This window comes from Oryctolagus cuniculus, chromosome 10, assembly GCF_051225735.1.
Source record: "Oryctolagus cuniculus isolate XC-2025 breed Fujian yellow rabbit chromosome 10, ASM5122573v1, whole genome shotgun sequence".
Lineage (NCBI taxonomy): Eukaryota > Metazoa > Chordata > Mammalia > Lagomorpha > Leporidae > Oryctolagus > Oryctolagus cuniculus.
In genome coordinates, this window is record NC_142876.1 from 14,919,150 (window position 1) to 15,063,328 (window position 144,179).

Here is a 144,179-nt window from a genome sequence, read left to right on the forward strand (position 1 = left end):
TGATGTTCGAAGATGCAATAGCCAGGCGGACAGGAAGGTTAAGAAATGTGCAGATAGCAAAATACATCACTGATATAAGAGGACCTAAGCCAGTGCCAGAAACCACCTACTTCTAGTTTTTATTTTTATTGTTGCTACTTTAGATATAATAAATAATAAGTTGATATTGTTTTAGCCTTGTTAGGCAACTTGGGTCTCCTGTCATTTGTAGTCAAAAGCATTCCTAAATAACACAGACTTTGTGAAGAACCTGTGACATAATGTCTGTCTAGTACATCACAGATTGTCATTCAGATAGTAATTGCTCCATAGTATTAGCTAGTATAACAGAGTGGCTGTAGGTGGCCAGGTTTGGGAGTTGCCTTCCTGCCTAGATTAGAGCAATTTCTCAAGTTCACAAGTCAGAGAGGGGCTGGCACTGTGATATAGCGAGTAAAGCCACTGCCTGTGACCCCAGCATCCTTTAATTGTGCCTGTTCATATCCCACCTGCTCCACTGCCAATCCAACTCCCTGCTAATGACCTGAGAAAAGTGTTTGTGTCCCTGCTACCCACATGGGAGACACAGATGAAACTCCTGACTCCTGGCTTGATCCAGGCCCAACTCCTTGCCATTGTGGCCATCTAGAGTGAACCAGCACATCGAAGATTTCTTTTTATCTGTGTCTTCCTCTCATTCTGTAACTCTTTCAAATAAGTAAATTAAAAATCTTAAAAAATAAAAAAACACAAAAACTGTAGATGGAGCAGGTGCTGTGGCACAGTGGGTTAAAGCCCCGGCTCGCCAGTTCAAGTCCCAGCTGCTCCTCTTCTGATCCAGCTCTCTGCTATGGCTTGGGAAAGCAGTGGAAGATGGTCCAAGTTCTTGGATCCCCTGCATCCACGTGGGAGACCTGGAAGAAGCTCCTGACTTCCAATCAATTCACCTCTGGCCGTTGTGGTAATTTGGGGAGTGAAACAGCAGGTGGGAAACCTTTTTCTCTCTGTAACTCTTTCAAATAAAAAGAAATCATTTAAAAAACTATAGCTAGAGAAAGAAGCAAAGGACAACATATAAAAAAGCAGCAAACTGAGAAGTACAAATCATGAAATCATAGGAGAGAGGGGAAAGAATTGATAACATGTATTAGGGCTTTGAGGAAAGGGTGGAGATAAGTGAAAGGAAGGAAAGAAAGGAAAAGGCACTGAAATCACAGGGGTTGCAAGCAGAGATAGACATTGCACACCTTCCTGAGGGCTGCCTGGGGCAGAGTTGGCGTTACAGGTGATGTAGAGAGGAATGGAAGGAGACAGAAATGTGGAGAAGACTCTGGACCCACACTGAATTAACTATTAAGAAGGGAACTAATAAAACGTGTTGTTACAGAAGAGGAAGAACTCCAAGAGGGGAGATCTATTAGGAGACCCAGCTATAGGAGAAAGAACACAGCCACTACAAACTGTTCGTGACCACTGAAAGATAAATAGGATTAAGTTCTCTTAAACAACCTGAAATATTACATACCACAGCTTTAGAAAAGATCACATCTTTGGAAGCTCCTCTTCTATGAAAATGTGCATGATATACTCATAAGAGGAGAAAGGAAACATATATTATGATCTCTTCTAAATGAGTAAAATATGTACAGAAATATTTTAAAGTATAAACCGTGTTTATTGCTGGGTCGTAACTTTACATATATTTGTCATTTTTCCCTTTTTACTACAGAGATTTCTCATGGGTTTTCTAAAAGAGATGCATTACTTTTTTTAGATTTATTTATTTGACAGGTAGAGTTATAGACAGTGAGAGAGAGAGAGAGAGAGAGAGAGAGAGAGAGAGAGAGGTCTCCCTTCCATTGGTTCACTCCCCAAATGGCCGCCACAGCCGGCGCTGCACCAATCCGAAGCTAGGAGCCAGGTGCTTCTCCTGGTCTCTCATGCCAGTGGAGGGACCCAAGCACTTGGGTCATCCTCCACTGTCTTCCCGGGCCACAGCAGAGAGCTGGACTGGAAGAGGAGCAACCAGGACAGACCCTGGCGCCCCAACAGGGAATAGAACCTGGAGTGCCGGTGCTGCAGGTGGAGGATTAGCCTAGTGAACTGAGGCGCTGGCCCTGAGATGCATTACTTTTAAGGTAAGAAATACACCATCAAAGTATCTGTTTTGAGATGTTTTTTCCTCTCCCCTCTAGGGCTACAAAGAATCATGTATAAAGGAGAAATAATGTCAAAAGAAGAAAAGCAACTTCATGCATAAAGTTATAAAATTCTGATTGGGAGACTTGAATACACTGTGCTTTTCTCTTAAACATCTGTACAGTGGTTACTAAATAGTCTGTTTGGTTAACTACTCCATGTTAGATAGTAACAAATATAACTTACTCAACCATGACATTCATTTCCAAAGGCTAGGGTAAGTTCTTGGCTCATATTAAGTGTTCACTGTTTACTATATAAATTTTATGTTCAGCATGTTGCAATGCATTAGTATTCTTTCCTCTACTTTGAGTGAGCATCCACTGGCAGTTCTATAATTACTTATGGTTTGCTGATAGATGAGGAATATATGAATCAGGAAAATATATCTGGGGCCAGCGCTGTGGTGTAGTGGGTAAAGCCACCTCCTGCAGTGCCAGCATCCCTTATGGGCTCCAGTTCGAGTCCTGGCTGCTCCACTTCTGATCCAGCTCTCTGCTGTGGCCTAGGAAAACAATGGAAGATGGCCCAAGTCCTTGGGCCCCTGTAACCCACATGGCAGACCCGGAAGAAGCTCCTGGCTCCTGGCTTTGGATCGGCACAGCTCCAGCCACTTCAGCCAACTGAGGAGTGAACCAGAGAATGGAAATCCTTTCTCTCTCTCTCTCTCTCTCTCTCTCTCTCTGCCTCTCCTTCTCTCTCTGTGTAACTCTTTCAAGTAAAATAAAATAAATCTTTATATATATATATATATATGTATATATGATTTCTACATTGGTAATACCATTCAAATTATCCAAAACATGATACAATTGTAGGTCTAAAAGGAAGTTCTGTTTTTACATAAAATAATCTCATTCTATTAATGACTTTCTATTCATATATTGACACATCATTCATTTATGGCAAAGACAATATTAATTATCCTTCTTGTTTTGATAATATGGCTTATTTTGGAAATGTAAGTAGCTGTTACTGTGGGCAGGTAAAGCTGGAGGTAGTCATTTCTGTAGAGTGAATTTGGAACATATAGGCTAAAACGTCCTACGATGCATTCTTCTTGAGATAACTATCAGAGCATAAACATATCCTTTTATTTTAAGTGACAAAACAGCAAATCTAAAACTCTGGGAGAAATATTACATGTGCTTGAATTTCTGAAGAAAGTTTTTGATGAGGAAGGTTGGTCAGGGAAGGAGTTTCAGGGTATATGTGAAGAGAATAAGCAAAAGAATGACAGGGCTTTGAATGAAGGTAGGTCTAGACCACAGAGCAGGAAGGTCCCCAAATGCAAGACAACAGAAACCTCATCTATTTTAAGGTATAGCCCTAGGCCAGCCATAAGTGTGAGAAAGTCTGCACAAGAAACAAGTTATGTTTGGGTGTGTAACGCCTCTGGTTGAGTATTTATCAGGTTACCAAGTGATAATCCCAACACAGATGCCACAGTGGCAGGCAATTAGAACAAAGATCCAGTATTCTGTGATTCAGCTCTTTGAGAAAGCAAATAATGTTCCTAAGACTTGTCATGCCAGAAGCATGCAAAGAGAGATTGAGTTTTAGGAGCAGTCTCAGGATGCATTGTGAGTCATGAATTTACTCATCACATGTACCAGGTGAAATTCTATGCTTACAGTGATAGGTTTCTGTAGAGTGTCTAGTGATATAATATCGGATTCATTTAACCTCACCCAACTCTCAGTAATCCTTGCAGATTATTTATGGATAAGTGAATTATCCATGCTACTTAGCAAGTCTTAATTTAGTCTCACTCTCACCTAATGTGTCCTTAGTACCTCTTGGCCAATGTCGGATACCTAGGAAAAGTAGCATATTCAAATGTTAACTTACATAAAACACACTCACAAGATAAACACAAAAGCAAATAATCATAAAATATATTCAAAATCCAGATGTCAATTACTTTTGCTTTATCCTCATGAATTTGTCTGTCTTTTTTTCTTTAAGGATAAATAAAAGACCAGAGATCAATCAGCAGTTGCTACTAACAGATTTATTTGGTCCTCTATAAAATGACAGGAAAAATACCATGATTTCTAGGAAGGAAATGACAAGAGGAAGTATATGAATTAGGAAATAGTCACATATTTCATCTCAGAATTGTACCAGTGAATTTATATTGCTATCCATTCATGATACCCTTATTTAGAATCATATAGAAATGAAGAGGAGGGGGAAGAAATGATTGCTCAGTTCTTCCTGTGTTAATTAGTCATAAAATACTGAGTACATTGACAGGAAGATGAGAATGTAAATAGATGTAGGTGATAGGTGATGGAGACTAAAAGAGGACAAGAAAAACTCCTGCAGCTCTTGACCACTGACCTGGCTGCCAACTCCACCTCTTAGTGGACATCTCCAGTTTCTTGTCCCATGGCCACTTCAGTCTTGACTTTCCAAAGCTGATCACATCATATTTCCATCAGTTTCCCAGACCTATTCCTCTTCATCTCCTTCCTATCTACTAGTCTTAGACAAGATAAAATATGATAAAATCAAAGCTATTTCCTTGACTCTTTTTAACTCCACTTTCACATAGACATTTAACAAGTCATGCAAATTTTAGTTTCAGGGTATTTTGACTCAATATGCTCCTCTTTTTTTTTTTATCTAAAATCAATGTTCTGATTCTTATCTTCATAATTGCTATTGCTTTTACCTCTACTACTGTATCTAGAAAATTTTGTCAAAGTTCTTCTTTTGGCTATAGTTTCATCTGTAAAGTCCTTGAGAAAAGAAGCTCTGTATTTCATTTAACACACATAACAATAGGATGCCTACTTAATTTTTTAAACTAAACTTAAAACAAATTTTTGTATCCTAATTTTCATACTCCCTAGCACTACTAATTTAGCCTCAAAGTATGGCCTTTCTCCTTTTCCACTTATGAGGAGAGAAAACTATCTTCTGGGACATAGAGCAGTGAGGAGAGACCCTAGAAATTGGATATGAGGCAAAGCTTTAGATCCTGAGTCTAGCAGCTCAGAGAACATTAGGAACAGGTGTCATAGTGAGACTGCATTGCCAAAGGAACAGAAGCCATGATCTTGGCTGGCTTCAATAGGCACAGATAACATCAGGTCAGCCACAGAGGAAGCATCTCTAACTGAGGGTTTGGATGAGTGGCTCCCAGGAGCCAGGACCTCCGAGAGTTTTAAGCAGTGAGAAAATATCAAGTAGTAAGGGAAAAGGCAAAGAAAAGCTGGTAAGAGTTAGAGAGGAGCATCACATGGGAGAAAGCTTAATCCATTTGGCTTAATTTTCTAATTGTGTATGGAGCACTTAGCTACAGACTGAAGTAAATAAAGCTTTCAACGGAAAAAACGAATCAAGGTGCTGCTAAACACCATGCTCCAGGTAATAGGTTACATAAGATGTGCAAGAATATTGGGCCTCAGAGACAGAGTTTAAATTATTTATGCATTTGGCATTAAAGTGACTAGGCTAATGAGATATATAGTGATCAGGACATCTCAGATCTCCATCAAGGCAGAACCTGTGGTGGCTCATTTTTTCTTCCTGACATTTAGTTATACATACTTACTCTATTCTTTTGAATCTATTACTTATCTGGGTCAAAAGAATGAATATTCCCAAAGCATACTGTTTCTCAGTGATTTTTGTTCCGATATCCCTTCTAGTATTATTTCAGTCCGATTTCTTGGTGATTTCAGTATTTGCGTTTATATGCTTGCTTTCCTAGTTTAAAAGTACTGCTCATACTTTCAAGGCACACACAAGGCATGGCATTGAGCATAACAATTTTACTTTTCTTTAGTCATTTCTTAGTGTTCCACAGCTCTTTGGCTTGTCCATTACAGCAAGCTCCACATTGTGTTAGCTTCATGCTTTATCTATCAACATTAAGAAATCTAAATAAGTGCAGATAGAAGGAATAAAATGACACCATATACTAAAGATAAGGTGAGGACTTCCCCAGGACTCAAGTATGCCTATCTTTGTGACCACCTCTTAAAGTTAAAAATGCTTAAGCGTTCTCACTCTACAGCAAGTTCGTATTTGCCTAGATCTGAGTACATAAAGCCTATTTCACAACCTTTTTGGGGGCATTTTAGCATCAGTAAAGAACCTTTGGTCATCAAATTTTTTAAATCAAGAGTCATGACCCCTTAGCCTGCATCTGTGACTCATACTGAAATTACATTGTATGATTTTCTAATATGGCACAATAATCTTAAAGTATGATCCTCTTCATTTCATATCAATGTGGAAATATAAGCATGTGTTCTACATTTCCAAAATTATGGATACAATCGTTTAAAATATAATAATGTTTATAAATTCTAAAAGCTTTGTATAAAATTATGACATAGGACAAATTTGAAAAGTCATACACTACAAATTTAAGACTAAAACAGGTGCTGTGGCATAGTGGGTAAAGCCGCAGCCTGCAGTGCCAGCATTCCATATGGGCACCAGTTCGACTCCTGGCTGCTATACTTCCAACCTGGCTCTCTGCTGTGGCCTGGGAAAGCAGTGAAAGATGGCCCCTGCGCCTGCATGGGAGACCAGAAGAAGTTCCTGGCTCCTCGCTTCTGATTGGGCAGCTCTGGCCATTGTGGCCATCTGGGGGTTGAACCAGCAGATAGAAGATATTTCTCTCTCTCTCTCTCTCTCTCTCTCTCCATCTCTCCCTCTCTCTCCCTTTCTCTCTCTGTAAGTCTGCCTTTCACATAAATAAGTACATCTTTTTAAAAAATTGCTAAAACATTGTTCTTATAAAAGAAATAATATAGATGAGGTTTTGGGCAGAATGTCTAATCATAATAAGCATGTACCCTTGCTATTATTACAAAAATACCACTGGACATTGTGTCTACTTGAGTGCCACAGTGAAAGCTGGTAATAGGTGTGCTATCAACTTCCTTGGTTTCCTTTCCTTCCACTGTAATGGCCCCACACAATTTATGAAACACTTTCAACAGTTCCAATAAGATTAATGATTATTTTGCAGCTGAGAAAATAGATATATACTCAAGAAATGTGCCCCATTGGTAGTGAACTAAGGTTGTTTCAGGCTACTTTCCAAGCTCTTTCAGTGGAAAGTTTGTGATTCTGCTTCTGCAATTGCTTCTGTAGCTGTTAGGACCTCAATAGAAGCAATGAGACTATTGACTGCCCCAGAACCCAGCAATGCAATTATCAAATGATTAGTCTGTGATAAAAGTGCTATTTTGGATCTTCACCTGAAAAAGTGGCCTGCAACATCCCAACCCCGCTATGGCTGGAATTTGCTCTACATTGGGAGTTGCCAGAAGCAGGAGTAACCCTTTGATAAAACTGCTGAATTGTCTTAAGGGCAATCCTTCGATTGGCAGCTTAATAAGTCATATGCAGGGAAGGAAGGTCAGAGTGAGAGTAAATTTGGAAGCGGGTAAGAGCAGCGGTCAATTATTTTTGGGTGAGAGAGTGGTGCTTGGTAGTTTATAGGTAGCATAGCAGCTTTCCTTTTAACTGAGTTCAGACAAAATTCAGAAATGACCTTATTTTGTCTCACATTTCTCCAGAGTGTTTTTGTCTGAGGTTGTTACCCCATGACATGGAGAGAGAATTTTCCATCTGCTTGTTCACTCCCCAAATGGCCACAGCAGCTGGGGCTGGGCTAAGCCAAAGCCAGGAGTCAGCAGCTTCATGCAGATCTCCCACATAGGTGTAGGAACACTTGGACCATCTTCCACTGTTTTCCCAGGCACGTTAGCAGGGAGCTGTATTGGAAGTGGAGCAGCCAGAATTTGAACCAGCTCCAGTATGCAATACTGGCACTGCAGGTGGTGGCTTAACCCATTGCACCACAATGCCAGCCTCCCAAGCAGTGTCTTAATGGCTTTGCCAAACACATACTCCTGGTTATTGTTTATTAAATTTCCATAGTTTTATACATACTTACCACCAACCCAATCATAAAGCCTCTCCCAGTAGGATAAATCTTACTGTAAATCCATTGAAACACTTGAGAAATTGAAACCAATTTCATTTTCTTAAAATAATCATATTTAGAATTCCTGGTCTGCTCCAGACTACATAACTTACTTTCTATACTCCTAAGAATCTGACCTCTTGTGATGGTTCTTGGTTTTCTTCTCTCCAGAAAAGCTCCCTGCAGCACCTGCCTTTTCTGTGGGGTAGGGCCAGAACGTAGACTACGGCCCATGGATGGGGAACAGAGAGCCCAACTACTTCAATAATCTACCAGTCTTGCTGTTTTTGGCTTGTTATCAATCCCCCCCACTCTTGTGGAACTTGGTGCTATTTATTTATCTTTTAAAGATACTCAATGGTTAAGTTAAATTAATCTTCATCTTCCTCCACAGCCCACCTTCTGGACTTCAGCTTTCTTGATTCTGCTAAGTTCTTTATCACACACAGTAACCTAAATACTTTGCAGCATCCAAAAATACAGTGTTGTTGCCTACTCTTTGATTCCCTTTGTCTTCTAGGTTAATGTTATAAAACAACAGTACAATGATAAGAAAACTTTGCTATCTTCTTGTATGTTTTTAGGAGGGACACAAGGCTAAATGAGTGTGTTTAATCAGCAAACTTTAATCAGACTTTCCCAAAATTCTACACAGCAGCCACCACCCACTCAAGATAATGATATCCCTGTTAGTTGAATGACCACACTGTGACTCATGGCAGTAATTTTCGACATTGTGGAAGAGACATTTTTGTACTGTTGGGGGCTTTACAATGACCAGCGTATTTTTTATGAGAGGCTGACGCATATCTGAAGCAAGTGATTTATCTTTGTCTTTTCAAAATGTTTCTCAAGCTTAAATTATAGGGTCACCTCTAAACCTTGCAGGATGTTACATTTTGTTCTTTTTTAAGCACACACCCAAACCAATCCTCCATGTCTGACTCCGTAGTCTCCCCTCCTCCACCCATACGATATTAACTCCAGGTGAGCGGGTGGAGACTGCAGAGTCATGGAATCTGATATCTGCAGACCTGGAATTAGCCCACTGGACAGGGAAGCGGGCAATACCCTGCTTTCAACCATGACTGTGTCTTCTGTCTCCTGGTTTCATCTGCTAGGCCAAGGAGTCTGCAAACTGAGACTGTTCAAAGTCCACCATGTTGCACCTCTGATAAAATGCGTATTCTTCCAATTCAGTGCAGGATCTCAGCACATCATTTTTTCTAACACATTGTGGGTGAGCCTATTAGAATTTAAGAGGCATACAAATCTCTGGGAGGGCCTCTTAACACAGACTTCGAATAACTACGTCTGTGGTAAGGGCTGAGGTCCTGCGTTTCTCACAAGCTTCAGGTTGCTGAATCACCGTGCCACCAATGCTGCTGGTTTGAGGACCACACTTTGAGAAGCAAGGCTGTGAGCACTCTAATGTCATTTTTATCTTGCATACAATCTCTCCCAATGGTAGGATGGAATGGCCAATGCTAGTGCTTTGTTCACAAGTCCATCTTCCAGTTTCTGTAGAATTTGGTGCTAATGGCTTGCACATGCAACATTCAGAAAACTTCCATTGGGTGCTAGAGCCATGTTTTCAGTAATGAGATCCAGAGGTACCTGGGAGTATTATACCCATCCCCAGCCCCCCATAAGTCCTTAGCAAATGGATGACTGATTTGAGAATGCAAAAACTCAACTCCTGTTCTGAAGTGGTGCAAACTCTGAGGTGTGTTAGCCCCTGAGCCATTCCTACAGATTGGCACCCTAGTCTGCAATTTCACCTGAAACCATACCCTTGCTTGGCTGCTTCTTCCCCTTCTTGCTTCCCTCACTGCACTCTTCTTCTCTCATGCCCTTATTGGATTTTCCTAGGAGCATTTGCTTAATAAATTATGTGAATCCTATGTTTATGATCTGCTTTTGAGAAAATTCAACCTAAAGCAAGTGGCCTCTTCCAAAGTGGTTTTTAGATCCTAAAGAAATCTGAGGGATAACAACAGGAAAACTGCACAGTAAGAGACTTTATGCCACTGTTTCCCAGCACGCATCATGGTGCCTGGCACACAGCAAGTGCTTTATCAGGTTGGATGACTGAATTCAATTTGCAAATAGCATTGATGTAAAGCATTTCATGGTTTCCTAATCACAGGGCCTCATTGTAATCGACCCTGAGCCCTCCACATGCCTGAATACTAGCCTGGCCAGGGCAGCCCATTTGCTCCTCCATCTGTCTGATATTTTGGGCTCTCTAGTTGATATAGAATGTTCAGCAACAATGTCCCCAGGCCCCACTTCCTGAACCATAATATCCGTGATGAAGGCACTGGATTGTGGCACCCCAGTCCTTCCCATGGCCCATCCTCCACCCGTGCTCTGAGAAAGAACAGCAGAGCCTTCTAGCCATTGCCACACTGACACAGAGCTGCTGACCCTGCATCCTCCCTAACATCGTATCTTTCTAACCATGAGGAAAGACAGGAAGACCACTCCACACGCAAACCTCATTTCCTGCCTATTTGTCACGACGGCACGTCCCACAGCTGCCAAGCCATGTGTGGCAACCCAGCCATACACATTCTTGCATCATTTTTGGAAGTCAAGCCCAGAAGATACACATCTGAGGTGCAGCGTCTTCCTTCTGGGAACAATGAGTTTACATGAAGCATTCGGAAGCAAAGATTCACAAAATCATATTTTTCATGGTTTCCTTCAAAGTGTTGCAGAGCATAGCAGTAAATGGAGGAGAAACTGAATGTGTATCATGGTCCATATGGACACAATATAAAATATAAGAATTCTGGAGAAGGCAATGGCAAAGATGTTTGCTTATGATTTTTTCCTACACACTTGAGTGGCAAACGAGTCTCTCCAGTTTGTTTTCCTCTACTCTCTGTATCAGATGATTCTTCTCTTATTTTATTGTTGACTTTTAACATTTTGACAAATTTTAATTCTTTTCTAATTATTGCTTACTGCTTTTTAAAATTTTTTTATTAATATAAAGAGAACAGATTTCATGTATTTCAAATATATAATTTTAAGAACATAAGGACACTTTCCTCCCTCCCTTCTCCTTCTTTCCTATCTTTTTTTCTCTTAATATTTTCAATAACATAGTTTCTGTAATCATACGCTTATCCTCATTACTGTTAATCTAAAAATGTTCTTAAAATGAGTTTCAAAACATAGTAATGAAAAAAATATAAAAATTTTCTAAAGTTTATGGAAAATGGAATTTAAAAATAAAGCAAAATAGGCTATAAAATATTGTTAGTGTATATATGAAAACTACACCTTTCTTTGCCTCAAATATGATTAAGAATTTCATGTACAGGGAAAAAATGTATCTTGAAACAATGAGGTGATCAGATCTGGTTATGGTCCCTTAAGTAATAAAAACTTGAATGAACCTGGACCCTCTATTTCTTGTTTTTAAGATTTTATTTTATTTATTTGAAAGGCAAAGAGAGAGAGAGAGAGAGAGAGGCAGAATCTTCCACCCACTGATTAACTCCCCAAACAACTGCAACAGCCAGGGCAGGGGCAGGCCTAAGCCAGGAGCCTGGAACTCTGTTTCAGTCTCCCACATGGGTGGTAGAGCCCCAAGTATTGGGTCACCTTCTGCTGCCCTCCCAGAGACATCAGCCAGGGAGCTGGTTGGAAGTGGAGCAGCCAGGACCAAACTGGTGGTTTGATATAGAATGCTGGCATGGCAGGCAGCCAATTAATCCACCATGCTACAATGCGGGCCCCTCTCCGTTTCTTATTTTTGCTTTATTGACATTTGTAGCTATGTCATGATCTTGTGAATATGCATGAAAAGTGTTGATTTTTCCACAGTAAATGGATTAACGTGAATTTGGAAACCTTGGTGATTTTACACATTTTCCCTTTTCTGAAACCTAATGTTAACTTGTTCTTTCCTTTTCTAGATATTTCTGCCTCTGAGTTTTTCTCTGAGACGTATTCCTCAAGATTCCACCCACGTCTCCATGTTTTCATCAGCAGAAACCTGGAGCTGACAGTGTATTATGGATGACCCAGCAAGGCAGAGCTAATAAAAAAATAAATCGAATACTCAGTTCCATCTCTTGAAAGAAAATTAAAGGTTTTCTTTCTTTTTTAAGATTTATTTATTTATTGAGCCGGCGCTGTGGCTCAATAGGCTAATCCTCCGCCTTGCAGAGCCGGCACACAGGGTTCTAGTCCTGGTCAGGGCGCTGGATTCTGTCCCAGTTGCCCCTCTTCCAGGCCAGCTCTCTGCTATGGCCCGGGAAGGCAGTGGAGGATGGCCCAAGTGCTTGGGCCCTGCACCCGCATGGGAGACCAGGAGAAGCACCTGGCTCCTGGCTTCAGATCAGCGCGATGCACTGGCCGCGGCGGCCACAAAAGTCAGGGCTGAACCAGATGGAAACCAGGAGTCAAGAGCTTCATCTGGGTATTCCACATGGGTGCTGAGGCTAAGAACTTAGGGCATCTTTCCCAGATTTTCCAGGCACATTAGCAGGGAGCTGGATCAGAAGTGGAGCAGCCAGGTCTTGAACCAGCATCCATAGGTGATGGCTTTACCAGCTAGGCCAGAGCACTGGCCCTGAAAATTAAAGGTTTTCATTTGGGAACCCACAATGCCACCTTGTAAATCTTTACAACTCTTCCAATCCTCTCAAAGTCTTCCTGGATCCAAGATCCTTGTCTCCTCCTCTGGCCTTTGTTCTCAGCTTTCAACCTTTGCTCTGCGCTCTCAAACTCCCTCTCAGATATCCAAGTTGTAGTTTCTCTCTGTTACGTGCATTGTACTGTTTATTCTGCCTGGAAGTTAATCCAAGAAGCAAGAAATCTCATATGCAATGGAAGCCAAGGGAACACAGGCAGGCAGGCTGGGGAGATTGTAAGCACTCTCATTACTTATTCACTTCAATTAATGTAGGTTAAAAATCATTAACAACTTTTAATTCCCTTTAAAATGAAGATTTACATTATATATTAATTTATGTTACCATCCTTTTTGTATGTGCTATACTTTTTTAAAAAAAAAATTTTATTTAATAAATATAAATTTCAGCCAGCGCCACAGCTCACTAGGCTAATCCTCCACCTGCGGCGCCGGCACTCAGGGTTCTAGTCCCAGTTGGGGCACCGGATTCTGTCCTGGTTGATCCTCTTCCAGTCCAGCTTTCTGCTGTGGCCTGGGAAGGCAGTGGAGGATGGCCCAGGTCCTTGGGCCCTGCACCTGCATGGGAGACCAGGAGGAAGCACCTGGCTCCTGGCTTCAGATCCGCACAGTGCGCCGGCCACAACACGCTCGCCTTAGCGGCCACTTTGGGGGTGAACCAACGGAAAAAGGAAGACCTTTCTCTCTGTCTCTCTCTCTCTCTCACTGTCTAACTCTGCCTGCCAAAAATAAATAAATAAATAAATAAATTTCAAAAGTACAACTTTTGGATTATAGCGGTTTTTCCCCCCATAACCACCTGCAAACCATCCCATCTCCTACTCCCTCTCCCATCCCATTCTTCATTAAGATTCATTTTTAATTATCTTTGTATACAGAAGATCAACTTAGTATATACTAAATAAAGATTTCAACATTTTGCACCCATGCAGACACACAAAGTATAAAGTACCGTTTGAATACTGGTTTTACTGTTAATTCGCATGGTTCAGCATATTAAGGACAGAGATCCTACATGGGGAGTAAGTGCACAGTGACTCCCGTTGTTGATTTAACAATTGACACTCTTATTTATGACGTCAGTAATCACCCGAGGCTCTTGTCATGAACTACCAATGCTATGCAAGACTCTTGAGTTCGTGAACTCTGACAAGGCCATAACCAAAGTGGAAGTTCTCTCTTCCCTTCAGAGAAAGGTACTTCCTTCTTTGATGGCCCATTCTTTCCGCTGGGATCTCACTCACAGAGATCTTCCATTTGCCACCACAAAATACCTTAGGATGAGTAGTTCATACTTAATATGACTGATTTAATTCTGTAATTAATACACAGTTATTCTTAAGTGTTGAAATTTAACTGAAATGTGATCCCTGTTAAACATAAGAGTAGGAATAAGAGAGGGAAGAGATATATAATTTGGGACATGCTCAAGCTGACTTGCCCCAAATGGTAGAGTTAGAAACATACCAGGGGACTCCAATTTAATCCCATCAAGGTGGCATGTACCAATGCCATCTCACTAGTCCAAGTGATCAATTTCAGTTCGCAATTGATCATAATGAAAGGACTAAGAGTCAAAGGGAGCACATAAACAAGTCTAGTACCTGCTAACACTAACCGATAGAATAAATAAAGGGGAGAGTGATCCAACATGGGAAGTGAGATACTCAGCAGACTCATAGAATGGCAGATGCCCTAAATAGCACTCTGGCCTCAGAATCAGCCCTAAAGGCATTCAGATCTGGCTGAAAAGCCCATGAGAGTATTTCAGGCATGGAAAGCCAAGACACTCTGGCAAAAGATCTCTGTGAGTGAGATCTCAGTGGAAAGAACAGGTCTTCAAAGAAGGAGGTACCTTTCTCTGAAGGGAGGAGAGAACCTCCACTTTGACTATGACCTTGTCTAAACAAGATAAGAGTCGGAGAACTCAAGGGGCTTCCATAGCCTTGGAAACTCATGACTGGAGCATAGGGAGATTACTGATGCCATAGACAGGAGTGTCAATTGGTAAAGTCAACAACAGGAGTCACTGTGCACTTACTCCTCATGTAGGATCTCTGTCCTTAATGTGCTGTGCATTGAGATTTAATGCTATAACGAGTACTCAAATAATATATTTCACTTTGTGTTTCTATGGGGGTGCAAACCGTTGAAATCTTTACTTAATGCATACTAAACTGATCCTCTGTAAAAAAAAAAAAAAAAAGAAAAAAGAAAAAAAAAAAAGAAAAGAAAAGAAAAGAAACTATCAACTCCCAACTTGACTCTCACTGGGATTAAACATGACAATAGGTCTGATCTGATTTCATCATCATTAAAAAAAAGCATCTATTATTTTTCACTTTATGTTTCTGTGTGGGAGCAAACTGTTGAAATCCTTACTTAATGTATACTAAGCTGATCTTCTGTATATTAAGATAATCGAAAATGAATCTTGATGTGAATGGAAGGGGAGAGGGAGTGGGAAAGGGGAGGGTTGTGGGTGGGAGGGACGGTATGGGGGGGAAGCCATAGTAATCCATTATTCGTACTTTGGAAACGTATATTCATTAAATAAAAGTTAAAAAAAAAAATACCTTAGGATGAGTAGTTCATAAAGGAAAAAGCTTTATTTGGGGTCACCGTCCTGAAGACCAGAAACGAATCCACAACTTCCTGGCTTGTGCTGAGGGCATCATATTACGACATATTGTAGTGGAGAAGGAGAAAGAAGAGAAGAACACGTGTGTGAGTGAGGAAACATGAAAAAGCCAAGGAACCCAAATTTCCTTTATCGCAAGCTGCTCTGCTGGAACTACGTTCATCTCTCCTGAGAGTAGAGCCCCCATGACCCAGTGGCCTCTTAAAGGTTCCACAACCTCTCTGTGACGGTGGGGACCAGGCCTCCAACATAAACCATGTAGACCATAGCAGCGACTGTCATAAAACCCATCCATGAGCAAGCAGCTTTGGAAAGCAGTTGCCTCTTGTTCTTCCCTACCCCATCCACTTACTTTCTACTTGTTTCAACATCTTTATATCTTCCTGACTTCCAGTAGAGTGACAACAAATGAAAAGTTATGGGAAGTTAGGCTTTAGATAAACGTGAAGAAAAATTTTCTAACATTAGAATGTTCCACCTGGTCAAATCCATTTACTGAACATACTTAGGTGCCTTCAAAAAATGATAATCTACCTGATTTGACCCTGTTCTTCTCTTCCGAACTGGCTTACTGTACCTGATTAGTGCGATCTCTTAGGGAAATTCACACACACACACACACACACACACACGCTCAGAAATAGTCTGGAGTTAGACATGCTAAAATGTTAGCAATGAGTTGTCTAAACATTGTAAAACTATGATTAATTTTTTATTTTCTTCTTTATAGAGTTCTGAAATTTCCAAATTTTGTACAAAAACATCTATCATTTTTATAATCACAATGAGGAAAATATTACTTAACACAAGTGTATCATAACTGCCAGTACTTGCCCTCTTGTATCATTCACAATCAATATGTTGTATCCTTTTTCCTAATTCTCTCCTATCCTTGGAGTCATAGCTCAGTCCTGTTCCCCTGAGTCTATGACTTGGTCTCTTATTAACACTTTGCTGGTACTGATTCTGGTTTCTCTCCAATGGTTACAATGGTCCTTAACAGTTTATACATGATGAGTGCAGACATCACATTATCCTGGAAAGAAAGCTTCAGACATGGACTCTGCCTGTGAATACCTTCAGCAGGATTCCTCTGCTACATTAAACTAGATGATGTGTAAAATCCCACCATGCAGTGTGGCCACAGTCTACCTTTCTCCACTAATCCATCTGTGCATCTATGTGTGACTCTCCAGGGTACTGTATTGCATTCTGGTAGAGCGATGCCCTAAACCCACAGATTAAGGCCATGCCTCTGTAAAAGGAGAAGCAATCTCAAATGACATGCTTGTCATTGGGAGGAGAAAGAGGTACTGGAGCAAGAAACATAGCTCAGAGGTAGTCTACGGATAAGCAGGAAAGAGAACTTTATTGGTCTCTAGGCCTAGAATTAAAATTGTATAAATGCTTGGGCTTTTCATTTATTTGTTTGTTTTTAAGGTTTTATTTATTTATTCATTTAAGGGGTAGAGTTAGAGACAGAGAGAGGTAGAGACAGAGAGAAAGGTCTTCCATCTACTGGTTCACTCCCCAAATGGCTGCAACAGCCAGAGCTGGGTCTATCCAAGGCCAGGAGCCAGGAGCTTCTTCTGGGTTTTCCACATGGGTGCAGGGATCCAAGCAGTTGGACCATCTTCTGCTGCTTTCCCAGGCCGTAGCAGAGAGCTGGATCTGAGAGGAGCAGCAGGGACTGTTGGGACTGGGACTGTGCCCACTATGCCACAGTGCTGGCCCAATACTTGATTTTTAATCATTAGCTGCAGGTATGAAGAGACATTCCCCTTTGTAAAGGAATACCCAAGATCAGAGTGCAATACGCCTTCAAGCCCCAGAGAGCAAGTACGTTTTGTAAAGTATCATCTGGATTCAAATTGCTCTGATTGACTCCACTGCTTTTAGCTCAGTCTTGTTGAACAATTTCTGCTCTGACCTGTTAGGCCTCAAAGTTAAAAAAAGATAAAGCTGGAAAACAAAAATTACCTTCCGTCATCAACCTTGAAAAGCCAAGTTTTGTTCTTATTAAGAAGAGTATTTCTGGAGGCTGGCATTATGGAAGAGTATGTTAAGCTTCTGTCCGCGATTCTGTCCCAGTTGCTCCTCTTCCAGTCCAGCTCTCTGCTGTGGCCCAGGAAGGCAGTGGAGGATAGCCCAAGTACTTGGGCCCTGCACCCGCATGGGAAACCAGGATAAGCACCTGGCTCCTGGCTTTGGATCGGCACAGCGTACAGGCCGTAGTGGCCATTTGGGGAGTGAACTAATGGAAAGAAGACCTTTCTCTCTGTCTCTCCCTCTCTCACTAACTCTGCCTGTCAAAAAAAAAAAAAAAAAAAAAAAAAAAAAAAAAAAAAAAAAGCTACCATCTGCAATGCCAGCCACCAATATAGATTCTGGTTCAAGTTCTAGCTGTTCCATTTCTGATCCAGCTCTTTGTTAATGCATTAGGAAAGCAACAGAAGATGGTCCAAATATTTGGGTCCCTGCACCCACCTGGGATACCTGGATATAGTTCCCTGCTCATGGCTTTGGCCTGGCCCAGTCCCTGACATTGCTGTCATTTGAGGAGTGAATCAGCAGCTGGAACACTGATCTCTTTCTCTCTCTTTCTCTCTCTCTCTCCTTCTCTCTCTCTCTCTCTCTCTCTCTCTCTCTTTCCTCCATCCCTCTGTTAACTCTGGCTTTCAAATAAATAAATAAATAAACAAACCTTAAAGAAAGTATTTCTCCTGTGACGTAGCAGATAAAGCCTCCACCTGCTGTGCCAGCGTCCCACATGGGCACTGGTTCAAGACCCTTCTGCTCCATTTCTGATCTAGCTCTCAGCTATGGCCTGGGAAATCAGTAGAAGATGGCCCTAGTGCTTGGGCCCTGCACCCACATGGGAGACCCAGCAGAAGCTCCTGGCTCCTGGCTTTGGATAGGTGTAGCACCAGCAAATGGAATACCTCTCTCTCTCTCTGTTTCTCTCTCTCTCACTGTCTGTCTCTCTCTCTCTCTTTCTGCCTCTTCCTCTCTCTGTGTAACTCTGACTTTCAAATAAATAAATAAATCTTTAAAAAAGAGTATTTCTGAACCAGATTCTCACTGGATTTTCTTATCAGTTTAGCCTTGTTTGAAATCTTAAGGTATTCTGTTACTTTCTATGTTAATACTTATTATAATAAAAATGTTAGACTTAGTGGTGATTTTGTTTTATTTCCCTCGTTGGATGGGAAACTATGTGACAATCGAGACTAGGTTTACTGCCTCTTTGATTTCCTGAGGACTCTCATTATTCTCAGCTGCTATCATAAAATAATAATCCTGCACACCTGGATGAAGTGAGCGTTCCCAACTTCAGCTCTGTTGACATTTGGGGCTGCATAATTCTCGGTTGGAATAAAGGCTGTCCTTGCCATTGTGGCATGTTTTGTAGCATCTCTCACTTTCAATCACTAGATGGCAGTATGAGGCTCACCCACCCAATCCGGCACCCACCACATATACCTCGATGTTGACCATCAAAAAAAAAAAAAAACAAACAAACAAAAAAAACCCCTCCAGATATGGCTTCATGTGACCTGGGGAATATAATCACTCCTGGTTGAGAGACCTGATAAAGAATATCACAGCATTTAAAATGTTTTCACATAAAAGATGATTATTGAAAGTTGAAAGAAAGGAGTGACAAAGTCTGACTTAAATTTAGCTAAATCATGTAATTTTCAAATATTCATTTTAATAAATTAAAAAGATATCAAATAAATGGAAGAAAAGTAACCAGTATTTATATGGTATACCCACAAAGTATTAGGTACTCATCTTATTATGACTTGTGTAGTGATCCACAAAATGTAATGAAATAAGGTAATACCAGAATGCAGAGGTCTTGCTCTTGATATTGTCCACTGGAGACTCACAATTACTTTAATGGTAAAGGATTAGCATAATAGTTAGACTTATGGGCTACAGAGGTAGATGGAGAGTCCCAAGCCTGGTGCCACCACTTTATAACTGTGGGATTTAGGTCAAGTTACATGAATTCTCTGAGCATCAGTTTTCTCATTCATGAATATGGGTTTAATCACGGTGTTTGCCTCAAAGGATTTTGTGAGCATTAAATAAAATAATGCATAGAAAGTGCTTAGAACATTTCCAGACCCTAGTACTGTCAACCTAGAAAGCAAAGTGAGGCATTCAAATATGAAAATAGATTATTGGAGCCATCCAGGAATACATATTCTGGTTGCCCAGAATAGTTCTCCTAAAAGATGTATGTGCAGTTTAACATAGAAACCAAAGAAAGGAAGGGAAATAGGATAAGCAGAAGGAGTTACCACAAATGGCTTATTACAATTGCATTGGTTGACAAGAATAACACAAGATGTTGATTGCCTATTCATGGAATAAATACCAGGATAAATAGCAATAAGTGGAGACATTCACTTTTCTTGAGTTATTTACTGCCCACTTTGCATCAGCAACTTAGCTAAAATAGCCAATTAGGAATGTATGTGACTGCTCTTACCTAGTTTGGCTCTTGATGGGATCCATGCAACTCCTGTCCTCTAGAGGTCAGCCTTGTCCAGAAAATAATGCATTAAACTGGTAAATACACTAGCTCATCTTCACCATGGAAATCAGCCTTACAATATATTGGAGAATGTGTGTGTGTGTGTGTGTGTGTGTGTGTGAGAGAGAGAGAGAGAGAGAGAGAGAGAGGGAGGGAGGGAGAGATTTACATCAAAAACTGGTGTGGTTTAATATGGCAGACACTCACACCTACACTCAAAAAATTTTCCCTAGAGTGAAATGGTGACAATAAACATTTGATGGAGGGGAGAGCCTATTCAAGAAGTTTGAGGGGATCTAAAATTAGCAGATCCTAGTTCTATGGAGTTAATAAGTCACAGGCACTTTGGGAAAAAATGGGCGTCGCTAGTTACATAGGTCAGAAGTGAACTGCCAGACGTGAATGCTGGAACAATTGAGTAAAGGCCACTCACTCCCTGAGGGTCTATGTTGTGCCTAGGAGATTACAAGGTGCTTTATATACAGCCTCATATTAATCCTCTTAACGACTCTCTGTGGCTAACACCAGAATTAGTATTTTGAGTGGGGAGGAAGCAGGGATCCAGTGAGGCAAAGTATTCGTTTTCCCATGGCACTGGAGACTGGCTTTGAGACCAGATCTTGTTGCCACCAAAAACTTAATGTTATCACTGTGCTGCAATATACTATATTTTAATGTCATCATGACTTCTCAGGCCTTAACCCCAAGCATTAATATAAGCAATTTTCAGCCATGGCTGAAGTTCTTGACAGAGGCTTTTTTTTTATAGGCAGAGTTAGAGAGAGAGAGAGAGAGAGAGAGAGAGAGAGAGAGAGAAAGGTCTTCCTTCCATTGGTTCACCCCCCAAATGGCTGCTATGGCGGCGCGCTATGCTGATCCAAAGCCAAGAGCCAGGTGCTTCCTCCTGGTCTCCCATGCAGGTGCAGGGCCCAAGCACTTGGGCCATCCTCCACTGCCTTCCCGGGCCACAGCAGAGAGCTGGCCTGGAAGAGGAGCAACCAGGACAGAATCCAGCGCCCCAATTGGGACTAGAACCCGGAGTGCCGGCGCCGCAGGCAGAGGATTAGCCCAGTGAGCCACGGCACTGGCCTTGACAGGGGCTTTTAAAAGTTAATCATATCACACTGTAGGTCAGTCACTGGCTATGTTTTAATAACGTAGTTGAAGACATGAAGGACATGTTGCTTGAATTTTTATATGAAAAGAATATAGAAAGAAAAGTTTGGATAATACATTCAGGGTACACCAAATCAAAAGTGGGGCAATACATGTTAGGATGCGAATCTGGTAGCCCACGCTAGAAAGAGACTATCCAGGGTTCTCATTCATACTATTTGGGGAAGCAAGGGAGAGGGGAAGTCAAAGAAAACTTACCTATGGTTTTTGTTTTCAGAGATTAAAACACATGAGGTGTGTGATGGAATTTGGAACCAGTTGAAACCCTGTGTCACGCAGACAGAGCTAAAGGGCCTGCTTATCAAGAGCTTCACCCCCTGGGGCCAGTGCTGTGGCGCAGCGGGTTAATGCCCTGGCCTGAAGCACTGGCATCCCATATGGGTGCCAGTTCTAGTCCCGGCTGCTCCTCTTCCGATCCAGCTTTCTGATATAGCCTGGGAAAGCAGTGGAAGATAACCCAAGTCCTTGGGCCCCTGCACCCCTGTGGGAGACCCGGAAGAAGCTCCTGGCTCCTGGTTTCAGATCAGCACAGCTCCAGCCGTTACAGCCAGTTGGGGAGTGAACCATCAGATGAAAGACCTCTTTCTCTCTCTCTGCCTCTCTCTCTGTGTAACTCTGACTTTCAAATAAATAAATAAATCTTAAAAAAAAGCTTCACCCCAGCATGGAGCACAATGGATATGGAAATCTGCAAGGGCCACACAAATGTAAAAATGACCTGCATGTACCACATAGCTTAGAATCACAATGCTGAGGAAATCTGCTTATAATATCTTATTCTTCTCAAACCATTCTATAAACAGTATTTTCTACTCAAGAGGAGCCCCAGCCTGGATCAAACAAACCTCCAAAGTCCTGATTTCTATGCTAAAATACTGGTGATCTCTTTGTTTCTTTTTATAAAATTCCACAACTGGGTAGTACTTCCACTCCTTCCTCTCCAAGGCAAAGATGGTATCACCTCAAAATTTGGGAACAAAGGACAAAAATGTAATTCCAAAGACTCTGGTTGCCCTAAAACTGGCCTGAAACATGGTTTGGAGGACAGCCCTGATATCCCAAAGCACCTAGGAAATGACCACATAATCAGGTAGCATTCAGCTTGAGGAATTCAGGTGTCAGTGACCAGTCAATTAAATCTGTAACCATTGGTCACAGCTGTAACTCATTGTATGCTTCCATTAAGACTTAATAGATTCATTTTATTATATTGTTACTCAGAGCTGATATTATTCTGGTCTGCAAAGTGTAGCAGACCAGTAGCAAAAACCTTGCAGTTTTTACATACCAATAAATTACTGACACACCAATTCTCCAAATACCACCTGTCCCTGCCCTTGTCCTTCCTGCAGGACTTCCTGGTCACTCTCTGATCCAGTAACTACTGGGTGTCATATCAGAGGCCTCTGGGATGAGATTCTGATGCAAAGTTACAGCGAGGGTCATTTTGATGGGTTGATACCCATTGGCAAAAGTAATTAAAGAATTGACTTGTGTAACACCAGTTTCCCTTTTCTTGCTCGATTCAGTCACTTAGTGTAAATTATGTAAAGATACCATAACTTTGTCTACTAATTCAAAATCAAAATCAAGTGTGGCAAGGCACTAAAAATCTAAAATAGCTGTTCTAATCATTTTTTCCTGCCACCGTATACAGGATAGTGTGTGTTTTCAACACATGCTGAGGGACTGTGGCACAGATTAGACAGGCTGAGTGTTATGCCAACTACAACTTGGTAGTTCTTGGTCTGCTGAGCTCTTTTTCCTTACACAGATGGAGGCCACCCATGTGGCAGTATCCCATGGTTGAGCAGTGCTAACCTGGGGAATTATGTTCATATTAATTCCCTGTCTATTTCCTCTGAAGTCCTTCTACCATATAGACTACAAAGCAGTTTATAATTCAATTACCTCCTCATTTTACTGGAATAGACAATACATAATACACCATATTGTGTGATGCTCCTGGCTCGTGGCTTCAGCCTGGCTCAGCCTTGGCTAATGCAGTTGTATGGAGAATAAACCAGACCATGGAAGACCTGTCTCTGTCTTTCCATCTCACAGCCTCCACACCTTCTCAGAGGCAATCTCGAACCTCCCCTGTACACTCACATTACTGGGCCTTTGTTCTGGGTGTTTCCTTGGCCCTTGGCCCTGGACAGCCTTTCTCACCTGCCACTGCCTGTGCCAGCGCAACTTCTCCTTCAAAGGTCAGCTCAGTCCCAGTGCTTCCATGACAGGTACCCTGATTTCCACATGTGGCCATCACCCCTCCACTTCCCAAACTGAGATCCAATCTCTCTTTCACTCACATGTCAATTATTTGACTTTTATTGTATAGCAAATTACAACGCCTATCTTGCCAAATAAACCATGACTCCTCAGAAATGGGAAATCTCTACTTATTTCAACCTCCTCCTTGTATCTCACTCAGTGCTTTTCACAGAGCTATTTCTTAGTAAACGGTTCTTGATCCAAAGCTAACCTTTTACAACCTCCTGGTATTGCTCACATATGTTACTAGGAGAGATCACCACTCCTCTTTACCTCCTCTGGTTCAGGTTGGTGGTTTGCTTCTTTCTGCTCAGTGACGTCAATCAGTTCTGAAGGTAAGAAAAGAGGCGACTTTGTGATTTCCTCCTGGATTTGCCCTTTACAGCATGATACACTTATATTTCTTATAGTTTATTTTCTATCCAGAATATCAAAACAGTTATAACAAGATATAATAAAAATGTATGCATTATATAAGCTGAAAAAACAAAAAGGAGATTTTTATGAATGCACTTTGAAGGGTAACCACACTGATATTCACTGGGAAAGATAATTGTTGAAAAATCGTATTTGTGGTGCAGCAAAAACAAAACACACCAGCTGTGCCTGGCTCACTTGTCCATTTTAGTGATGAAATATACTTTCAGGCTATATTCATAATCCATAATTGTCATAATTGTTCTCATTTCAATATGTTGTAACTGACAACAGCATAGCAAGTGATCAGACTATAGGAAAAAGTTGTATAATCCTGGACAACTTGGAAAAAAGATCAATAAATCAATCAAACTGAAAAATTCTAGTAGGAGAAGTGGATGTGTGTATTTCAGCAGTCTTTGTAACAGCGTTACTTGACTGAGTGTTCAGGTAGAACATCGGTGCATATTAAAGCATTTAGGAGAAAATATTCTGGTACACGTGAGTTTAATTTAAATTGTGCAGGAGAAAGATGATAGTTACATTGATAATGATGACCATTATGAAGATATATAGATGATGGTGATGATGACGATGAAGATAGATAGTAGATGTAACAAAATGCTAACATGGCGAATCTGGATGAAGTATATGCAGATGTCTACAGTATATGTCTTTCAACTATTCTGCAATTTTGATACCTCACAAAATACAGAAGGAATTTTTGCACCAATGATAATATTTTTAAAAATGAAGACAATTTTCACCTTTAAAGAACTTTATGTATAGTGCATTTGTGAAACAGAGGACAGTGCCCTGCTCCCCATTCTGCCAAAGATAAATAGCCTTATGTTTTAAAACATTAAGTGAGGTTTTCAAACTCATGACCTTTAAGTAAGTTTCAAACGCTCCGTCTGTGACACAGCCTTCCCGGTCATATGCACTGTGGTTATAGTTTCGATAGGGACACTCTGCAGGGACTTAAACAAAGGGAGGAGACACAAGTCCCCAACAAGCACAGAAGGGACCCTGCCACAACTGGCTGCTCACTCAGATGTATGTTCAACTCAAGTTGGAATTGACAGGGCAGGGGGAGGGACTTACAAACAGATTAATGCTATCAGTTGCTTGCTATGCATGGCACATGCACACAGGGAAAGTGGTCTTATGGTAATACTCATGCCAAGGCAGAGGCCTGACGTTCACCCAAATTAGGATCCTGTTTCTTTCTTTCTTTCTTTTTTTTTAAAAAAATTTACTTATTTGTTTGAAAGGCAGAGTTACAGAGAGGCAGAGGCAGAGGACAGAGAAATTTTCCACCTGCTGGTTCACTCCCCAGATGGAAGCGCCAATCTGAAGCCAGGATCCAGGAGTTTCTTCCGGATTCCCAAATGGGTGCAGGAGCCCAAGGACTTGGGCCATCTTCCACTGCTTTCCCAGGCCTTTGCAGAGAGCTGGATTGGAAGTGGAGCAACTGGGACTCTAACCTGCTCCCATATGGGATGCCAGCACTGCAGGAGGCGGCTCTACCCGCTATGCCCCAGTGCAAGCCCCAGGATCCTGTTTCTAAACTCATGTATTTTCGTTGCAGACCCCTCTAGGAGGAGTCACTTTGAGAAGATTCCTAATCTGGTTTCTCCCCTAGATTGTAAAACCTTTGCTTCATATTTTTCAGCTCTGCACAGGCAATAGTTGGGCCTGTTTTGTTGTCACTTTGTAGCCAGGACCGTGCCTGTGACTGGCACCACACAAGCATTAAGTATCTGTTGACAGAACGATGGTTGAGGTTGGCCACCCTGCACCTGAGTATCCACAGAGGAGAAGGCACTGTGTTTGGGATCCAAGGTGACCCCAGGTATGGAATCATTGCAGTTGTGGAAGCCACATACCAGCATTTACACCCTAGAAAGCAAGTGAAACTGCTGAAATCATGGGACACACTCCACAAGACGAATAAGAAACTTCCTATGATTTTATTCTGGGTTCAAATCTGCACAACCCTGCCGTCACCCCAGGAAGTCAGTGCACTCTGATTAGTGTCTGTTAACTGTTTTTCATACAGGCTTTTGCAGAAGCCATGACAGCAAAGTAGATCAATGTTTGGGGCAGAAACTCATTGTCTTTAAAACATTATGAGAGGCTGGCGCCGCGGCTCAATAAGCTAATCCTCCGCCTGCGGCGCCAGCACCCCAGGTTCTAGTCCCGGTCGGGGCGCCAGATTCTGTCCCGGTTGCCCCTCTTCCAGGACAGCTCTCTGCTGTGGCCCGGGAGTGCAGTGGAGGATGGCCCAAGTGCTTGGGCCCTGCACCCGCATGGGAGACCAGGAGAAGCAACTGGCTCCTGGCTTCGGATCGGTGTGGTGCGCCGGCCGCAGTGGCCATTGGGGGGGGGGGGGGAGGGTGGACCAACGGTAAAGGAAGACCTTTGTCTCTGTCTCTCTCTCTCACTGTCCACTCTGCCTGTCAAAAAAAAAAAAAAAACATTATCAGAAAATAAGCCAGTTAGCAACATATGCTAGATTCATGAGGAGAATTCTATCAATGTTTAGCTTCTTTACTTAGAAGAACATTTTGAAAGTATATATTTTTGGGCCTGGCATTGTGGTACAGGGGGTCAAGCTGCCTCCTGCAACAATGGCATCCTTTATGTGGAGTGCCAGTCCCAATCCCAACTACTCCACTTCTTGTTTTTCTTTTCTTTTTTTTTGGGGGGGGTGGGGGGGGCAATGGATTTTTTTCATTTTTAAAAATTTTATTTATTTTACACAGGTTTTGTATATTTCATATATACAGATTTAGGAACTTAGTGGGATTCCTCCCACCATGCTCCCTCTCCCCTATACTCCAACTCTTCCTTAATTTTTACCATGATCGATTTTCAGTATACTTAATGATCATGTAGTTAACCGTACTCTAAGTAAAGGAGTTCAACAATAGCATGAAGAGAAAGAAAACAAAACAAAAAAACACTGCTCCTAAATGGCAGAGACAAGGGCTATAAACAATCATCTATTCTCAAAAAAGTCTGTTTCACTCTAAATACTGGAAACTACTCCACTTCTTACCCAGCTCCCAGCTGAGGTACCTGGGAAGCAGTGAAAGATGACTCAAGTCCTTGGGCTCCTGCCACTCATTTGAGAGACCTGGATGGGGTCCCAGGCTCCTGGCTTTGTCCTGGCCCAGCCAGGGCCATGAGGCCATTTGAATAGAGACACAAGATGGAAGACATCTCTCTCTCTCTCTCTCTCTCTCCCTCCCTACCCTCCCCCATCTCTGTCACTTTCCTTGAAAGAAAGAAAAAAAATAAAGAAGAAAAAGCAAGGAGAATGGTAAGAAAAAAGGAAGGAAGGAAGGATGGAAGGAAGGAAGGAAGGAAGGAAGGAAGGAAGGAAGGAAAAGGAAAATATCAATTTTGGTAAATAAATGAGCAAGCGGTAAAGAACTGCTAAAAGAAGAACTTGTGGCAACTAACTGTATTTAATTTCACTATTCTTTAGTGATGGGCATGAAAGAGATTTGTAGATAAAATATACATATATTCATAGACAAATTTTTGAGATTGCATGGTGAATTAAATATAGACAGTAGTAAACAAAGATTACCATAATGTTCAAGTGCACTGACACCTGGATGGGCATGGGAACCACAAACATAAATGTATATGTATGAGTATGTCAGGGTATCTGATCCTGGGATCCACTGACAATTTCAAGAGGCCCGGGAAATCGTGTGAAAGGTTGTGTGTGAACGTGCAAGGGTGTCTTTTTTTATGGGGAAATATAAATAACTTCCGTGAGACTCTCAAAGGATTCATGACTCTAAAAAGTCTCCTAGAATGAAGAGAGAGATTGCACTAATGCCTGCTACACTTATGTGAAGAGTGTGTGTGTGTGTGTGTGCACGCGCCAGTTCAAGCACTTTGCTTTATGAATGTATAAACGCAGTATTTATTTAATGGAGACTCTTGGAGCAAAACATATTACTGTTCATGACAACTATACCATTATGTCTTTTTGCTAATCCTAAAATAGTAAGATTTTAAGATATTCTGTATTTGTCCTCCAGTCCATAATCCTTCACTGGAGATGTTCTGATGACGGGGTAACTTTGAAGGATCCTCAAAAAGATCATCCAAGTCCATTTTGGGGGCCCATGATTTCTACCTGGTCATCCTGTGAGTCTAAGAACATAAAAACAAAGCAAGCAAAACTTGCATCATTTCTGTATCTGGCATTTTTAATAGAACTGCTATGATAAACAGGAGAGTGAGTTAATAGCAGTAAGTTTTCTATTATTATTTTAAGAGCTAGTGGGCATCTTGATGCCTACCCTCTAATTGTGTTAAACTTTTTTACTTATTTGAGTGAGAGAGAGAGGGGGAGGGAAGGAGAAAGAAAGAGAGCTAAGTAGTAGTTCCACTCAATTTGCTAACTTTGTAAAATATATGCAATACTAATACAATGCATATAATATATACATTAAATAGTAATTTGTGTAACATATTACTACAATGTCAAAATATCAGATTACATAGATTATTATTTGCAAATTCTACTAGAGTCTGTTTATGGAAAGAACTATATAAAAATAAACCACTTGTAAACTGAGAGTCATCTCGGAAATCTGTATGCTAAAGGAAATATTAATTTCAATATCTTTCACAATCTTTCCTCACTTTATTAACTAATGCTTTATTATCTCATTATGAGCAGTTATAACATAAAGAATAGAACATCATAACCTAAATAAAGATCTCCAGTCAATTTGAAAATCAAACTTATATGCTTGGATTATGCCTTTAAAATGATGAAATATCAGTAGTCCAAACTAAACTAACAATGTGGTCAGTATACACTGTATATGTGTATTAAAGTATCACACCATTATCACACATGAGTGCAATTGTTATGTGTTAACAAATTTATTTGAAAGTTTAAAGAGATGAAAATGCTTACTAACCTATTTGATCATTCCAGTTTATGTACATGTATCAAATTATCACACTGTACCTCATAAATATATAAAATTTAAATAATAATAAATTATGATTAAAATAATTAAGTCAATGGTTTTGAGAAAGACTGCAACCATCATGAAGGTGACAGGTCACCACAGGAGGCACATTCAGCTCCTCAGAAGAGTTGTTAATTCAAGGCATTTACCTCATTTCACATTTTTAGCTTATTTCCTTTGTGTTTCTTCTTAGATTAAAAGTCTTATCCAATTTTAGAAGTAATAATGACATCTGACCTAAAAAACCATGACCCAGATGAAATTGTTAATAAAGATTGGAAGTAAGTAAATACCACTCCTCTTATTTTAGTGATTTCACTATTATTGTTGCTTACTAAATACTACTGCTTCCAAATGTAATAATGGTTATTGTTTATGCTAAAATCACCACCAGTGTGGTGGTAGAGAGTGGGGCATGGTTCGTTATGGTGCTGTAGAACAGCAACAGCAGTAGGGAGATTTTTTTTCTTTTAGAAAACTCTATCTCAATAGGGAAAAAGTGAGAGTGTACAAGTTGCAGTCTATATCTTTTATGCTTCTGTTTTAGGAACAAGCCTAAATAGAAAACTTCCTTTTAGACAACAATTATTATTTGTGTCTAAGGCTTTTACACTCCATGTAGAAATGTAGGCTTTTCTATTCTGAACTTCTAATTATTCCCATAAAATTAACTACAAGGGTTTGCTCCCATATTTTGACAGTCTAGAGGTAGCACAAGGTGGAGCATGTTTTAAGAGTTCAATTTAATGATTTATTCACTATTTTGACATATTTTCAGCCCTCATTCATTTTCTGAATTTTAAATGTCAGATCAAAGAGATTAACATCAACACATTTAATCTCAAAGTTTATCTTTAATCTTATGCCAAAGTTTGCTTAAAACAGACATTCAAGGATTCAGTGAGATCTGCTGGAAGTGTTGCACCCAGAACAGCCCTCAGGCAGCCTCTCCACATTCCACCCCAGAATGTGAGCTGTGTGTGCAGGAGCTGGCACTGCCTTGTGCAACGAAGTCTCCTTGTTGCTGTGGCCGAGACTGAGAATCTTTGAGTAGCATCATGGTCCTGATGGATTCTCAAACAACAGGTTGGGGATGACTTTCTAACATCAATAGTCTCATCTTCTCTTCAATAGATTCAAGTATAGCCACAATGAAGAAAATGAGTAAGCTACATACAAGGTGAGGCATGTAAAGATGTAAACACTGAAGAACAATAGCGAAATGTTATCACGTGCAAATTAAAGAATGTCTTTGAATCAAAGGCATGAGACAGAGGCACCATACAGTTGTGCAGCCCTGTGATTTTTGTCTGTGTATATTCCACACACATTGCAGGTTCTTTTAAAATAGGTTTTCTTTATTTCAAGTAAAGGCATTTTTCCATATGCAATATCCACTAGAAGTTGCTGTAAAGTTTTAAAAGTATTTATTTTTAAAATTCATTGTTAGTAGGGATAATTCTAAATTATATTTAACTTTCTGAATCCTCTTAATTACCTTTTAATGGTTGGCTTTGCCATTTACACATGAGTTCATTCTCCTCCACCATACCCCTCCCTTGGAGGGATCTGTTTTTCTGTTTCACTTTTCCTGGTCCTCAAATAGGCATGTGGAATTCATAACACCATATTTATAATTTCAGTCTTTGGGTGTTAAGAAGTTTAGTGTATCCATGGGTAGTGGTTAGTTTATATGACTTCTAGTGTATCCTGCATGCAATACTGTTATCTGTTTTCAAAACATAGAAACTGCAATTTAATTTTAATTGCAGTGCATTTTCTTCTATCCAATGAATCTTACGCTATTTAAAACAATATATATCAATAAAAGATGTACAACTACTTACACATTTATCAATGACTTTATGATTAAAGTTAAGCTCTAATATTTTACAGGGGAAATAAAATTCCCTTATGCTTAGCATCATTGAGTTCTTTTTCTATAATGGAAGTACTGACATCCTAGTAGGTCCTGAGCAATCGCCCTTTCCCCAAAGAAGAAGCTGAAAGAAGCATAGTGGAGACAATGGAAATGGAAGAGTGAGAGAGGCAGGAGACTGGTGTGAGATGAAAACAATGGCAATGTTCTTGGTACTAAGGGATGGAGTGATGTGTTGTTTGGAAGGAGAAAGTAGGGGACATTGGGGAAGAAATTATGAATATAAAGACCAATTTACAATCCCTAAACTGTCCAAACAACACTGAAGTGTAGGTCCAGGGATAAAATCAACAGAGAAAATACAGTGATGGAAGAAGCAGCCTCATCGATTAGCTTGTGACAAAAACCAATAGATTTCAGAAATATGAAAACCAGTGGATTCATTCAGGGACACATACAAGCACCTAGGGAATTCATCTGCAAAAAAAATCTAAAATTATTTCAGTATCTTTTCATCAGTAATATTTATTTTTTATGTGACTAGAACTGAAGGCACCACGTAAAAAGCCATGGCTAATTAGGCTTCATGATTCTACTTGTTGGGAAGAGCAAGGGCTGGCACCCCAGGACCACAAAGACAACTTTCCCTTCAGCAGAGACGGCTGCCACACCCGCCAGAAACATGTCCTTGGCACTGCAAGCCTGGAGGAGGGGTACATTATTATTATCTTTTGCCAGGTGTGGCATTTTCAGTATCATTCAGTTCTTGGGAATCTGCTTATTCTCTTTTCTTTGTTCTGTTTATGTTAAAGAGAGAATGACTTAGTACCCAGCCTCTGTGTGCCCCTTTTGAATGAATTAGACACAGGATTTTATTGTTATGGGAAGAGTTTCTGTAATTATGAGTCCCAATTCCTCCAATAACATTTTTATGTTTCTTTTATTTTTTTTTCCTTTAGAGATGACCACAGGCAAGAGTGTAAAATTTTTAAAAGAAGAAATAAATCTCTCAGCATTAAAATGCAGATTAAAAAATTAAAATATTTCAACATATTTCATCATTGCATGCTTTACTCTTGCTCCCTCCCTCTGCCCCATCTTTTTTTTTAACTTCCTTGGGTCAGCTAGCATTAATTGTCTTCTTGTACTTCTGTGGCTGCTTCTGGAAGGACTTAATCTGGAAATGGTGTCTACTTAGATAGTAGAAAGTATTTACACAAAACACCAGAAGTATTTCTCCCACCACCCTTTGTTCTGTTTCAACACCTACTACAGGGTCCTGGCTCTGGGTCTGTGACTAGGCTAGGGTTAGACTGTGGCTAAGGACTAAGGTCTTACATCAAAATTTGCAGGTTTGAAAATCTACCACTTTCCATCTCTGTGTTAAATTACTAAACCTAAGCCTCAGTTTCCCACCCTTATAATGGAAAAAAACAATGAAGGCTCTTGATGTTTGGCTGAGAATTTTATGTATAAACAAAATGGGTGAGATTTTGCTGCAAACTAAAAGATTCTGTTTTATTAACTATTTCCTGTAGCACACATCTGGCTTCTGTCAGTGTATTTACCTCTTTAAGTATCTATCCATGGATCCTGCCAAGAGATACATTCCATTTTCCATACACTGTGATTCCCAATGGGACTGACCCTTGATAGCACTTGCAAATCAGAATAATACATTATATAATAGTGTATTACACTATTATATATATATATATATACTGTAATTTCACTATTTTTCTTTTAGCCTCAAAATTTGACACCACTATTCTTTGCAAAAATATTACTACATACTTCCAGATGTGACTAATATGTTTGGCTAGGGGCTTATTTTTCCTCTTAAAGCCATTCATTTTATTTTATATGAAAATTTTTTATTCAGAAATAGAAATTCTATTTCACAGTTGACTAAAACAAACATTCAGTTTACTACAATTTCAAGTTCCTGTGGTAGGGTTGTGGGGCTGGCAGAACTCGTGTTGACTTGCTGCCTTCCTTAAGTGGCTGCTCACAACCACAGAGGGCTTAGGAACTCCAGGCCTTTTCAGAGGAGATAGCCCATGTGAGAGGGCAGTCCCAGGAGGAAGGACATTTTTCATTTCTGTCTTCCTTCCTACATTCATCAAGCTCTTCCTTGCTCTGGACACTGACTGGAGCAATGAGGCTAGAGGACAGTTCAGAATCCTCGCATTTCTGCTTCTGCTGGTATCTGTCACTGAATTAGCACCAGGTGGAATTAGGTGGTAGGAGTCCAGTCCCTGCAGAATTGTGTTCTCAATTCCCTTCCCTGTGTTGGGCCAGTCTGAAGAACCACAGTGGAGTTTCCAGCCTCTTGGGGTTAGTGCTGAGATTATGATGACAGAAGAGCCTGGGGAACAAATTTTAAGGAATGCTCCGCAGATAAAAGTCAGTACTTGCAGGACCCTGAGACCCTGGCAGTGAGCTTCCGTTTAACAATGAACCACCTTTTTGTGCAATTTGAGGAAGCACTTGTGCTCAGGGTCATACAAATACAGAGCTGGCTCCTTAAATTTGGCATCCGTGGGAGCCTTGTTGGCCTCCCCCTAACCCTGGCCTCGCTTGGGACCCTAGTCTGGGTTTTGGATACACCAGACAGAGAGCATATTTTTGGTGACTGTGTTGTCATCTTGTATATACTATAAGTACTTTAAGGGGCTTCTTCAAAGACATTTGAATTAAGAGTGATTCTCACCTCTGCTGTTATACAGAGCACCTCGGTTAAGGAGAGCAATAAGCTTCAGGAAAATGCTCCTGCCTGTTCTAAAAAGGGCACGAGGTTCTTTATGATAAGTTTCCTAAAAGAGCACTTGAAAAGGAAAACTTGTGGTAGCTGGGTTTGGATAAGAATATTAATAGGAAAGTTGTAATCCTTTCTTCTGAAAGATTTGATTTATGTGATGTCTTGCCAATACCCATAGGCCCGGCAGCCAGCAATTTTCCCAGCCTAGAGATGTGGTTCTGATAAAGTAGCCTGAAGAATTCCTACACAGAAAAGAGTCACCTAAGTACTTTGGCTGGCTGGCTGACCTATCATAAAGAACAGAAACGTCACCATTTGCGTGACAGCCTCCCACACTCTTCACACTGCACAAAAGTAAAATCCTGTGAGAGTCCAGTGTGTCTCTGTTCCCAGTGCCATCTGACTTGAATTTTTATAACTGGAGAACAGGAAAGAGAAAAAAGTGGGGGGGGGGGTGAAGCTCAAGTCACAAGAAGATAAAAATAACTATGGAGATGAAGATATTTCTTTTTTTTTAATTATTTTAGAGAGTTAGAGAGAGAGAGAGAGAGAGATTTTCCATCCATTGTTTATTCCCCCTGATGGCCACAATGTCCAGTGCTTGGCCAGGCTGAAGCCAGGAGTCTCATCCAGGTCTCCCTTGTGTGTGCAGGAATCCAAGCACCTGGTCCATCTTCTGATGTTGTTCCCAGGCCATTAGCAGCAAGTTGAATTGGAAGTAGAGCAGCAAGGACACGAATCAGTGCTCATAAGGGATGCTGGTGTTTCAGGCAGCAGCTTTACCTGCTGTGCCACTATACTGGCCCCTGGGACCTATTGTAAGACTTTGTGACACACTGACCCCTTCCTTAGATTTTTCTACCACTCATCTCTTTGGGAAGATTGTGCCCTGGTAATTCACATGATCACCCAGCAACCAAAAACCACCCTCTGGGATACACCAGGTAGTTCTGATCACATGTATAGAACCCAAGGGACGTATTTGCTCTGATGATGGGATAATCCATTGAAATGGTCAATCATACATCTTGATAACAGAGAGCTTGTATACAAATTCAGTTCTATTATGAACTTTGTCTTTCACTATATTTCTAGTGAGTTATTTGATTTCTCTGACCCAGTATTCATAAACTAGAGATAATAACAGATTTTTAAACAATGAATATAGAAAGTTCTCCTTCTAAGAAATAGAAGGATCACAGATTTGAAAAGGAAACTATCAGTCCATAAATTCATTCTACGAAATGAGAAAACCTGAAGTAAGCTTAGCATGATTAAGAGTGGCTTGACTTGGCAAATTCATGCAGCTAGAAAACATCAAATGTTTCAGAAGCTGTTTTGAGCCTGAGAAAGTTCCCACCAATTGCTGCTAGATCACGATTACGTGAAGAGCCCTTCTCTGGATGAGATGGGGCCTTGAAACATGAGATGGACTTACGAGCTGGACCAACAAACCAACATTGTAAGGAACATTTGTATTTAGTTGTTTTAAATAGTGCTGTTGTCTGAATGTTGGAATCTTCTCAAAATTTATCAAGTCTAACAACCATCACAATAGTGCTAAGAGGCGGGGCCAATGGGGTGATTAGATCATGTGGGCTCCACCCTCCTGAATGGGGTTTGTGGCCACATAATAAGTTATCAGAGGCCGGTGCTCAATAGGCTAATCCTCCGCCTTGCAGCGCCGGCACACAGGGTTCTAGTCCCGGTTGGGGCACTGGATTCTGTCCCGGTTGCCCCTCTTCCAGGCCAGCTCTCTGCTGTGGCCAGGGAGTGCAGTGGAAGATGGCCCAAGTCCTTGGGCCCTGCACCCGCATGGGAGACCAGGAGAAGCACCTGGCTCCTGCCATCGGATCAGCGCGATGCGCCGGCCACAGCGCGCTGGCCGTGGCGGCCATTGGAGGGTGAACCAATGGCAGAAGGAAGACCTTTCTCTCTGTCTCTCTCACTGTCCACTCTGCCTGTCAAAAATAAAATAAATAAATAAATAAATAAATAAGTTATCACAGCTGTCTTGCCTCTTCCACCCTTTCTACCACTGAGGGTAAAGCAAGAGGGAACCACGTGAGGAGCAATCTCTCACTAGACACTGAATCTAGTGGGACCTTAATTTTGAACTTCAAGGCTTCATAACTATAAGAAACAAATTCATATTATTTATGAATTACCCAGTCTATGACATTTTGTTATAGCAACTTGGAGGCACAAGGACATAGCTATTTCCTTACAGCTCTCACTTTTACTCTCTCTGATGTGTACCTAAACCCCAGTGGAGTGGAGTGTCACCTCGGCTGCCCAGAGAGTCCTATCAGCAGGAAGAGTGGTCATGTGTGTGACTCCACGGCTACCATCAGAATGCTCGCTCCTTTCTTCCATCCACTGAGTGTTACACTAATTTTGATGGCATAATAGATGGGAATGGTAATCAAAAATATCAATTAATCCCCCAAAATATGCAACTGCATACCAGTAAAAGTTATTCCCATAAAGGTCCTTCAGAGATATAATAGTTACTTCAGGTGTTGCATAGTTGTATTTGAATTATTTTGATGAGGGAATTTTCTACATATTTCAAATCATGCCCTATCTTCTCATTTATATCATGTTAATAGATTCTATAGCATTTGTTGAAAATCAAACATCTGCCAAAAACAGACCTAAGCACCCCAGTGCTGTATCATTGGCTACCCCCTATGTAAATCATTCTTAACCAAGTGTAAGTTTTTTTTGTAAATTTACTTATAACTTGTTTGGAATATTCATACAGGTGAATCACTTCTATTCTGAATTTAAACCCTGGCATTTAAAATTAGCTCGTCAACTTATACAAGTATCTGTATAAACAACTTTCTATCCAATAAATAAGCAACATTGAGGCATATTAAGCTTATTCGTATTCTATTATTTCTTCCTTTCATTGCTTTCTTGGTTTGGAAAATTAAAGGTTTTGGTCTCATAATTGGTCAGAGTAGAACAAACACATGTACCAGTATATTGTATTTATTCTGATAAATAGGAAAAAACTTGTAAACTACATAGCAAATGATATAATATATTGTAAATAATAGCTTCCAACAGTTGAAAGGTTTTTAATGTCTGAAAAACTATGTACACATTAAATCTTTTCAAGAAAAATCACAAAATATGTCAACTTAAAATTATCTTGCTTGGTTCCCAATTCCAACTCCATATTTTTTAACATCTAGAGTATACACTGATTTAACATCAAATGTTTTAAAGTAAACTATCATGTCTTCTTGGGCCAACCAGGAAAACTTACCCTTCATCCTTATTTCCAGGAAACAGATGATCTTACTCCCCAGATCCTTTACAATGAAACTGTATATCTGTGATAACTGCAAAAACCCAAGAAGATTCCTAGGGCTGCTGCTACATTCTCATTACCAATGGAACCCTCTCTATAATTCCCAGGTGGGCCATGGGGGAGAATAGTAGAGATGAGTGTGCATAGAAAGACAATGAAATCAGAAATGGGTGAGGCTAAGAGCAGGGATCAAGACAATCAACCAGGTGTCCAAGAGGAGTCAAGTCCCAATATCATCTGCTGGCCACTGTCAGGAAAAAATCAACTCAAGAGCAACACCACATGCTTCCAACTAAATCTATTCACTTGTGATGTTTCTTTGCTGTGGCAGGGACTACAAATAGAAACTAACAGGATTTTCAAGGGCAAGAGACTTTGCCACTAAACAAGATGATGTCATCTTTCCTGATGACAAATAGGAATGGGTGATCAGCTCTGAACACTGTAGATTCAGGGAGTTGCTTTTCTACAATGTTGTTTCCTGTGGCCGCTGTTGCCTCGGTTCCCTCCTCAGAAACCTCTATGAATGATTTGTGCATCAGTTTCGATATGTAGAGGCGACCTCCCGAGGCGATGCCAGAGAGATCAGCTCTTGATTCATCAAAGATATCACTCAGCCCCAGGGCTCGCAGGTGTTCTTTGATTTCATAATTCTTCTCTATCTTGAACCGAGGAAGAAACACCTCAACATACTGAGATTTCATTCTTCTTGGACTGGTCCAGTCCATTAGATTCCGAAAGGTCAGTTTGTTTTCAACCTGCAGAAATAATTTAAAAGTAATTGAACTTGTATGATTAGGAACCAGATGAAACAAAATCTGTAAGGATATGTGGTTTTCTAAAACTACCCTTCCTGGAATTTTTTGCTTATGTTTGAGAATGGGTCCTGGGGGAGTCTGGAAAGGGAAAATGATTTAAATTAATAGGTTCTAACACATCCATGTTTGTTTTGTTCTGCTGTGACAAAGCATAACTTGCTTGCACTTCAGGGCATTTTTGCTCTCTGCCCACATGTGAACAGACATAGCCACCATTGAGCAACGGGAAATGAAGGAATACAGGAATCAGAAATCATTGTAGAGAATAAAGAGCTCTGTTGTAAAATAAATCAATGTTTTCTGATGATCCTCTCATGAAAAACATAAAAATCCTGCATGGATTGCAGGAGTAAATTAATGGAGTCCTAGGAGATCCTAGTGTTGGGAGCGCAGAGCACCAACCTCAAAAACGTGGGTGATCAGTATCTCCTAGCAAAGCCACCTACGCTGTCTGGGAAACTTGGATCTGAACTGGCTTTTTTATGCCATGGAGGAGACTACTGAAGCTCTAAAGGATGTAGGGAGATCCACTTAGGCTACGTAACAAGCCACCCTAGTTACATAGTTAGGAACCTGAATCTCTCTAACATCTTACCAACCCCAAACCATTCACAAATCGAATTCACCAACTCCTGAATACCGATAATTGATCATAGATTCTCCCAGATTTAGAATGATAAGATTTTCTTGAAGACTGCTTAGAAATATTATATATGGGCATTTTTCTCAAATTCAGGTTCACTGGAACTCTAATAAAGCTTTTCATAAACTTTACTTGTATTTGTATCAAGGATCTAAATCTGTATAACCAAATTTACCCTAATTTCAATTTTCTGCATGAAATTTTTCCAGTTATAAATATATTACAATGTTTTATTCTGAGTTTTAATTATTTTTCCCCATTTAGCCCACTGAAGAACTAAGTTCATAATAAGTATCTGGCTTTGCAGAATTAGATAAGTATTTAAGCTTATATAGTATGCAGGCTTATATCATTATGATTCACATATTGTTAGGTAAATCTATTATAGAAAAGAAAATTCAGACAAAAAGTACAAAAAAATATACCTTTTGAGCTATGTACTGTTTGTTTTATCTGGCTTACTTTTCCTATTAACACAGATTATTTTAGATTAAAATAATTGATATTCCTAATCAAATTGTTATGGAGAGTCTCTAATTATTTATTTAATGAGTATCAATATTTAATAATGTGACTTTAGATTTAACAGCGCCAACTCTGTGACATTTCTCTTGCTTCTCATGTCAAAAAAGATCTTTAAAATGAAAATCATTTTGAGCCTAAATAAGTAAGCTTGATCTTTAGCAAAAAAACAAACAAACCGTATTTCTAAAGCTTGAATGTTTTTAAGCCATAGGAAAGACAAGTAAAATTAATGTCTCTGGATGGTAAGAGCATCAGTTTCTTTATATTCTTTCCACTTTCTAATTATATAATAATAAATATGTATTATTTTATAAACCAAAACTTAACAAATATTTAAAACTGTAATTGTAGCTTTTCAATGTGGCTGACATACACACACACACACACACACACACAAATACATTTTCGTATATAGGTGTCTATCAAACAAACTAACTAAATTCCTGGAGCCTCCTTTCCTTATCTAATATGGTTGCTGTTGATCAAATCAGTGAAATGAAGAGTACATGGGCTAGCATGTAGCAGGGGTCAATAGACAGTGTCTGCATTTCTTGTTATTGGAAGAACAGAGAAAAGTAGATAATATCTATGCCTCTGGATTACAGATAACAGACTTAAAGAGTCAAGTTCAGGAGGAGAAGAGAAAGAAGACCAGGATTTGAGAAGTGTGAAGGCATCTTTCTGGCATGGCCCCTTGCACTGTGCTGCTCTGTTCCTCCCCTTATCTTAGACACAGGGAAGACCCTCACTATTGCTTCATGCTGGAGACAAAGCAGCACAGAATGGAACCACACATTTTCATTCTCAAGAGCTCAGGACTCCATGTCATACCTGCCATAAGATTCTTAGTCTATTACGAGTTCAATAACACCTAAAAGACCATTTTCAAGGCCAAGCACAAAGATCTCAACTCTTGCCTTCTGAACCCAACAGCTGAGATTTGAGAGGATTCAACTTTACAGCTACTCAATTAAAATTATGCAAAACAGAACTAAGTCAATCTATGATGGTGTCTGGTACATAGTCGATATCCCTTAAATATCTATCAAATAAATAAATAGATAAGATTCTAATATCCCAACAACTTGAAATAATAGTCAGTAGATGAAAACACAATCAACATTATCCCAAAAGTATTTTTATTCCCCAATAGTGAAAGTGACAATGATAACCTACTTGTGACAGGTCAATCTCAGGCAGCAAAATGTACATGCTTATGCCACCATGGTATCTGAGCTCAAGAACTTGCATGGCTGGGTACTGAATGGCAGACAAATTGAACCTCCGTTCTTGATGCATCATGGCCACTGATTTCCCAGAACACTGAAATTTAAACCACAAAATATTATTTATAATCCCAGCTCATTTAGCTTATTGTCCATGGACTTATAAGGTCATCATACTTGGTCAGTAAGATTTTGCACATTTGATCCTATGCATCCCTTTAGTTGTTGCACTGGGGGTACATCTTAGTGGTAAAATCATAGACCTTGCATTTTGTTGAATGAGTATAAAATTTCCTAACTGTGACTTTGGTAAGTGAGTTCACCTTTCTGTGCCTCCACATTCTCAACAATATAGTGGGAATGACAATAGTACTTGCTGCCCAGAATTACTGTAAGGATTACATACATTTTCTCTCTAGCACTTGGAACATTGTCTTATACTTGATGCTTAATGGAAAATTTTTATATAATAAATAATTGACAATTATCAAACCATTAAACTGAAAAATGAATCTATAGTTTTTTTTTGACAGGCAGAGTGGACAGTGAGAGAGAAAGAGAAAAAGGTTTTCCTTTTCCGTTGGTTCACCCTCCAATGGCCGCTGCGGCCAGCGCACTGCGGCCGGCGCACCGCACTGATCCAAAGCCAGGAGCCAGGAGCTTCTCCTGGTCTCCCATGCAGGTGCAGGGCCCAAGGACTTGGGCCATCCTCCACTGCACTCCCGGGCCAGAGCAGAGAGCTGGACAGGAAAAGTAGCAATTGGGACAGAATCCGGCACCCCAACCAGGACTAGAACCCGGGGTGCTGGCGCCACAGGTGGAGGATTAGCCTATTGAGCGGTGGTGCTGGCCGAATCTATAGATTTTTATCTCTTAGAAATAAAATGCAGACTAGTAAATAAGAAATATTGGGGCCGGCGCCGCGGCTCACTAGGCTAATCCTCCGCCTTGCGGCACCGGCACACCGGGTTCTAGTCCCGGTCGGGGCGCCGGATTCTGTCCCGGTTGCCCCTCTTCCAGGCCAGCTCTCTGCTGTGGCCAGGGAGTGCAGTGGAGGATGGCCCAAGTGCTTGGGCCCTGCACCCCATGGGAGATCAGGATAAGTACCTGCTCCTGCCTTCGGATCAGCGCGGTGTGCCGGCCGCAGCGCGCTGGCCGCAGCGGCCATTGGAGGGTGAACCAATGGCAAAGGAAGACCTTTCTCTCTGTCTCTCTCTCTCACTGTCCACTCTGCCTGTCAAAAAATAAATAAAAAATAAAAAAAAGAAATATTGGAAATTAATAAAAATATGTTTTGTAAAGGTCAGTAATGTTTCAGATAAAAACAGATTTAAATGAATAAAGAGATATAACTAATATTTGGAAATGTATAACATTACCAAATATAGATTTATTTTCTTGTGAAAGGAAAACATATCCTGGCTCTGACTGGCAAGAATCATTGATGGCAAATGATTCCAACTGTAGATTCTATAATTAAAATCACAAAATATTAAAGGTATGTTTTGTCATATTTTCTTTTTATGGTCTGAAACTTTAATACTTCTTTACATTTTAAAGATTTTTTAATAAACACCAATTTTTGGGACTTTTTTTGGTTGTGTTTCATAGGTTACTAGCAGGAAAATTAAAAGTTTGCTTTACAAAGCAACTGAAAATATAGTAATGGTAATGCTGAAGAATAAATGAGGAAAAAAAAAGATAAAACCAGCCTATGTAAATTCCAAAATTACTTGCAAGGCATACTCATTTTTAATTTTTATTTAATGAATACATTTTTCATAGATATAACTTTAAGAATATAGTGGTTCTTTCCCCCATACCCCCCCCCCCCCCCGTCCCACACAAGGAATACTCTTAAGAAAAACTTCCCAAATTAAACGGGAGATTTGCATACCTTGGGAGATCTGAAGCGGCAGTTTAATGTCTCACTCTTGGTGAAGGCAGACTTCCACTTGCCTTTGAAGTATACAGCATTCACCAGCACCATGACAGCAGATGAGCTTATGCTACCATCAGAAAACACTTTCTTAATTTTGCCTTTAGGAAAATAAAGTGGTAAAAATGATAACTTTTAAAGCAAAAATTTTAAAATATTTTTCAGACCATTCATGAATCACTTTTCTTATGCAATACCTATAACAGTAATTAAGATATTAGTAACAACTTATGAGTAATTAATGTGTCCAGCATTTCCTAAACCCTTTAGAGGTAATATTTTGTTTAATTCTCACAAAATTCAAACAAGGTAGGCTCTATTATTGCTTCTGTTTCCTGTTGAAGAAGCTGAGGCACAGAGGAAGTGAATAACACATACAACATCACACAACAAAGCAGTGGTAATCAGGAAGACCATCCCCAGAGCCACTACTCATAGGCACCAAATTTTTTTTTTTTTCTAATTGATTAGTCCATTGTGAATCATTGCAACACCACAAGTATAATTCACCTGTACTCAGTTGAAAGAACCAATTCCCTCCTTAATTAAGAAAATTTTTGCCAGATGCCATGTGTGTCAAATTAAAATTAAAGACAAAGCTCATGCCATTATTGGGCTCACAATCTAGCACAAAGAAGTCAACAATCACCAGATTGGATGTAACACAAATAGCACACCATGGAGGTGTGATGAGTGTGTTGTGGGAGCAAGACTAAGGGCACTGGACTCTTTCTGGGGCTATTTGCTATTGGTTAAGTCGAGGAGAGTTGAGTGGTAGGGAAATTTCCAACAAGCAAGAATTAGTTATTCAAAGACACAAAAATCTGGAAGACCAAAGTGCATTTTGGGAAACCCAAACTTATCCCTGTGTTTTAGGGATGATAAGGCAGGAGTTATATAATGAAGAGCCTTGAATATCTGGTAAGGATTTTGGATTATTCTAACAGTAGAATTGGTTCGTGATTCATTAAAAGACAAGAATGGCATGGTCACTAGCCTTTCAATGGGATGGCTCTAGTAGAGGAGAGGAGTCGTAACACCTGGTTGGGGTTGTTCACAATATTGGCAACAGTTCCAAATGCTTTCTCAAATAAGTATTGAGAACATACACTTTCATAAATTTCATAAAAGAATAGTTAGGGCTGGCACTGTGGCATTGTGGGTAAAACCGCTGTCCGCAGTGCCAGCATCCCATGTGGGCGCTGGTTTGAGTCCCAGCTGCTCCACTTCTGATCCAGCTCTCTGCTATGGCCTGGGAAAGCAGTGGAAGATGGCTCAAGTCCTTGGGCCCCTGTACCCACGTGGGAGATCCAGAAGAAGCTCCTGGCTCCTGCCTTCAGATCAGCACAGCTCCGACAGTAGTGGCTATCTGGGGAGTGAACTAGTAGATGGAAGACACCTTTCTCTCTCTCTCTCTCTCTCTCTCTCTCTCTCTCTCTCCCCTTCTCTCTCGCTCTCTGCCTCTGCCTCTCTGTAACTCTGCCTCTTTCAAACAAAATAAATAAATCTTTTTTTTAAATGTGAATAATTACACATGCATTCACATGAGTAAGGAAAGAAGATAAATAAAGGATCCAAATACCTAAAAGTGTTAGTAATCTGATATCTGTAAATGCTAAATAGAATCTCACTCAGTTATTAGTAAAGTAACAATTAGGTTCTCTTGATTTGTGAGTTCTGTATTTGAAACACATGGTGGCTACAGATCAGAGTAACCCATTGCTGGTATAACAATGAATTAATGAACAAAATGAAATTTGAAATAATGTATTTTTATTCCCAGGACTAATTGTATGCCTTTAAAGGTTTGCACAGGAGAGTGCAAGTAACAATGTCTCACATTTCTGGAACAGAGCGAGACCAGAAAATGCATGCACAACATTCAGATTAAAAATTGAGGCCAATAATCCTCCACCTTGCGGCGCTGGCACACCGGGTTCTAGTCCTGGTCGGGGCGCCGGATTCTGTCCAGGTTGCCCCTCTTCCAGGCCAGCTCTCTGCTGTGGCCAGGGAGTGCAGTGGAGGATGGCCCAAGTCCTTGGGCCCTGCACCCGCATGGGAGACCAGGAGAAGCACCTGGCTCCTGCCATCGGATCAGTACGGTGTGCTGGCTGCAGCGCCCTGGCCGCGGCGGCCATTGGAGGGTGAACCAATGGCAAAAAGAAGACCTTTCTCTCTGTCTCTCTCTCTCTCACTGTCTACTCTGCCTGTCAAAAAATAAAAATTAAAAAAAAAATGAGGCCAAATGTTCAGTAAGCAAATAATTGTCTTTGTAATCAGCTAATAAACAAAAGCAGAGATGAATAGATTTTCTGATTTGTTTTATACCAAACCAAAATATTGGTGGGATTCAGTTTTTAGTTTTGAGAGACTTATCAACTAGGATTTGCACTTTTTGGAAGATACTAATTTGGTCACATATATTATTTTGATAAACATCAAGAATTTTAAAAGGAAAGATAAGCTGTATACATCCTTTAGAAAAAGCAATGACATGAAAACATGTCTGGCAGGAGAATATTATAACTTAGTAAGGATCAACCCAAGAAGGATCAATAAGATATTAAAATCTGCACAGCAGTATAAATATGAATTTATCATTAGAATGAAATATTATGTTGTGGTTGTTAAAAATAATGTTATATAAACCAAGCTTAGTTTTGTTCATTAAGAAGGGTGAGAGATTGAAGTTAATTCAGTAAATTACCCCAGCATTCTATTAATTTATGAAATGATCCTGTTTGTCTTATAGAGTTATTACTCAATAAAAGGAGATCATGTAAAAGGTAAAATCTTTTTAAAGTATAAAACATTCAAATTTTTAAGATTACTCAAAATCACATTGCAGACAAATACTAAAGTAATTTTTAACATAGCAATCATTATTTTGAATTATATGTACAAAAGACATCCAGTATTGAAATTCTCAGCATTCACTCATAACTTACAAATGTCACAGAAAAATATTGTACTTACCATGTGTCTCATTTTCAATCCATTTATTAATTTTATATCTAGTATCCTCTACATCATTTGTAAAGTCAACTCTTTCCACTTTGGCATTGTACAGTTTTTCAGCACACTCGATGTAATTCTATAAATAAGAACACAATTCTTGTATTTATAGATCATCATTGATTAGTCAGCTACAGCCTTGGCTTTATCATTGCTAACTGGTCTCACTTTCTGTGCCATCCTCTTCCTGCCGGAAACCCTTCAGGTTACTCACTGCACTTCAGCCAAAGCCCGAGCCCAGAGCACCTAGCTTAGGAGACAGTGCTGTTCCACAACTGACACCTCATTTCAAGCCGCTTCCTCCTTCATACTCTCTCTCTTTCACACCCAGTTCCTTACAGCTCCCCGAAAAGTTCCATGTATCTTTTCTCCCTTGAAGCCTTTGAACACTATTTCTGCCTGGATCTGCCACATTTCTCATGGTTGTCTCTTACTCATTTTCAGGTTCTAAGCACTGATCTCTCCTTGATAGATGTCTTCCTTACATTTCTCCTATGTCATCTAACAGTCCCTTTACCTTCACTTTTCTTTATAGCTGTTATTTTAACACATCTTACTTATGAGCCCTCCATACAACAGTAAATTCTGGGAAGTCAAGTCCACTTAGGCATACTTAGTGCTTTATTCCTAGCACTTAAAACATTAGGTTGTACATATTAGATTCTCAAGAAATATTTTTAATTAAAATTATCTAATTTATTAATATAACAGTAGTACAACAAAAGCATATATGCATGTTTTGGAAGAAATATTTCATAGTTGAGAAATAAAAGATTCATTACAAATCATGTATTGTCAGAGATCATCAATAAATTTTATAAGATTTTCCACTATGATAGTGAGGACTGGCGAGGCATCTGCTATCTATCTGCAGGAAAACACCCACAGAACATTCATAAACTCATTCTGGTAGGTGTGAGGTGATATCTCATTGTAGCTTTTAATTTTCATTTCCCTGATGATTAGTAATGTTGAGGATACTTCCATATATCTGGTAATTTGTATGTCTTCTTTTCAGAAATGTCTCTTCAGATCTTTTGCCCATTTTTGACTTTTTTTTCTGGCCATTGAGTTTTTTTTAAGCTCCTTATACATTTTGAATGTTAAGCCCTTATCAGAAATGTGATTGGCAAATATTTTCTTCCATTCCATAGATTGTCTCTTCTTTCTGTTAATTACTCTCTTTGTCATGCAAAAGCATTTACTTATATGTAATCCCATTTATCTATTTTTATTTTTGTTATGTGTGATTTTAGGGTCATATCCAAGGAATCATGGTCTGGTTCAATGTATTTGAGTTTTTCCAACATGTTTTCTTCAACTAGTTTTATCTCAGGTATGAGGCTTAATTGATTCTTTGTTACCTCGGATGAGAAAGGAGTCTAATTTCATTGTTCTGTATTTGCCTATCTAATTCTCCTCATTCCATTTATTGAATATGCTGTCATTTCCACATTGTATGCTCTTTGAAATGTCAAAAATAAACTGCTTGGGACTCATGTTCTCGCGTAGTGGGTTAAGCCACCACCTGTGACACTGGCAATCTATTTGAGCACCAGTTCAAATCCTACATGCTCCACTTCCAATCCCACTCCCTGCTAATGCATATGGGAAATCAGTGCAAAATGGCCTGAGTGCATCCAGATGGAGTTCCAAGATCCTGGGTTCAGCCTGACCCATTCCTAACCATTGTGGCCATCTAGGGAGTGAACCAGGTGATGCAAGACCTCTCTCTCTCTCTCTCTCTCTCTCTCTGTCTCTCTCTCCCCCTCTGTAACCCTGCCTTTTAAATAAACAAAAAAATTTTTGAATATCAATTGTAAATGCATGAATTTATTTCTGAACTCTTTATGTGATGCTGTTTGTATTACTATAACTTTGTACGCTATTGTAAGGTCAATGTGATGTACTTTTGACTCGAGGATATTTTGGCTCTTTGTTGTCTATATGGCTTCATCTGAATTTTATGATTATTTTTTCTATTTCTGTGAAAAATGACATTGTGATTTTAATTGGGATTGTATTGAATCTGTAGATCAGTTTGTATAGTATAGACATTTTAACAGTACTAATTTCTAATATACAAACACAGGTTATCTCTTCATTTATTTGTATATACTTTCAATTTCCTTCATGGATGTTTTACAATTTTCAGTATACAAATCTTTAACCTCCTTAGTTAAGTTTATCCCTAAAAATTTTTTTGGTACCTATCGTAATTGTGAATGTTTTCTTGATTTTTTTCAAATAGTTCATTTTGAGTATATAGAATTGATAGTGACTTTTTGTAAGTTAATTTTTTGTCTTTCAACTTTAATTTGTTTATTAATTCTAACAGTTTTTTGATAGACAACTGAAGATTTTCTATTTGTAAGAGCATGTTATCTACACACAGGGACAACTTAATTTCTTCCTTTCCAAGTTAAATCCTTTTATTTCTCTTATAAATTTCTTCATCTAAACTTTCCAGTGATACTATATTTAGTACAAGAGATGAAGGTAGGCATCCTTGTCCTATTCTTGATTTTTGAGGTAAAGCTTTCAACTTTCAATGTTGAGGATGTCATTAGTTGTATGCTTGTTATATATAATTGTTACTGTGTTGAAGTACATTCCTTCTATATGCAGTTTGTTGAGAACATCTTGTCAAATTTTGTTGGATGAATTTTCTGCATATTTTAAGGTGATAATAGGATTTTTGGCCCTCACTCTGTTAATAGATGACAATTATTGATTTGCATATATTGAATCTTCTTTGCATCCCTGGAATAAATACCACTTTGTCATGATGGACGCGATTTTAATGCACTGCTGAATTCAGTTTTATAGTATTTTTTCAAAGAGAATAGGTTTCATGCATTTCATATATACAGTTTTAAGAATGATACTTTTCACCCTTTCTTTCTCTGTCCCTCACTCCCACCCTCTGTGGGGAGCAACTCGGACTAGACTAAGTTACTGGAATTAAGACTTATTCTATGCATCTGCTCTCCCACAATATGGCGCTGGGAGAGGAGTAAACAACTTCTACACAGCTGCCTCGAGTTCGACCAATAACCTGCAGGAGCTGATCCTGCTCCTGATTGGAGGAGAGCAGCGTACTCGGCGTGTGGGTAGCAGAGTTGGGATTGGTGGAAGAGAACTATAAAGGAGGAGAGAGACAACATGCACCAGGAACATCTAAGAGGAACATCCGGATAACATCTGAGCAGCCCCCGAGAGAGCCAGCCAGTTGTGTGCCGCTCCCCCGTGGAAGTGGGGAAAGTGGCAGGGGGAGCCGCCCTTCCACAGAGGTGGAAGGATCGGCAGCCAACCTGGGAAGGACCAGCAGCAAACCCGGGAAGGGCCGAGCAGACAAAAGAACAGCGCAGGGTCCTGTGTCGTTCCTCCACGAAGAGGGGGAGCAACATAATGGTGCCATGACTCGAATATGAAGCTTAGGAGGGATAATGGTGCTGTGACTCGGATAGGAAACCTAGGCGGGAAGAAGCGGGAAAATACCGGAGAGAGAGATTAGAAAGAGCCTAGGGAAAACCCAGACAGAAAAAGTGCCAGAAGAAGTTAGGATTGAAAGCAAAAGTGAAAGCTGGAAGAAACATAGACTTGGATATGGACTATGGCGGGGAAGTTAGGAGAAATCTATGGTTGAAAGCGAAAGTGAAAGCTAGAAGAAACTTAGACTCGGATACGGACTGTGGGGAGAAGCCAGGAGAAATGAGAGGGGAATATTGTTGGAAGAAAAGTTAAGAAACATACCGGGTAGAGAAAAATATGTTAGGGAAAGTGAAGCCGCCGGGGCAGGCCAAAGCGGAGACGTAAGCTAGGTTGGGATTCGTCAAGTCAGCCCGGGGAGCAAAAGGCGAAAAACTAAAACCAGAAGCGGAGACGTAAGCTAGGTTGGAATCCGTCAGATTAGCCCGGGGAGCAAAAGACAGGAAGCCAAGCCGAAAGGCGGAGACATAAGCTAGGTTGGATTTCATCAGGTTAGCCCAGGGAACTTAGACTGAAAACCGAGAAGCGGAAACGTGAGCTAGGCCCTGATTCGCGGAAGCCGCCGCGTGCAGAGAAAGCACGCGGGGCACAAGCAGAGAGAGCGCACAGGGCACGAGTAGATAGGAAGTGCAGGGCTGGCGCGGAGGCCGTGGTGCGGGCGCAAAGGGCGCTGAGACCGCGGAGCGCGCGCGAAGCCGGGAAGCCGCGCAGATAAGAGAAGCAAGGGCTGAAGCCGCGCAGAACTGGGAAGCCGCCACGGGGCGGGCGCCGGGAAGCCACAGGGATAAGAGAAACAGAAGTATAGAAGTAAAATGAGAGAAATAGGAATGCTGGCAGATAGAAGTAAAATAGGAGAGATAGGAATACCCGGAGATAGAGAAATAGAGAAAAATAAGGCCTCCCCACAACACGGCAATGAGAGAGCTTGGATTCGGTCTGCCTGATTAGTAAGGCGATGAGCACCTGTGGGCGGCTAGCAGCTTATCCGCTGCAGGTCACCGAAGACAGGCATGTTATCAACACCAATAAATCTCCCCACAACCCTCCATCATCTTTCTTATGTTTCCTTTAATTTTTGACAAACCTTTACCTAGCCAGAAAAAAAGACTAAAATAAATAAAATAAGAAATGACAAAGGAGACACTACAACTGATACAGAAATAAAAAGGATTATAAGGGACTAATATGGACAATTGCTCACCAACAAATTGAATAACCTAAAAGAAATGAATAAATTCCTTGGCACATACAACCTACCAAGGTTGAATGATGAAGAACTTAATAATCTGAACAAATAATGAGAAAGAAGACTGAATTGGAAATAAAAAGACCCCATCAAAGAAAAGCTTGATGTTTCTACTAATTAACTCTGTCAAAAATTTAATGAATAACAAATACAATCCTTAGCAAACTTTTCCAAAAAGTGGTAGATGAGGCATTCCAAACCCATTTTATGAAGATGGCATTATCATGATACCGATGTCTCTCAAGGACAGTAAATGAAAAGAAAATCACAGGTCAATAGCCCTATTGAATACAGATGAAGAAATTCTCAGCAAATGTGGTACACACACACACACACACACACACACTTCGGGTTTAGTTTATTCTTCATATTCCTTCAAATGTAACATCAGGATTTTATTTGAGAGCTTTCTTCTTTTTTATTTAAGCAGCAGAGAAATAGAGAGAGGGAACTAAATCTCATCCATGGATTCACTTCCCAATTGCATTCTGTGGACAAGACTGGGCCAGACTGCAGCCAGGAGCGGGGAGCTCAACCCAGTCCCCCGACATGAGTGTCAGGAACCCAACTACTCGAACCTTCACCATTCCTTCCTAGACTCTACACTGGCAGGAAGCTGGAATTGAGAGCTGGAACCAGGATTTGTATGTAGGCACTCTCATGTGGGATGCAGGTTGCTGCTTCTTTTTATTTTTAAATTCTTGTATAATTTATTTTCCTTAAGTAACAATTTGCTACAATCACAAAATTTTTAAAAAAATTAGCACAATATTCAAAAAGGCAGAATTATCTAGGACAATCAAAATCATGGTGTTCTTGGAATAAATTAACATCAAACTGCATGTATATTCTGGTAGGTCTTCTCCTTTGAAGTGAAAGGGAGACATTTGTAACCAAGGGCAAATGCATAATTTTGTTTTTCCATATAGACTCTCTTTTTTTAAACATTTATTTAATGAATATAAATTTCCAAAGTACAGAATATTGATTACAATGGCATCCCCCCCATAATGTCCCTCCAACCCGCAACCCTCCCCTTATCCACTCCATCTCCCCTTCCATTCATATCAAGACTCATTTTCAATTCTCTTTATATACAGAAGATCAGTTTAGCATACATTAAGTAAAGATTTCAACAGTTTGCTCCCACACAGAAACATAAAGTGAAAAATACTGTTTGAGTACTAGTTATAGCATTAAATCTCAATGTACAGCACACTAAGGACAAAGATCCTACATGAGGAGTAAGTGCACAGTGACTCCTGTTGTTGACTTAACAAATTGACACTCTTGTTTATGGCATCAGTAATTAACCTAGGCTCTTGTCATGAGCTGCCAAGGCTATGGAAGCCCCCTGAGTTCACTGACTTTGATCATTTTTAGACAAGGCCATGGTCAAAATGGAAGTTCTCTCCTCCCTTCAGAGAAAGGTACCTCCTTCTTTGATGACCCATTCTTTCCACTGGGATCTCACTCACAGAGATCTTTCATTTAGGTTTTTATTTTCCCCCCGAGTGTCTTGGCTTTCCATGCCTGAAATACTCTCATGGGCATTTCAGCCAGATCCTCAAGACTTAAGGGCTGATTCTGAGGCCGGAGTGCTGTTAGGACATTTGCCATTCTATGGGTCTGCTGTGTATCTCACATCCCATGTTGGACCATTCTCTCCCTTTTTTATTCTATCAGCTAGTATTTGCAGACACTATTCTTGTTTATGTGATCCCTTTGGTTCTTAGTCCTATCATTACGATCAGTTGTGAACAGAAATTGATCACTGGGACTAGTGAGATGGCATTGGTACATGCCACCTCGATGGGATTGAATTCGAATCCCCTGGTATGTTTCTAACTCTACTGTTTGAGGTAAGTCAGCTTGAGCATGTCCTGAATTGCACATCTCTTCCCTCTCTTATTCCCACTCTTATATTTAACAGCGATCACTTTTCAGTTAAGTATCAGCACTTAAGAAGAACTGTGTATTGATTACAGTATTCAACCAAAAGTATCAAGTAGAACAAACAAAAAAATACTAAGAGGGATAACATATTAATCTGCTCATCAACAGTCAGGTTGAAGGCTGATCAAGTCACCATTTCTCATTTCACTTTAACAGGTATCCTTTTTGGTGCTCAGTTAGTTGTCACCTATCAAGGAGAACAAGTGGTATTTGTCCCTTTGGGATTGGCTTATTACACTCAGCATAATGTTTTCCAAATTCCTAACAGGGATCACTTTTCAGTTAAAATTTAAACACCTAAGAATAATTGTGTGTTAATTTACAGAGTTCAACAAATGGTACTAGAACAAAAAAAAATACTAACATGGATAAAGTATTACATTGTACATCAACCGTCAGGACAAAAGCTGATCAAGTCACTGTTTCTCACAGTGTCCATTTCACTTCAACAAGTTTCCCCTTTGGTGCGCAGTTAGTTGTCGCCAATCAGGGAGAACATATGATATTTGTCCCTTTGGGACTGGCTTAATTCACTCAGCATGATGTTTTCCAAATTCCTCCATCTTGTTGCAAATGACTGGGTTTTGTTGTTTTTGACTGCTGTATAGTATTCTATAGAGTACATGTCCCATAATTTCTTTATCCAGTCTACTGTTGATGGGCATTTGGGTTGGTTCCAGGTCTTACCTATTGTGAATTGAGCTGCAATAAACATTAATGTGCAGACTGCTTTTTTGTTTGCCAATTTAATTTCCTTTGGGTAAATTCCAAGGAGTGGGATGGCTGGGTTGAATGGTAGGGTTATCTTCAGATTTCTGAGGAATCTCCAGACTGACTTCCATAGTGGCTTAACCAGTTTGCATTCCCACCAACAGTGGGTTAGTGTCCCTTTTTCCCCACATCCTCTCCAGCATCTATTGTTGGTAGATTTCTGAATGTGAGCCATTCTAACTGGGGTGAGGCAGAACCTCATTGTGGTTTTGATTTGCATTTCCCTGATTGCTAGTGATCTTGAACATTTTTTCATGTGTCTCTTGGCCATTTGGATTTCCTCTTTTGAAAAATGTCTATTGAGATCCTTGGCCCATCTCTTAAGTGGGTTGTTTGGTTTGATCTTGTGGAGTTTCTTGATTTCTTTGTAGATTCTGGTTATCAACCCTTTATCAGTTGCATAGTTTGCAAATATATTTTCCCATTCTGTTGGTTGTCTCTTCAATTTCCTGACTGTTTCTTTTGCAGTACAGAAACTTCTCAATTTGATGCAATCCCAATAGTTGATTTTGGCTTTGACTGCCTGTGCTTCTGGGGTGTTACCAAGAAGTCATTGCCGGTACCTATATCTTGCAGGGTTTTTCCAATGCTCTCTAATAATTTGATGGTGTCAGGTCGTAGATTTAAGTCTTTCATCCATGTTGAGTGGATTTTTGTGTAAGGTGTAAGGTAGGGGTCTTGCTTCATGATTCTGCACATGGAAATCCAATTTTCCCAGCACCATTTATTGAATAGACTGCCCTTACTCCAGGGATTGGTTTTGGATCCTTGATCAAATATGAGTTGGCTGTAGATGTTTGGATTGATTTCTGGTGTTTCAATTCTGTTCCATTGGTCTATCCATCTGTTTCTGTACCAGTACCATGCTGTTTTCATTACAACTGCCTTGTAGTATGTCCTGAAATCTGGTATCAGGATGCCTCCAGCTTTGTTTTTGTTGTACAAGATTGCTTTAGCTATTAGAGGTCTCCTGTGTCTCCATATAAATTTCAGCATCATTTTTTCTAGATCTGAGAAGAAGGTCTTCGGTATCTTGATTGGTATTGCATTGAATCCATAAATTGCTTTTGGGGGAATGGACATTTTGATGATATTGATTCCTCCAATCAATGAGCATGGAAGATTTTTCCATTTTTTGGTATCCTCTTCTATTTCTTTCTTTAAGCTTTTGTAATTTTCATCATAGAGATCTTGAATGTCCTTGGTTAAGTTTATTCCAAGGTATTTGATTGTTTTTGTAGCTATTGTGAATGGGATTGATCTTAGAAGTTCTTCCTCAGCCATGGCATTGTTTGTGTATACAAAGGCTGTTGATTTTTGTGCATTGATTTTATACCCTGCTACTTTGCCAAACTCTTCTATGAGTTCCAATAGTGTCTTAGTAGAGTTCTTTGGGTCCCCTAAATAAAGAATCATATCATCTGCAAAGAGGGATAGTTTGAGTTCTTCCTTCCCAATTTGTATCCCTTTAATTTCTTTTTCCTGCCTAATAGCTCTGGCTAGAACTTCCAGAACTATATTGAATAGCAGTGGTGAGAGTGGGCATCCCTGTCTGGTACCAGATCTCAGTGGAAATGCTTCCAACTTTTCCCCATTCAATAGGATGTTGACTGTGGGTTTTTCATAGATTGCTTTGATTCCATTGAGGAATGTTCCTTCCAAACCCAGTTTGCTTAGAGTTTTCATCATGAACGGGTGTTGTATTTTATCAAATGCTTTCTTGGCATCTATTGAGATAATCATATGGTTTTTCTTCTGCAGTCTGTTAATGTGGTGTATCACATGGATTGTTTTGCGCACATTAAACCATCCCTGCATACCAGGGATAAATCCCACTTGGTCTGGGTGGATGATCTTTCTGATGTGTTGTTGCATTCTATTGGCGAGAATTTTATTGAGGATTTTTGCATCTATGTTCATCAGGGATATTGGTCTGTAATTCTCCTTCAGTGCGGCATCTTTTTCCGGCTTAGGAATTAAGGTGATGCTGGCTTTATAGAATGAATTTGGGAGGATTCCCTCTTCTTCGATTGTTCTGAATAGTTTGAGAAGAATTGGAGTTAATTCTTCTTTAAATGTCTGGTAGAATTGAGCAGTGAATCCATCTGGTCCTGGGCTTTTCTTTGTTGGGAGGGCCTTTATTACTGTTTCAATTTCTGTCTCAGTTATGGGTCTGTTTAGGTTTTCTATGTCTTCCTGGTTCAATTTAGGTAGGTTGCATGTGTCCAGGAATCTATCCATTTCTGATAGATTTCCCTGTTTGCTGGCATACAAGTCCTTGTAGTAATTTCTGATGATTCTTTTTATTTCTGTGGTGTCTGTTGTTACGTTTCCTTTTTCATCTCTGATTTTATTGATTTGGGTCTTTTCTCTTCTTTTTTTTAGTTAGTTGGGCCAATGGGGTGTCAATTTTGTTTATTTTTTCAAAAAACCAGCTCCTCGTTTGGCTGATTTTTTGTAATGTTTTTTTGGATTCAATCCTGTTGATTTCTTCTCTGATTTTAATTATTCCTCTTCTGCTACTAGATTTGGGTCTGGTTTGCTGCAGTTTTTCTAGATCCTTGAGATGCGTTGAAAGCTCATCTATTTGGTGCCTTTCCAACTTCTTGATGTAGGCACCTATTGATATAAACTTTCCTCTTAACACTGCTTTTGCAGCGTCTCATAAGTTTTGGTATGTTGTGCTGTTATCCTCATTTACTTCCAGAAAATTTTTGATTTCTCGTTTAATTTCTTCTATTACCCATTGTTCATTCAGGAGCATGTTGTTCAATCTCCATGTGTTTGCGTATGCTCTAGGGATTCCTGAGTTGCTAATTTCCAACTTCATTCCTTTCTGGTCTGAGAAGCTGCATGGTATGATTCTAATTCTTTTGAATTTGCTGAGACTTGCTTTATGGCCTAGTATGTGGTCAATCCTAGAGAAGGTTCCATGTACTGCTGAGAAGAATGTAAAATCTTTATCTGTAGGGTTGAAAGTTCTGTATATATCTGTTAGATCCATTTGTGCTGTAGTGTCATTTAAATCTACTGTCTCCTTGTTGATCTTCTGTCCTGTTGATCTGTCTATTTCTGAGAGTGGAGTATTGAAGTCCCCCAGTACTATTGTATTGGGGTCTAAGTCTCCCTTTAAGTCCCTTAACAAATCTTTTAGATAAACCGGTGCCCTGTAGTTAGGTGCATATACATTGATAATTGTTATATCTTCTTGTTGTATTGATCCCTTAATCATTATATAGTGTCCCTCTTTGTCTCTCTTAACAGTTTTTGTGGTAAAGTTTATGTTGGCCAATATTAAGATGGCTACGCCTGCTCTTTTTTCATTTCTGTTGGCATGGTATATCTTTTTCCAGCCTTTCACTTTCAGTCTGTATGCATCTTTGTTGGAAAGATGTGTTTCTTGTAAGCAGCAAATAGATGGGTTTTGTTCCTTAACCCAATCAGCCAATCGGTGTCTTTTAACTGGACAGTTCAGGCCATTAACGTTCAATGTGACTAATGATAAGTGGTAACTTTGCCCTGCCATTTGCCAAAGATAAGTTCTAATATATGCTTTGAATTCCCTGTGATCTTTTGCTGTGAGGTTTCCTTCCTTTACCTTCTTTCATATTGATGACCGTGTTTCTGTGTTTCAGTGTGTAACACATCTTTAAGCATCTTTTGCAGGGCTGGATGAGTGGCGACAAATTCTTTCAATTTCTGTTTGCTATGAAAAGTCTTTATTTCACCTTCATTCACAAATGATAGCTTTGCAGGATATAATATTCTGGGCTGGCAGTTTTTCTCTCTTAGTACCTGGGCTATATCTCACCATTCCCTCCTAGCTTGTAGGGTTTCTGATGAGAAGTCAGCTGTGAGTCTGATTGGAGATCCTCTGAGAGTAATCTGACATTTCTCTCTTGCACATTTTAGGATCTTTTCTTTATGTTTCACCGTGGAGAGTTTAATTACAACGTGTCGTGGTGAGGATCTCTTTTGGTCGTGTTTATTAGGGGTTCTATGAGCTTCCTGTACTAGGATTTCTCTGTCCTTCTCCAAACCTGGGAAATTTTCTGCTAATATCTCACTAAAAAGGCCTTCTAATCCTTTCTCCCTCTCCATGCCTTCAGGAACTCCTAGAACCCGAATGTTGGTTTTTTTAATAGTATCCTGCAGATTCCTGACAATATGTTTTAGATTTCTAATTTCCTCTTCTTTTCTTTGGTCTGACTGTATCCTTTCCTGTTCTCTGTCTTCTAAGTCCGATATTCTCTCTTCTGCTTCACCCATTCTGTTCGTAAGGCTCTCTATTGTGTTTTTCATTTGATCTATTGAATTCTTCCCTTCATTATGATTTCTCGTCACTATCACAGTTTCCTGTTGTACTAGTTGTTTTGTTTCATTTTGATTCCTCCTTAATATTTTATTTTCACGAGAGAGATGTTCTATCTTGTCCATTAAGGATTTCTGTAGTTCAAGAATTTTTTTTTGAGAACTTCTTAATGTTCTTACCAATTTTTTGAGATCTGCTTCTTGCATTTCTTCTAACTCATCATCTTCATAATCTTGAATTGGGGTGTCTTTTTCATTTGGGGGCATCATGGTGACTTCCTTGTTTTTGTTGTCTCGTTTTTTGCGTTTGTTATTTGGCATATTGGAGATATTTTGTTTCTTCACTGTCGTGCTTTTTCTTGTTATACTATGACTCTAGATTAAGTGGACTGTCTGTTTTTGATGGAGCCTTAGAGGCTTGAGATGGGTGTGGCCTGAGAGCTCTGTTTGCTGTGCCAAAGGTGACACTCCCAGGTTAGGCGTGGTAGATTTCTCTCTCTCTCTCTTTCTTTCTTTTTTTGATTCAAAAGGGAAGTAATTCCACACAGCTGAATGAAGTTGGAGGTAGTTAGCAGGCAAATGATATACCCACAGGAGCCAGAGATCGGAAGCTCTTTCCCAAGGACCACACAGGGAATCTGTTCTGCCCTCAGGGTGGGCTCAGATTCTCCTTCAGTCTCCCACTGGGTTGCCAAAGTTACGGAATTGTAGCGTCTCTGGAGAGTACTCACGTGAATTCTGTGAGTTCTCTCCCCCACCGTCTCTTTTTTCAAAGTCTCAGTTCAGTAGCACCACAAATTTACTAGGTCCTAATCTCCTGTTAATTCGCCTCGCCCAGAGTCAGGTTTTTCTGCTAGGCTCAGGGCCGGTGCAGACCTGAGGTCGCTCTGCTTATGACGTATGTCCAAGATGGCGCCTGCTCTTTGTCTTGCTCGCCCTTGAGAGGTGAGCGGAGAGAGAGAAACCCGTGTCCGTACCAGTCACCTTTTTTTTCTCTCTCTCTCTCTCTTCCAATTAGCCTGGTGAACTTTTCCCCCCCGGGGGTCGTTCCCTCTAGTCTCCTCTTTCTGCTTGCCTGCCGGTGTCTCGGGCTATTGAGGTTCGGCTCACCTCGCGTTCCAGTGCTGGTGTGTTGAGTCTGCCGCTGGTGTCCCGAACTGTGGGCTCCCACGCTCTCCACACAGGTCCACTGTGAATCACGCATTCCGGAAGAGTTTCTTCTGCTGTTTCCTCCCCTACTCTTCTTTGAATCTGCAGTATCTCCACTTTTATTAAACTGTCCCTCCCAGGACTATCAGTGTGCTCCCTTCCTATTCCACCATCTTGCCTCCTCTCTTATTTCTTATTTTATTTATTTGAAAGGAAAAAAGAGCAAAACAGATCTCCCAACTGCTCATTCACTCCTCAAATGCCTGCAACAGCCATGGCTGGGCAAGACTAAAGCCAGGAGCCTGGAACTCAATCTAGGTCAGCCGTGTGGGTAGCAGGGACCCAGGTACTTGAGTAATCCTAGACTCTCTTTTAATTCATAAACTCAATGTTAATTTGAATCATGTTAACCAGTGTCTTCTTTTTCTCACGAAGGTAGGAATTTCTGTAAACTGGTTTTGCTGCATTCATAAGTTTGCATGTGTCATGTTTCCATTTTCATTTTCCTCCAGTGCTTGTTTAATTTCCCTTTTAATTTCTTCACTGACCCAATTTTTGTTTAGGGAGAAAATGTTTTTTCTGTGATACTTGCAACTTTTCTGTGAGTTTGAAAATATAAGGAAGATCTAATAGGTCTTTGTCACTGATGGACTGTGAAGGTTAGGAAAAAGGGAAGTCAAAGATACCTGATGAGACATTCACTGAAAGACAATAAAGATCGGGAAGATCCGGGGTACAGGTAAATGTGTTGAGGAATCTGCAGATCCCACATGAGCACTTTCACTAGGCAGGTATAAAGTTGAGGCGAGAGCTAAGTGATAAGGTATGACTGATCACACACCTTTAGAGAGCTGCACAGATACGAAGGACACTGCCACAGGACTGTAAACTGTCTCAGTAGATAAATTCTTTCTGAGTAAGGAGGTAAATTGAAAATGGAAGATGGCTGAGTCAAAATCCTAAAGAACCACCAAATTTTAAGGATGCTTGGAGGGATAAAGAAAGCCAAGGACTCGTGATATGAGCCAGCCAGAGGAGAAGGTAGAAAAACTAGAGAAACACCATAGAAATTGCAAGGGGACAAAATTCTGAGCAGCATCAACCTGTATTGACCACTTGGTGTTGGGAACCACTGAGGGTGTAACTGGGATGGTAGGCCATGATCTTGCAGTAGTAATGATACACTTTCAACCTTTCAACAAGTATCATCTAATGGACCAAGAACAATCCCTGAGGAAAGGCATGGCATTGATCTAGATTTAGAGCCTGGCTGGAGGAAGAAGTATGCTGGTTAAGAGAGTGGTTAAGGAATGAATCCATTGGTAGTTTGGAGCGATGATGACTATGTTGAAAGAAAGTAAAGCAGTCAAGAAATTCAATAACTTTATACTTGAATAACTAAAAATTGAATAACTCCATTGAAGAACAGGTAGAATGTGAGTGAAAGAATAAGAAGTGTGGACCATTGTGGCCACAAAATGGGAAACCGGGTTTGTGTATTTCAAAAAAAGTTAAATGCATTGGATGTTGATGAGATTCAAGACATGGTCTGGGTGTCCGTTTCTAAAATGGTAACTAATACCATGTGAAGAAAGGGTCAGGAAATTGTAAGGAGGCAAGTGGGTGGGTCATCCATAGGAACTTTGAAATTACCCAAATAATGGCAGATTTGAGAGAAATACATAATGACACAGGCATAGTTCGCCAAGATTGGAACAGAAGGGATAAACAGGGATAAAGATGTAAGAGATAGTAGTTGAGTCTTCTACAATATCATGCTTCTTATAAAGACAATTTTATGATTATCATCATCATCAATTCTAGCAGACTCATCCATATTTAAATGTGAGTAAAAAAGAGAATTATAAACAAAATGTAAGTATCTTGGAGATTATCTAGCTTTCTGTCAATCTATGATTGAAAGTTTACAACTCATTGCATGTAAAATCAAAAACAGTTTTTAGAGTAACTAACTGTCTTATAATTGAGAGGGAAAATAGCAGTGGCTCTATTTTCCATGTCTTTTATCAGATTTTACCCTCACTATGCTTCTGGCTGCATTGGTTTTTACACATTCTGAGTGCCGGAGGTTGGGGGAAATAAAATAGAACTCTGCAATATCTAGAAGCACGACAGACAGATCAAACTTCTAGTTGAAAAGAGTTTGCAATACCTAAGGAGCACAACAGGATGCATGGGAGTAGGGAAACAAAATATGAGGCTGAACACCCAGGATGGTCTTTGTAAAACCTATGCAGGATTCTCTTGGGAAGACTGAAAAATGAAAAATGGCTTCATGCTTCATAATTGACAGGCTACCAAAGTATTTGGGAGTGGTGCTGGAAGGTGCAAAGAATTTGAGTGGGTGACATACAGAGGGAACCCTAATGGTTGGGTGGAAGACAGACAGAAGGCAAAATTGCAAGTGGTGATTAGCTTGAGATGTCATTGAGGTGGAGTTTTATATCTATTTTGGGAGTGAACAATTTAGGGGGAAAAACATGCCCAGAGAACCATGTGTTCATTTAATAGTACCAACCAGGTGAGCAGCCTCTGGTACCCATAGTAACAAAGCCCCCAAAACACAGACTACATATAGTGGCATGGAGACTGTATTCTAAGCCTCCTGGTTCTTGGGGTAGGCAGGGTGCTGTGATGAGTGCATTGTCAACACAAACACCACACAGAAGGATGAGAAATTAGGTTGATGACCTCAAGCAAATCCATTTGCCACCTCTTTGTTAGGTCTGAACTTCTCATCTTTAAAAGACAAGTATGTGACTACTAGAGAGATGAAAAGTATAGCAGAGAAAAAAAAAGACTAAGAGGAAGAACTCACATTAGGAGTACCAAGCTGTCAGTAGACCTGGAATTTGGGAAATCCAGATGGACATTTTCCTCTGCTACGATTGAGTCCTACAAATGGGCTGATTCACTAACCATTACAGCTCCTACATTACATTATATTACATGTGGGCAAGTTCTCTTCTGTTTTGAAACTCATCAGTCTCGTGACTGAATATGTGAGTTAAACAGAGGGAAAATTAAATTTGAAAATGGTGATAATTTTTTGAAGACACCTGGGAACATAATTAACAGCCAAAAAAATAAAAGATCAACTGAAGCAGTTTTACTTACCTTATGAATGTCAAACACCTTTTCTGCAAAAAGACCGTTGACAATGCTGAGTTCATAATCCTTGTGAGATGCATTTATATTAGCAAGGGCCCTTTTCAATTGAGATTGTAGTCCTGGCTGTAATTTTAAAATATGTAAAAGATTATTCTTTAACTGCAAAGATATGGACAATCTCATTTACACTTAAAGTAAATCATGCATATTATATTACAAAAGAATTAAAAAATAATGATGCTATAAAAGCAGCAAAAATGCCACATACAATGTCTATCTTTCCTACAATATCTTACCTTTCCTACAATGTCTTACCTTTACTTTGATCAAATTAAATAATTTACTCAAGTAACCAATCTTTGAATAAAATTGTTAACTGGATAATGAATCTGCCTAATATTTATATCAAATTATTATGTTTTACCAATGTAGTTGACTGTGAATATCAAAGGGGGAAAGGGAAATGTTTAGTTCTATGCTATCTTGCCAAAAATCCATGAAATATGCAAATAAACTATTAGCAAATTATTAGTTAACAAGCAAATTAACAAAAATGTTATTTGAAATATCCACAATCTGGAAATCTAAGTGAAATTTGTTCTTTTAACTTAAAAGGCTAGAGAACAGATTTAAATATATTCATGAGAGTAAGTTTTCTCAATTTCAGCTCTTTTTCTTAAAAGAAAACCATGTTGTCTTTACCTGACTATTTGAAGAGTTTCTGTGTCTTGAGACAGTGTTGAAATAAAGCATCTGCAAACAGGATGCAAGCAGAGGTTATCAGAATCAAAGGTTTTATGGGAAACAGCAGGAGATTTTAACAATAAAAATGTTTCTTTCCCAATACGTGAATGTAACTGTTACTCCCAGCTCACTAATACCCTAAAGCTAATACTCTCCATGACTCCAGGTGCACATTAAGAGGCTCAAAAGGAGAGAAATTGCTTTAATATTTATCCTATTTCCTCTTTCCCATGCCTGTTTTCTTTTAGGTTCACCATGATTTTGGAATAGGTATTATTTTACTAAATAGTATAGTAACATTATTTCCACTAAAACATGCTTGTATGGTGGTCCGTCCACACACAGACATTAATATTGCATTGTATATCCCTCCCAGCTTAACTGAATGAAAATCTTATGTAAGAATGATGCAGTTTCCAGTATTGTCAATGAAATGTAATCATGGTGCTCACTCACACAACAAAACTCAGAATACTTGTAGACTGTCTTGTGCCTTTTTAAAAATGATGTGGCAGCTATAATTTTACAACTGGACCAATGCAGATGAGACCATCAACTCATGTGTTCATTTAACATTAATTTAAGTTTTACTTACCAGGTTTAGCCTTTTCATTTTTTTCATTATGGAATCACAAAACCCATCAGCATTTCCTACAAATTACTACCCATGAATTTCTTAAAATTTTTATATAGAATGGCATTAAGTTTTAATTAAATAAGTACAGAAATGCTATATCGTCACCATTTGAATACTTAGTCTTTCTCCTCCCGTGCCCATCCCATATTTTATAGGGGTCTCAAGATGTAGAGTTCCTCCTTTCAAGTTATCAATAACATGAAATTCAAAATTATTTAATATATGCCTTATTTTACCCAATATATTTCTTTGAGCACAGAAATTCAGGTTTTTGCTAGCATTTCTGTCTGACTTTTGATCTATACACACTGACTCACTTAAATGATGCACTAAACAAATTTAATTCGGGTAATCATTTGTATTTATTGAATTTTTAAAACTATATTTTGTGTATCAAAGCATACATGTAAGAAAAATCCTTTTAAATGAGGAGAGGATTTTTTCATGGTGATAGCTATAAAATATCTCCGCCCAAAGCTAATTGTTTTAAATGAATCCCACTGTCACTGCTGTCACCTCCTCACCAATACTTGCTGTCCAAGTAGTTGTGGAATCTTAACTTGATGTCACACTTCAGTGGCTTCTGGCAAAAAGAGATTTCAGACGCTAGGTCCTTCTGTTCTCCTGTCTCAATCATATCTACTCAGTGTTTCTTAAAAGTTAGTGTGCACCTGAAGGCTTATTAAGCCCCATACTGCTGGGCAGCACACCCATGTTTGAGAGGGAGTATTTCTGTTGTGGGGCCCTAACACTCACATTTCTAACAAGTTCTTCAAATGATGTTGATGTTACTGGTCTGTTAAACACTCTCTGAGAACCACTGCACTAAGGAAAATAATAAAGGCTGTGGTTCTGGGAGAACTCCCGGAGTATCAAGCTCATAAGCAAATACAACCAGCTGCATGCTATCTTCACATCTGCACATCAAGATGTGAGAAGTGACATCTGTGCCTTCCTGCTTCCTGGCATTGACAGAGACCATTGCTGTGAGAACAATTTCCCCCCACAGTTTACTGTAAAAGCCAAGGCTGACCTTATCAATCTGAGCTGCACAGTCACCTCTGGCACCCAAACGGACCAGGGCCAGGGCAGTGAAGAGGCTCAAAGAGGAAAAGAACACATTTCCATTGCCGTGATTGTTATCCATCTCTCTGAAGAGATTGAAGCAAAATTCTGCATTTGCTGCAGCAAGGGAGGCCATGGCGAAACAGAGTGCAGCCTAGGGAACAACGAGAAAATTAAATTAGCTCTGAGTACATTTCCTGGGAATGTGGTGGTTTTTATTTCCATTTTTTTCTTTCAATTTAAAGTTTCAAAGCTTCAGGCTTTTTCAACCTTGGGTGTAATCATTGAGTAACATAACAGAAAGGAAAATGTTTCCTTGACCCAGCCTCCTTGTCATACTCTGAAACTATCTCCTCTGGAAAAAGAAATGACTCTAATACTCTTATTTTTCTCACACTGATATCTCTTAGTGCAACATTTCTACCAATGCTCTCCTATTCATATCCATGACATAGCCCTGATTCATCTTGATGTGGCCTTTCTATATTCAAAGGCCTTTTAACAAAAAACATCTTGTATTTATTTGTGTATTTTACTTGAAACACAGAAGACAGGAGAGACAGACAGAGCTTCCACCCATTGGTCACTCCCCAAATGTCTTCAAGAGCTGAACCCAGGAACTAGAAACTCAACCTAGGTCTCCCACACTGGTACCAGGGACCAAAATACTGGAGCTATCACCGCCCCCTCCCAGGGTGCACTTAATCTGGAAGCTGGGACCTAACCCAGGTGCTCTGATGTAGGACGCAGGTGTCCCAAACAGCCCCTTAACCACTACGCCAACCATCTGCCCCTAAATGGCCTTTAAACTGCACACATAAATAGTCATAGGGATTACTAGTTCTCAGATCATCCCATATTTCTACACTGAAATAGAGTGAAAAATCCTGCTTAAAGTAAATATTACAATATTAGACAGACTTTTCTTTCTTTTCTTTTTTCGAGAACAAAGCTAGATTTATTGATCCCACTACAAGGAATCAAGAAAGCAGGTCAAGTAGGCACTGACTATGGTTCCCTGGACAGTTTTTTCAAGGCATTATATAGCCTAAACCATCTGATATTCAATAAGATGGTAAAATTTGGAGGTTTAATACCATCATGGCTAATTACTATTACGGCTGCTATATACATTCTTACAGTGATCATACAACCAATTTATTTGAGGACCAATCTTGATTTCAAATATCATACATCTTTGTACCTATAAGCATGTTTATTTTGTTGATAGTCTTCTAATTTTAACAGAAATTGTGATTATCATAATAGTAATTAGCATAAACATGCACACAACTTTCCCCAACACAGAGTTTTAGTCTGTGCTAGAGAAACTCAGTACAGTGAAGAATTTAGAATAAAGGATTAAAATGAGATTGCCTTTGAATTCTTGGCAGTGTTATTCCTGAAATTTAGAAGGCTACCACCACTAAGGAATTATTCAGGGACCTGCTCTTGTATTTCTTTGCAGAATTCCTCCACAGTTCAAACTGATCTTTATACCATAGTTAGGGCTGCCTCAGATTAAAAAATGAAACTCTAGGGCTGGTGCTATGGCATAGGGGGTAAAGCTACCACTGGCAGTGCTGGCATCCCATTTGGGTGCCAATTTGAGTCCCGGCTGCTCCACTTCCAATTCAGCTCTCCGCTATGGCCTGGGAAAGTATTCCTCGGGCTGCACCCACATGGGAGACGCAAAAGAAGCTCCTGACCCCTGGCCTCAGATCCGTGCAGCTCTGACCATTGTAGCCATCTGGGGAGTGAATCAGCAGATGGAAGACCTCTTCTCTCTCTCTCTCTCTGCCTCTCTGTAACTTTGCCTTTCAAATAAATAAATAAATCTTAAAATAAATGAAATTTCATGCATTGTCCAATTTTAAAGTTGCCATTGGGTTGACTTTGTTTACATCATAAATAAATACCTTTTAAAATTACAAATGAGATTGAAGTGAATTTTTTCCTTTTTATATTTTATCAAATGAAAGTTTTTGTTGAAAACAATGCGTGAAACCAAAATTCTTGTATAATGCCTGATCCGAAGTACACATTCAGTGGATTGAAGCTGCTGCATGTAGTATCTATAAAATGCTAATAACCTGTTCTGTCATAAAAGTCAACAAATTGGACATTTCCAGAAAGAGTGTTTTTGAGAAACTCAACACCCTACACTCCGAAATTCGAAGTCTGAGAATGTCATTGAGCCAGGAGACCATAACCAATGCTGTTGTTCAGCTATTTATAATTCGTTACGTCCCCTATTTCTCAGTTACAACCCAGGAACAGAGTAAGAAAGTTGCTCACAATCAACAAGTCTTTTACTCCAAGAAAGAATATCTATGTGCTTTTAAATTAAGTTTATTTCCTATCATATCCGCATATCCAAGGTCAAGAGTGGCAGTTGGTGGGAGCTACAGGAGAGACCTGACTGATTGGGGGTACACAGGCTGGAGGTGATAGGCTCCAGGCAGCTTAGTGGGTGACATTGGCAGAGTCTAAGGTGTCCCCCAACTTTTCAGAGACCTAAATCATATTTTAGACCTAAAAATAACTTTTTGATGAAATATAGAAAAAATAAGATGAAAATTAACTAGTGTACAATTCAATATATGGAGATGAAACATGAATTGGTTTTACAGAAAAGCATGAGCCAAGACATTCCTAGACAATTATGAATTCTTAGGCGGTAGCTTTTATAATATGGGTAGCACTAAATAGTATATGCTTAAACACTCTTCTACGGACATGTGCGTGCATGTTGGAAATAAATTCCAAGAGATATGTTCCACTTCACATACTTGCTTTTATTATTTTTCTCTATGAATGTTCACTGTGGGTTCCAGAAATGAAAGCAAGACTTTTTATCCTTCTCATCAAATATAAACTCTAAATCTCACTGGAAAATAGATAACTATATGAATTGCTCTACATTCCAATACTCACCTGGTAACAGCTGAATAAAAATTATCATGGTACCAAAACAGTGATTTTCTTTTTTCCTATAATTACTTTCATAGCAACTAAGAAATGAGCAAATACAACACCAAAACAAATCAAATGTAAGCATGCCAACCAATACCAAATGACTTGAATCCTGGTTAATTAACTAAAAACAACAAAAAAGGAAAGCAAATTACATTAAATTTGCAGAAGATGTCAGTGTGACACTACATTATATGCACCTGTTCAGAGATGGAAATAAAGAAATTACAGAACAACTGGCCTTAGAGAATAATTTTTCATTTTACCATAAATGTGATATATTTTATGCTTCTTGCATAAATATTTTATCTTAATATAGAAGTAAGTAATTAATTTATGATTTTCAAGTTAACACAAATTAGAAAATATTCATAAAGTTTTTAAAAACCCACACTTCAGACTTTAGAATTTAAAATCCATGGCATCATGAAGTCTGATTTTTTTGGTAGTTTATTTAAATCTGAGAATGCTTTTGTCCATTTGTTCCTGTCACCAATATAGTATTTGTGTCAAAATAACAACAGAGAAGAATACATTCCTCACTGAAACATTTTTAAAGTCTACTAAAAAAGTCAAGAAACAAAATTATTAAAATAAGACATAAGAAAAACTAGAGATGAAATGCATTCAATAAAACATAAATTACAATGAAAATATTGCATAAACATAAACTTATTATACCAAAAGAAAATTATGTACCTTACATGCTTAACAAAAACATCATCTTACTTAGGATAATTCTGACAGTACAAGGAAAATGAATCCTAGTTCATGGAACATTTCTGGAAATAAAGCTTTTATATTCGCTGACTTAAAATACACATGGAGGAAAGTGAGTAACTAATTATCGAACATGCTTAGTTTTTATTCCTATCATTAAATCATATGCAATGCTCTAAAGATAGTTACTGCTCTATAGAAATATTTTCAAATCTTTCCATTTCTTTTAAAAACATATTTTCAAAAGTTTATAAATCGCTAATCTGATGAGTACCTTGCTGTGTAATTTAAAAAGAGTTCAATTCTAATTTCAAAGATTAGTATACTCCAACCTTACTGCCTTATATAACAATATTGGCAATACAGAATTTAGATTTGTAAATAATTCCTCATTTATAGGCTCAAAGATGGAATCCAAAGTTCCGACTGGGGGCTGCTGCCCTGCACCGTGGTATGTGCCATTCCCCCACTGTTCCTCTTAGCTTTAGTCGCAGGCAAGCCAAAAGGGAGAGAAGCACACTACGAGAGAGTAATTCCATTAATGTTTGAGGAGTTTAATATCTCAGATACAGAGAAGCAGCCAAGATTCGTTTGTTTCTCTCTTCCTCTTTCCCTCTCCTGTTCGCTCTCGCTCTCTTTGCTTTCTCTCTCTCTCAGTGTCTTGCCAGACTTTAAGTTGTGGGCTTTAGAAATATTTACCTTCCTGTCTTCATAGAGGGAGTTAGCAGCTGGTTGGGTGAGTCTGAAAGAGTTCCCTGCATTACTCTGAAATATAAAGCCTCTGACTCAGACACTCCCTACGTCCCTTTGTGATGACCATGATAGTTTTAAATAATGTCATTAAAGTGAAATTATGTTCAGCCCCTTTATAGTGAAATTAAAAGATATTTTGGAGTATTAGCTATGGCTCCAATTCAAGGTATTCAAAATAGATATTACAAATGAGTCAAACTCTGGCATAACTTTTTTGTATTTCCTATCATATGGTATTTTTGTATGGTTTATGTAGAGAGTCCTACAACGTGGCACTACTGGCACTTTTTATGTGTGGAAATTCAGCCACTAATTTTGGTTATTGTTTCTTCAATCCTTCTCCCTCTGATATTGATATATTAAGAGAAATGGGACAGAACTCCACCTTCAAGAATTTGTACCCTAGTGCCCATAAATACAGCCATCATAGAGAAGCAGAAACGTAGTGCTGAAGTGTGAAGAAAACAAGACACACAAAAGAGCCAGCATGGTGCTGGGGCTAAGATCCGGGGAGCCACTGCATTTAGGGAGCCAGGTGATCCTTTTAGGAACCACAGCGTTCTGCCTGACTTGATCTCTTCACTTCACACATCATTCCTACAAATGCTTGTCCACTCTGCCCTCCATTCAACTGTATCATTTAGTGTGGAAACTCAGTATCTTAATCATTTGAAGGTCTCTAAGATGAATATTCTATCAGAGGGGTAGCTGAACATGGTGATCTATCTCCTTCAGAAGAGGAATATATTAATTATGGAAAGATGAAAACTCCATTTTAATGCACTTTAACACCAAAAATATTATGCTGTGAAATGTGTATCATAACACAATATTTAGCTCAACTGTGAGTACAATTCTTACTTGTAATTACTTAACTATTGAGCTAATAGGACCATATGATATATCTCTCTGGATGTGGGATAGGGAGCAGAGTTTTCAAGAGGCACATCAATCTTCCATGAAAGGCAGTCTATAGATAATCTCTAAAAGAAAAAGGCAAAACAGCAAAATGAGCATATTATTTAGGCACTGGGGAAGGGACAACTAGAGGCATTAGAAGCAGGTGAGAGTTGCCATTCCTGTTACAGGGGAAGCAGAGAAGAGGCAAGGGAGTGGGGGGATGGGAGCTGTAAGCAGTGAGCTGTTTTACACAGGCTTTGCGGTCTCATGGGGATTCCTTACTACTGAGATCATATACTAGCTGGAAATAAAGTAAAGGACAAATTACTGATCTGGGGACAAATCCAAGCTCAGCAACTCTACTAGCAACACTACTACCTTCAGCAGGTACCTTGATTTCTCTGTGCCCCCATGTTCTTATCCATAAATTTAGAGCTCATATCAATTACAACTTCATTTTATGCGTGAGTATATAATCACCAGCATGGGTTTTGTTAAAGGATAGGCCCTCAACAATTTTAATTCCCCTCTTTTACCTCCGCTCCAACACCTCTTTGCCTTTATTAGGTAGTATATTGTATATTATTACCAAAAAGGTAAGAAACTGTGTCACTTTGACCTTTGATATACAGCTCTTTACTTTCTGAAATATAGGGTCTTTTTGCTACTATCCCCCAGTGTTAAAATTCCATTCTTCTGAGACATATAATGCCACGGTTTCTTTGTGGCAACATTGATCACAGGAGGAGTGGGAAGGGCTTTTGGTAATAATAGGCATTGAGGAGTGAAAGCTCAGAGTCAACAGTTGCAAGAAGGAGTGATGGATTTGAACATGTGGAGGGAATGGCCAGGGTAACCAACTTGCCCGAGTTTTCCTGCAACCTTCAAGGTTTTAGCATCCTGGGAGCCCTCTCAGTACTTGTTACACGCTCCATGGGGTCCATTTCCTTCCTTCAGCTCCAGTTCCCAGAGCTTCCCACAAGAGGTTTGCCTATCTAGTATATTTCAGAACTGTGCTCCATACCAGGACACAGTCACTCAATTCCCATGATCTTAAGGCACACAGAAAGTATTCCTGACCCTAATGTATGCCCTCATCTACTCACTGATGCCTGAAATCACCATGACAGTAGACAGAAGGTTTAGGAACCAAATAAATGAAGCACAAAAAAAGACATATGATATAATTCCCTTATGAAAAACCCAAACCAAGCAAAACTGTGTCTTTAAATATACTTCCTTATGTGGCCTAACCATGTCAAAAGAACGAGTCCTTAGGACCTTTTAGTGGAAGGAGAAGTTTTGTCAGTAAAGAAATGGGAGAGAGATGATTTAGAGGTTCTACAAATATGCTCTCTGTTGAATTATATTCATATGTTGAGAGTGCCTTTGTGTATCCAAGTTATGCTTCATAATTTTAGAAAGTTATTCAAAAATATAAATAAATCAAAAGCCTTAGAGATAGGATCATGCCATGTTATATATGAGAGGTCTTCAAAAAGTTCATGGAAACATGTATTACAAAAAAAGTATGTGTGACTTCCACAGTTTTGCTTCAAAATAAGCCTATATTTTAGATCCATTTTCCCACAAACTTTTTAAAGTGTGCTTATATATAACTGACAAATGACCCACTTTTGAGAACAGAATCAAATGGAGAATGGCTGAGAATCCATGCTAAAGATAAACAATTAGCAATTGGGTAAAGAATAGGATATAAAACAAGACCTGGAAGGCTTGTAACTGTAGCCCATGATGGAGATCAGGGGTCAAACACAGTCTTTCTTCCTGCAGCCTCCAAACTTAAGCAGATATGTTAATGGGGGAACAAGCAGTACCAACCCAAGATAAATCCTCCAAAGAAGTGAGTTGGAAAGATTTCAGGGCTCTATGCATGGCCATTGGCCATCCACATCATTCTTGAAATTCAAAAGTGAATGATCTCTCATAACAGCAGACAGGTGAAGCAGACTTGCATCACACCAGTGTCCTTACACTCAGAGGCAGTGATGCGAAATTTATCTTCCTTCTGTAAGTGAGCAGTGCTCATTCACAAAGAAAGTGTTTCCACATAATTCTGGGCAGTGAAGTCCTAACTGTTCACCCCACACACTTAGGAAGATAACAAAGAAGTGAGGTGGGAACATGGTTTTCCACTATCTGAAGCACCCAAGTAAGCATTTCTAGATAAAATGGTTTTGTTCTAAGATCCTTAGATTTGTATTAAAAGTCTTTGCATGGGTTCAATCTGCTCCCTGACCAATTACCTGATTACTGATGTGTAGACCTAGCTCCTGGGATGATTTCCCTATGACTCAGAGCACAACACTGTCCTGAAAGAAGTTTACAAGCATTGAGCTTTTGCACCAGGTTTCAAAATAGTGTCTGACTAAGGCAGTCGTTATGTGGTTAATTTAGTTTGTATGTGAATCAGATTTAAAGAGGTAATTTTCCCATCTCTGTCTCTATCATGAAAATTTTTTAAATGTATTTTTAAAATTCTGTATTAAATGAAGCTATTTTACTGTAATCATCCAAACAAATTTCAGAATCAAGAGAATTTATCACCTGTCTCAAAATATATCCCTTTATTTACAGAAGGGTTTATCAATAAAATATGTACAATTACTAAATGTTCACCAAAAAATATGTCTGTTATTGTGATTATTTGTGCTTTGTATATATTATGAAATGTTACACTGTAACCCATGAAATATGAAAGTATGTCAATCCAAAATTTTTAAAAAGAAATAATTTTTAAATTTTTGAAATCAAAATACTAACAAACTGATTTTTTCTTTACATATTGCATACATGTATTGAGTGCCCCATAAATAGGTACTCCATACTGTACCCAGTGAATATGTATAATTAAAGTAATAAGTATATAAATAATGGTAGGATAAAATAGTTATTGATAGACCAAAGCAAGACAGCAGTGGTTGTGAGTTTATTATCCAGTTTTATTGCAAAATATCACTGACCTCTCATAACCAAATTTCCTTCTATCCTGTCCTGTGTAAATTTGCTTTTAATAATGACCTAAAAGAGAATTTGCTATAATGTCCGTCATTCTTCAAGCTCAGATATTCCTCTGGATCCTTTACTTTCTTGGATGTCTTCAATGTGTACTGTTTCCCATGCTTCCCTCTTCCCTCTTTTTCCCTGTTTTCTCTGGCTTGGAATTTTCCACGGTTACATCTGTTGCACTAGTTATTTCACCTGACTTCTCAAGATACCTACCTGAACTATGTAGCTTCAGATGGTAGCTGAAACTTGGGGTGTCAGTTCATTCTTGTCATCCTGCCAGCCTCTCCTCCACCCTTGTGATCTGCACCACCCAGATTCTGTCTGCTCTAACACAGGCTCAAGTTCGTTGAGGTGGGTTTGACCTTGAAAAGTGGCCAGATGGAAGGGAGGTAGATTGAGCTCAATTGATTGCTTATACTTTTGTCTTCTCAACACACCACAGAGGGGCAATAAGGTATTTCAGTCTCATCCCTCCTGTCGTGATGTCAAGCTCTGTGTTGCACTCACCTTCACCTTCTGTGGACAGAAACCTGGGTCTTCTAAATTTCCAAAGTTTACCCAAATGACTGGCCTTTTACTGTAAAAATCTATTGCTTTAAGAGGTACCATCATAGAACTGTTTTTTGGCTCAATCGTGTCTAGTTTTCTGTCTCTCCCCAAAAGAAGAGAAAGCTGCTAACTTATCCATTATCAAAAAGAGAAGTTACTGATCACTCCCCTAACAGTTTATGTATAATAATAGGGAAAAATGGAGTTACGGAAATCCCTGAAACTTAATTTGATTTAGCAATTGTAGTTGCAGTAAAGCTTTTAATGGAAAAAAGTCATTGTTAAACTGTTAAATGTTTAAAATCTTTCATGTCCTCTGTATTCTAACTGCAGTGATGAGAGTTAGCTGAAGTATTTCTAACCCCACAGGTTTTCTATTTTTTATCCATTATAAGGATAAAGTACTTTCAAGTGGCAAAGTAGTCAGCAGATTAAAAATTATGGACCCAAGTGACACACAAACTGGATAATCCTCCTGAATTACTGAGAGTCAAACCATAATTAAAGGTCTACTCACCATTGTTTTCTTCTCCACTTAACCTGAGACATGCCTCCCACCTTCTGTGTGCAACAGTTTATTTACAACTAGCCAACCACAGAGTGACATAAATCTACAAAGGAAACTAAGCTATGGAAATTGGCTTGTGGCAATTCTTTTTCCTTGCCATAAATTAGTGACCCAAATTTCCACAGACTTTCCAACTTCATGAGCACAGATGAGGCCTCAAGATTGTAATTATCTAAATTTTATATCTGTTGTCCTCACTTACATACCCAGAGCTGAAGTGTGCTATAAAATATGATGGTTCCCAAGGAAATAAACATGCCCACTGGCTACAGCCAAAATATGGGACATCCATCTTTATTCCTTGCTGGCTCCATATCAATGTTCTTGGTACCCATAAAGCAGGACTGTCATTGCCAAGAATACCAATTCCTGTGCCCTCAAAGATGTCAGCTCATGGAGGATTCGCACCAAAACTTGGTCTCACAAAAAAAAAAAAAAAAGGGAAAAAGGGCATTCCTATACTTGGAGTACTGTGTTGTCAGACACCTAGTGGGGTTGCCTATTGTTCCTGTATCTTTTACAGCTTCTCATCTAAACCATTTCTAAGGCTGATGCTTATTTTGGGCCAAAAGAGTAACAAAGACTTTTCTATGTTTCTTAATCCACTCCCTCCTGTACCCATAGCTAGTCAAGCATAAACATTTATTTTATTGTTTCTTGCCTGAGTTAAAATTAACAATTATACATAGGCACTTTGAGGGACTACCAAATCATTAGGATTACCAAACCATCATATGACTTTCTGTGTGTCTCTATTGTTACCACTGATTTTTTTTTTTTTGACAGGCAGAATGGACAGTAAGAGAGAGAGAGACAGAGAGAAAGGTCTTCCTTTGCCGTTGGTTCACCCTCCAATGGCTGCCGTGGCTGGCGCGCTGTGGCCAGCGCACCGCACTTATCCGAAGGCAGGAGCCAGGTGCTTATCCTGGTCTCCCATGGGGTGCAGAACCCAAGCACTCCACTGCACTCCCTGGCCACAGCAGAGAGCTGGCCTGGAAGAGGGGCAACCAGGACAGAATCCAGCGCCCCGACCGGGACTAGAACCCGGTGTGCCAGCGCCGCAAGGCAGAGGATTAGCCTAGTGAGCCACGGCACCGGCCACCATTGAATTTTATACCTCTAAAATTTTATCTGAAGCATATTCTCCTATAATTATCCCCAAATGAGTCACTAACTATCCATTTTATTTTGTTTTTAAAATTTCCATCTTTTTAAAATTTATTTGAGAATTAGATAAGGACAGACAAAGGGAAACATTCTTTCTGCTTGTTGTTCACTTGCAAAATGCTCACAACATCAGAGCTCACAACATCCAGGCCAAAGCCACATGGATGACAGGGACACAAGTATTGGACCATCACTTGCTATCATCCAGGATGTGCAAATGCAGAAATCTGAAATCAGGAAATAGAGCCAGAACTTGAACCCAGGTATTCCAATATGGGATGTGGGCATCTCAAGTAGCATTTGAACCATTGTGCTAAACACCCATCCCTACCCTATATTTCTTCTTTAAAGATATTACATAGAGTGATTTTTAAATTTTCACACCAAAAAGTCTTGAAAATATTTATAAATAATTAGAGGAATGCATCCTGGGTCTTCCACATGGTTGGCAGGGATTTGAGTATTCAATTATCATTTTCTGCCTCCATGAGTGAGCATTAGCAGGAAGCTGGATCAGAAGTGGAGGATCCAGGATTTAAACTAGACACTCTGATATGGGATACAAGCATCCTAAGTAGCAAATAACCACAGTCCCAAATTCCTACCCCTTACAAAGTTTTTATACCTAAGAGTGCACAAGATATCTAAATATTAAAATAAAAAAACTAAAATTCAATAAACAGGGTGCCCACAGTTGTAAAACTGTATGCTAGACACTGGGAAATATAAACCCCTTCAATCCTAAAATTAATCATATTCTTTTTTTCTTCTCCCATATTTAATAAAAGGATTATTAGATACAGTTGAATTAATGAAATTATCTGGGGTAAAATGGAACAAGTGTTAGGACAGAATGGCAAGCAAATGGAAGCCCTGAGAAGGGAATAATTAGAAGAGGAAATCTTAAATTAGATCTGGCCAAGGGAAAGGAAGACGAGAGGCATTATAGCGAGAAACAGCGGCACAAGTAAAAGTCCACTGGAATTAATTTACATATATTCCAAGAATACTTGGCAAATAACAACCCAATGCTCAGCAGTGGAGGCCCTTCAAGTTCTGTTTTCTAGGTGGATGATGATATCATTAACACAGAGAGAGAATTCAGCAGGAGTATGCATGATGGAGGTAGGAAGAATATCAAGTTGGGCTTTGAACACATTGAATTGGAGATGTTCATAGGACATCCTGTTGGAAAAAGTAGTTGAAAATTCAGGTCTGAATATAAAATCTGGCTAGAGCTTTATGGTTCAGCTGAGGATATAAAGTTCTTGGTGAAAGGATCTAGGAGAAGGGACATGGCAAAGTGTGCTAGATTTGAAGTGGTGCCAAAAAAGGATGACCTGGTCTTCTTAATTATTTCAGATTAAGAGAGATTCTCTACACACCCCAAAATATGTTAGCTTATTCCCCAAAAGCTGAAGTCAGTTGTGTTTTGCTTGCTTGATATTTTTTTTGTTACAAATTCCAGGCATTAGAATGTTTTATACAATCTCTGCTTACCATACCTAATGCTCTTAATCTATTTATTTGAATAAAATCTTGTAGCAGCAAGTTCCATGGCTTAATTGTATGTTTTGTCATGGTTAATTCATTCTAAGTGATTGCATGTTAGTTCTATTTTTATTTCTTAATGTATTATTTGTTGTTTTAATGTGGGAAGGGCACAAAGGAATTCAATTGGTCTACATCTTTTGTTTACATGTAAATATTTATCCTACCTGTTCTTCTTGCTCTACATTTTCGCTCCACTTTCTTCTTCTCTTTCTCTCCTATTTGCAAAGTGAATAACCTTAGCTTTCACTTCATGATAAAGACTATGATAAAGTATTCTCAGATATTGAATGAATGCAATCATTGAGACTTCCTATAACCTCCTCTCATTAGAATTACAAATGCTGGAGGCCTTCTTGATTTCTACTTATCTGTGCTTTGTCATTCTAACATGCTGCTATGGTCATATTCAATAGAATAATGAATGATAAATTCCCAAATAATTAAGCCATCAATGTTGCTTATTAGTGATCTTTTCTATTTGAACATTTTAAGCTATACGATATTTACAAACAGATTGATAAAGAGAATTATCCAATTCTATCCTTGTTTAATTTTATAAAAATATTTTAACTTAGCATATAAAATTATACATATTTCTGGGATTCTATGGGATATTTTGCCACATGTATACATTGTGTAATATCCAATCAAGTCAATATATTTATCTCTTTAAACATTTGATATTTATGGCAAAACATCCAAAATCCTGTCTTCTAGTTCATTTTGTTTTGTTTAGTATTTTATTTTATTAATTAATTTTTTAAGGAATACAAATTTTATATGTACAACTTTAGTAATATAGTTACTCCCACCGTACCCAACCTCACACCCACATTCTCACCTTCTCCTCCTCCCTCTCCCCTTCCCAGTACCATTCTCCATTAAGATTCATTTTCAATTAACTTTGTACACAGAAGACCAACTCTACACCAAGTAAAGATTTCAACAATTTGCACACACATGCACACACACACAAAAACAAGTATCGCAGTTAATTCTCATAACAACTCATTGAAGACAGAGGTCCCGCATGGAGAGTTAGTGCACTGACTCCTATTGTTAATTCAGCAACTAACACTCTTGTGTATGACATCAGTGACCACCTGAAGTTCCTGACATGAGCTGCCTAGGCTGTGGAAGCCTTTTGAATCCACAAACTCTGTCAGTATTTAGAGAATACCATAAACAAAGTGGAAGTTCTCTCCTCACTTTAGAGAAAAGTACATCCTTCTTTGATGGCTACTTCCTTCTGCTGAGATCTCACTCACAGAGATCCTTCATGTAGGATATTTTTGGCCGCAGTGTCGTGGCTTTCCATACCTGAAATGCTCTAGTTTATTTTTAATAGAGAAATACATGATACATTGACATTATCTATAAAACACTACTATGTAATAGAAACCCAGGACTTCCTATTCTTAATTAGCTATAATCTAACACCTGTAATTAGCCTTTGAGGTTTTCTACATACAAGAACATGACATCTTCAGACAGCAACCATTTAGTCTTCCTCTTTTCTTATTTGGCTGCTTTTTTAATGCTTTCTCTTGCCTAATTGCTCTGGCTAGGATTTACAGTAGTGTATTTAATAAAAGTGGTAAAAGTGGGCGTCCTTGTATTGTTATAGTTCTTATAGCATTAAGACTTCAAGTTTTCTACCTTCAATGGGATGTTCACTTTGGTTTGTTATATGTGGCCTCAATATTTAATTTGTTCAAAATTTTTATCATGAAAGGATGTTGAATTTTGTCAATTGATTTTTCTGTATCTATTGAGATGACCACATAATTTTTATCCTTTATCCTGTTGATGTGGGTGGCATGCTTATTGATTTGCATCTGTGAACTATCCTTGCATCCCTGATATGAATCCTACTTGATTATGGCAAATAATCTTTTAAAATCTGTCATTAGATTTGATTTGCTAGTATTTTGTTGAGGATTTTTGAATTCATACTCATCAAAGACATTACCTGTATCTTTCTTTTTTGGCTGAGTCTGGTTTGGGTTTCCAGGTAATGATGGCCTCCTAAAATGAGTTTGGAAGAATTCCTTCCTGCCACCTTCTATTTTTGAAATAATTTAAGGAAAATTTGTATTCATTATTCTTGAAATGTTTGGTATAATTCAGCAGGTAAGTCAGTGGGCCTGAAATTTTCTCTGATGGAGTTTTTATTACTCATTATTGGTCTGTTTATATATTATATTTCTTCATCATTCAGTCTAGGTAAGGTATATGGTGATTTGTCCATTTCTTCTACATTATCAGATCTGTTGCTGCATAATTTTTTGTAGTAACCTCTAACAATCCTTTGCATTTCTGTGATATCGATCACAATGTCTCCATTTTCATCTCTGATTTTAAGTGTTTGAAACTTCTTTTTTTCTTAATCTAGCTAGTTATTTAATTTTCTTTATATTTTCAAAAAGCCAGTTCTTTGATTTATTTTTTGTATTGGATTTTAAGTCTCTATGTCTTTTATTGGTGCTCTGAAAGTTTTGTTTTTTCTTTTGTTCTATTAATTTTGGATCTGATTTGGCTTGTTTTTCTAATTTGTTCAAATGCAGTGATAATTTCAGACATTTAGTTGCGACCTTTGTGCTTTTTTCATGGAGACATTGATTGCTATAAACATCCCTTTTATTACTGCTTTTACTGCATATTATAGATTTAACTATGATGTGTTTCCATTTCTATTAATTTCAAGAAGTCTTAATTTACTCAATTCTTCCTTGATTCACTGCTTTTCACAAGTTGTTTATTTCCATGTATTTGTGTAGTTTCCAAAATTTTTCTCTGTCAATGATTTTTAGTTTTATTATACTCTGGTCATAAATAAATACTCAATGTGATTTCTAACCTTATAAATATGTTGAGACTTACTTTGTGACCTACATTATGATCTACCCTGGAGAATGTTCTATGCATGCATTGTTGAGAAGAGTGTGTATTCTGCAGCTTGAATGGAATATTCTGAAGATGTCTGGTATGCCAAATTGACCTACAGTACAATTTAACTCTGATGTTTCTTTGATGATTTCCTTCCTAGATACATATCCATTTCTGAAAGTGGACTGTTAAGTCTCCTACTATTATTTCATTGGAGTTTATACCTCCTTTAAATATTAATATTTCCTTATATATTTGGGAATTCTGAAATTGGATACATGTATACTTCATTTCATCCTCACTTATAATGTTTCTAGTGTTCACACAAAATATATGAATGGTGTACACAGCATTTTTACAATACTAGAGCATTCTGAGTTTGTATAGTTACTCTAACCAGAGAGTTTTCTGATATTTCTTATTTGTTAGCTTCTCTTTCGGTTTGAATGAGTCCCTTTAGCATTGCTTGTAACATAGGTATGATGGTGATAAATTCATCAGGTTTTGTTTGGGACTGTCTTTTCCTTTCCCTATTATCTGAAGGATAACTTTATTCGGTACAGTACTTGCTAGTACAGTATTCCTGGCTGGTCATTTTCCCCTCAGAACTGTGGGAGACTCATCAGACTCAGCTGGGAAGGTTTGTGCTGAGAAGCAGTTTGCAGTCCAGTGAATTAAGACCCCTTTGTGTTTCAGTTGCTTCCTTTTTGCAGCTTTGAGAATCCTCCTTGTCTTACCTTTAGAGAATTTGATAATGATGTGTCTCGCAACACATTTGATTTAGGGTGAATGTGAGTGTACCTAGACAGTTGTATCTTTCTCTAATTTTGGGAGGTTGACTATCATTATCTCTTTAATAGCTTCTTTACCCCTTTAATATTCCCAAGTCACTCTTAAACCCCAGTATTTGCTATTTTTATGCTGTCCCAACATTTCAGCAATTGTTTTTATTCCTCAATTCTTTTTTCTTTTCCAGTGTGTGTTTTCAAATGCCCTATCTTCCAGCTTACTAATTCTTTCTTCTATTTCATCTGTTCTGTTACCGATGTTTTCTACTACATCATTAATTTTTGTTAGTGTACTCTTCAGATAAAATATTCCTGTTTGATTTTGTTTCATTACTTCCACCTCTCTATCAATTCTCTATGTTAGAATCGTTGCTCCGTGTTCTTCTGAAGTCTATCCAAGCATTTGAAGCTTCTCAATTTCTGGATGACTGGTTTTCTGGCATCTTATTTTCTTCTTTAGATGAAATCATGTTTCTCTCAAAGTTCTTGATGCCTGTTGGTATACAACATCATCCTCACATTGAAGAATTGTATGCATCAAGCTTTATTTGTGGTCATCCCTCCGGAAACTCTAAGCAGTCTGTTTATTTTCTCTGAGTCTATAGATACTTCTGCTATGCCAGCAATAGATAGGACCCTGTGTTTTCAATCCTGTGATACTATGCAAGCTCAATTTTTTTTCTAAATATTAGTTGATGTATTGTACAGAATGAACTAGGAGAGTGCTAAAAATGAGCAATCTGTTCCTACAAATCCCTCTGGGGCCTGCGATAAATTCAAATGTGCCCTGTGTTCACCAATGCCATAATCCTAGCTCACTCCTGAAGTCAACAACCCACTGAGACCAGTACAACCTGGACTCAGGACCAAAGTCTACCCTGCTATGGTCTATTTGCTACTGCAATGAATTCATTGCCTCACATCCCTCCTATAAGCCACTGATACTGTTGGTCAGATATAAGACTGATCAACTGGAGCCAAGGTACTCTGACACTGAAGCAGGTCCAGAGGCTCTATCTGCAGGAACTGGCCTGGGGACAAGGACCAATAAGATCTGTTTAGTATTGTACATTACCAGTCTGGAACTGAATCTCAAAAGTCCTGTGACTCCTTGCTGCAGGTGCAGCCTGGAGGCAGGAGCCGCTTGGCTCAGTCTGACTGAATTTTATTATAGTGCACCTGGCACTGAGAGTCAAGCCCTTCTCCTTCCCCAGGCAGAGGCATCTTCCTCCATGCTGCAATCAGAGCTGGGGAATCAAGACTTACACCACTAACAATAGAAACATTGATATCATGAACGTTACACCATTTCTGTGGTGTTCTTACCCAAAGTACATGACCTCATTCTGATGAAAAGCATCATAGAAGCCCAAATTGAGGAACGTTCAACAAATAACTGGTCAGTAGTTTTCAAAAGTATTAAGGTCATGGCAAAAAAAGAAAAATAATGAAATGTCAGACTGCAAGAGTTTAAAACTATAAACGCAATGTGGGAGCCAGGGTAGGATTCTAGTGAGAAAAACAATGTACTAACTGGTGAAATTTTGCCTTGTGGATTATCGTATCAACTATTTACTATTAATATCAACACTATTTACTCAGTTTTGCTCATTGTACTATGCTTATCTAAGATATCAGCAGAAGAGGATGGTGGTGGGAGATGTAGAGGAGCTTTCTGACCTGATTTTTGCAAATTTTGTGTAATTTTAAAGAAGTCAAAATAAAAAATACTTTAAGAGAAAAGCAAATTATTCTGGTTGTTATATGAAGATTGGATTGGAAAAGACGACAATGGAAACAAGAACCTTGGGCATCTAGCATGTTCAAATAAGAGGAATGATCATGACTTTGAACAGAGTTCTAACAGTGGAGATGAGGAAAAGCAGGTGAATTTACTCAATGTTGAGGAATATTCAGCAGAACTTACTGGAAAATTGGATGTGGAAGGTGAAGGAAAGAGTAGAAGAAAGAAGCACTTCAATCAAGATTCTCTGGTTGAGTAACTAGGTAGATAAATGTCATGCTTTTTATTTAAATAGGAAAAACTGGAGAGAATTAAAAGTTCTGTTTTGATAATGTGATAATTTGAACCATCATCTAGATGGTTATGTCAGTAGATAGTTATTCCCAGTCAGGTTGTATATCAGAACTGGAATTGGGAATGTAGCAATTAGCATACTGATCATTGCAACTCCCTGGCACTGAATGATGTCATGTAGGAACAGACACCAAATTGGAGTAGAGGACCATAGGAGGAGCTTGGAAGTCCTCCAAGTTGAAGGAGGTGAAGAGATGAAGCCAGTAGAAAGTACTAAAAAAGAGTCACCAGGAGAAAAAGGAAGTCATTGGTCCCAGAAAGAAACACGTGGAGAGCGTAGTCATCTGGGTTAAGTGATTCTGGGAAAGCAGTTCTTGTGAGCATAGAGGAGAGATCATGAACTGAGTACTAAATATGTAGCTGTGAGGACCGAAGTCCTGAACAGTGAACCAAGAAGAGAATGGGAGGTGAGGAGACATTATTATGGACACCACTTTCAAGAAGTTTTGATATTAAGGATATTAAAGCAATGTAGGATCAGTATTTTTTAAACTGAAAGATACTGAAAGATCTTGTTTGCTCACAGGAATAATCTAATAGAGGGATAATTAATAGGCTAGAATGGTGATGGAATCAAAAGAAAAATGCTACAATGGACAGGCTATAACATGATTCAGAAGAGCACTAGCAGAAGTGTAGCCTTTAATAGAAAAATCTGCCCAATGAATCATCCCTGGACTGGCATGTTCAGGAAATGCTATACTATAATCGCCCATTATAGTTTTTTATTCAACAATTTATTGAGTGCTTAGTATAGTGTGAGTATGCATTTTTTACAAAATAAAACATAATTCCTTGTTTAACAAATTTAGGATCTAATGCAAAAAATAGGCATTTTAATAAATATAGTCCTGTGGCTCAGAATGTTAATTGCCTACCCAATATTTTTTTATCTCTTTTCCTTCTAAATAAACCAGATTTTTTCTTTTGACAGGCAGAGTGGACAGTGAGAGAGAGAGACAGAGAGAAAGGTCTTCCTTTGCCGTTGGTTCACCCTCCAATGGCTGCCGTGGCTGGCGCGCTGTGGCCAGCGCACTGCGCTGATCCAATGGCAGGAGCCAGGTACTTATCCTGGTCTCCCATGGGGTGCAGGGCCCAAGGACTTGGGCCATCCTCCACTGCACTCCCTGGCCACAGCAGAGAGCTGGCCTGGAAGAGGAGCAACCAGGACAGAATCCGGCGCCCCGACTGGGACTAGAACCCGGTGTGCTGGCGCCGCAAGGTGGAGGATTAGCCTAGTGAGCCGCGGCGCTGGCCCAGATTTTATAGAGGGAAGCCTTTGTGTCCAGTTAAACATTCTTTATTTCCTGCTGTCCTTGCAGATGAGGTGAACATGTATCTACATTCTGGTCGATAATAATACAAGTTGATGCTGCTAGGTGGGGCTTCCAGTAGACTTTTGGAAAATAAAGATGATTCAGTTGTTGTGTGCCTGTCTTGTTCTTTGCTCTTTTCCTGCCTTCTTGCATGGAATGTAGGATGCTGGGGGTAAACAACCTCCTTGTGATCAAGAGGCAACCATGCAAGAAAGAACAAAGAAATCAGAGACTGTTATCCCCATAGCTTTGAGCCACTAAATGGAATGCCAGAAATCTCTGCTCTGACTCTGAACTTCTACTTACATGAGAAAACACTGTTTATCAGTAGCTCGAAATGTGCCAAATTAATCCTAACATATGAAACACAGTCACACACTAATAAGAGTGTACTAAAGTTTTAAAAAAAATGGTTTCTAGAAAAACAATAATGGAATGAGAATCACTCATTTAGACTGCACAGTCAAGGGAAGCCTTGCCAAGGAAATAATAACCACTGAATGGGGGCCAGCGCTGTGACGTAGCAGGCAAAGCCACCGCCTGCAGTGCCAGCATCCCATGTGGGCGCTGGTTCGAGTCCTGGCTGCTCCACTTCTGATCCAGCTCTCTGCTATGGCCTGGGAAAGCAGTAGAGATGGCCCAAGCCCACATGGGAGACCCGGAGGAAGCTCCTAGCTCCTGGCTTCGGATCAGCGCAGCTCCGTTGCGGCCAGCTGGGGAGTGAATCAATGCATGGAAGACCTCTCTCTCTCTCTCTCTCTCTCTCTCTCTCTCTCTCTTTCTCTCTTTCTCTGCCTCTCCTTCTCTCTGTGTGTAACTCTGACTTTCAAAGTAAATAAATAAATCTTAAAAACCACTGAGTTATGATTAAATTGTGAGTAAATGTAAACCAGGTAGTTTTGTTGGGGAGGGAGTAGTGAGGTGAACTGGAAGGGAGAGAGTATCTGGAAGGGAGAGAGTATCTGGAAGGGAGAGAGTATCTGGAAAGAAGGAGCAGCAAGAAGAGCAGCATGTGATATAAAGGGCTCAGAGAATGAGGCTCAGATGATGAGAGGCTGTGCACCATCAGTGGAACTTGGATTTTATCCTCAGTGGGAAAGGAAACCAGGAAATATATTAAGAACGAAAATGGCTTTTTCTTATTTTATTCTTTATTTATTTACTTGAGAGACAGAGAGCTCCAATTAACTGGTTTAATATTCAGTGTGGGTCTCTCACTTGGGTGGCAGGGACCCAAGTGTTTGAGCCATCACTTGCTGCTAGCCAGGGTACACATTAGCAGGAAAGTAGAACTGGGGACAGAGTTGTGACTCAAACCCAGGAACTTAGTCTTCCTAAATTGTGTTTTATATACCATGTCAAAGGCCTGCCTCTGTTTTGCTTTATAAAGAACACTCCAGCTGTTCGTAAAGAACAGATCAGAATTGGACAATAATTAAAGCATAGCAAATAAAGTGAAACAAGCCGGTGTCGCAGCTCACTTGGCTAATCCTCCGCCTGCAATGCCGGCACCCGGGGTTCTAGTCCTGGTCAGGGCACCTGTTCTGTCCCGGTTGCTCCTCTTCCAGTTTAGCTCTCTGCTGTGGCCCCAGAAGGCAGTGGAGGATGGCCCAAGTGCTTGGGCCCTGCACCCGCATGGGAGACCAGGAAGAAGCACCTGGCTCCTGCCTTCAGATCGGCGCAGCGTGCTGGCCGTAGCTGCTATTTAGGGGGTGAACCAACAGAAGGAAGACCTTTATCTCTGTCTCTCTCTCTCTGTCTAACTCTGCCTGTCAAAAAAAATAAATAAATAAACAAATAAAAAATAAAGTGAAACAAAACAAAATAAGAGGTTGTTTTTAACAGTCAAGAAAAGACATAATAGTGATGTAGCCCAAGGAATGACATTAAAGATGGGGGGAAGTAACAGTACTTAAGAATATTTTAGAGGTAGAATCTGCAAGCAACATTGAAGGATTTGATATAGGAAATGAAAAATATGGAAGAAACAAGACAGAATTTGGATTTATAGCCCTAATAGTTGAATAAGTGTTCAAACATTTATTAACATGTGGGAAATAATGGAGAATACTGTGATTTAGAGACTTAAGTTTGAGGCACTTGTCTTGATAGTCTGGGAACATAAGAGAGTCTTAATTTGTTATGCAAATTTGGTCCTGGAAGTTCCAAGAACAGCTGCCATCATCGAAAGTTAAAGGAAAGGACCCAATGCAGAGTACAACCACTCCAAACATTTGGGGGTTGAACAAGGGGGTGTGGATCCATCACAGGAGACTCAAAAGGAGAAATCTAAGAAGGAGAGACCTGGGTGTGGTGGTTTCAGTGAGTTCAAGAGTTGAGAGTCTTTTGAAAAAGAGGGAATATTTAGGATGTTCCAAGAGGGCTGCTGGGAAACTTGTCTACTGGACTCAGTAATACGGTGCTGACCTTACAGCGTTTAAGTTTGGGCACAACAGTGGAAGTGAGGGCTATTTTGGGGAAGGATAAAGATCGAATGAGTTGAAGATATGAAGAAAGCACGTGCTTGATCACTCTTTCAAAAGGTTTGCTACAATCATAAGCTGAAAGATTCACTGCTCCCTGGAGGGAATACGGGTCAATGATCAATGTGTGTTTTTAAGATGAGTGTCAATAGAGCACAATTAGACCTTGGTAGGTAATGACTGAATCAGCAGAAGGAAGTTAAAGATGAGTAAGAAAGGAGCTGAAAAAGCTGAGTATTTTTATTAATCATTTATATTTGACCTTTCCTCTGTTTTTCCACAGAATATTTAGCCTTTAATTTATGCTAATTCTTTAGAAATATAAGAATAAGAAATTTTATTTACCATAAAGAGATTGTTCCAATTATTATTTGCCTTTTAATTTTTCAGTGATAATTTTTGCATGAACATAATTTATATTATGTTAGTTAATACACATATGGTTTACTGTATACTATCTTTAAAAACTGCTTCTTTGCTCTGTGATTTGATGCCTAATTATTCATCCAGGTGTTTGGTTTATTCTTTTTTAATTTTGTATATGATACGATTAAATATTCATATTAGTAACATTCATAAATAATACTGTTATTATTTATTTAAACCTCCTTTTCCCTCAAAAATCTGTGACATTCATTCTTTACAAGCTAAATTTTAATTACATAATAATCTATTTCTAAGCTATGCTCTGTGCCATTTATATGTCCACTTGTCGCCATTAGAATAGTCTAGTTAAAGTATGTTTCAGGGATGGGTGTTTGACACACTGGTTAAAACATCACTTGGAATGCCTGCATCCCATGTTGGAGTACCTGGGTTCAAGTCTTGGCTCCACTTCTAGTTCCAGCTTCCTGCTAATGTGTATTCCGGGAGGCAGCAGATGATAGCTAAAGTACTTGGATTCCTGCCATCCACATGGGGGACCTGGATTCCCTATCACTACTCTACCCCAGGCATTTGGAATCAAGGCTGTAAATGACTGAGACACATTCATCCAAGCATATCCAATCAGCCATTAGTCACTAGAGTCTAGCTCTTGGAAGAACTCATCTCTTCTCCTCTGAAGGTTGGGTAAGTTTCTCTGTAGAGCCTGTCTTTAACTTAGCTCATACCATATAAATGGCATGCGGAGTTTCTGCTTTCATAACTTGTGAAATGCTACACAATTGTAATTGTAATGCAATTCCTTATTGTGACCTATTTAGTAACACAGGTCAAACTTGTTCTTTTCTGGGCTCCTCAACCTGGAAGAATTTCTCAAGTCATGGAATTCTCAAAGTGTCACATGGTGAGATGTAAGGACTTAAGATGGCAAAAATTAATCCTTGCTTTAGTAAAATAACCTAATTAGTGCATGATGTGACAAAGGACATGGTCCTTAACAAAAGAAACTAATTATAGTATTTCTTTGCCCACTGGCCAGTAATTTCTCGCTCACTGAACCCAAATCAAAAGAAATGAAAACTGTGACTCACCCTAAGTTATGGTTGTTTTGCCCCTATCCTCCTTCTCTGACTTTCTAAAACTTATATAACTCCTCATAAATCCTTTATAATCCTATGATGACTTCTAATCAGCTACTTAAATTTTAGTAACGATCCTTTCTTTTAAGCACCTGATGAATTTGAACACTACCAAATTTAGTTTCTGGATTACTTCAAAACAGAACTATGGTTAGACATTTTATAAATATAATGTGTGTTATTTACCAATTTTTAAATACTAGAAAATTATATGAAATTATCTTAGGTTGAAAAGCTTTAAATAATAACAACAAAAACCCTGTATAAGTTTATTCTAATGACAAAATTACTTTCTGGAGAAAGCATTGTTTGTTTCTACTTGATAGCATACCATGTATACTTATTTAAAGAAATTACTAGAAGGGAATATTGAAGCACAAAGCTACAGGGTAGAGATACAGAATTTTCGACACTCCCTGTGACAACTCAGAAACAATACATAAATATCTTGATAATGAAAAGCACAAATTTGTGTTATAGCAACAGTGGTGCTCAGTCCTTGTCCCCAAAAGGTTTTCACTCATCCTTTTACTTTAACCAACCCAATTGCATCCAAATCCCAAAGTGACAAATGTGCTTAATACCAGATAACAATAGCACAAAATCCCCTTTTATCTTACACAATCTAAAAAACAAGGATAAGGCCTAATGTTAATAAAATACCATTTACATCCTAATCCACACTTATCTTCCAATAGTACTGGCATGAATGTAGTTATATTCAATATTTAAGCAAAATTCTTGCCTTCTGACAGATAATGATAATAGAGAAATAAGAATGAATGTATTGCTGAATGCAATGAAAGACGTCATATATTAAATGACTTCTCACAAACATTTGTATACAAGAAGGCCAAGGTTAATAAAACACAGGGCTGGCACTGTAGCATGGCGGATAAAGCTGCCACCGGCAGTGTCGGCATCCAATATGGGTGCCAGTTCTCAAGACCTGGCTGCTCCACTTCTGATACTGCTCTCTACTATGGTCTGGGAAAGCAGCAGCAGATGGCCCAAGTCCTTGGAACCCTGCACCCACATGGGAGATCTGAAAGAAACTCCTGGCTCCTGGCTTCAGATCAGTGCAGCTCCAGCCGTTGCAGCATGTGGTGAGTAAACCAGCAGGCAGAAGAACTCTCTCTCTCTCTCTCTCACTCTCTCTGCCTCTGCCTCTCTGTAACTCTGCCTTTCAAATAAATAAATGAATATTTTGAAAAAGATTGATATGCAAATTGGTTAAGCCACTATGGAAGTCAGTCTGGAGATTCCTCAGAAACCTGAAGATAACCCTACCATTCAACCCAGCCATCCCACTCCTTGGAATTTACCCAAAGGAAATGAAATTGGCAAACAAAAAAGCTGTCTGCACATTAATGTTTATTGCAGCTCAATTCACAATAGCTAAGACCTGGAACCAACCCAAATGCCCATCAACAGTAGACTGGATAAAGAAATTATGGGACATGTACTCTATAGAATACTATACAGCAGTCAAAAACAACGAAACCTGGTCATTTGCAACAAGATGGAGGAATTTGGAAAACATCATGCTGAGTGAATTAAGCCAGTCCCAAAGGGACAAATATCATATGTTCTCCCTGACTGGTGACAACTAACTGAGCACCAAAGGGGAAACTTGTTGAAGTGAAATGGACACTATGAGAAACAGTGACTCGATCAGCTCTTGTCCTGACGGTTGATGTACAATGTAATACTTTATCCATTTTAGTATTTTTTTTGTTCTAGTACCATTTGTTGAACTCTGTAATTAACACACAATTATTCTTAGGTGTTTAAATTTTAACTGAAAAGTGATCCCTGTTAGGAATTTGGAAAACATTATGCTGAGTGAAATAAGCCAATCCCAAAGGGACAAATACCACTTGTTCTCCCTGATAGCTGACAACTAACTGAGCACCAAAAAGGAAACCTGTTACAGTGAAATGAACACTATGAGAAACGGTGACTTGATCAGCCCTCGCCCTGACTGTTGATGAACAACTTAATACGTTATCCCTCTTAGTATTTTTTGTTTGTTTGTTCTACTTAATACTTTTGGTTGAATACTGTAATCAATACACAGTTATTCTCAAGTGTTGAAACTTAACTGAAAAGTGATCGCTGTTAAATATAAGAGTGGAAATAAGAGAGGGAAGAGATGTGCAATTCGGGACATGCTCAAGCTGACTTACCTCAAACGGTAGAGTTAGAAACATACCAGGGGATTCCAATTCAATCCCATCAAGGTGGCATGTACCAATGCCATCTCACTAGTCCCAGTGATCAATTTCTGTTCACAATTGATCATAATGATAGGACTAAGAGCCAAAGGGAGCACATAAATAAGACTGCAAATACTAGCTGATAGAATAAAAAAGGGAGAGAATGATCCAACATGGGAAGTGAAATACACAGCAGACCCATAGAATGGCAGATGTCCTAAACAGCACTCTGGCCTCAGAATCAGCCCTTAAGGCATACGGATCTGGCTGAAAAGCCTATGAGAGTATTTCAGGCATGGAAAGCCAAGACACTCTGGGGAAAAAAAAAACCTAAATGAAAGATCTCTGTGAGTGAGATCCCAGTGGAAAGAACGGGTCATCAAAGAAGGAGGTACCTTTCTCTGAAGGGAGGAGAGAACTTCCACTTTGACCATGGCCTTGTCTAAATATGATCAGAGTCGGTGAACTCAGGGGGCTTCCATAGCCTTGGCAGCTCATGACAAGAGCCTAGGGTGATTACTGATGCCATAAACAAGAGTGTCAATTTGTTAAGTCAACAACAGGAGTCACTGTGCACTTACTCCTCATGTAGGATCTCTGTCCTTAGTGTGCTGTACATTGAGATTTAATGCTATAACTAGTACTCAAACAGTATTTTTCACTTTATGTTTCTGTGTGGGAGCAAACTGTTGAAATCTTTACTTAATGTATGCTAAACTGATCTTCTGTATGTAAAGAGAATCGAAAATGAATCTTGATGTGAATGGAAGGGGAGAGGGAGTGGGAAAGGGGAGGGTTGCGGTTTGAGGGATGTTATGGGGGGGAAGCCATTGTAATCCATAAGCCGTACTTTGGAAATTTATATTCATTAAATAAAAGTTAAAAAAAAGAAAAAGAAAAAGATTGATAAAACACTATTTTACATATCTTTTTCAAAAGGTAATGATATCCAAAGTACTTGGTTCTGAAGAAAGCAGGTGCTCAAAACCGCAGAAGTGAGGGCTGACTTATGAACAAAACAGGCCTTCTAGTGCTTATTTTCCTGCTTTTCCTGTTGCCACACACAAGATTCCTCTGAGCCAGATAAAAGGCAAATGGGAGCTACACTAGGTCCTTGCAGTATCTTTGCTGCCTCCTCTTGATCCCTTTACGCTGCAGATACCTGTGCCTCTCCTTTTCTGAATCTCACCTGAGAAGACTCACACACCCCCAATAGTTACAGTCACACTCACCCTAGACGACTCCCAAATCCATATCCCCAACCTATGCTCTCCTTGGACTCCTATATCCAACGTGTTCTTAACATCTCACAGGAGTATCAAACCCTCTCACGTAAAAATACGCATTTGGATTCTTCCTTCCTACTTGCTCCTCCCTCCAGCCTCCCTGTCTCAGTAAAGTGCACTTCCATCAGCCCAGTGGTTAGAGTATGAAATCTAACAGTGCTCTTTCATTCTCTTCTCTCCTGGTCTCATGAAATCCACTGCCAGCTGCTTCAGATTCCTCCTCCAAAATCTGTCTCAGTTCTGGCCACTTCCCATCATCTCTCCAGAGACTTAGTCTCAGTCACAACCACTTTCACCTGAATTCTTGCAATGTCTCCTCACAGGACGTGCCTCTTCCTCCCATACCCAGAGTGATCGTCTTTAGACAAAAGGTAGATCTTGTTACACCTCTCCTGGGAGCCCTTCAAACACTTGTCTGTATTCTCCTTAAAGTCCTTGCATGATCTGACTGTGCCCACTCTTCTCCAACATTGTCCTCTTCACTCTGTGTAACAGGTCAAATTGTGTCATTCAAATAGATATGCCCAACACCAACATGCCTGTGAGCATGATTTGACTTGGAAATAAGGTGCTTGCCAACTTAAATAAGAATTTTGAGATAAGATCATCCTGAAATACACAGGTGGGCCCTGAATTCAATGACTGGCACCCTTATAAGGGAAGGAAGAAAGAAATATCAGACTCAACGGGGCAGAATAAAAGATGCATGAAGAAAGAGACAGACATTGAAATGATATGTTAGCAATTAAGGAAGCTTGGAGCCACCAGAAACTCCCAAAAGCCGTCAAGGAAGTTTGCTAGACCCTTCAAGGGAAGGTTAGCTATGCCAACTCCTTGATTTCAGTTTTCTTGCCCTCAAAATAATAGAATAGATTTCTATTGTTTTATTTTAAAAACTATATACTCCCTAAAGCTCATCTAGACTCACCTTACAATTTTTGAAAAGGTCCAGCCTCTTTTTGTTCTTAAGACCCTGTCACAGGTTGTCACCATCAGGATGAAAACTGAAACTTTGTTATAATTGTTAGGCCCCCTATCTAGGCACAGAGAAGACACTAAAATAGTTCTTAAATAAATGAAATTGCAGACATAAAAAATGGACTAAGTGATCTCATTTCACTGATGAGAATCCTGAGATCCAGAATTGTGAAGCATTTTGTCCCATGTTGTGTTATCTGAAATTCATTGACCATGTTAAAGTTAACGTAAGATAACAAGTTATAACCCATGGATATAGGATTATTCTGAAGGAATCTGTGTAGATTTTGCCTTGAAATACCATTGTGGGAAAAGAAATACTTCCTCATGGATAGTTCTCCTGTGAGGAGACATCTGTTGGAGAATCAAGGCTAATTGCTCATTTGCATCAATCAAGTGCCCTGTGAACTGGCTAAGACAGCCAAAATGCACAATTCAGAACCACGTCAGGGAAAGCAGGCACACTGGATCCCTGGCACGTATGTTGCTGTTTTTCATAAAAATACCTAAAGATAGGATCCTTAATCCCTTCCCATACCCTTTATCCCATAAGCATACCCATGAGGCCTCAATGTCTCCTGGCACCTGATACTCACACATAACAATCTACAAATCAGACTCAATAAGAGTGGACTATATTAGGCAAGTGAGTTCTGAATCAGTACAAAGACCATATTTCCAGAGATAATAAAAAATGCCACCAAGTTGTTTCAAAGGGAAATACCATAGACATTCTTGGCTATGTACAGGAAGCCAAAAAATATTAACTAATAGAATTTATTTTAGTAAGTCTCCCATTCTAATCCTTCATCTGCGGACTTTCCCCCTTCCTGTGAGTAGACTCATTCCTCCACTCATGCAATGAGCAGATTTTCATTATTGGCCTAGTAGGTGCTGGGTTTTATTCTTCAGTGTAAGGATGCTGTGGAGAAAGAGACACCGTGCTTGCCCTCCAAGGGCCCAGAATCTGCTAAGGGGGCAGTTTACAAGCAGTGACACATCAACATGAAAAGTACCACAGGGGATGATGTTTGGACACCCAATAAATGCAAACCATCACATCCTAGAGGGGCAGCCAAGAAGCAGGGACAACATTTGCTGGCTTGGGGACAGCAGAGAATAAGGCAGCCCTTAAAGATACCAATGGAGCTGGTGGTCAAAGACAGAAAAGGGGAGAGAAAGAAAAATAAAAGCGGGCTAACAAAATAAAAATAAATAGGATCTGTTTTAAAGAAAATGTCTTAGAAGGAAAACAAATGTGCATGCCCAAAGTGGTCTCAGTGCACTCAGTTAAGTCCCTGTGTTATTATGAGTGAAGGAAAGTAAAAATTATTTTGGAATTATCAGTTTTAGTCGGCAAGAATTAGTAATGCTCATATGACTTTAAACCTTATTTTTCAAACTGCAGGTTACTATCCATTGGAAAGAATGAAATAAATTTAGTCAATGGGTGCTAACATTTTTTAATGAAATACAAAAATAAGACAAGATGGCAGGCAGGGTATGAAAATCAGAACAGAAGGATATAATAGAACAGTTGGTAGAGCCTGTTCATAGTAATGGCAAGTATGGGTTAGCGTACACTCACTATGCTCGGGGTCAGTTACACTGGTACTGGGGGCTGTCTGTGGTCAGACTCACTCTCCGTAGCTACTCACCAAGAACTAGGTTTGCTTCCAGTGATGATTCTACTCAAGTCTTGACATTCCTTTGAATTTTTTTCTAAATATGTATGGCTTCATACTAAAACTCTTGGACCTTAGCCAAGTAGCAAAATTCCTGCTCTTTGCTTTCAGTAAGCGTGGGTCCTGTGTGGAATCCTCATGGGTATACCCTTTTTGCTGAAAGAACTGGTGTTGGAAGGGAGTGTGCCTAGCACAAATTGCCACCAGGGATGCTGAGTTGTCTACTATTCTACATGTTATAAGAGGAAATCATCATTTGAGGGGGAAGACCCTAAAATATTGTTTCCTTATAATTACTCTGGATGCACCTTCCTATTGTCAACCACTGCTTCTCCCAGACCCAGCTACAGAAGGTTTGAGAATGGCTGACAATAAGTAAACACTGAGGCCAGCGCTGTAGCGTAGCAGATAAAGCCGCCACCTACAGTGCCGGCATCCCATATGGGCGCTGGTTCGAGTCCTGGCTGCTCCACTTCTGGTCCGGTTCTCTGCTATGGCCTGGGAAAGCAGTGGAAAATGGCCCAAGTCCTTGGGCCCCTGCACCCGCATGGGAGACTTGGAGGGGGCTCTTGTCTCCTGGCTTTGGATCCGCGGAGCTCCGGCCGTTGTGGCCAGCTGGGGAGTGAACCAGCAGAGGGCATATCTCTATCTCTCTCTGCCTCTGCCTCTCTGTAACTCTGCCTTTCAAATAAATAAATAAATCTTTAAAAAAATAAGTAATCGCTTTCATTTAGTGTGAGTTTCCAGATGTGGGCAGGTTCCTGAGTGCTCCAGTGAAGCAGAGAGCCTCTTGGAGTTCGTAGGGCAGGCATTGTGATGCAGCCAGTTAAGCCACCATCTGGGACGACCGCATTGGAGTGTCTAAGATCGATTCCCACCTCTGCTTCGGATCCGTCTTCCTGATAATGTGCCTGTGAAGCATCAGGTGATGACCCAAGTGTTTCACTTCCTGACACCCACATGAAAAACCTGGATGGAGTTCCTGGCTCCTGGCCTCAGCCTGGCTCAGACATGGCTGTTGCAGGCATTTGGGAAATGAACTAGAGGATGGAGAGGATGGAAGATCCCCCACCCCGTGTGTGTGTGTGTGTGTGTGTGTGTGTGTGTGAGAGAGAGAGAGAGAGAGAGAGAGAAATGAATAATTTTTATTAAAATAGAAAGGAGCTCAGGGCTTTTTGCTCCACTTGATAATAACCTGTCTGTTTTAGACAGTAAAAGTTTGGCCACTATCACATTTAAGTCCCATGTGGTACTTTTCAAGAAGAACTCATTGCTATAGTGGTATCTGGCTCTAGGCATCATTGGTCAGTTAGGATACATTATGGTCATGGAAATTTTCTGGGGCTTAATATCTGTGAACATATCACATTGGTCATGCCTTTTTTGTCTCCTTATATCAGGCTAAGTTGGCAATACCAGTGATACAGGATGTATGTGTGTCTGTGAGCGTGTGCATGTGCTGCTGTATGAGAGACATAGAGACATAGAGACAGATACAGAGATAGAGAGAGTCTACATGCCCTGAGAACTTAGCAATGTGACAGTTACATTTTGGATGAAGAAATGCTTGCTAAAATACAAGGACAGCACATCTTCCTGGTGAAACTATTTGTGTTTGAAAGAGCAGATTAGGGATGAACAAGTAAAAAGGAGAGGATCCTTGGTAACTAAACCTCATCAAGAAGACAATGTAGATTGTGAGCCTGAAGAGGAGCTCTGCTAATATTCTGCTTAGCATATGACCCAATGCTTACAATTAAATAAAAAAATTAAACAATGCACTGTAGAAGCTTACAGAGTGTTTCATCTGGAAATCCTGATAACAGAGGCTAGCAAACGTTTTCTGTAAGGGACCAAATATACTGGGAGTAAGAGGAGCATTTGTTGTGGTACAGTGGATTAAGCAAGCTCTTGAGACATCAACATCTCATAGCAGCACACCTGGTTTAAGTCCTGGCTACTCTGCTTCTGATCTAGCTTCCTGCAGGTGTGCATCCTGGGAAACAGTAGACAATAGCACAAGTACTTGTGTCCCTGTCATCCATATGGGAGACCCAGATGGAGTTTGGCTCCTGGCTTCAGCCTGGCCCAGTCCTGTCTTCTGAGTGAATAAGCACATGGAAGATTCTCTCTCTCTCTCTCTCTCTCTCTCTCTCTCTCTCTCTGACTCCACCAAATAGATGAAAATAAAAGTAAATAAATATTTTTTAAAAACATTTTTGGCTTTGTAGTCTATAGGATCATTTGTTGCAACTTCATTTTTTGGTTGTGGCAAGAAATCAGACAAAGATAATAAGTAAACACATAGACATATCTGTGTTCCAATAAAACTTTATTTACAAAATAAATGGTGAACTAGGTTTAGATTGAGAACCAGAGTTTGCCAACCCCTACCCTAGAGAATTAAACAGTACTCTGCAAGTCAGGTGTGGGCTAAAGGCCTTGGCAAAGCACACAGTCTCTTCTTGGCAAATCTGTATCTGCTTTGCAATCAAAAACTATTGCACCAATTCAGCCTAGCAAACAAAAATAGTAAATTAGCATCCCAATTGACCCTCATAAGCACTGGCATTATTACCACTATTTAGCTTATGCTATCATTCCCACTTTGCAACTTGGAAATGAAATTTCAAGCTACTCAATTGCTTTTCCAAGGATATGCATGGAACAGAATTGACGTCCAATATAGAATGCAGCATCAAAATTTTCTTTTTGAAGATGAATAAATTTATTAGACAAGAATAAAGAAAATTTCTGTGTTACTCTTATCATGGAAGAAAAACTTTCAAATTGGTAATGGTACTTAATATAGAAAGAGGTAAAGACTTCAAGGGAAGAAAGATTTTAATTCCAATAATTTTAATTCACAACAAAACAATTGGAGTCTTTGTAAGTTTCTCCATTTCATTACACAATGAACACACAGAGTCCATCCTAGGACCCTAGAAACAACTAGCAAAACCTAGAATTTTGGACGACTTTAGCAAGAAGCCAACAAGCACCAGGCCCGCCTGCCCTACATAATTGTTCAAGACTTCAAATCTTGCAGTCTCCTTCATTCACTCTGATCATCCACCCAATTTCCTCCAAGGTGGAGAGGAGACCTGAACCCACTGTCTTATGGGCCACTGACATCCTGTGTGGTTTTAAAGAGCACTGGGCTTTGCAGCCCTGATTTCTGTGATTGCTCTGCTGGATCTTAGAGGAGTGTCTGGAAATGACCCCTCACAGACTGCTGCTTCATGTCTCATGGGCAGAAATGACAAGTCACTTCATGATCTACAGAAAAGTTCCTGTAGTCCAACCAAACACTCCACACACCCAGAATGTAATGATTTTATGGAACCGGCACATGCTAAATTTCACAATTTAAGACTAATACAGGTATCAACGTGTGGGAGAAAATATTTCTTGTCTTTATTTTGCATCCCCTTAGGCATTTTCTTATTACATAATATATGTGCACATTGAGAAAAAGAGTCTTTTAAGTTCTTGTATAAATCCTAAGTATATTGTCATCTCTTGAAATTTGTGAGATAGGTATCGTTTCTAGGAAACCCCTGGGGAACCAAAATTTGCAGGTGCTCAAGTCCTTTATATAAAATAGTGTAGCATTTGCATAGAATCTATCAATCTGTCAATCCTTATGTACACTTCAAATCATCTCTAGATGACTTATAATACCTAAGACAATGTAAATGCTCCATAAATAGTTGTTATTCTGCATTGCTTAGGTAATAATGACAAGAAAAAATGTCAGCACATTTTCAGCTGAAATTTTTTCAAAATATCTTCAGTCTGTGGTTGTTGAATCCACAGATGCTGAGTTCACAGATTTAGAGGACCAAGTTAATATAAATAAGCATATAAATGCGTTGTTATTTGTTTTCACTTGTTACCATAGGTAATAACATAATCATAAGCTAGTATGATTACCTTATATTGAGATCTTTATGCCTTTCATTCATAAAGTGATGCAATTCTTATCAGTAGCTGAATAGATATTTTAAAAGTGCCTCAAATTGCAGATCTGTTGATCTCTGCTTGCCCCACTAACTCATTTTCTAAATGACACTGCTTTGCAACTTAGTTTTGATCAGCTCACCCTAAACTCCAGCGCCTCCCAGGGAAACAAGCTACCAGTATAAGGAAACGAGTAGGAAGAAAGTAGAATCAAGCTATTAGTTTCCCCAATTTTTGTCCCTATTCATGCCTCCTACAGCCCATGAATTTCTTTTGACTTCTCACAGAAGCAAAGAAAGCCAGGGAGTACTGAGGTGAAAAGAAGCAGCAAAGAGTGTTTTTCCATCATTCCATAAAAAATAGGGGAAAAGTTAAAAGTTTCTAGTTATGAAGAAACACCACTGAATTTAACACCTCAGTTTACACACTGCTGAGCACTAGGGAAGTATCAAGACACTTTCTCTGTCCCGCCCCAACAATGGCCCATAATCCAGAAGTAAACTTGAAAGTTAGACTACACTATGAGAAAGTGATGGTGGAAATATTTGTAAGGTGCTTTGGGGAGCTGTGGGCGGGGGGCTGTGAACAGCTTGCTGGTAGACATGATGTCCCAACACCAGCTGGCAGGAGGAAGGGGAGAAGGTAGCAATGGTCACAGAGACGTAAGGAAGGACCCAGATGAAGAACATGCAGATGCTGAGCACTCTTTGTTCCAGCCTCTCTCTGGACATCCTGATGACCAGCATGAGCCACGACCAGCACCTTTGACTCCTCCAGGGAAATCCCTTTGATAGTATCAGGGGCTTGTCCCCACTAAATGTCACCTACGAGATTTTATCTCTTTATTGGTGTGCTACTCAGCATTATGCATGACTACACAACCAAGTTCAGGCAGGAAAACATATCTGACTTGTTCTCAAAATAAGGAGGAAATGTGTGTTTACTTTTACCAAACTCAAGCCCAAACCCAAACCCAGCCTTCACTGATATGACAGCCTTCACTGACATGACACTACACATTCTCCTAGAGTAGAATTGATTTCATCCTGTATCTCCCATCAGCTGACCACTAAAGCACTCAAGACAAATAAGAAACTTTATACTTCTTTTGAAGAAACCTCCTAGAATCATTTTACTTCATCTCTGTCAAGGAATCAATGTGATTTTATGTATCAATATGAATATAAGCTTCTCTTCTCATCAAATAGCACTGAAAACTCTGCTACACACCTTTGATCAAAATCTCCAAATGCAACTATGATTGCATGTGAGGTTTCCTGCTGTTATAATATAATTCTAACTGCTCCAGATGCTAGGTCCCCACAGATATAAATAGTGCTTTTCCTCCACATGAACAACTCACTCTCCAGTTGGTTTGTATTTAGTGGAAAACTACTTGCCAAGATATCAAGGCTATAATTCACTATAGAAACAATAATCATGGTACAAAGACATTCTAAATATCAGCTCTACCCAGCTTTCGATTTATTGAAGGACCTTGAACTCTGAACAAGTCTATCAAGTACTAATTAATATTGATTAATTAATTTGCAGGTATTTATACAATATTGCTGTTACTCCTGGGGATAGAAAGCCCAGCTACAGGTACTACATGTAGTCGGTGTGTAAGTTATCTTTTATAAGCTTCAGGGTCTGTTCAGCAGTTGCTAGGCTTTTTTCTCATAAAGAGTAAAGCTCAATTTCCTATATTCAACACGTTGTCCAGTGTGATATATGCTGCCATCCACTGTCATTCTAATCATGAAGATCACTCTACAACACCTTGGAGACTGGACATCAGATAGGTGAGCTTAAGATGACTTCACGGGAGTACAGGAGGGTATGGTTTACCAAGCAAGGAGGTGTCTGAGTGCCAGGAATCCAGATGCTGGATGCAAAGCTGTCACTTTGACAGTAGAGGAACATTCGCAGCCTACAAAGCCTTGGGCACCAGGGTTGTTCATGCGTTTTTTGGGAGTTTGAGCACATTTAGAAGCCTAGAATAACCCAGCATACATAAGAATGCCACTCACCTCCTCCCACTGCAGTTCTGTGGCCTTCACTGTCGGGCTCCAGTTCCTCCTGCCTCCTCCCTCCTAAGACTGCACTCCTCCCAACATACCTGTGCCAAGGTTCAGAGAAAATTCACCAGACTTCCCATTGGCTCAATTCCCAAGGGAGAGGTTGCTGACAAGCGCAGCGGTGGTGACAGCAATGAATGAAAAGTTCCTCCCCTCCTCCCAGACTGCACTAAGAAAGAAATCATGGAAGGGACACCAAGGAGGGTCTCCGGCATTCCTGTCCAGCTCTGGAAGGCACCTGACATCTCCTCACTCAGCAAGAAACATAGAGCAGTGTCATGGGGCCATGTTCTTCATCCTTCCCCTGCTCATGAGGAAGGAAACCCAGCAAAGAAAAGCAGCAAAAATTTCTGAAGACTCTTTTCACATGCCCATCTGAGTGATGTGGAACTGGACATAGGGCAGGCTCCAGAATGAGAGCCAGCAGAAGAGAACACGGGGAGCAGATGGACATCCGAGTGAGCCAGAGCCAAGAAGGGACAAGCACTGGGTTCAGAATTGGTACAACCCAACCCTCCACCCGAGACTAAGGTTGGATGCCTCTGCTTTATCCATTTCCAGGGCAGTCATTATCTAGGGTTCAAGTGGTATCCCTGAAGGATGAAGTGACTCAAGTCTCAGATCTCATGATAAGCTTGCAACATACGGGTGTTTTTCACAATAACAAGTGGTAACGTGATACTCTGGAGAAAAACTGACAGCCCACATACACACACAGCAGAGACCACCCATTCTGTGTCAGATATTGGGATATATCCTCTGGGAAGTGTATGTTTGATGTCAGAACACAAGAGGTGTCATGTGGTAGTGAAAGCTTTGGAACCACACAGAACTGGGTTCAAATCTGGCTCCTCACATTGTACCCCTACTACCTTTGGAAAGCTACTCTGCACTTCTGTGTCTTTCTTTATTCATTTTATAGAAATGGAGACAATTTTTAGTAACTTTATATTTGTGAGGATTATAATTAGCATGTAAAGTATATAGTACATTGTAGGGACTTGATGACCATAGCTACCATAATGATAGGTTGAGACAGCCCTGGAGCATCCTGGATGTGTAAGTACTCCACCTAGAATGTCTTCTCCCTGTACAGGACCTATTACTCAAGGAACTCCTCAAGTCACAATCTGCACCACCTTCCATGTTATCAAAAGCCCACATTAATTCCTTTATTTCTTAATAATATGTTTGATCATATAATTTTATTCAATTTCCCCCTTGTTATATATAATTTTACATCTTATAAGTCATCTCTATAAGATCTTTTCCTGAACACAGGAAACAGGTCATGGTGTTTTAAATCTCCCATTGTACTGAATATACTATAATAGGTACAGTATATCAACTAGGAAGAATGAGTTCTGCTCTCTTTTTGCACAGTAGGTTAACTATAGTTAATGATAAGTAACTTTTTTTTTTTTTGACGGGCAGAGTAGACAGTAGAGAGAGAGATAGAGAGAAAGGTCTTCCTTTTCCATTGGTTCACCCTCCAATGGCTGCTGCAGCCGGCGCACCGCACTGATCCAAAGCCAGGAGCCAGGTACTTCCTCCTGGTCTCCCATGCGGGTGCAGGGCCCAAGCACTTGGGCCATCCTCCACTGCACTTCGGGGCCACAGGAGAGAAATAGACTGGAAGAGGGGCAACCGGGACAGAATCCGGCGCCCCAACCAGGACTAGAACCTGGGGTGCCGGCGCCGCAGGTGGAGGATTAGCCTAGTGAGCCGCAGCGCCAGCCAAAATAACGTATTTTTTAAAATAGCTAGAAATCTTGCTGAGACCCCTTTCCACATACTGAAATCCCATCGCTCCCACCTGTACTCCCAGGTTTAACCCCTATTACTCTTATAAAAATCCCTTTGCAACATGTTGTCAGTCACATTACCCATGTTATGTTCTCATTTCAAAATCCTTAAATCATCACATCTACAGTATTCTTGTAGGATGCCAGGTACATTTTTACAGGTTCCATGGATGAGGATATGGATATGTTGGGGAGTCATTCTTCTGTCTACCGTAGCGACCTAGAGAAGACATTTCTCAGTCTACATATTCAAACACAAAACACTCTTCCAAACAAGGAAGCTAGATTAGGAAATAAAACCAGGCACACCAGTCTCCATATTGAAACTTGGGGATGGTTACGTCTTGCATTTTGATCCCACTTGTACAGATTTTCCATACTTTATTTCTAATATATGATTTGTCACTTAATATGTCTCTCTTGCTTTGAAATTAAAGAACACTAACTAATTTGCCAAATATATAGTCTAGAATTTTTTCAAAAAGTTCTTAGAATAATTAACGATAAAGCTAGTATTCAAACAGTACTTTATACTATGTGTGTTTGTGTGGGTGCAAACTGTTGAAATCTTTACTTAGTATATACTAAGTTAATCTTCTGTATATAAAGATAATTGAAAATCTTAATGAACATTGAGATGGGAGAGGGAGTGGGAGATGGGATGGTTTGCAGGTGCGAAGGTGGTTATGGGGGGAAAAACTGCTGTAATCCAAAAGTTGTACTTTTTAAATTTATATTTATTAAATAAAAGTTTTTAAAAAGTTCTTAGAATCAACTATACCCAAGTACAATTACTGGTATTCTTGCTGCAAACTGATGGCATTCCAGGGCAGAGTGACAGTGGAACCTAGAAGTTCAAACAGATAGGAGACCAGAAAGCCCCTGAAGGAGGATTCTCTAAGATGCAACACACATCCTCATAGGGAGTGACTGACTGACAAAAGTGGCCTTGAAAGCCAGGGAAACTACAAATCACACTAAGAAATACATCAATGGCAAGGGTGTGTGTGTGTGTGTGTGTGTGTGTGTCTGTAGGGGGCAAACAAATACAAATACAGAGAGGGAGCTCCCATCCACTGGTTCATTCCCCAAATGCCCACAACAGACGCAGTCACGCTGAGGAGCCTGAGTGCTGCTCAGTATCCCACATGAGTGGCAGGAACTCAAGGACTTGAGTCATAACAGCTGCCTCCCAGATCTGCATTAACAGGAAGCTGGAACTGGAGCCAGGGCTGTGAATCAAATCTACTTACTTGAATGTAGACTGTGGGCATCTTAACCATTAGACTGTCAAGATTTTTAAAGTATAAATTCCCAAGGAGGCTTTGAAAATAAGATAGTGAATACAGCAGTCAAAAATGGTTTGCATGCACAGCCTCAGAGGATTCTGCACCTAGCTCCAGGCTTTGCAAAACAACAATCACCAGGAAACCAAGACAGACAGAAGTGATTGCACAGAAATGAGTTCTCCCTACCAGGCTCACCCATGACTGTGAATTTCCATCTGCATCACCAAATTAGCAAATTTTAAATATTTAAATTATAAATATTGATAAAATCAAAGTACGTGTAAGGTTTCAGACAACATTGAAGTTATAATTGAGAGAAATGAAGGAACACTTAAATAGCAGACTATATCACATCTATGAATTGTAACCCTCAACATTGTAAATTTGTCAATTCTCCAAAATTTTTCCATCAATTATTTTCTGCTCCATCAATAAAAATTCAGCATATTTGTGTGTGTGCATGTTTGCAAATTGGCAAGCTGATTCTAAAATTTATTTAAAAAATAAGCCCAAGAATAATGAAGATAACCTTGAAGTATCACAATGACTTTATTTTTTTAACTTTTATTTAATGAATATAAATTTCCAAAGTACAGCTTATGGATTACAATGGCTTCCCCCCCCACAACTTCCATCCCACCTTCAACCCTCCCCTCTCCCGCTCCCTCTCCCATTCCATTCACATCAAGATTCATTTTCAATTCTCTTTATATACAGAAGATCAATTTAGTACATACTAAGTAAAGATTCCAACAGTTTGCACCCACACCGAAACACAAAGTGTAAAATATTGTTTGAGTACTAGTTATAGCATTAATTCACATTGAACAATACATTAAGGACAGAGATCTTACATGGGGAGTAAGTGCACAGTGACTCCTGTTGTTGACTTAACAAATTGACACTCTTGTTTATGGCGTCAGTAATCTCCCTAGGGTCTTGTCATGAGTTGCCAAGGCTATGGAAACCTTTTGAGTTTGCCGACTCCGATCTTATTTAGACAAGATCACAGTCAAAGTGGAAGCTGTCTCCTCCCTTCAGAGAAAGGTACTGACTGCCTTCTTTGATGGCCTGTTCTTTCCACTGGGATCTTACTCACAGAGATCTTTCATTTAGGTTTTGTTTGTTTGTTGGCCAGAGTGTCTTGGCTTTCCATGCCTGAAATACTCTCATGGGCATTTCAGCCAGATCTGAATGCCTTAAGGGCTGATTCTGAGGCCAGAGTGCTGTTTAGGACATCTGCCATTCTATGGGTCTGCTGTGTATCCCATTTCCCATGTTGGAATGTTCTCTCCTTTTTAATTCTACCAGTTAGTATTAGCAGACACTAGTCTTGTTTATGTGATCCCTTTCACTCTTAGTCCTATCAGTATGATCAATTCACAATGACTTTAGAGCTTTACACTAGCAGATGTCAAACTATAAAGCCACAGTAAGACAGTGATAACAGTAATAAACAAATAGACAATGATAGACAAATAGACAAAAGGAGCAGAATAGAAAGATCAAAAACAGACCAGTCTACTTTACATTGCTTAAAAACAAAGTCATCATTAAGTGAAACAGGGGAAATAGAGAGTCTTTTCAATCAGTGGTCTGGATCAATTAGATAGCAGTAACTTTTTAAAAGACAAATGAAGTTTAATCCATATTCAACAGCATTCGCACAAATAAAGTGCAGATGGATTATAGATCTAACGGCAGAAGGTTGTTATCTAAAAGATAACAAAGGGAATATCTGCATCAACCTTACTTAGACAAAAATATGTGGAATAGATCACAAAAAGCATTAGCTATAAAGGAAATATTGATAGACTGACTTCATTAAAATTAAAAAGCTTCTGATCATCAAAAAGACTCCTTTAAAAGAGCAAGAAGACAAGCCACAGACTTGCAGAAGATATTTACAATACATATTTCTGACAAAGATCTGTTATCTAGAGCACATAAGTTACTTCCACAAATCAATAATAAAAGGAAAGAGAACCCAGTACCAAAATGTCAAACAGGAAATTCACAAAAGAAGAAATTCAAATGTCCAACAGCATATGAAGAGTCTCAACGTCTTTAATCACCAAAGAAATGCAAATTAAAAACACAATAATGTACCATTGCAAACCCACTAGAATGACTGTTTTTAATAAAGCTGACATTACCAAGTGTTGTTGAGGTTACAGAGCAACTGGAACCAATTTGGAATACTATTTTTTTGCAAAAAAGAAGTATAAAATTTATCTAAAATCACCCACAAAGTTCTGTGTAATCAGGAATGATACAATTTGCAATAGTTTTTTTTTTAAAAAAACTCATGACAAAGATTTAAAATATATTTTCAATTACAGTATTCATTTAGCCATAATCAGTTAGAACAATTAAGAAAAAGAAACTTTATGCTCTAAACAAATGACACACAAGGAAAATATAATAGACAGTTTCCACAACTATCTTTACATGTATTTTTGACAGGCAGAGTTAGTCAGTGAGAGAGAGAGAGAGAGAGAGAGAGAAAGGTCTTCCTTCCGTTGGTTCACTCCCCTAATGGCTGCCACAGCTGGCACTGCGCTGATCCGAAGCCAGGAGCCAGGTGCTTCCTCCTGGTCTCCCGTGAGGGTGCAGGGCCCAAGCACTTGGGCCATCCTCTACTGCCTTCCTGGGCCACAGCAGAGAGCTGGACTGGAAGAGGAGCAACTGGGACAGAAACCAGCGCCCCAACCGGGACTAGAACCTGGAGTACCAGCACTGCAGGCAGAGGATTAGCCTAGAGAGCCTTGGAGCCGGCAGTTGTGTGTTTTAATACTAGTACCTTTCAATGCATGTTGCTACATAAACATGAAATCATGTGCAACTGCTGTGCACCAAAATTATCTTAGTTAATCTTTCAAGTAACATGCAATTCCAACTCACAAATCTTCAAGTACTGCTAGTAAGTGCTCCCTTGCTGCAGAGGACTAAATACTGATCATGAGTTGAAATCATGATCATCCCTTTCCCTTCTACATGGTGAAATGCTTTTCTTTGAACTGTTTCCTCCATGTATTAAGAACTAAAATGGATACTTGTGGAGTTTTAAAAGCATTTCCTTACTAACTTGTTTCATTGTTGGGAATATTTAATACAGTAGGATGGCAAAAAAAAAATCAGAGGTAAAAAATAAATAGTAAATGCATCCAAGGAGAGAACAGTCAGCTACGGAAAGGAATTATTAATTTATGAAACCGATGTTTTAATTGGGAATTCAGTACTACTCTATTTCACCAGGACGAAGAACCTGTGAATATGTTACTCCCACCAATAAGAATTCTGGCTTCTCCTTTAAACCAACGTTGAGAAACCTGCAGATGACAACTTGAGTTGACTTGGTAGCGCACAAGATAGCATGGGAGAAAACCAACAAACTAGAATTCAATGTTTCTCTTTCTGTAAAGGAGTTTTGCAAGTTTTTGTGTAGGGAACACTTCATGACTTCTTACTAACCCCATTATGACTACCCACCCATACGTCACAATTCAAAACCTGCCCTTAGTCTTTACTATAAAACCGTTTCTGGAAAAAATATTTCTCTTAAAACACCCATCACAATGTCATCTCATAAAAGTTAAAAAAATATGATACATTGCAATAAAAATATTTAATTATTATTTTTGGAAAGTTCCATTGTTATCAGCCATGTGATCAAAACACAAATAAGTGTTGGTGATGAAAGGCAGTTAGTGAACTCACCAAAATGGGGGCTTATTTGAATCTTCAAGACTGTTTTTCCTGAGTTTTTTAAGTGAGACAGAATATACTGATAGGATAGACAAAATATTCTACCTCTTTATACAGAGAGGTCACCAAAATATGTTATATAAAGAGATCACTAAAAACTTTACAAATATATCTGATCACTTTTCATAACTGTCAGGAATAAAGGAATGTTTAACATTGGACTCACAGATTTATGTGGTTAGAAACAAAGAGAATCAAGAAACAAAACAAATTGAAATAAGTGAGAATACTATCTCTTAGAGATGCCAATAATTGTGCATGTTTATCATGAGGGCCTGGGAACTAAAACTGCTTATCTAGCACCTTTCCTTCAGTGCACTTGTATTTCACTAAACTTCACTAAATATATTAAACTTTGATTGCAATGAGTTGATCTTAGTCTTTTTTTAAAAGTAGTATATTAAAAATTATTTAGGTTTCCCTCTTTTATTAGCATAGGGATTTTTTTTTATAAAAAGAGCTTTTCAAGGGAGAAAAATTACAAAACTTCATAAATCAAAGCCCTTACGCAGAAATCCTGGGAATGTGGAGAGACTTTGTTTAGCATGCATGAAAATAAATCATGAAAGAAATAGACTTCAGATACATATTTTGCAAACCATAAGACTTTATACTATCCTTATATCAGCTCTGATAAAATTTCTATGTGGAAACAGTTAAGTGGTACCTGATAATGTAGAAATGCATTTAGCAGTCTTAAGATATTCAAAGATTCAGTCTCAAATTGGCTGGCTTTGCTAAATGACTAACAGCAAACTATTTGCTATTCTTGTCATCTGCAGGTTTCTCAACTATGTTGTGGGAACAAAGTTTGCTAACCTTCAAAAGCTGCACATTGTAACAGTTTGACTACCTAAAACATTATAAAATATGATTATAATATTTATTATCAGATTTTCTTTCAAAATGGTTCTTCATTTTTAACTGCTTTTTTATTTTATTTATTTATTTATTTATTTGACAAGCAGAGTTAGTGAGAGAGAGAGAGAGAGACAGAGAGAAAGGTCTTCCTTTTTCCATTGGTTCACCCCTCAAATGGCCACTACAGCCAGCACACTGTGCCGATCCAAAGCTAGGAGCCAGGTGCTTCTCCTGGTCTCCCATGCGGGTGCACGGCCCAAGGACTTGGGCCATCCTCTACTGCCTTCCGGGGCCACAGCAGAGAGCTGGACTGGAAGAGGAGCAACCGGGACAGAAACCGGCACCTCAACTGGGACTAGAACCCGGGGTGCCAGCGCCGCAGGTGGAGGATTAGCCTAGTGAGCCGCGGCGCCGGCCTTTAACTGCTATTTTAAAAATAAAATTAATGTGGAATGGAGAGAATATTGAAAGTATTTCTTGGTTTTCAGTTGGAGGTGTGAAGACTCAGATGAATGAAATGAATGGAATACTCTTTGGTAGTATCTTCTTTTTTTAAGATTTATTTATTTATTGGAAAGTCAGAGTTATACAGAGAGGGAAGAGGTAGAGAAAGAAAGAAAGGTCTTCCATCTGATGGTTCACTCCCCAGTTTCCCCCAACGGCCAGAGCTGTGCCAATCCAAGGCAGGAGGAGCCAGGAGCATCTTCCGGGTCACCACGCAGGTGCAGGGGCCCAAGGACTTGGGCCATCTTCTCTGCTTTCCCAGGCCACAGCAGAGACCTGGATCTGAAGAGGAGCAGCCAGGACAAAAACCGGCACCCATGTGGGATGCCAGTGCTTCAGGCCAGGGAGTTAACCCGCTGTGCTACAGTGCCGGCCCCGTAGTATCTTCTAAAGCTAATCTTTTGTTTGTTTTTTTTTTGTTGTTTTGTTTTTGTTTTTGTTTTTGTTTTTGTTTTTTTGACAGTGGACAGTGAGAGAGAGAGACAGAGAGAAGGGTTTTCCTTTGCCATTGGTTCACCCTCCAATGGCTGCCGCTGCCGGCGCGCTGCGCTGATCTGAAGCCAGGAGCCAGGTGCTTCTCCTGGTCTCCCATGGGGTGCAGGGCCCAAGCACTTGGGCCATCCTCCACTGCACTCCCTGGCCACAGCAGAGAGCTGGCCTGGAAGAGGGACAACCGGGACAGAATCCAGCGCCCCGACCGGGACTAGAACCCAGTGTGCCGGCGCTGCAAGGCGGAGGATTAGCCTAGTGAGCCGCGGTGCCGGCCTAAAGCTAATCTTAAGACTCACATAGTTGAGCTATTTCAGTTCGCAATAGAAATGTGCTTATATATATATATATATATATATATACACACATACATATATACATATATATGTATGTATGTATATCTCGAATTAACTGCATGTTCTGCTTCTCTCACAGTTTGTGCCCTATATATTTAGTGCCAAATTTCAAATTTGGTATGTGCAAGCAAAGGTTTGACTTTCACAGCTGCTGTCACCACTGTGAGTCCAGTATCTCTTGAGATCCTCTTCTGTCATCTGCCATGTGCCTAGACAGTGGATATGGGGAGTCCAGGAGCGAAGTCTCCTTCAAATATTTTCTCAAAATGCTCTTCATTCTATTTAAAATTTTTAAAGCAAAGCAGTTGATTAGTATATAACAAGGACTTAATTGTATAAATCCTGTGTATGAACATAGTATAGTTCCTAAGAACTATACTAACATGTAGAGAATTCTAACTGACACAAAAATATGTCCAAAATTCATTGAGTAAGGGCAGGCATTTAGCTTAGTGGTTAAGACGTTCCTTAAGGCACCCACACTGGCATTGGACCACCTGCGTCTGATATTTGCTGCCAGTTCCTGACTACTTTCCTGGTAATGCAGACCCTGGGAGGCAGTGGTGATGGCTCAAGGAACTGAGTTCCTGCCACCTCTGGGGGAGACCCAGATGGAGATCCCTGCTCCTGGCATCAGCCCAGTGCAGTCTCAGCCAATGGGAGCGCTGAGAATGAACCAGAGTAAGACCACCTGCCTCTCCCTCTCTTTCTCTCTGTCTCCTTTATCTCGCTCCTTCCCCTCCTCTGCATCTAAAATGCATAAACAAATAAATTTTAAAAGGTGTTCTCACAAAGTACAATCTATTGTTTAAAAAAGAAATATTAAATGCAAAAATCAACTTTAATATGGTGTTTGCGATAAAATATTTTAAAACAAATTGACTTATATATGTATCTATGATTGCAAGAATATTTGCATGATTTTATTGATAGAATTGAGGAGATAATTAAATTATCAATTAAAAGTTTTTGTGATTATTTATGTTTTCTAATGTTTTTATCACTGTGTAAACTTTTGTATATGTAATGTCTCTTTATGCTTTCACAAATTTGAGAGGGAGAGTCTATTCCATTAAAATGGAATTTACTTCTGAAATTTTTTAGGCATAGCAAGAAATATCAGACCAGAGATCCAGAGAAGTTTAATAGGAGAAATTACACTTCAGTAAAGAAAAAATTTTATTGGATAAAATGATTGCACTTCAATAAATTAAAAAAAATGTTTTATTTAAAACTAGTCACCAGAGAGCAGATGTACAGTATATGCTCACTTCATTTTCTCTTACACTAACTCTAGAGGAAGTATTACTGGTCATATGAGCATAAAAATTAAAAAAAGGACTGCAGAATAGCAATTTGGCTACATGGGTAAAAGAGTATAATAATAGAACTAAAAAGATTCCAAAGTTTGGGAGAAAAACTTTGAGGAGAAGTAGGATTTCCATTTCCTCAAAGAATCTTCTCACAGACACTTATTATATGTAAAGTGGAAGGAAAGTAACTTGACAGTACAGAACCCTATTAATCCTCAAATTAACCAAATGGTCAAGGCATCCTAAACACCCTGGGAAAGACACAGCATCATTTATCTGGATGTTTCTTTTGTTTTGCCAAAATTGCATAACCTCACTCCAATTGGAAGAAAACAGCAGACACATCCAAATTCATGGACAAACTGTAAAATAACTGCTCAGTAGTCTTTAAAACTGCCAAACTCACAACACAAAACAAAAGACCAAGAGACTATTACAGAGGAGAAGAGACAAAGAAGAAATGATAACTAGTTCTGGGAAAGATCTCAAAACAGAATAAATCATCAAGTGGGAAAGGAGGTGAAATTCAGAAATGTTTTTAGCTTAATTATTAAGATAGTACTGATACCACTTCTTACTCTGAATATTTGTACCATGGTAATTTAAGATGTTAGTATTATAAGAACTGGAGTAGGAGATACAACAGAACTGCTTGTACTTTGTTTACTACTTTCCTGTAAAACTAAAATTCTTCTAAATAAGCATATTTTTAAATAAAGTGTTTCAAACATGAAAAAAGGAAATAAAAGCTCAAAAGTCCCCCCTGTCAGCCAGATACCATTTGAGATGTGGAGGTGAATGAGGCTCACTGAGCGTTAACTCCTTTTACAGATTTGGTACACGTTGAACGAATAAATAGGAAAAAAGATTAGATTCATACTGAAGAAAACTTTAATGAGGAACCATTTAGCAGAGATTTATAACACCTGGTTTGAATTTCATGAACTGTTTTTACTGGGAAGAATAGAGATATACAAATTAAATCCCATACGTCTACGTCATGCTTCTCTCCCTCCTGCAACTAACTCTGCCATCTAGTGACGGAACTGTGAAATGCCATCCATAGTTCAATAGAAACTGCCCAAAACTTTCCCAGGATTTTAGGCTGACTGTTAGCATGTGTGAATTAAACATGGTAACTTCCTTAATCAAAATGTCAGCTGTTTCCTACTGCTTTCAAATAAGGTCCAGGTGTCTAGGTTTGAAATTCAAGTGAGTACACAATCTAGCCTTTGTCTACCAAACGTAAGAAAATAAGAATCTAGAATTTTAGTACCACTGTATCACTAACTTCCTAAGTGATATTGGACAGATCTCTCATCATAGCGGTGTGGGGGTGTGACGTTAGGTGACTTGTGTCTAAACGAAGATATTAGATCAGATAGTCCTAAAGTAGGGTCCGTCTCAGACATACAATAGAGTATGCTATACCTATTTCACTAGCCTCTCCTTCTGCTCCTGTAGCAATACGCCACTTGAATCAGATGTAAACATTCGCCCATTCCCTGATATCTTGTTGCCATGTGATCTCCTAGTCCTACCCATTACTTCAAGACCATCTAAAGTCCCAACACCTCCACAAAGCCTTTCCAGACAAACACCTCTCTGCATCTGAATTCAGATGGCCTCCTTGACTATATCGTTCAAATCCCGAAATAAGAAACATGAATTTGCAAATTTCTTTCTGACATGTCAATATTACATAAAGTATTTTCAAAAGTGCTCAGGATGAACGACTTTTCATTATGTAGCCAATCAATCACTTGTTTCACAAAATTTTTTATAATATATGTATTATATAATATATTTTATATTACATGTGATATATAAAAAATATATATTGAAGCTACAAAGTCCGGCGTGTGGCTGAAATCCTAGCACCACTTCAGCTGTAGTGCAATGTAGCTGTGTGGGCATAATCCCAGGCTCTGGACTCAAGAGATCTGCAGAAGATTTTATTTTGCAAACTGTTCGTAATAATAATTCCCACCCTGTTATCTTCTAGAATTCTGCCGCTTGTCCTTAAGTGGTAGGGGCTAATTCCCTTTGAACCTGAGCAGGTTGGGAATTTATTTATAACTAATGGCATGCAGTGGAATTAGGCTGCATAATTTCTGAGAGTAGGTCGTTTAAGGCACTGAATTATCTATCTTGTCAGCTGAACCCCATGTTACCATTTTAAAAATCCAGTGCCTGGAAGCTGCCAGGCTATGAGAAAGGCTGGAAGAGTCTATGAGGAGAGAGCAGATGGAGAAGCCCTGAGACTTCATGAAGAGAGTGACACAGCCAGTCCCCCACTTCTCAGATCTCTCTGTCCTCGCTCTTCCAGCTCCAGAATCGTCTGACTGAACTTGCATAGGATCTTGTGAGCCAGAACCTCTGAACCAAGCTCTTCACAAAATGATACTGTCTTAAGTCATGAAAGTTTTGGATAATTTGATTTGCAGCAATAGCAACAAAGACCAGATCTGAATTTAGATTCTGAGTCTTCCACTTACTATGTGAAGTAAATGTATTCTAATCCTAATCTCTGTGCTTACATTTATAAACTTGAAAATGGGATTGATCATATCACCTAAGTTTTTTAATTGTTTTGCAGGAAACATGACTATAAAACACTTAGATACAAGCCAGGCAGAGAATAATATCTCAATAAACATCAAGTTGCTATCATTATATCTGAGTCCCTTATATAGCTCTGAAGATATTTTAATGCATTATTGATTATTTGTATATATTTGGGCACCTACTTTTCTTTGCTTTCTTCACCCTTGGAAATAATAAAAAATCTTAAGTGACACAAGGCAAGTGGCAGAATCTTAGAGGCCCATTTACAAAAGGACTGGTAGAGTTATAATTCCCTTGAGACCGGCTGGCCCTGGAGCTAAGGGTCTAGCTGCTGCTGTCACCAGCTTACACTGCAGCCAGACAGTGCTCTGGCCAGTCCTCCAGCCTGGGTCCGTCTCTCCTGGAACTGTCCACATAGGGAGGAGACAAAGATCCTCAGAGGGACCATCCCCAAGTATGGCAGGTGTTCTGGTATGTTACAAGCTCATCACTTCTGAGAGATCATTTAAACCCTACATACCACTTACTTGCCTTCAGAGCAAGCCTTCCCTAGATCTCCTGCAAACAAGTCCAAGTTCATCCTCTAGCAACATACTTATGTAAAGGTGTTGAATGGGACTTTTTCCACAGCTGAGTTTGACTGAAGGTCCAAAGAGATAGCTGCAGATAAAAATTCTTTATCATCTGTAAAGAGAGCTTCCAGGGCTTCCACTCGAGGTAGATCTGGAGTCCGTGAGCCTGGTCTGGTGACAGTGAGCTCATGCTCTGTATCCAAGGTACTGGAGAGGATACTGAGGGTTTGACTGTGGAGGCAGAGAATGAGTTTTTCCTTGAAGGAAAATGGGAATGGGATGCTTCTCTGTGTGTGGGGAAAGAATGGAAGGGAAATTCCCCAAGCTTCCGTGAAGGGCAGGAGGTTTCATTTAAAAGAAAAACAATCATAGAGAGTAGGTGTTTGCCACCAGGAGAACCTCACATCTTCCAGGCAATTTGGATGGTTTCCGGGTTGTGGAAACCTTGGCCCTTGCGAAATTAGGGAATCAGAGTGAAGTCAGAAAGAACTTCCCAGCACAAAGGCCAGTGGGGTATTATCAGACACAGCAGCTGAGACAGAGAGGATGTGTCTGCATGATGGGCAAGAAAGTGTAACTCTGTGAAAGTCATAGGTTCCATCTCCCAAAGAGAATGGCCTAGACTGGAGATGAGAGGCTCATTGTGCTAGCAGCCCACCTGTGTGCTCAGGTCATGAGTCAGGATGAAAAGAATCCATGGAACAGTTCAGATATTCTTGCCATGGTCTCTGGGCAAGAATAGGAGGAAGGAGCCATAAAGTGAGATACAGCCAGCAGGTGGCGAGAGTCACCCCAGATTCCACTGAGAACACAGAAATACCTGCCCACATCAGATCCTCAGTCCCTGTGGACTGTAGCAGCAGATCCAGGAATGGAGGGAGACATGGTCTGATGTGGTTCTAGATGTGGCACCAGGAAGAGGTGGTACCTTCATGGAACTGTTGGTGACATCACCCAGGCTTCACCACTGCTCCGCAGGAACCAGGGTACAGGAGTAAATTCCACACTGAACTAAGCATCATGAAAGGAAGAATGATGAATCCCAGAGAGAGTCTGGGAAGACAACAGCAGGGAGGAGTTGAATTCTGAAGGACCCACAATTGTCTGTGAGATCTAATCCAGATACAGAGTATTAGCTTGATGTGGTCTTGGAGATAGGTCATTCAAGGTACAAAGGAGCAGAAAGCAATAGTCACAAAAATAAATCTGTGTCTTACAGGTAGCATCTGGAAACCCTGCCATATCCCAGACAGGTAATGCTATCTCAGTAGCCTCATTACTCCTTACCAAAAGGACTTTTTAATATTGTTGGGCAAAGATGATTAGGGACCAGATGGGAATTTTTGTTGTGACCAAGTCATGACTGCAGCAGATGACTCTGACTCATGTCCACATTACTGGACAATTCCATCACCCAATTAAGCACCCAATGGTGCCTGTCACTGTAACACCCAAATTGTCAAAGATGCTATCTACATATAACCAAAATAAATCATGAACAAGTATTTTTATCTACATCATTAAATGATTTTGGTTCTGCCAATGTGATTAATAGCATGGAAAATGCTCCTCTGTGATTTATGTCATGAGGGTATAATTTTCCTTTCCTGTCATACATATGACCACTTGCAAGCCCAAATAACTTTCCTCAGAGGAGAACTTCACTCCCTGAGATGGTTTAATGGACTGTCTACTAAGACAACACTTTCCCTAATAATCTCCTACAATATCTGTCACCCAGTTATCGCTGCTGTTCCAAAGTCTATCTTCTCTGCTAAGACATAAGCTTGTGAAGGCAAGAACTGGGGTTCTGTGTTAGTCAGTGTATATATAACTCAACATGGTGTATGAAACTTAGCAGGTGCTGAAGAAATATTTGTTAAAAATCAGAGTATCAGTGAATTATGAAATCACCATGATCTTTTAAAATTTTTCACTGTGAGGCAGTGAATCTGGTATTGCCTGCAGGTATATGTGCACTTTTGTCTTCTTGAGGTTGAACTGGGAACCACATTGATCTTTGCTTTCTCTATTGACACAAGAAGAAACAACTCCAACAATGGCAAGGATAAAAAGGGGCACTTCCTCTGGGAACGTGAGCCTCAGAGGAAGAAGACAGAAGGTACTCTCAGAAACAGAATGAAAGGAACAGGAGAACAGTTGGCATCAATTTCCAGGATGACTAGAGCCTCATACTACCAGTCTTCATTTGCAGCCTTTGGTAATCAATTTTCCAGAGATAGGGTAGCCTCAGACCATGGCATACCATCTGGTAGTGTTCAGACAGGATGACTGTATAATTCCTCATCCAAATCAGGACACTTCCAAGAGTGAAATGGGAAGCTATTATCATTACACCATGACAGCAGGAGTGGGCCAAGGCAAGGGCAGTTATACCAGGCAAATAGTTGCCTTGTTAATCCAGGCACAACACATGGGGAAGGAACCAGATTCCTCAAATGCAGAAGTTTTGGGCTTTTCCTCCAGAGAGTAGTCTCTGTTAAGTCTTCATTTCTACTATTCCACTTGGCTCCTGAAAGATTCTAAGAAAAAATTAAAAAGACAAATCTAGAATCAGTAAAGAGAAAAAAACTAGACTCTTGGATAAGGACGTAGACAAAGTTCTCACTGTACTGCTGCTCAAATGATGATTTTTTTCACTTAGTCTTAAATTTACAGTAAGTTCACCTGGAAGAGTCACCTGAGCAGAGATTCTGTAATTGCTTCCCATTTTATGCACTATACCCTTTCTACGACCCAGTGACGCACCCTGACTCAGTAACTGGTCTGGTATTACTTCTTACCATGGGGAAACACCATGCTCCTACAGCCATTAAGGGTGTGGATGTGAATGTTCTTAGGAAAACAGCAATTTTTCTGAGTCACTACAGAATGGTAGATGGGCTTGGGGGTTCAGTGTTTGTACAATAAGAGGGGTAAGAAAAGATCACTTATAAACTGAGCAGACGGGCTGACTTGCCCCAATTGGTAGAGTTGGAAACATACCAGGGGATTCCAATTCAATCCCATCAAGGTGGCATGTGCCAATGCCATCTCACTATTCCAAGTGATCAATTTCAGTTCACAATTGATCATAATGAAAGGACTAAGAGTCAAAGGGAGCACATAAACAAGTCTAGTATCTGCTAACACTAACCGATAGAATAAATAAAGGGGAGAGTGATCCAACATGGGAAGTGAGATACTCAGCAGACTCATAGAATGGCGGATGTCCTAAATAGCACTCTGGCCTCAGAATCAGCCCTAAAGGCACTCGGATCTGGCTGAAAAGCCCATGAGAGTATTTCAGGCATGGAAAGCCAAGACACTCTGGCAAAAAGATCTCTGTGAGTGAGATCCCAGTGGAAAGAACAGGTCTTCAAAGAGGGAGGTGCCTTTCTCTGAAGGGAGGAGAGAACCTCCACTTTGACTATGACCTTGTCTAAACAAGATAAGAGTCGGAGAACTCAAGGGGCTTCCATAGCCTTGGAAACTCATAACTGGTGCATAGGGAGATTATTGATGCCATAAACAGGAGTGTCAATTTGTAAAGTCAACAACAGGAGTCACTGTGCACTTACTCCTCATGTAGGATCTCTGTCCTTAATGTGCTGTACACTGAGGCTTAATGCTATAACGAGTACTCAAACAGTATATTTCACTTTGTGTTTCTATGGGGGTGCAAACGATTGAAATCTTTACTTAATGTACACTAAACTGATCTTCTGTAAAAAAAAAAAAAAGAAAGAAAGAAAGAAATTATCAATTCCCAACTTGACTCTCACTGGGATTAAACATGACAATAGGTCTGATCTGATTTCATCATCATTTAAAAAAAATCATCTATTATTTTTCACCTTATGTTTCTGTGTGGGAACAAACTGTTGAAATCCTTACTTAAGGTATACTAAGCGGATCTTCTGTATATTAAGATAATCGAAAATGAATCTTGATGTGAATGGAAGGGGAGAGGGAGTGGGAAAGGGGAGGGTTGTGGGTGGGAGGGACGGTATGGGGGGGAAAGCCATTGTAACCCATGAGTCGTACTTTGGAAATTTATATTCATTAAATAAAAGATAAAAATAAATAAATAAATAAAGTATAAAATAAAAAAATAAATAAACTGAGCAGAACTTCCAAGATCCAGAAGTACTAAAGACAACAAAAATTAAAACAAAACATGTCCAAGAACATCTGAAAAATAATATAGAGACTTTTGTTTCATTTTTTGAAATCCAGATAAGGAAGCTCTACCTCACTGTCTTCTCAATAACCTTTTAAAAATTAATAGTACTTACTTTTTTGGGAGTTTTAGATTTGCAAAAATAGTCACCAGAACTCCTGTGTATCCTCTTGGATCTCTCCTACTGGTGCCATCTATTGTTAACATTTTTCATTATCATGATACATTAGTTACAATTGATAACTCATTATTATTATTAACTTAATATTTACTAATTAACTGAATATGCTATTATGAACTAAATTCTATAGCTTACACTGGGTTTTAGTGGTATGTACAAGAGTACTTCCAAAAGTTCTTGAAAAGTGTCATTAAACAATGTTTATTTTAGTGCAATCCATACATACTATGAGAAAACTATGCATGTATTTTCATTCTTCGCACCAAAATAAATGTGTCTTTTAATTCCAATTTCAATGAACTTTTTGAAGTATCTTCGCATTCTCCAGTACAATATCACACAGAATACTTTCACTTCCATAAATATAGATGTGCTTCTCCCATTTATCTCTTCCTTCCCCCACACTGTGGATCTTTATGGAGTCGCCATAGTTTTGTCTTTCCCAGATTGTCTTAAATTGGAATTATGCAATATGTAATCTTGGCCAGTGCCATGGCTCACTAGGTTAATCCTCCGCCTGCGGTGCCGGCACCCCAGGTTCTTGTCCTGGTTGGGGCGCCAGTTCTAGTCCTGGTTGCTCCTCTTCCAGTCCAGCTCTCTGCTGTGGCCAGGGAAGGCAGTGGAGAATGGCCCAAGTGCTTGGGCCCTGCACCCACATGGGAGACCAGGAGGAAGCACCTGGCTCCTGGCTTCGGATTGGCGCAGCGTGCCGGCTGCAGTGTGCCGGCCAGGGGCCATTTGAGGGGAGAATCAACAGAAGGAAGACCTTTCTCTCTGTCTCTCTCTCTCTCTCACTGTCTAACTCTGCCTGTCAAAAATAAATAAATAAATAAAAATAAAAAAATATGTAATCTTTCAGACTTGCTTTTTTTTACATAGTCATATGCCTTTCAGGTTCTTCCATGTCTTTTCATCACTTGATCATCCATTTATTTTACTGATGAATAATATTGCACTGCAGGAATGTACCAGCATTTTAAAATCCATTCACCAGTTAAAACACATCTTGATTGTTTCCAAGTTTTGGAAATAATGAGAAAGCTACTACAAATATTTGTATGCAAGATTTTGTACAGACATAAGTTTTCAACTTATTTCAGTTATTACCAAGGAGTACAATTGTTGAATTATATGCTAACAGTATGCTTACTTTTTGAGGCAATATCCAACTGTCTTCCAAAATGAGTTTTGTATTCCTGCTAGCAATGAGTGAGAGTTATGACCACTTCACATCATCACCAGCATTTATTGTTGGTGTTTTGGATTTTAGTAATTCTAACAGGTACACAGTGGTCATAACTTGCAATTTTCTAGTGAGATAAGATATTGAATATGCTGTCGTTTGCGTATTTGTCATTTATGTATCTTATTTGGAAATTTATTCATCTCTTTTCCCTTTTTAATTGTTTTCTTGCTATCGAGGATTTTTAAATATTTATTTATTTATTTGAGAGGCAGAGTTATAGACAGAGAGGGAGAGACAGAGAGATCGGTCTTCTATTCTTTGGCTCACTCATCAAATGGCCAAAATGGCCGGATCTGAACCAATCTAAAGACAGGGAGCCAGGAGCTTCTTCCAGGTCTCCCACATGGGTGCAGCAGCCCAGGGACTTGGGCCATCTTCCACTGCTTTCCCAGGCACATTAGCAGGGAGCTGGATCAGAAGTAGAGCAGCTGGAACTCAAACCTGTACACATACAGGAGGCAAGCACCCCAGGCAGAAGCTTAACCTATGACACTACAATGCCAGCTCCCTGTCATTGAGTTTTAGAAACTCTTTTTATATTTTACTTATCAATATTTTATTGAATATGTTTTTAAACATTTTTCCACCAATATCTTGTGGTTTTATTCTCTTCACAGCACGTTTTCAGACCAGAAGTTTCAATTTTAATAAAGTCCAACTTATCTATTTATTCTTTCATGGATTATACCTTTGGTGTTGTATTTAAAAAGTGTTGCCAAGTACAAGACCCTCTAAATTTTCTCCTATGTTATTTTTAGGAGTCTCATAACTTTAGATTTAAATTAATTCTATGATCCATTTAATTCTATGATCCATTTTGGGTCAATTTTTGTGAAAGGTGTTAAGTCAGTGCTGAAATTTATTTTCCTGACATATGGGTGTCCAGTTGTTCTGACACCACTGCTTTATGCTTTTTTCAAAGATCAGTTAATTTTATTTGCATGGGTTTAATTCTGGGCTTGCTTTTCTGTTTCCTGTTTTGCTATTCTTTCAATAAATATCACACTATTTTGATTACTATAACTTTATGACAAGTCTTGAAATCATGTAGCATCTGTTCTCTTACTCTGTTATTCAATATTGTGTTACATATTCTGAATCTGTTCCAACATCTTTTAATTCAATAATACAAGTGAGAGAATTTAGGAGTGTTTATTCTCTTGGTCTTACATTTTGACATGATCTCTGACCAAAAGCTTCTATTCATATGAGTGAGCTAACATTTCTCCACTTCCATCATTTTTCTTCCATATTTTGAAATATTTTATTCTCCAAATTTCATTAGCTTCACAGATTTGCTTTGTCAATGACATCTATAAATTCCAATAAAATGTCCTGGTCAGCATGAGACATTATCAATGATACTTTCTAGACTACTGCTATAAAAGTAAACAGCAACAGGCAATCTGATAAAGAGAGTAAGAGGGTGCCAAGTTCAGGAGAAACACCAAGATAAATTAGACACTGTCTTCCAAAGGAAGTATTTTTGCCAAATATAATCTCCTCTCCCCCCCCAAAAAAAGGGTTGGAGACTCAAATGCCCTTATTTACACTGTAGATAGTAAGAACTTATGGTATAGATACACTATGGAATATTACTCAAAACAAATGAAACCCTGTCTTTTGCAACAAAATGGATGCAACTGGAAACCATTATACTTAGTGAAATAAGCTAGTTCCAAGAAGATAAATAACAAATGTTTTCCCTGAGTTGTGGTAACTAACATAGTACCTAAAATGTAATGTGTTGGGGTGAAATTGACATTTTGAGATTCAGTGATTGTTACAACCCTTGTCTCTACTGTTTAAGAACAGTGTTTTTTCCTTCATACTATTTGTTGAACTCTTTACCTAGTATAGGGTTAATCTTATGAGTAGAAAATAAACTGAAAATAGATCTTTGTAAAAATCAAGAGTGGGAGTAGGAGAGGGAGGAGGTAGAAGGGTGGGAACATGAGCAGGAGGGAGGGAAGGGTGGGAAGTATCACTCTGTTCCTAAATCTGTATATATGAATACTTAAATATGTATACCTTAAATAAAATTTTTAAAAAAGGTCAAGAGGAAGGACATTAAGGTGGGATTCATAGAAAGGATTTCCTTGAAGAGAATTGTGAAGAGACTCACCTGTTCTCCTTGGTGAAGGTCACCTCCAGATCTTCAGAACTGCTTCAACAGCAGTGCCAAGAGGACATGGAATGTGTTCCACCTGGGAGACCCTGGCCTGGGAACACTGCAGTGACACAGGGGGCAGTTTTGCTGAAAGTAACTGCACACACCGTCAAGGACCATCCAAGGGCTAAGTCTCCCAGGGGCCAGATGAAGACTGGAGCAGGAGTGTTGGCCTGGGGTCACAACAAAGGGGCCTTCGACCTCTGTTCTGGCCTTCATGAAGCAACAGATGTCAGATGTACCTTTCTATGATAAACAACTGCAAAATTGGACAAAGTGCAGGGGACTTTTGTCATAGCCATTAGACTAGAAAGCACACAGAACGCAGGAAGCTTCATGTGGGTTGGTTTCCTCTGGCCAATCTTAAGCTGAGCATCCAAAATGAGGTTCCCTCAGATTCAGTAGGGAATAACCACTTGGAAGCTGTGGGACAGATGGAGATTTCAGAGGTTGCAAAGATTTGGGAAATGTTGGAATTCTGACCAGATGCATTGTTGGAACCTCTGCAGAACTGCTCAATAAAGACTTCAGAGTGACCTCTGCTGAGGAAAAGGACTGTTTAGAAGCCACCAAAAAATTTTCAGAAAAGAACTGGAGAGTAAATATGTCAAGCTGAGCTTACTGTTGGGCAAAGTGTGCTTATATAAACTCTGACCTGGCCCCTCCCTGTTTGCTTTGTGTCCGATCAACTACCTTGGGAGGTAACATGATTTGTGCTCAGCTGTCACCAGCTTGAGACTCTTTTGGATGAAAAATGACCCACCCAAGAGGGAGGGGTGGTGGGCCAGGTTGGAAGGTGGGAGGGTGTGGCCACCCAGGTCAATTTCTTTCTCAGTCCCAGCAACACCCAGATCCTGGGGTTTCTTCTCTCCTCCTGGAGGGTGTGGATGTCTCAGGTGAGTCACCGGTTCAGGACATGTTTCTTCCATTCAGTGCAATGCCAGAGAGAGCAGCTTTTGGGAGCAAAGAACAGAACTGAGTGGAGGGACACCCTCCACCCCCAGCTTGATTCTGCAGCCCATAGGACCAGCCTTGTGGCAGTAAACAACAACATGGTAAACTGAGCGTGGCCTTTGGGCTGTGGGTGCTCACCCCTGCCCTTGAGGCAGAGCTGTTCTACATATACCCAACAAAGCCCCAAGTCAAATTTCAATAGGCTCAGATTCTGTTGTCAGCAAAATATTTGAAGGAAAAACTACATATTTGAAGAAATAAGGACTGAACATTCTATAAATCTGATGGAAATTATTAGCCAACAACTCCATGGAATTCAGTAAATCTCAAATGGGAAAAAAGGATCCTGTCAAAAAGGCAAGGGAACATAGTGATTATGTTTGTAGGGTATATCACTGGGGCCAGTAGCTAACCAGTGGGAACAGCATTACCTACAGGAGGGAGCAAAGGGACCCTCAGTTCAAAAAATCCACAAAAGCTCCTAGAAGCAAAATGGCCATTCCAGAGTTTGAGATTCATTCATAAATCAACAAAATATTCCATCCCTTCTTAGCTCCTCCCCACCCCACTCCTTAGAAGCCCACTCATGGCACATGGCTGAGTTCTGGCCCAAAGGAAAAGGAAAGACTCTCACGGGCTTATCCTTACACCTAACTAAACAGGGAATGGGAAGAAGACTTACTACAACATCAGGGTTCCAGTTAGAGCCAGTGCTACCTAAACCTGCATGTGCACACTGAATGCCTGGAGATTTTATCAAAACATAGGTTCTAATTCTGCATTTCTTATGTATGTATGTATGCATGTATTTATCTATCTATTCCTTTATGTGAAAGGCAGAGTTAGAGAGACAGAGGAAGACACAATAAGCTCACAGGTCAGGTTAATAATGTTGGTCCCCAGACCACTCTCTGAATAATGAGGTTTAGATAAATATCTCGGCCTCAACATATTGTAATTACTGCACTGAGACTATGTTTGTGATGTGAAGCAACCACAGACTTACTAGATTTTAGGTGTGACCAGAAAGTCATGAGAACTGCTAGAGTTTTCAAGCTGGGATTAGCATAGAGAAGGATTTCCTGCCAAGCAGTGTTACAGAGATAATGGCAAATACCACTTAGTTTGTTGCATTGTTTATCCTGGTAAAAGGCACAATTTCTGTTAAATCTTTGAAAGCAAGAAAATACCTCCCTGTCCCAATTACATGGCACCTGTGATGGGTCATGTTAGGTCAACTTGGTCAGACCACAGCACTCAGATATTTGGTCAAACACCAGTCTGGATGTTGCTATATAGGTATTTTTTAGATCAGATTAGCATGTAAATCAGCACCCTTTGAGTAAAGCAGGGGGCCCTTCATAGGGCGGGGTAGACCTTATGTGTTCAGTTGAAGGCCTTAAGGAAACATGGAAGTCCCCTGAAGAAGTGAGAATTCTGCCTCCAGACTCAGCTGCAAGATTTACTCCAACATGTGCTTAGAACCTATCCTAAGGATTTGAGTTTTGCCAACCACAGAAATGCATGATCTTTAAACCTTCTCCATTTTGTATATAAATACTAGATTGTCGCTCCCCCTCTTCGTGGAGGAACGACACAGGACCCTGCGCTGTTCTTTTGTCTGCTCGGCCCTCCCCGGGTTTGCTGCTGGTTCTTCCCGGGTTGGCTACCATCCCTTCCACCTCCTTGGAAGGGCGGTTCCCCCTGCCACTTTCCCCACTTCCGCGGGGGAGCGGCATACCGCCGGCCGGCTCTCTCGGGGGCTGCTCAGATGTTCCTCAGGTGTTCCTAGTGCATGTTGTCTCTCTCCTGCTTTATAGTCCTCTTCCACCAATCCCAACTCTGCTACCCACACGCCGAGTACACTGCTCTCCTCCAATCAGGAGCAGGTCCTACAGTTTATTGGTTGAACTGGAGGCAGCTGTGTAGAAGCTGTTTCCCTTCTCAGTGCCATATTGTGGGAAAGCAGATGCATAGAATAAGTCTTAATTCCAGTAACTTAGTCTAGTCCGAGTTGCTCCCCACACTAGATGAATGAATGGATGATAGATAGATAGATAGATATGATAGTGAAAGAGAAATGGAGATACAGACAGAGACAGAGAGACAGAGGTGGAAATGGAGAGAGAAAGAGAGGGAGAGAAAGATGATGAGGATGACGATGATGGTGAAGAAGTAGAAGACATAGATATTGGCAGGAACCATTAAGAGCACTATATCCAGGGGTCAGTGCTGTGATGCAGTAGATTAAAACCACAGCCTGCAGTGCCACATCCCATATGGGCCTTGGTTTGAGTCCCAACTGCTCCACTTCAGATTCAGCTCCTTGCTAATGTGCCTGGTTGGGGGTGGGGGTGGAGAGCATCAGAGCTCTTAGAGTTCCTAGAGCCCTGCAACCCATGTAGAAGGCCAGGAGGAAGCTCCTGGCTCCCAGCTTTGATCTGGCTTAGCCCTGGTTGGTCATTGTGGCCATTTAGGGAGTAAGCCAGCAGGTGCAAGATCAATCAATCAATCGATCGATCTATCTCTCCTTCTCTCTCAGTAACACTTTCTTTCAAATAAATAAATTTTTTTTTTTAAAAAAAGAGCACTCTAATCCATCAGGATTCTCCAAAATACATCTGAAATTGGTTCTGTTTTCTGGGGAACTCTGACCAGTAGAGTGCCCTTAAAGTCTGCTTCCCTCTCTCTGTTAAGTAACTCAAGGGCAAGACCCTAGAAAGCCCTCCAGCTGACCCCAATTTCAGTGCTCAGAACTTGTTTGCACATAGTCCATCCAAGTCCTGTCTCATTATGGCTTGGCACCCACATTTGCACTCTTGATAGCTCCTCTCTATAAGAATTCCCCTTGGCTTTGATTCAAAATGATGACTTTCAACTTATTCCCCACCATTTCCAGGGAACATGGAGATTCTGGAACTGAAACTTGTGATCACGTGTTCTGAGGCTTTTTAACTGGTTGTGGCCAAACTGAGTGAGGGCCACACAGCTCTGCCATTATCACATCCAGGGTGTGTAGACCATGTGGAACTCTGAGCTCCTATGTAGCACAGGCCAAGTGCCACCTAAAGGGACCCAGCATCACTGGACAGACTTCATTCTGGTATCCTGAGGATGTTTAAGGTGAAAATTGGGACTACATTTATATTGTTTTTTACACATCAGCACTGTTTCATGTCTATCCATGTCACCCCCACTAAATCTATGTTAGAACTCCATTGTCTGATTGTTGTTCCATGGTATCTTACATAGAAAATAAAAATATTTATTTATTTATTTGAAAGGCAGAACAACAAAGAAATAGGCAGGGGGTGGTGGAAGAGAGAGAGAGAGAGAGTCTCCCATGTTCTGGTTAACTTCCCAAATGGATGCAAAAAGCCAGGTCTGATCAAAGCCAGAAACCAAAAACTCCATCTGGTCTCCTACATGGATGACAGGGGGTTAAAGTACTTGGATCATTATCTGTCACCTTCTCAGGTGCATTATCAGGAAGCTGGATAAGAAGAGGAGCAGCTAGGACCCAAACCTGTACTCCCATACAGGATACTGGCATCACATTCAGTGGCTCAACCTCCTACACACCAACACCAGCCCTTAGGAAGCTTTTTTAACATAAAAATCTAATGGATATCTGTCTTTGGATATTATGAAATCTCACTCACTGAATTATTTTTAAAAACAAAGAAACACACTATTCAATTTAGTACCTAACAAAGATTTGGCAAAAACTCTACTAAAATGTTCATTCAATAGAATTCTCCTTATCCAAAGTCTCCCTGTGGAAGTCATTTAATTGTGTGTTACAAGTCTTCAAGGTGCTTAAGGCATTGAATGAATTTATTAGAGTCAATATAGAATTTTGAACGCAAATTCTTGATTTTATATTTACATACATGAGTGAAATCAAATATTTAAAAACCCAAGCAAAGTCACGGCCCTTAAAATGGCTTTTTTGAAGGCAGACAAGTCACTTATTCAAGATCTCACTGATATACACAAAGCAAGAGAATCCAATCCTTTAAAACAGTTCTCATTGACTTTGGCCATGTCACTCAGGCAGCACTCAAGTAAAACCCCACAAAGTCAGAACAGAATGTGAGACTGTATCTTCTCCCATGATTACCAATCCAAAGAAGAACTTGGAAGAGAGCCTAGACTTATTTTGCACATACGCAGACTGAGGCACAGAGGTGTGTGAGGTATGAACTGCTTTGGGGCCACAAGGCAGTTCCCTGTTGGCCCCTGCACCTCCTTTGTGACTCAGCCTAACTTAGCCCTGTCTCATGGAGAGGCAAATTTGCCACAGAAGATGATCATCTCAGAATGGATGTCCCTTATAAAGAACAGAAAGGGCTTATTCGCCATGAACTGGTATCGGATGGGCAGTCGTTTCACGGTGATGATGTCCCCGGTGGCGGCTGCCGCCTCAGTGCCTTCTTCGTTGACATCCACGTAGGATTTATGGATCACCTTTGATAGGTACAGACCCTTGGCTGACGACATTCCAGAAAGATCAGCCTTGCCCTGGTTGAAGATATCTGCCATCCCTAGGGATTTTAGCAAGGAATTGAGCTCATACTGGATCTCGAGCTTGAATCGAGGCAAATGCACTTCAACTTCTCTTTCCACCATGTGGGAAGGGCCGATCCACTCCTGAAGTGCGCGTGCGTTCAGCTGCTTTGCTATCTGAGCAAAAACACAGATGAGCCCGCATGAGCAAAGTACCCGGCCTCTACATTGAACACTGTTGGCTTTCATAATTCTCAGTGTGAACGGGTCAATTTCATTACTTTCTTTTCTGCCTTCGAAACATACTCAAACCTTACCTGTGGAGGGGAGAGCTTCTTGCATTTAAACCCACCCTCACTCTCCCGCTTACGGCTTTGCCTCCATAGCTCATCACAAAGCTCAGGATGATCCCCCAGGTTTTGGCCTTGTGTCCCTCAGCGTGTGTCCCTCACCTGAACTTCTTTCTCTACCGCCCCTGAAGTCAGCACAGGCCCATTTTCAGGAAGAATTCAACTACAGCTTCTTGCTTCTCATTTGGCACCCTCCTTTATGAACTCAACCCTCATGCAACTCCAAGGATGCCAGGTCCCCGTTCCACTCTGACAGCTCCAGTCCCCTGGTGTCCTCCTGCTTTGCCTCTCCCTTCTAAGGAATTTGCAGGTGCTCCTTGCTCTGCTTCACCTGTACATCTTCTGCTCAGCCAGAGAAGGGTCATCCATTGTGTCCTCTAGGGAAACCTTCCCTGAGCTCTTCATTGTAACTCAAGCCATCCCCACGTCCACAGGACTTTCCACAGGGGTTAAATGGCTTCCAAACTGCTTGAAAACGCCCATGGAAAGGTATATTGCCACAAAACTATGCATGATTTTTGAACATTTCTGCACCACAATAAACCATCTTTTTAATTTCATTATCCCTGAAATTTTTGAAGTACCCTCCTATTTTTCCAAATATCGTCCACTCCAGCTGACCACAGGCTCCAGGTCCAGATCCCTTCTGAATTGGTCACACCTGTAAGCACACCTGTTCTCATGGCCATGCCCTGCTTCTCTAACCATAGTTCCCTCCAGATTGGTGTTCCTTTTACTGTCTAATCCCCGGCCAAGGCCTTTCAGGAAGCTCTCCCTGTGCTCACCCACTGGAGCCACATTGTTTTCACCTTAAGAGAAGCATTCCTTGTCTTAGGAACCCTCCAACTGGGGCCACCCCACCTGGGTGTGTGTCAGTTTGTGCAGCCTCCCTAAGAAACCATCTGTCATTCTAGCAGAGTGTTGGGAGGTCCCACTTCGGGGGGGGGGGGGGGGGGCATGGTCGCTCCCAGACTGCCAGCCCTGTTCTAGGCAGCTTCAGCTGCAGCCAGGGAGAGGGCATTTGACCCAAATTCTCACCATGAATCTGTTTTCTTTACGGTTGTGGCACGCATTTCCCAAAAAAAAACTAATGACCAGTATGTGTGTATATTTCTGCAAGAGGCTCCTTCTGCCTCCATGTGCCTCTTCTCATATAAGAATAACTTCTTTTCCCTAAGTCCATTGTCCCAAAGCACAGGGACTGTGTGTTGCCCTTTGCTCTTGCTTTCCCTAGGGCAATACCTAGATGGTGACTCAGTGACTAACATCGGCACCAACATCTTGGGATGCACAGAGCGCGTGTGTGCCCATGTGCACACACATGCACAGGCTCTTTCCCTGATGGCAGCATTCTGGCCACTGTACCTGTTCTAGCTTAGTTGTGCCTGTTGGAAGCAGAATAATCATGCTTAGTTTGTTGTTGACGTAGGGCAGCTCGAGAACTTGCATCTGAGGCCTCTTTATGACAGCCAGCTTAAACGTTCCCATCTGGTACATCATTTCCACAAGTACACTTCTGCCCTAAACAATAAAAAATAGAAAGATTGCAATTAAGCCATACAGTTGCAGAGGTACATATGTGAGTGCATATGTATGCGTTCTTGTTTTCTTGTAGAACATGAATGCCTGCATTAACACTCTAAAGGCATGAGTGGACCCTTTTATTTCTTCCCTTTGCAAAAGTTATCATTATTTTTTAATCTGAAGGTAAGTCATGGCTAGAGATTAAGTAATTCTAATAATACAGTCTTGAGTCAACCGAAAACTGAAGCATATTTCTAGCAAAAATTATGCATGTAGGAAAATGAACGTGTATTATTTTCTTTTTTTAATCAAATTAAAGTTTTTCTAGGATAAAAATGGCAGATAATTTTATTGTGCTGCTTGAGAAATTAACAATATATATGGAAAGAGTGGATAGTTCTTCTCTGCCAGGAAATCTGGGAAAGGTTACTGACACTTAATATGGAAAAAGTAAAATTTCATAGAAAACAAAAATGAAGAAACCTATGGAAACCAAGACCATATTTACTAAACCTTTCTGAATTTTCCATCTAAAAATTAACTACTTACCTCATTTAGCTGAAAAGGGGCTTTAACTGTCTCTCTTTCCTGAAACTTGTTCTGCCATTGTCCTTTGAAATATATGGCATTCACCAGGACCATTACAGAGGAAGGGTCAATTGTGCCCTCTCCAAAGAGGTTTGTGACTTTTCCTGGAATTAAAATAAGAAGATAGATGTATTTGGATTTGACCTTAATAATCTAGAGTTGAATAGTCACAAGAAATCTAGAGCCGTTTCCTTTATAAGACTAATTAAAAGTTTGACATGCCAGAAGAATTCCTTCATCTCACAGCCATAGAATCTTTCTTGTTGAATGAGTGCATTAGTATTAAATGCTTTGTTATTTCTAATCAGAAGATGGCATCCAGGGAGTAAGGAGTATGTTAGTGATGGATCAATTAGTCTTATACATAGTTATACCAATGCTCTCTCATGTATTGCGTCTTATTTAGAAAATTCTGTGATAATTTCTTGTGGCTTATCTTTAACAATTATAAGCTTTATAAACACCAAGTCCTCACTGGGGAAAATCAATTAAGTATTTAAAAATATTTGCTAATTCTTTAAATGTGCTAGGATCAGCGTATCTCAAATATACAGTTCACTTGAAGTAAACACATCTGAACATCAAGATTTACAAAAAGTCACCAGGAGGTGCTTGCTTTGTAAATGTAAGAATACTTCAAACAGTTCATGGAAAATGGAATTAAAAGCTAAGTTTATTTTGGTACAAATGTTTTTGAGACCCAGGCATAGTATTTTCATAATACACATTTTCCATAAAGTATTTGAAGACCCCTTATACTAATAAAAATGGAACACCCAACCTCTTGGTGTATTTTGGCACATCAATTTACAAAACCTTTTTGTAATATAGTCACAGAGATATCTGAAGTATCAGACTCCATGCTTGATGAAGGCTATAATTTCCACTGAACATCTGGGCCTCACACAGTAACTAGCTTGTGCTATAAATATCTAACCTGAAGTGCTGCATGCCTAGACTCTTAATGAATGTGTAAGTAAATATATAACTGGGCGATTGAATAACAAGCACTCTAAATAAACATGCACTTATTCTAAATAAATATCATAATGCACACATGACAAAAAATAGCATCAATTTAATTTCTGATTTCAAAAACATTATCAAGGCATTTCAGTGTGCCACTGTTCTAGGGACCACAGCACTGAGCATATGACAAGAACCTAAATACAAATTCCTGTCCCAAAGCTAATATCTCAGCTGAGGGCTTTACTGAGTAAATTTATATTAAACCTCAGACTCTTTTCTCATGATCGGTGGATCAGCGGATCAGAGTTTGGTACATGACATAATAATACACAATGGGATATTATTTAGCAATACGAAACAAGAAAATCCTGTCATTTCCAGAATGGAGAGCATCATAGACAGACACAGTAAGACAAATACCACATATTCTCCCCCAAATGTGGAAGCTAAAAACAAAACAAAACACCTCAATCTAAATGCAGAATAGCGATTATCCCAGGCTGGGATGTGGAGGGTGGATAGAGGGAATCCAGATAGTGGATACCAAGTCAGAGTTAGAGCAAAGGAGTAAGTTCTTACTGCCACACAGCATAGTGGAGTTAGTTCACAATAACCCAGTGCATGTTTTATGAACAAACAGAAGAGCTCCAAGGCCCCAGTCTTAAAGTAAGGTCGAAGAAGGAGAAATGTTTACTACACTGATCTTATCAGTATACACGGCATATATATATTGAAATGCCACACTGTGGCACAAAAATTTGTAAAAATGTTGTCAATATAAATTTTTAATTTATTAATGATGTTTTTGGGGCCATCATTGTGGTGCATCAGGTTAATAAATATGCCTGAAGCGCCAGCATCCCATATGGGTGCCAGTTAGAGTCCCAGCTGCTCCTCTTCCTGTCCAGCTCTCTGCTACGGCCTGGGAAAGCAGTAGAAGATGGCCTAAGTCCTTGGGTCCCTGCACCCATGTGGGAAACCCGGAGGAAGCCCCTGGATCGTGGCTTCGGATCAGCGCAGCTCCAGCCAATGCGGCCAATTGGGGAGTGAATCATCGGATGGAAGACCTCCCTCCCTCCCTCTCTCCCTCTTCCTCTCTCTCTCTCTCTTTCTCTCTGCCTCTTCTCTCTCTGTGTATCTCTGGCTTTCAAATTAATTAATTAATTAAAAAATGATCTTTTTAAAAACACATTTCGCATGTGTGGTTTATTTAGTATGACTGTGCTAAGTAAACTATCATATCTAAAAATATTTGTTTTTACAAGCATTTCCTAATTTTTTAAAAGATTTATTTATTTGAAAGTCAGAGTTACAGAGAAAGAAATAGAGAGAGCTCTCCCATCTGCTGATTCACTGCCTAAATGGCCACAGCAGACAAGGCTATGCCAGGCCAAATCCAGGACCCAAGGGCTTCACCTGGGCATCCTACATGGTGGCAGTGGCCCAAACACCTGGACCATTTTCCACTACTTTTCCCAGGCCATCAACAGAGAGCTGGCTTGGAAGTGGAGCAGCTAGTACAGGAACTGGTACCCATATAGAATGTCAGCGTCACAGGCAGTAGCTTTACCTGCTACGCCACAACACCAGTCTGAGCATTTCCTGATTTAACATCAGCTAAATGGATAACATATTTGTATATGTTTGTCTATGACTAATCAGTCATAATGTCTGCCAATCCATCAGTCAAGAAGAGACCTTGAGAGCTCCTCATTGTTAAGCAGTTTGGTGGGAAAAAAGAAAGCATGGTCCTTCTACTCAGAGAAGTATCTATTTCTCCTACTGACATACTCTACATAAATACAGTTAACTCTGACTTTGTACTTTGATGCTAGCTCATCCTTATTGTTTTTTCTTTGTCTTTTTTTTAACTTTTATTTAATGAATATAAATTTCCAAAGTACAGCTTATGGATTACAATGGCTTCCCCCCCATACCGTCCCTCCCACCCGCAACCCTCCCCTTTCCCACTCCCTCTCCCCTTCCATTCACATCAAGATTCATTTTCGATTCTCTTAATATACAGAAGATCAGCTTAGTATACATTAAGTAAAGATTTCAACAGTTTGCTCCCACACAGAAACATAAAGTGAAAAATAATAGATGATTTTTTAAATGATGATGAAATCAGATCAGACCTATTGTCATGTTTAATCCCAGTGAGAGTCAAGTTGGGAATTGATAATTTCTTTTTTTTTTTTTTACAGAAGATCAGTTTAGTATACATTAAGTAAAGATTTCAACAGTTTGCACCCCCATAGAAACACAAAGCGAAATATACTGTTTGAGTACTCGTTATAGCATTAAATCTCAATGTACAGCACACTCAGGAAAAAGATCCTACATGAGGAGTAAGTGCACAGTCATCCTTATTGTTTAATCAATTCAATTCTCTCCCATATTAGAAAATATGATTGCCTGAGTTCTGAGGCTTCAGCAACCAATGGTACAATGCTACTGGTGGCATGATCTCACAGAGAGGGATTATTCCAACACGATAAAGTTGACTATGCACTTCTAGTGGGATACATCCTAAGACTAAAAAGAATTGCCAGAAATATCTTAAGAACAGCTTTTCATTGTTTTATTAGTATTGTTATTTTAAGGCTGCATTATGGCGTGAGGTAACTGTACCAAATATAGGTGACATTAGAGGGCGGTGATTTTAACACAGGATAAAAGAGAAACAGGTGTAAGGAAGCATCAGGTAAAAATCTCAAGCACTTAAATTAAATAGGAAATATCAGTAAGAGATTATGCTGTAATTTATATATTTTTCTGACAGGCAGAGTTAGATAGTGAGAGAGGGAGACAGAGAAAGTTCTTCCTTCCATTGGTTCACCCCCCCAAAATGGCCTCTACAGCCGGCGCACTGTGCTGATCTGTAGCCAGGAGCCAGGTGCTTCCTCCTGGTCTCCCATGCAGGTGCAGGGCCCAAGGACTTGGGCCATCCTCCACTGCACTCCCGGGCCACAGCAGAGAGCTGGCCTGGAAGATGAGCAACTGGGACAGAATCCGGCGCCCCAACCGGGACTAGAACCCGGAGTGCCGGCGTCACAGGCAGAGAATCAACCTAGTGAGCTGCGGCGCAGGCCACTGTAATTTATCTTAAAATATATATTTTGAGGGACATCATACTGGTGCTGCAGGTTAAGCCACCTTTTGCAATACCTGATTCCCATTTCAGAGTGCCAGTGCAAGTCCTGGCTGCTCTGCTTCCAATCCAGCTTCCTGCTAACATCCTTGGGAAGGCACTAGATGCTAGAAAAAGTATTTGGGTCCTTGCCATCCATGTTGGAGACTCAGATAGAGTGCCTGGTTCCTGGCTTTAGCTTGGCATCGCCCTGACAGTTGTAGCCATTTGGGTAGTGAACCAGTGGATGGAAGGTCTCTCTCTTTCTTTACATACAAATAGATCTATTTTTACAAGATGTATTTATTTTTTAAAGGTTTTATTCATTTGAGAGATAGAGTTACAAACAGAGAGAAGGAAGGGCATAGAGAAAGGTCTTCAATCTGCTGGTTCACGCCCCAAATGGCTGCAAAGGCCAGAAACTGGGCCCATCCAAAGCCAGGAGCCAGGGGCTTCCTCTGGGTCTCCCACATGGATGCAGGGGCTGAAGCCCTTGGGCAATCATCTATTGCTTTCCCAGGCCCTAGCAGAGAGCTGGATCGGAAATGGAGCAGCCAGGACATTAACCAACACCCATATGGGATACTGGCGCCATATGTGATGTAGTCAACTACACCACAACACCAGCATCCTTATTTATTATTTATTTGAAAGGCAAAGTTATGGGGTGGGGGAGAGGAGGGAGAAGGGAGAGAGAGAGGGGAAGGGGAGAGACCCTCCATCTGCTGGTTCATTTCCCTAATGGCCCTACTACCTGAGTTGTGCCATGCCAAAGCCAGGAGCCCAGAGATTCCTCTGGGTTTCCCACATGTGTGGGTTCAAGTCCTGAGCCTAACTCCAATTCCAGCTTGCTACTAAGTTGCACCCTGGGGGGCAGCTGTGATGGCTTAAGTATTGAGCACCTGACACATGAGAGAGAGATCTAGATAGACTTCTAGGCTCCTGGCTTTGGCCTGGCCCATCCCCAGCTATTTCATGCATTTAAAGAACAAATCAGAAGGTAAAAGATCTCCCTACTACCACCCCTCTCACTTGCTTTCTCCCTGCCTTTTATATAAATAAAATTAAATAAAAATTTAAAGTAATAAAAATAGTTCATATACAGGGTTTTTTAAATTGTGAAAAATGCATTTAAAATTTAATTGTAGAACAATACTTACATAAGGTGGAAATGGTGTTCATTCTCATTTTCTGAGTCACTTGGGCATAAACCATTCTGGGAAAATGATTGTAAGAGATATTTCAAAATATAGCCCTACTTCCTTCATTTCTGATCTACCTATGTCAAGTTCAAGGCTTCACTCAGCTTTCTTGTCAGCGCGTTGACCCAGGGAGTTTATCAATACAGCACAGATAAAGTTTGGAGAAACATATGTGACTTATCCTTACCATTTGTTTTACTTTCAACCCAAGCATTAATAGTTCTCCTTGTTTCTTCTGTAGACTGTTCAAAGTCAACAGTCTGCAGCCTGGTTTGATACAATTTCTCAGAACAGGTTAGATATTGCTGTGAAAGAAAGGACAATTAATCAATAACAGAACAGTAGTGTAAGGAAAACAAAAACCTATAGCTCTGAGCCGGCGCCGTGGCTCAATAGGCTAATCCTCCACCTTGCGGCGCCGGCACACCGGGTTCTAGTCCCGGTTGGGGCGCCGGATTCTGTCCCGGTTGCCCCTCTTCCAGGCCAGCTCTCTGCTATGGCCAGGGAGTGCAGTGGAGGATGGCCCAGGTGCTTGGGCCCTGCACCCCATGGGAGACCAGGAAAAGCACCTGGCTCCTGGCTCCTGCCAGGATCAGCGCGGTGCGCCGGCTGCAGCGGCGGCCATTGGAGGGTGAACCAGCGGCAAAGGAAGACCTTTCTCTCTCTGTCTCTCTCTCTCACTGTCCACTCTGCCTGTCAAAAAAAAAAAAAAAAAAAAAAAAAAAAACCTATAGCTCTAAAGCTCTAACATACAGACAAAAGTATCTCATATTTATAGCATGAAAGATGTGCAATCCACATGAGCTTGTTTTTAATAAAACAAAAATGTTAACAAAATCTAAAAAGATTGTTCAGAAATGTTTGCTTATTATTTCTATCATATCATTGGCTTCTTTTTTCTAGAATGTTCCAGGGGCCAGTGCTGTGGCAAAGTGGGTAAAGTCACTGCCTGCAGTACTGGCATCCCATATAGGTACCAGTTCGAGTCCCAGCTGCTTCACTTCCAATCCAGCTCTCTGCTATGGCCTGGGAAATCAGTAGAAGATAGGCCACGTCCTCAGGCCCCTGCACCCACATGGGAGACCTGGAAGAAACGGATAGGTGCAGCTCTAGGCTCTGCAGCCAATCAGGGAGTGAGCCTGCAGATGGAAGACCTCTCTCTCTCTCTCTCTCTCTCTCTGCCTCTCCTCTCTCTGTGTAACTCTTTCAAATAAATAAATAAATCTATTAAAAATAAAATAAAATAAAATGTTCCAAGCAAAATAAAACAAATTGAAGTATGGTGAGTATGGTTTCATCTATCTTTACTCTTTCCTTTTCAAAGCAGACAGATAACAATTTTTACTGTCATGCTATAGACAGAAAAATTTAGAGCCAGAGTGATTAAGTGGCTTGCTAGTTTGAAGTCTACCAGAAAGTCTCTCAATAAGCAACCTTAATAAAATGAATAATAACAACATTCGGGCCGGTGCCGTGGCACACTAGGCTAATCCTCCGCCTTGCGGCGCTGGCACACCTGGTTCTAGTCCCGGTCGGGGTGCTGGATTCTGTCCCGGTTGCCCCTCTTCCAGGCCAGCTCTCTGCTGTGGCCCTGGAGTGCAGTGGAGGATGCCCCAAGTGCTTGGGCCCTGCACCCCATGGGAGACCAGGAGAAGCACCTGGCTCTTGCCATCGGATCAGCGCAGTGCGCCGGCTGCGGCGGCCATTGGAGGGTGAACCAACAGCAAAGGAAGACCTTTCTCTCTGTCTCTCTCTCTCTCACTGTCCACTCTGCCTGTCAAATAATAATAATAATAACAATAATAACAACATTCTCTGATGTAGATAATTGACATTTTAAAAAGTTATATAAAGTGTGAACATATGCAGGACTTTGCCGTTTTTCTCACCTAAAACATATTACCCAAATGAAAGTAGTATATAAATTCCGTATATGGAATCTATAATTCTCTTTTAAAATCCCTTGCACGTAGCATTCTGGAGCCAGTATTAGTTATCAGCTATTGCCCTTGATTCCTAGAACTGGCAACTGCCAAGACAGCAGCCAAATCTACATGAACTCAACTAACCTGCCTTGATTCTGCTGTTGACAACGTGGGAGCAAACCTCCACAGGCCACCAGGACCGTGTCCCACCATAAACTGAACCAGATGATAAGAGACTTACATATATGGAAGTTGTGAAAGTGGCTGCCTGGGGTTTGGTTTTCCATTTGCCTAAATGGTTCTTTTGTGCCTAAATCCAATGTAGAAGGAAAGTGAGCTTAACTAAGAACTAAAAACAAGCCTTAGGATCATTCTTGTCCTAAGTTGGTTCCAATTGCCTCTGGAACACATCCTTTTGTGGCTCCCTAAAGCCCACAAGATAGGAGTTTTTCCAGCCACAATCCTGAGATAACAAGGTCTATCTATCTCATGACACAGGTTACAGCCATCACCATCATGCTAATGAGGAGCACCTCAGTTCAGGAACAGTTGCAATGACCATCATTCCAAATCAACATTTATTATGATTATGTCTGGGTCAGTGTTTGCAGAAGTAAGAGAGAGGGCTCCAACTTAAAGGACCATAATTGTCTACCGCTCCCACTTCAGGAACTCTCTATAAAATTTTCCCTACATTGCCCAGGACAACAAAATAAAATATCCCTGAGATGTTTGTAGAACCAAAGTGGGCTAGCCACTCCTAGGTCAGACCACCAGAATTTTATCAGACTAAGACACGGCATAGGCTATTGGGCTAGCGAAGAGCTTCTTCCTTTCTTTCTCAGCTGGCATTTAGGTTATAGTGGTTAAGAAAAAGCTGCACAGCTGGCCCTAGCATTTCAACCTCAGTCACAGCAGGATGATTTGGCAATTCAAAGCAAGAAGATGAATTTGGAGAGGGCTCACACCCAGGTGTTGCCATTTAATTTTATCTGTGAAACTTGATTTTTCTGCCTCATGATCTAGAATTAATGACAATACTGTACCTGTATCTCAGAATAATGTAAAGATAATACAAGATCATGCCTGCATTGTTGAGGCATTAGAAAATAGTACAGGGATTGGCAAATATTAAACATACAATAAAACTACATATTGCAATGCTGTTGGGATAGGATATAACTTGCATTTCAATTTTGGGGCTAGAATTTAGTTTAATCCTATCATTTTAAAGATAGAAGTGGAAGCAAGCAATTTAGTCCAGCAATTAAAAAGCTTGTGCTCCACATCCTTGTACCTGTATTCAATTCCTGCCTGAGGCTCCTGACTCAAGTTTCTCACTAATGCAGACCTGGGAGGCCATGGTGATGGCTCAGATAATTGACTTCCTGTCTGGATTGCGACTCTGGCTTTGATCCAGCCCAGTTCTACCTGTTGTGGCCATTCATGTAGAGAATCAGCAGATAGGAAATTCTCTCTCTGTCTCTCTGTCTCTCTCTCTCTCTGTCTCTCTCTTTCTCTCACTCTCTCTCAACCTCTCTGCCTCTGAAATAAAATTTCAAAATAATGTTTAAAAAGCTAAAAAGACAGGAGAAATGATCTTTCTAAAGTCATACATCTGAATGAGAGCAGACTTTAGGCCTCTTGGCTACCTGTCCAGAGCACTTTCAACTATGTCTTTTTTTTTTTTTTTTTTTTTTTTTTTGACAGGCAAGTGGACAGTGAGAGAGAGAGACAGAGAGAAAGGTCTTCCTTTGCTGTTGGTTCACCCTCCAATGGCCGCCGCAGCCGGTGTGCTGCAGCCGGCGCACCGTGCTGATCCGATGGCAAGAGCCAGGTGCTTCTCCTGGTCTCCCATGGGGTGCAGGGCCCAAGGACTTGGGGCATCCTCCACTGCACTCCAGGGCCACAGCAGAGAGCTGGCCTGGAAGAGGGGCAACCGGGACAGAATCCAGCACCCCGACCGGGACTAGAACCAGGTGTGCCAGCGCCGCAAGGCGGAGGATTAGCCTATTGAGCCAAGGTGCCGGCCTCAACTATGTCTTGATGCTCTGCCACTAAGGACCTTGAAGAAGATATGGAAAATGTATTTAGTGAATCATTCTTACCTACTTTACTTTATGCTTCATCCCTAACCTTGATTCATGTCAGCTTTAGGGATTTTTGCAGAAATAGGATTTATGTAATATTTCACTACTTTAAATGAGAGTTTGGGTACAATCATTTCACTGAAACTCTAAGTTCAAATTGAGTCTCTTAAAGATAAATACATGACTCTCCTCACTCTTCATTCATTTAATGGTATGAAATTCACAGGGTGTTAAGAAAGCTGTTGACCACCATCTCAGATGGACTTACCTGATGGAATGCTATTTTTTTGGTCCCATAGAGTCTGTTTGCAATGCTGAGGGTATAGTTAGAGTCTAGTTGGTTGATTTGCGAGATTAGAACTCCAAAGTCTGAATGAATCCTTCCAGCTTGGCTGCACTAAAGACAGTAAACAAAGAATGGTGTATTAAGTTGCTTTATTTCTTGCCAGTGGAGAGTTATAAGCAATGTGAAAATAATACTAGAGAGCCTGAGAATAAAAGGTCAGTGGATATAAGAAGTTGAAGAGTTTAAAGCACTTTTCTCCTCTAGATTTCCTTTAGCACAAAAATCTCATAACTCTGTGACTGGCTGCCATCTGTGAGCAGAATTATAACTACTGCAAAAGTCCACATGGACTTGTTAACTCTAATGGTTTAATTCAAAGGCACTTTTCATGAATAAAGAAATTCCAGTGGATGATATTCAAGGCACTAATCCAAAGTTTTGTTTCTCCCTTTATTCTTATGGGATCATTTCTTTTCTCTATCACATGCTTTCCAGTGTCTGTTTTCTATATGGCAATTTAATCAAACACCTCAACCTTTCATTGTATTTACCTTACGCTCTGATCTGTCTCTCAGTGATAACAACTCCACTATACTTGCAGCTTTGATGCTTTTGAAAAACAGTAAGAATTCATGGACATTACAGGGGTTTGCCTAAATTCTCTAAAGCAGTTGTGATCCAACTATGGCCTTTGATCTCCTAAAATAAGTTGGGTTCTGTGAAGCAAGTATTCTGTGAATCTATATGCATTTATGTATTTTCTCTACCAATGACTGCCAAACACAGTGATTTTCACATAGGAGTTCTGTATTACTGTGTTGTCAAAAATCATACTCTTACTTGAAAAAACTAAGCACTAAATTCCCAAAGTGTATGGATTGGGCAACATCATCATAATTCAATTATATGGAAAAGCATCAGGGTGCATTCCAGGCCTTTCAGTGGGCTGAAAAAAAAATCCAACACTGCGTAGATGATGCTGGCAGAGCCTAAAGGGGCACAGTGCATAAAATACCAGAAAAGTGTCAGTAAGCATGACAATAAATCATGTAATAAAATCTGGAAATTTTATTATTTTTATTGTCATTATTATCATTGTTAAGCTCTCTGGGTTGCAGTGCTTATCAGAAGGATTAAAGGGGGAGCCCAGGGATGTCATCACTGGTTCTCTAATGGTCAAAAGAAGGGGCCCTGCTGCCCCATGCCTGGACTGTTATTTTCTGTGTTCTTATATGAAAGAGCACTTGACAACTCTGCAATGGTACTGCCATACCTCTGACGAGTCCTTAAACTCTGCCTTTGCTGATTCTTCATGATTAATGTGAAGCACCTAGAAGAGGAAAAAGGGATTGAGTGGCATCAAAGTCACTGTGCAGCCTATAAAAGGTTAACAGTTATAAATATTTATCTTTCCATATCACAGCAAGACCAATACACGCTAACCTTTGATATGGTTATGCTCCAAGTCCTGAATTAAGTCTTAACCATATCTTACTTAACCCTCCCAACAGTGTCATGAGTAGATTCTGTTAACCCCATTTTCTGTTAGGGAAATTGAGTTCAAGACAGATCAAGCAGCTTGACCCAGGCATTGTATCTCAGGCCCCAGGTACTGAGCTCACATAGCCCTCCTACCATCCTACCCCTCTCCTGCTGTTTCTAAGCCGTTTTCCAGGGCAGTGCCTATCAGAGGCTATCTCAGACACCACTTGGTTTCCAAGAACAGATGATAATAAGATATGCATGATTTCCAAGAACAGATGATAATAAGATAGCTTAGTAAACATACTAAGAGCCATTTTTTCTAGACTTCCACAGCATCATATAACATGTAATATAAAAAAGAAAATACTGATGTTATCCTGTGTAATCTCAGTCTACATTTTCTCATCTATAAAATGGGGTTAACAATTCCTACCCAGGACTATCATAAAGAAATGTAATAATGAGTGTCTTTTAAAATATAGTAACTTCTGGGCCGGCGCCGTGGCTCAATAGGCTAATCCTCCACCTTGCGGCGCCGGCACACCGGGTTCTAGTCCCGGTTGGGGCGCCGGATTCTGTCCCGGTTGCCCCTCTTCCAGGCCAGCTCTCTGCTATGGCCAGGGAGTGCAGTGGAGGATGGCCCAGGTGCTTGGGCCCTGCACCCCATGGGAGACCAGGAAAAGCACTTGTCTCCTGGCTCCTGCCAGGATCAGCACGGTGCGCCGGCTGCAGCGGCGGCCATTGGAGGGTGAACCAACGGCAAAGGAAGACCTTTCTCTCTGTCTCTCTCTCTCACTGTCCACTCTGCCTGTAAAAAAAAAAAAAAAAAAAAAAAATATATAGTAACTTCTAAAATGCCACCAAGTTTTAGTATAAGTTTAAATGTCTAGAGGATAAGAATAAACTCATGCACATGTTCTCTGTCACATTTAAATCATTGAAGAAAGAACTCTAAAACTGCATAGATGTATTTGTGGTACCACTAATAGTAGAGAAGAGACCATTATTTTCATTGCATTACATTATTTAAGCCACATTCTTTTTTTAGAAAAATAAGTTGTCCAAATGTGTGTTTTTTTATTTCACAAGATAGAAAAAAATTTATATAAAAGCAGAAATAATAATTTGGCTGACCCAGAGGGGACTCCTGAAAGACTCCCAGGATCTAGGAAAATCTCCACTGCATTCCATACCTTTTTGATTTGCTCTGCACTGTTTCCTCTGGCACCAAGAAGGATCATATGTAGAGCATAAAGCAGACTCAACGGGGAAAAGAAGATGTTATCTCCTGCATTGTTACTGTTCAGTTCTTTGAACACATCAAGGCAAAATTCAACATTTGCTGTGCTCAGGGAACTCATTTTTATGTTAGGCCCTGCTTGAGAACAGAAAGAGGGGAAATATCAGAACATTTCTTGAAAGAACAGGTAATAGGTACAGTTCAGTTATTACATTTCATGAATTTCGTTGTCTGAACAAAGTTCTTCATGAAAAATTGCCTATGTACCATTACCACATTTTCTAACAAATTAGTAAATGCTAGAAGGCAGAATTCACAATAGCTTCACAATCTATGGAATGGAAGACTTACTGTTCATTCAACCAACAGTTCAAAGTTACCTCACTATCAATTGTGTACATTTAAGAACTATCTGTAATTGTTCTTCAGCAAAAGCACAGAAGGAATTGGATCTTTGTGCTCCTAATTTTATGCTTTAAGATTCTCTTTATTCTGGAATGTGTTCCGCAAAAGAGTTCTGCACAGAAAAATTTTTGAGCTCTAAAACCTCAGCCAAATGAAATATTTTTCCACTTGACTGCCCACCTTGGCAACCCCACAGGAGAACTACTTCATACTGGCCATTCTTGCACAGACAAATAGCATTTCTAAAAACAAACTCAGGCAAAATTCTCTCCAAGTTTTTATCTCCTTGATGTTATACCCACCCAAAAGTAAGGCAACCTAACAAGTATATCATGCCATAAGAAGGTGGTCCAATTCCTCTATCCTGAGGTATAGTCATCATGTCACTCAAAGTCGAGGAATGGAAGAGGCAAATCTCAGAGAAGAAAAGATGATGCTGGAATGTGTGAATGTGTGTTATCTTTCAGCAAAAAGCATGTCAGTTTCTCAAACATTTATTGAACACTGCTAATTGTAGGGGGCTACAGTTATAAAATGATCAAGACTAGTTCCTGTCCTTGGTAGGGAGGGTTGTGAGTTCAATCTTCAGGACCCTCACTATCACCAAGCATTTCTTTCATTTAACTTCATGTCACCATTTTCCGTTGGTTCACCATGTATATCCTTGACCACTCTTTCTCTGTCTATTTTGCAAGGATTTTTCCCCATTTCCAAACTCCATATATCATACATCAGGATTCAGAGCTCAGACCTCTTCTCTGTATATGAACATATTCCAGGTGATCTGTCCAACCATATGCTTTAAATGTCACTTATGTGCATCAAATTCTTGAATGCTTGCTGAACCTGAATTCAAGACTGATATATCCAACTACTTACCCAACATTTCTACCTGAATGTATAACAAGTATCTCAAACCTAACATGTACAAAACCTCTTAACTTCCTAACACCGTTCTCCAGCCTATTCCCAAACAGACACCTTCACCTTTGTAATGGCCATCCCATTCTTCCATTTTGTTAGGCTAAACACTTTGGGATCATCCTTAAATAATTTCTCATTTTCATTCATATTCAATCTATCAAAAAAATCTTCTTTCCCATATCTTCAAAATCATTCACTGTCTGCCCATTTCTCTCTGTTTCTGATTTTACCACTTTGGTCAAACTATCATCTCCCCACTCCTGGATCATGGAAATAATCTCCTCACTCATATTCCTAGTATTTTCCTCCTTAATAATCTCTACAAAAGCTGGAGCAATATTTTTATATACAAGTTACTTAAATTATTTACTGCTCTGCTCAAAAACTCCAAGGGTTTCTTGTTCTCTCTGAGAAGAAACTGAAGTCTTTACCATAACCCACAAGGCCCTCTATGATCTGTCCCCGGCTACCTCTCAGACCACATCTCCTATCATAGTCCCACTAGGTCATTCTGCTTTAGCCATATCACCTTTTCATTACTTCAACATGGCACATCTCAGGGTTTCTGTACTTCCTATTTCTCTTTTGAAATGCTTTCCCAATATGTTCAACTGGCTCACTACAGCCATTCATTCATCTCTATTCAGATAACATCTCATCAACAAGGCTTTCTCTGACAATTCTATTTGAAATATCAGCACACATCTCTCCATTCCATTACCCTACTTTACTTCTTCATAACACACATCACTACCTACCTCATTATACATGTGTTTATTGCCTGATGGCCTTGTTTCTACATCCTCCATTAGAGGAAAGACTTTGTCTTGTCTAGACCAGCCCTGGCCATATCCTAGCCACTCAAGAAACCTCTGTGAAAGGAAAAAAATGAAGGGAGGGAATTTCAGTCCAGTTAAATGCAACAATTGGCCAATGTGGACAGAATAGTGTGAAAGCACAGAGAGTCACAGAGCCAACCAGAGAATTATGGACAGATTTCCTGCATGAAGCAATGTCCCTTCTGTTTCTTCTTTTTTTTTTTTTTTTTTTTTTTTTTTTTTTTTTTTTTTGACAGGCAGAGTGGACAGTGAGAGAGAGAGAGAGAGAGAGAGAAAGGTCTTCCTTTGCCATTGGTTCACCCTCCAATGGCCGCCGCGGCCGGCGCACCACGCTGATCCGATGGCAGGAGCCAGGTGCTTCTCCTGGTCTCCCATGTGGGTGCAGGGCCCAAGCACTTGGGGCATCCTCCACTGCACTCCCGGGCCACAGCAGAGAGTTGGCCTGGAAGAGGGGCAACCGGGACAGAATCCAGCGCCCCGACCGGGACTAGAACGCCGGCGCCGCAAGGCGGAGGATTAGCCTATTGAGCCTGGCGCTGGCCCCTTCTTCTTCTTAAAGAAGGAAGTAAGAGTCATCAGATGTATACATGTAGGAATATAATTCTAGACAGGAAGAAAAACATTAGCAGAGACTCCAACACCTGAAAGAGAAATTTTGTATTTCAAGAACATGAAATAAGAAGCCAAAGTTGTGGGCAGTGGGGTGGAGACAGGCAGGATTGCATCCTTGGAAGCTTTGCAAGTACTGCTAGTACCACTGAGAAATCAGAGCCAACTCTGGATAGTTCATGGTGGAATGTGTCTCTACGTCACCTAGTCAGGAGATTTTATCATCTCTAGGATATTTGTATACTCTCCCTCTCCCCTCTCTCCCCTCTCTCCCCTCTCTCCCCTCTCTCCCCTCTCTCCCTTCTCTCCCCTCTCCACCCCACCCTCTCTCTCCCTATCTTTCTCCCTCCATTCTCCCTGTCACCTCCCTCTCCTCAGTGGCCTCCCTCCATCACACTTTCAGATTGCTCTGGAGGCTATCACTGGAATTATTCAGCACTCTATTGACCACGTCTTTCCTTTTTCCAGATCCTTCAAATTCTCCCCAGACAGCATATTTTTTTAAATATTTTCTCCTCCCTACTTCTGTGCTTAAAGAATCTGCCTTAATGTAGCTTTCATGGAGCCACAGGCTTCAAAGAATTCTTCACCTATTCCAGCCCCTAGGAACAAGCCTTGGCCGGTCTACCCATCAATGAGATTCTGTATCTCCTACCTGAAAGACAGGAGGGAGTTTAATGAAAGCTTCTGGACAAAGCCTCCCCATGACGAGGAGAGACGCTCAGGAGGAAACAAGCCCTCTTCCTTCTCTTAGAGTGTACAATCTGTACGTGACTGCTGTTGCAGAGCTGTTTTGCGACCATA

At 39.9% G+C, this 144,179-nt stretch overlaps 2 protein-coding genes across 7 annotated transcripts in view; both read right to left on the minus strand.

Annotated features, from left to right (window-relative positions):
• Positions 1–36,403: 36,403 nt before the first annotated feature.
• SERPINB7 (serpin family B member 7) lies at positions 36,404–99,077 on the minus strand. 3 transcript variants are annotated; one of them, XM_008261388.5, is made up of 8 exons: positions 98,991–99,077; positions 63,481–63,666; positions 61,769–61,819; positions 61,073–61,189; positions 44,971–45,088; positions 41,953–42,095; positions 40,006–40,152; positions 36,404–37,601 (listed from the first exon to the last, which is right to left on the minus strand). In XM_008261388.5, the coding sequence occupies exons 2-8, from the start codon at positions 63,646–63,648 to the stop codon at positions 37,203–37,205; spliced, it is 1,143 nt and encodes a 380-aa protein (XP_008259610.1). In that variant the 5' UTR covers positions 63,649–63,666; positions 98,991–99,077; the 3' UTR covers positions 36,404–37,202.
• A 26,039-nt stretch (positions 99,078–125,116) lies between these two features.
• SERPINB11 (serpin family B member 11) overlaps positions 125,117–144,179 on the minus strand; it is a 23,232-nt gene continuing 4,169 nt past the window's right edge. For 2 of the 4 annotated variants that reach the window (XM_017343650.4, XM_017343651.4), the window contains exons 3-9: positions 140,552–140,733; positions 139,147–139,203; positions 137,856–137,984; positions 133,760–133,877; positions 128,230–128,372; positions 127,522–127,677; positions 125,117–125,983 (exon numbers count right to left, since the gene is read on the minus strand). In XM_017343650.4, coding sequence (XP_017199139.2) covers positions 125,579–125,983; positions 127,522–127,677; positions 128,230–128,372; positions 133,760–133,877; positions 137,856–137,984; positions 139,147–139,203; positions 140,552–140,733 — 1,190 coding nt within the window. In that variant the 3' untranslated portion in view covers positions 125,117–125,578. Of the gene's footprint in view, positions 125,984–127,521; positions 127,678–128,229; positions 128,373–133,759; positions 133,878–137,855; positions 137,985–139,146; positions 139,204–140,551; positions 140,737–144,179 lie in introns of those variants that run through there. The other 2 variants (XM_008261385.5, NM_001171285.1) reach the window with 2 other exon arrangements.

Coding starts and splice junctions, on each gene's coding strand:
- SERPINB7 (XM_008261388.5), bottom strand. CDS start 63,648: ATGGCCTCCCTTGCTGCAGCAAATGCAGAATTTTGCTTCAATCTCTTC. Junction 61,820..63,480: donor GTGCAGCTCAGATTGATAAG/GTCAGCCTTGGC, acceptor TCCTGTTTGCAG/ATGCTTTATTTCAACACTGT. Junction 37,602..40,005: donor CTGAGATTGACCTGTCACAA/GTAGGTTATCAT, acceptor TTATTTCTGCAG/GTTGAAAACAAACTGACCTT.